Source organism: Centruroides vittatus, unplaced genomic scaffold (genome assembly GCF_030686945.1).
Source record: "Centruroides vittatus isolate TY-2023 unplaced genomic scaffold, ASM3068694v2 contig_7, whole genome shotgun sequence".
In the NCBI taxonomy this organism is placed as follows: domain Eukaryota; kingdom Metazoa; phylum Arthropoda; class Arachnida; order Scorpiones; family Buthidae; genus Centruroides; species Centruroides vittatus.
In genome coordinates, this window is record NW_027122442.1 from 1,559,797 (window position 1) to 1,691,469 (window position 131,673).

At 27.8% G+C, this 131,673-nt stretch overlaps 1 protein-coding gene across 3 annotated transcripts; it reads right to left on the minus strand.

The window, feature by feature from the left end:
- Window positions 1-19,282: 19,282 nt before the first annotated feature.
- Window positions 19,283-81,756, minus strand: LOC136980454 (putative carbonic anhydrase-like protein 2). 3 transcript variants are annotated; one of them, XR_010881560.1, is made up of 11 exons: window positions 81,445-81,756; window positions 65,464-65,511; window positions 51,773-51,903; window positions 44,477-44,671; window positions 43,879-43,980; window positions 42,860-42,926; window positions 24,400-24,554; window positions 22,798-22,929; window positions 22,681-22,723; window positions 21,511-21,689; window positions 19,283-19,527 (listed from the first exon to the last, which is right to left on the minus strand). XR_010881560.1 is itself a non-coding variant. In XM_067276561.1 (10 exons), the coding sequence occupies exons 1-10, from the start codon at window positions 81,500-81,502 to the stop codon at window positions 19,523-19,525; spliced, it is 942 nt and encodes a 313-aa protein (XP_067132662.1). In that variant the 5' UTR covers window positions 81,503-81,756; the 3' UTR covers window positions 19,283-19,522. The 3 variants fall into 3 exon arrangements, 1 of the variants encoding a protein (XP_067132662.1); XR_010881559.1 differs by having other exon boundaries at window positions 51,767-51,903; XM_067276561.1 differs by lacking the exon at window positions 21,511-21,689 and having other exon boundaries at window positions 51,767-51,903.
- Between the last annotated feature and the right edge of the window lie 49,917 nt (window positions 81,757-131,673).

Here is a 131,673-nt window from a genome sequence, read left to right on the forward strand (position 1 = left end):
GATCATTTGTATAAATTATAAATTGAAATCTTTTTCTCTCTTATCCCCATCAAGGAAAATTGTAGAAAATTAATGTTTCAGGAAGAAACCTCACGGAATTTCTTACTCTGTTCCAACAACAGTTACACATTAAGAAATTAAATCGAAACGAGTAAACAAAAAACATATACAAGTTCTTTAATTTATTATATTAGTTCTGCCTTTAAACTGCATTATTTCCAGAAAAATAGTGATTTTCCTCCCAAAATTCTGTATTTTTCATGACGAGAAACAATGTTTTTTTTTCTTCTCTTTCTTTTTTTATATACTTATATATTTAAATGTTTATATTTTATTAACTTTGTATTCTTTACATTTTTCTATTCTAATTTTTATATATATTTTTATTTATTTTGTATTTTTTGACAATTTAAGTATATGTATTTATATTTTAATTTAAAAATTTTTTTTTTCACAAATTTAAATTTTATATTTTTAAAATATTTCCTCGTTTGTTTATTTCTTACATTTTCGTGAGATATTTTATGTCTTTATATTTATTTTAATTTATTTTTTACTAAAAAGTAAACAAAATTTCATACACATTGAATTTCTCAGAACCGTTTAATAAAAGCAAAATAAAGAAAATAAAATTTATTAAAAAAAAAAAAAATAATAGCTTCTATGAATATTATTTCAAAAAGAACACACAATAAACATTTATAGTTTTAAAGAATCATTCTGATAATTACAGAGGAGACTATCGTGTTTACATCCCTCGATTTTAATTATTTTTACTTCAATTTAAACAAAGAAAAAAACATTATTTATCAGGAAAAAAATCCGTTTTTATGATATAAAAACTAACTTTAATCCCTAGCATCTTCGTCTAGAACGTTATATTTAATGTACACTCTATGTACGTATGTAGTAACACATTCTTTCTTGCTTCAACATCTCACAACAACCACATTAAGAATCATTGTATCATATATCATACAGATATCATCTTCATGAGAAGGGTATCCAATTATTATTTCTTCTTCTTCCTTCTTTTCCACAACCTCTCATATCAATAAATCCTAGAAATATTTCTTCATTTCTCTTTTAAATTTCCTCTCCTTTACTTATCTGTTAGAGAGTAAAGTGTTATTTACGTGATCCGTAAGCTTTCCTGAATGTATTCTTGTAAAATTTACGCCCTTAAAAGTATTATTTAACGAATAATTTTTATTAATTTGTATCAATTAAAGAAAGATTTCTCTTGCTCTTCGTGTTTCTGGATATGAGAATTTGGAAGAGAATTCGTTTGTCGACAAGGACAACTCCCATGGGATGCTGATTTTCTTTTTCCTGATCGATTAGAAGTGCCATCAATCACCTAAGTCCTTCTTCCAACTAGAAATCCACTTATATAGACCTAAGGAATGTAAGGGCGCCATTTATGAACTTAACACATAATTAGATCACTTATTATTATTTCTCTAAACCATAAACTCATTCTTTTCGTATAATTTATAACATGATAAGTTAAATATTTGCTTAGAAATTAATTGTTATTAATTCCATACATGAATTTTGATAGGAAAAACGATAAACCTTCCTGTTTTGTGTACCTTTTTATATGATTTATAATGATTTTATGCGCTTATTTATATTCAAAATTACACATTAGGAAGTACATAAAAGAATTATTTAAGAAGTCTTATCACGCATCTTTGTGCATAAATTTCATTTCTCGAGTCGTATATATAAATTTTAATGAAATATTTATACGTTTTATTATTAATTTTACAAAATTTTAACACTTATAAATAAATATAAAATGTAATAAAATTTGTTATTTAGACAATAAGAATTTATAAAATTTACTTAATTACGTATGTAAGTTTCGAAAGAGTATGTTTTGTGTTCGAAATAATCATAATTCAGAATAAGAAATAAGTTTTAAAGATTTTAAGCTTATTTTTTTATGATAAATTTGAATGTTTTTATATAGACATATATATTTATAATCTATGTATACAGAGAGAAGAATTTTTTGGATTATTGGGGATAATCCAATTTCAAGTTTATTTTTCTTTCATTACTTTTCTTGCTATCGTGCGTAACCACACACACACGAAAATTCTCAACAGAAAAACGATAATTTGACAATAAACTAGGGAGAAAATTCATTCTAAAAAGCAAAAAAAATACCGACTTTCTCCATTAATTAATTTTTTATACCATTGCAAATATAAAATGCAACAAGTTTGATTAATATCTGAAAGTAAATACTTCCTACAGTTTATAAAATTCAATGAACTTTTACTCTTTATCAATATTCTTTATTTTTATAATTTAATCTTATTACTTTTCTGAAAAATTAGATTTTCTTTATTAATTAAATTTAATTAGAATAAATATAAAAACCTTAAATGCTTCTAGAATAATAATTTCGTGTGTTTAAGAAGGTTAAAAAAAGTACGATAACGGCATTGACAAATCTTTAATTACTGCTTCAATTATACGAATTAATTTTTAATTTTAATTAAAAAATTCAATTTATAAATTAAATATAATTTATTATATTTAAAACTTTATCATCTTATTGAATATTTAATTAAATATTTTAAATAAATTAAATAAACAATTTTTTTTAAAATAAGGAATCTTTTCTTCGACTATTTTAACTGATAAATGTGGGTTTATAAAAATTATTTCTAAAGGCAAAATGTTAAAGATTTTGATGTATTTCTAGAGAGCATATTCTGTTTATTTCTATGTGCTACATCATGCTACCAGTTGGAAAATGAGAGAATTATTGATGCATGTTGTAGACGAGTGTAGCATTTCGACTAAGAGTGTGAATCATTTACTTGTTCTCTCTTTACCTCTTGTTAATTAACTCTTCTATCTAATCTTCTAATGTTACAATGTTAATACGTTTAAATCCACTTCTCTATTATCGAATAGAGGTAAATTGACACGAAACCCTTTGGTTTATGTTGACTTTGGGCGTAATTTTAAGCAGACGCTTGTTATCTAATTACAAATGATGCTTAGTCATTTGTAATAGTTTGTTGTTTAACTAATTGCTTATATTTTACTTACCTTGTTGAACATTTATGATTATTGATAACTAATTTGCATGCAATTTTTCCAAATTATCTTAATTAGTTTTAAAAATACTTCAACATTCGAAAAATTAATATTTTAAATAGTAATTCTAAGATGTAGGTACTTTAAAAAATTAAAAACGAGACTGCTGTATTGAAATGCAATAATATTTTTAATTACATTTTCTAGCGTAAATATAACAAATTATTTATGGTATAAACATAGTTATTTACAAAGCCAAGATAAAGCCAGAAATTACTTTAAAAATAATTTAAAAATTATTTAATTAACTAGAAATTAAATTAATGATTAGAATAAAAACAGATGATTTTCTATGTTTACACGTAAAAATTTGCATTTTGAATATTATTGGTCGAAAGTAGTATAGAAAATTTTTGATTGTGTTTCCTTAAGCGAGAAAGCAACATTTGCCTATCATACTATATCCATCACTGATGGATATAATTCTCCTGAGAAATTATCGAACGAACGTTTATTGAAAATACCCCCCTTTTGCCCCTGTAAAGGTTGATTTCCCGCAATCTTAGATGCATTGCAGTGAAGCGGCACAGCAGTCTTGATGATTGCGGATTTTCCTCATCATTCTAACATTGTGCGGTTTATCTGATATATGTACTTCAGTTGAACGAGCAAACTGACGGATTTTATTCGCTTCAGCAAGATTGATTTCGCAAATGCATTCTTCTTTTCTCGCTTTTGTAGAAAAACTTTTTTCTTGACCAAACTAATTTCTTCCTTTTATTTTTTATTTTTTTTAATTTCATTTTTCATATTCCTTTTCTAACTTAAATAACTTTTGTTACTATTTATGTTTTCGACAAACCCTTAATTATTATTTATGTATATAAAAAATAATTGTTAATTAAAATTTAACACGATATTAGCTTTGTTAGTGTGACAATAACATCAGCAATATCGATGATAATGAATGGTCGTTTTTTCCACTATAAGCTTTCTCATTCGTTATTTTTATACCCTAAAGATCATTATCTTTTAGTTTTTAATGTAAAAAAATGATTCATTGGCTGCATTAAATCGTGTTACATTTAGAAATCAATAATTAAAATATAAACATCAATACGCTGTTATCCTCTACGAAATCGTTTTAGCCTGTAAAGCTTGCTTCCCAACAACTGTCCGTTGTTGTATTGCAGTGAAGTTGAATGATAAAAATGATTTTTATGTAAACTTAATGAAAGTTTTAATGAGTAACAATTTTTTAATGATTTATTTTAAGTTAAATTTTAAAGAAAACACTTTTTTTTCTTAGCTCTGTTAAATAACTTTCGTTAAAATATAATTTTCAGTTGTAAATTTATCTAAATAATTGAAAGAATTTACATTAAAATTGTGTAGATTCGTAAGAATTGAAGTATAAAATTTCAATATATAAATATAAACGTGTTTGTAATATAAAATGAAACGATTTGTTAACTGAGAAAAATTATTTAACAAATTTTCCTTGGAGATTAGAGAGATATTAAATAAATTTTCTGATATTTGAGTCAGAAAAAAAAAATTATTTAAATTTTAATAGATAATTTTTATTGGCATATTATACTTTAAAATCTTATTATAAAACGTAAAATTTTAAAAATCATATAATAAAATTATTAGAAATTGTTAAATTCATGATGTAATTTACACTTAAATGCAAAATTCTCAAATTTAAAATTCAATGTTTAAGATATAAGCATTATTAAAATGCCATCTTCTTAAGGAAAGCCAAGGAGATTTTTTTAAAGATATAGATATTAAAATTTTTATAAAAATTTACATATATATTTAAAAGCATATAAAAAGCATCAGAAACGTTAAATACAAAATTACATTTATACATTAGCATAATAAGGAAGATGTAATTACACATTTAATTTAAAGAAAGTAATAATTACTAAGTATGTAAACGTGTAATTTTTGTAGATTTAATTACAAAAATAATACATTTTTAACAGCAAATACTTAATTTGTAATTTGTTAAAATGCCATTATTATATTTAAGTTAAACATAAAATGCAAACACGTAGCAAATTGTCACATGTACCTCTACTCTTCTAATCAAACTCGCATTTTCAGCTAAATTCCGTGTTATGGATAATTGAGATCCTTCCTATCAACGTTACAACTAATCAAATATGACTTTGGCATCCCACTAATCACCTTCTCTACTATTTCTACACAAAAGCTTTTGTTGAAACTTCATTACAAACTAAATCAGTATCAAGGTTATTAAATAGGAGAAAAATATTACCAAATTCTATTTTATATATATATAATGAAAAAAAGAGAAATTATTTATTATACCAATAAACGTTAAATGTGATAGAATGAATGGTAAGAATCCAATAAAAACAAGAGATAAAAATAGCTCAACGTCGTTTTATTGCATCCTAATTAAAACAAATTCCGTTTGAAGATATTCTTTTTTATTTTTTATTTTTCTGATTTCCTATCTTAGTATGATAACGAGAAAAATTTGCATGATCGTGTGATGAATGGGTGATTATGCAAATGATAGATTACTGTCTAAACTATCCGACGAATCGTCATGGAAGAGGTTCGTAATCTTAATTTACGATTTGAACCATGTCAACTAAAGCTCTATGTACTGTAGATATTTTCACCTTTGTTATTCTTTAAGTATTTTCATCTGTCAAGGAGATATCTTCTCTCCTGCATCGTTTTCTGGATCGTCTGACAGAAAAGTGTCATTTAAGTGACATCCGGAAGCGTGAACTAAAATATGTCACGAATTCGCCTGACATAATTTGTTAAGCTGTTATGGAGTTATAAACATTTTATTGATATTTTATTTTGAAACTCTACTTTATTTTGTTTAGTTTATCATCCGCTTTGCTATTCTTTTTATCAGTTTATTAAATTTTTTTCAAATAACTTTGCTTAAATTTCTAAAAATAATGTCATTTTATTCAGTTAAAAATGATTAAAACATAATGTAATTTGTTATACTTAGTTAACATCTTAAGTATTCAATGTGGAAACAAATAAAAATACTATATTAATATACAACTGCATTGCATTATTACATAAAAATGTAATACATCACAGTTACGTGTATAATACGTAATTATAACGTATAATAATGATAAAATGTCACTGTGATTATTCACAATACTGACGTAATAATTAAAGCATTATATTTAGATTATTTACCATAAAAAAGGTTATCAAAATTTATTAAGTAACATTTCTATATCAGATATATTTTGCTGTTGCCTAACAGTTATAATATACGACAGCTATTTTATATAATTATCGAGTAACAATATTATTAGAGTCATCGCTGCTCAACAATTGCTATAATATACAATTATCATGTAGTAATTGCAATCCAAGTATTAAATCATCGCACGCAGTTTAAGCAGATTATAGAGAAAAATGAATAAATTGATGGCAAATTTAATAAAATATACTGGAAAAGTTGTCGATTTATACACTTAAAATTTTCTTTTGTATTTTTATAACACTTGCAGTTGTGGAATTGTGTATAAAAATATAATAGAGGAAATATGTGATTGAGTCTCAGTGATTTAGTGATGTTGAAAAAAATTCTCTTCAACAACTCGAAGGAGAGTGCACTTGTTGACCACTCTGGAAATCTGCGATGTGGCAAGTGTCGCTGGGTTGTCGAGGTAACGTTGAACTGGTTCAATACTTCGCCATGTCTGTTCACACGTCCAATGATTTCTGCTTGGTTTGTCGCGCATCCCTTTCCATTCCTACATTACTTGGCTATTTTCATTGACTCTTCACTTATTGGAAGAGTGTGTTCTTTTTCTCCCCCTCCTCTAAGAATTTCAAATTTTCGATCTGTTGATATCAAAAGACTAAGTTATACATCTGAATGTCGCGTGTTGAACCAAATTTGATTTTTCTAAAATCAATAAAAACTTATTCCCGCTTTCTACTTCTCACTTTCCTTTAAAATATAATTTTTCTACTCGATTGATTAATAAAGTTAGAAGTTTTAAATGACAAAAACCAATCTCTTCTTGAATATTTAATTGTTTTCCTTCTCTTCATCTTAAGACTCTTCACACAACTTGATGAAGCACTTGGAAAGTGATTTAAACAATATTTTTTTTTCACTTAATATATTTTTTCTTTCAACCATTTCGTCTTTACACGTAGATTTTCCTGACCACAGTTAAAAAAAAGAAAGGAATTGATAATCTTATTCATAATTCAGAACCGTTTCCATTCGCTTATCCCATTATGTCTCTCGAAACTTTCTTATTAAAATTTCTCACCCATCTTCCATACTTCCATAAGTTAAGCTCTTGGAACGATTCGAAAGCATCTGACTCTCAACTCTACTTCACACGAGCCATTAAGCCATCCCAGCCTTTGGACAATTTGCATGAAGCTTTAGCACTGTCTTAGCTGTTGGTGGTTCTTCTCAAACACTACTCAGTAATTCTGTTTGGCAGGCGACAAGATGTATTATCTTGGAAAAAATATCCAAAGGTTGTAATGGAAAAGTAACAGATTTATGCAAGATTTAGCCAATCTGCTTCTAAGAATATTTTTTTCTTACATTTTTATAAATTGTGTAAATATCTCCAGAGGATGATAATTAGGTTAAGTCCATTTTTAATTTATACAATAAATAATTATTCTATTTTTATAATGAATATTCCTCTCTCCACTCTATCACTCTTGATGGAATTTTGCTTATTTTTTTTTAAGATGTGCTTCTTGTTCATCACTTTTCTTTTTACATCGGATGCCACACTTCACAATGGTTTATTCCTGACCCATCAATTTATTTCTCGTGTTTCAGAAAATATACTTAATTTTTTTGAAAAACTCTTCCCTAATTTTGGGTGTTTTAGAAAATACAGAAACTTCCACAAAGTCACAAACAATTTAAGGGATATTTCTATAACTTTAAGCTTAATTTTTGTTTAAATTTAAATATTTAAAATCAATGCAAAAATAACTTTAAATATTCTTTAAAATTTTACTAAAAATTGCAATTTTACGAAAGCATTTTAAGAAAATTTTTAAATCGTATAGTTTTAAGGAAAGTGAGTTGTATAAAGGGAAATTAGAGAGAAAATTAAAACAAAATTTAATCTAAAACTCTTAATTTAAAAAATTCCATTTAATATAATTTTAAATTATTTCAAATAATTTTTTACAAACTAAAAAAAAACAGGGAAACTTTCCGAATTTTTCGATGTAGTAGACTACAAATAAAATTTGATGACAAAGAGGATAAACATCTTCCAATGTAGTTTGAGAAGTGATGACATGTACTGATAATCGATGACATCACAAACTTTTCTGAGTGCTTTGTACCATTTTCTTTTCGAAATACTAAAAATCGTAAGAGACTCAGAATAAGGTTATAACTTCATATTTTAAACGGCATCATTAGGATTTTTTTAAAAAATAAATAAATATTTAAATAATTCAAACTGAAAGATAAATAATTGTTTTTTTTTTAAATTCAAGAATGATAAATTATCTTAATTTTTCAGTGAAATTTAAGATGTTTTTCTTTATAATTATCTCGGAGTAAGTCGAGAATGTTGACTCGCTCCGTCTGATCATAGTTTTCTGTTTCAGACTGTGATGCTATGCTTCATGTTTTAAATATAAGTTCAAAGCGAAACAAAAACTATTTCAGTCAGAGATAGAACAAGTCTTGTCTTGGTTACTCAGAAAATAAAGAAAGAAAAAAAAGTTGGAAAAAAATCTTGTAAACTTTTGTAACTTCCGTTTTAACCAAGCAACTGCCACATTACCTACTTCTTCAAGAAAAGCAAGGAGCAGAATACGAAAAATCTCCGGAAATCCAAACTGGAGACGTCAAAGAGTTACGGAATTCACAATTTAAAAAAATATATATATACAACCCATTCAATATTTCTTTTAAACGTAAGGAAAACTTTCTTAGGAAAAAAAAAATCTCTTATATAAATCTATATCGAAAGTAAAATTTTGCATACGTTATACATTCAAAACGCTTTATATCTTTAATAATTTAAATTTCTTTCTTGGATAAATCTTGTTTTTTATTTATAAAGAAGTTAGGCTATTCTTTAGTTTTTATAAAATAGAAAATTTATGATATATGAAAGAGAATTACAATTATCTGAATATATTCTATATTCAATAGATCTGCTGAATATGCGCTGAATACGGAATTATTTACTGAATTTGTACTGAATACTTAATATGTATCTTTCAGATTACGTACGAATATTTACTGAATATGTATTGATTTAAGTTATCTTTCGCGTACACACTGAATACTGAATATACATTTGAAATTTACTGCTGAATATTTATTAAAATGATTCAAATTATGTACTGAATACGTAAAAATTTCAGTAGATATTCACTGCATATTCGTTATTCAGTATATTTAGTATTTACATTGAATGTAGTGTACTGTACATACAATTCGATGTGTTTTGTATATATCTACTGAATATATTCTGAATAGTTTGTCTTTCACGAAGATTAAATATACTCTAAGTATTATTGAATAGTGCGTATGAATATCGGAATAATGCTAGTTAGTGTATATACTCAATGAATACGTTTTGGAATTAATAGGTCTATTAAATACGAGCTGTCTCGGATTATTTACTGAATATATATTAAATATTTACGAAATACAACTTACTTATATAGATGTATTATTGAATATTTAAACGATTAGATATACTAGTGAATATCTGCTCCAGTTATCCGGCAGATAATTAAATGACTTACAAGATAAAGCATCGTTTCCTTCAGCAACATGTAAGAAACGTATATACTAGAAACCATTATCTACTTCATCCTTTCAGAATTTGATAGGAGAAAACGAAAAAAAACAAGAAATAGTTACCGATTGGATAAAGGGAAACACATTGTATAATTTCTGCTACATTACACTTATGCAATAAGGAACGATGCCAACTGAACTCGACAATGACAAATGGTTAAAGAAGTAGGCCTTAACTCTATTAATCAATGGAAGTTAAGGCTATTTACTGGAAATGGCGTCCAAAATTCACTAACCTTTACAAAATATATTGTATAAGATAAATATTAGCTTTAGAAATCTCTAGAATCTTCAATTATAGAAAGTGAGTTAACCTCATACGATGACTCTTAATGAGGAGTTTCGCTTATTCTTCAAGCTCGTTAAAAATTCATAAGGTGCACTTCTTTTTCTTTTTTTCTATTTAATTATAGAGACTTAAATTGCTAAAGAAAACAATTATAAAGTATTTTTTTTCTTAGAGATATTCTCATTTTTAATTATTTTGAAAGAAACACAACTAGTATCGATTGATAACAGTCGTGAGTTTCTTTTAAAAATTTACACTGGAAGCTCTGCTTATATACATATATATAACCGATACTTATATATATATCAATGCATCACAGGTGCATTAATATACGGGTTTATTGATATATGATAATACAGGTTTATATACCTGGATTATCCCCTACGTGTTGCCTTGTGTATACGAGAACTGTGCATCAGCAAACTGCAAATTTATATAAATTATCTCAAAAATATTAGCTTTATATGTCTGTATCATCTATATCCATGCTTCTCTTCAGTTTTTACTTATCGAACCCTCATTAAGCATCCTAGAGAATGGTCAGCCATCTATGAATGGAGAGATGTTAATATACATACATTCTGAAAGTAATTATTTTTATTTTATTCTTCAGAAAAACATCGAGAATCATATAAAGTGAAAATTATACATCTCAATGAGTGAGGTTTCCAATGCCATAAAATATATTATGGCATTGGAAAACTCATATCAATGATGAGGAAATGATTTCCAGGGTTTTTTCCTTATTATTGATGTTTGTTTTCTTAATTTTCTACATGATAAATTTATCCTTCTTATTATTTTTAAAGAAAATATCTATACAAATCTGATTACAAAGCTAAAATAAAGGCGTAATCTTATTAATTTTACTGGCATTCTTTTTTTTTTGTGCAAAAAAAATATCATCTCTTAAGTAAAATTAACTTCAAATATCTCACTTTTAGATAAAATTTTTCAATAAATAACGAGTAAAATATGTTTAATTCATGTCCTTTTAAAAGTCTGTTTAGATAAATTATATATTTTTTACAGTATTTGAGAAAAGTTGAACATAAAAGTAACTTTATTCATATTGCCTCCATATATATAAGATTATGTATATATTTATATTATATATATATAAGAGTTATAAAGAGAATTGAGCAATAAAATCTTTCTATAAAATATTACCATAATTTTAGAAAGAAGTAGAGGAAAAAAAAGAAGAGATTCAGTTCAAAAGTTTCAATTTTTATAACTCATTTTTATTGTGGCCCTATTGAATCTTATTTTATTTGTCAATCGATTGGACTTAGAAAAATATTTAGTTTAAGTCCCTCCATCATCAGAACGAATTGATGTTGGCTTCTCTCCAACATGGACTGTGTGATGACCAATCAATAACCAGTTTTGCTTTTTTTTCTACTTGGGAGAATGCATAATATCCTTACGGGACATTAAAACCGACTTAATTATATATAGAATATTTTCATAAATAATTTTAGAAAGTGACACGTTATTTTTAGAATGAAAAATACCTTAGAATAATATTAATTTTTAAATTATTTATTTGAAAGTATTATCGCTTGGAATGTTTATTTATTTTAAAAAAATATCCATTTCTTCAGTAGAATATTTAAAATATTTATTAAAATATTCAGATATTCATTATAAATTATACGTTATTAAAACATGTGTAATTTGGCTGCAATTTGAAATAAACTGTAGACACAAATGTCCCACTGTTGTCGGCATGTTTGTCTGTCCTTTCTTAATCTCGAGGATGGAGAAAATAGACAAAACTCAAGAAAAGATATGAAAATCTTAGGGATAGTAGGCCCCGATTAACTATATACGGATTTTCTAATTCAAAATTTTATCAAGTACAGTGTTAGATGGACGAATGACATGACTTGATTGTTATCAGGTGAAGTATCACGTACAGGGGCAAAACACAATTAATTTGAGATCGAGAGCGCATATTTTAAATTAAATAAATCAAAAATATGATTAAAAATTGCATCCCGGCATTGTAACACGTCACGATAATATTTTTGTACGTAAAAGAATAAATATTGATAGAAATTTTCTGTTTATCCAATTCGGAAATTTGTATTATGAGAATATGAATCTATTAAAAGATATGCGTTTTCAGAAAATATATGCCATTATTCGAATTTTATTCGTTAGAAAACGAATAAAAGTCGCAGCTTCACCTGTAACAAAATGACTTACTACGTGTCGTAACCAAGTTTCTGAAAGGAGTTAGTATTGGACATACCAGAGAGGTAAAGTGAACTTAACAGTCACAGATGTGCTGACATTGGAGACCAAAGAAGAAATTCAATCATTTCCTCTGGCCATCAGGTTCCTGGTAGGGTGTCGACTACCATCGTGTCCTACTACCGACGTTAAGGCTTACAGGATTTATATGGTGTGACATTCCTACCGTGTTACACTCTCTCCTCTACAGTAGGGTGATGCTGGAGAGCAACCTTCGAGAGAAACGACTTGTCAGCTGCTACGGATGTAAAATTCCGTATAAAATACTAGCAATAAAAAACATATGTTTGTTACTCTTTCGTTTAGTATCACCCATTCGCTCTTCTCTTAAATTATCGTTATTCATTAGTATATGTGTCGTGATTATTAGCAAAGGGTGATTTTAATGGCACATTCCGTTGGCCAAATTTTCATTTTTAGATATATTTTTCTTTTTTAAATTATCAATTGAAAAGTAGGATTTTTGGCTTCGGGACAAAACTGTGTAGAAACTTAATTTTCTCGCTTACCTTAGGGAATTTGCACATTTTACAGTTTAAAAAACCAAACAGATCGACAATTTTAACCATTAAAAGTATAAAAAATTTGGATCCTTAATTTTTTTTCTACAAAAAATCCATCAGAAAACGATAAAAATTCATCAAAAATCACCATAAAACGATACAAAAGTGTTAAAAAAATCTATTAATTTTCCTGTTAGAATCAAAATTCTTAACAGATTTTAATTAAAAAGATTATAAGATAATAATTTTAAAAAATAGGTGGTTCCATAATTATTATTTTTTTTAACATTTAACCTCATGTTTACTTATGGGTGTAGTCCGAAAGTTTAGCGCAAGTTAATTAAATTTACGTTAATTATTAGATAATTATAATAATATTATATTTTAATTAATTATACTAGAGATTTAATAGAATGAAATTAAATATAAATTATAATTCTTTATTCTCGCGTTTTATTTTATATAAAATTTTATAAACAAAATTTTAATTAAAATTTTGGTTATAAAAGTCGTCTTAAAGTAAATATATACGTAAGAGAATTTCAAGAATTAGCCAAGAAATTTCACACTTTGATACAAAGAATTTCATCTGAGAAGAATTTCATTTGGTATAGAAGAGTGCTGAGATAAGCAGAAAGCAAAGTATAGGGCTATATATGTATTTTTTTACTGCTTTTTTTGTAAAAAGTTTTACTATAACAGCAAACTTTACAAGGAAAATAGATAAAAAGCAACAGTATTACAAAAACACGTTAAGATTTTGGTGTGTTTATAGGAGCTGAGTAAGTTCTCTCTTTTTTAGAATTGGTAGAAAAAAGTTCAAAAAATTGAATTCTTCTTTAATTCCTCTTCTTAAAGACTAGAAAATATAATAATAATAATAATAAAACGTCTATGCTTTTTAATATAAGTCATGCCACTGTATAAATTTAATTACAATTCTTTCCAGATTGCTTTAATTTTTTATTTAGAACAATTTACAGCTGTTCGCGCTTATAAAAATTAAATTTTAAATAATTTATAAGTTAAAAATAAAAATTAAGAAATATTTTAGTTAGATTTTTGTAAGCTATTTAAAAACTGTTATCTTCTTTTTTTTATCTTTCAGATAATTTTTAAGTTTCGCGCATGGATTTAAGGAGTAAAAAACCGAGTTAAATTAAAAATTTTTCATAAATAATTAATTAAAAATTTAATTCTCTTTTGTTTACTTTATTAATTTTGTAATTATGACATAAGTTTTCTAAATTTAGTAATAATTAAACATAGCCTTAATTAAAGGTATCCGATACTCCTCGTTATAAACATTAATTAAAATGTAATTCATTAATACTTTGTAGAGACATATATATATATATATATATTTGTTTTCTAAGATTGTTTTTAAGCTAAACAAGAGGAAAGATGATAGAAAACTTTCTAAACAAACCCCAAGTGGTTCAAATCCTTAGAGAAAGTAGATCACTCCGTCCCCTTTTTTCCTTTACAACAAATGATGGGCAATCAAAAGAACCTCTTGTTTCAGCCAATTTAGGATGCTTTAACAAAGATTATGATCTATGTTATTAAAGTAGAGAATAAAAAGAGTAAGAACAAGGAAAAGAGGATGAGAGATGCTCTGAATATTCAAAAAAATACACTAATAAATGAGAGCATTTCTTTACTCATATTCTCATTGGGAGGCATGGAGGAACTACATCAGGATTTATATATCCATGAAACATTTCCATCGCAATCATTTCTGTATTGGTTAAAGACGTAGAAGAAAAGCCAGTTAGCAACAAAACAAAATTACTTTCTGTGATTCATTCTTTTTCTCTCGAGAAAAAACTATACTCTGGAGGAAGGCAACAGTTTTGTTTTGGACCATCTTCTGATCTTCTTCTTCTTGTTTCTTTACCCTGCCACATGAGAATGCATCTATCTCACAGTAAACTTAGATTAGTGTTTATTCTCAATCACAGTAAATAGACTTAAGCTTATACATCACTAGAAATTAAAATCTATTTTAGATGAATTAACATCTGAGTTAAATATTAAAATAGCGGAATATTATATAGTAAAATAGACTTTATATATGTTTATTTTGATATATTTTATATATGATATATGTTCTTTTTTTTTACTATTTTCTTTCTCTGCTATTCCCAAATTCCCAACACAAAAGACAATTTATAGAAGTCAACTCTGATGATTCCTTTTTTTCCCTTACTAAAATAAAATTCATGAAACATATTCTTAAATTTTCCCCTTAGGATAAGCTTGGAATTCCATGCTATTTTTCGCTTCATTTCCATTCGAAATTTTCTTACTGCACTACAAACTACTACTCGGGAAGCATGGTACATTTTCCAAAAAATCAGAATGTTTTTAGAAGATATTCTTCGAAAATCCTTGCTAAAAATTGAACAAAACCATTTTTAGATTAAAAATATAACATTTTCAAGAAGCATTTAACGTTCGATTATATCTTAAATAACTCATAATAACTCCCACGTGTTTAATAAACGAGAAAGAGAGAGAGAGAAAGAGAAATACATTTCTTGAAAATTTTAAAATATTCTTAATTAATTAAAATATAATTTTTCTAAAAATACATTCTTTAAACTTGTCAGAAAATTTCATTTCTTTCATTAAGATCTAGTAATTTCGTTTAAGATTTTTAACAGATTGGAAAAGATGAGGAAGAGCAAGAGCAATAGGACGAAAGAGAGATGAGCAAAATAGTAAAAAAATGTAGAAAAATTGGAAACTACGTTTCAAAGTATAAACCATTATTCAAGAAATTTCAACTATTTATAAACTGTTAATAACATTTGTTGCTTTAATTTATATTAATTCAGCAATTTACTCACTTGATGAATATCTTGTTGAAAAGCGAAGTAAATTGAAATTCTTAAACAAATTACTAGAGATTTTAAACTTTGTGTTATTAAGTGTCAAAGAGAAAATTATTTTGAAGGAATATTAAATCCATACTTGAAAATGGTTCATTTATTAAATGATGAAAAATTACATAACAGCTCTTTTAAAACTTAAGTGCAAAATCATTAAAATATCAGCTACTATAATAAAATTTTATAATGTACTGGTAAGAGAAAAAAGAATTCATTTTTATACATTTATTTCGTGCAATTTTACAAATGTTTAGTTTTTTAAATGATTAAATAAGTCAATAATCTATTATAAAATAAGAAAATTGCGTTTATTAATCCTTAAAAACACTTATAAAAATACAGTTATGCAGGCTTCTTCCATGCAAATAAATGCTTGTAAATGATAAATTATTATTATTTTTACTTAAAATTTTAGTTAATCTACTTATTAGATTGTTATTTTTTAAAATTCTGTATATGTATATATATAAGTATATATACATATATATTTATTTATATACACACCACACTTAATTTTAATTAAAGTAAGTACCTTTTCTGAAAATTACAAAGTAGAAAAAAAAATACATTTTTCTTTGTTAAAAATGAATGCTTTTGATCCGGTTTAAAATTTTATTTTTTATCAAAAAATATTTTTAAAATCTTTCTTTACACTTAAACGCATTTATAATTACTTAAAACATATTTTAATTTGCTTAGAAAGTATTTAAACATTTCGAAATTTAGTTGTTTAAAAGAAAAACATTTCTTACTTTGTAAAAATGCAAAAGAAAATATTAGTTTTATTTTTATTATTATTATTATTAAATAAATTTTTTCTGAATTTATAGAAAAGATTAAGTTGTTTTGTATATAATTTTACGTCGTTAAAAATTGTATAGTGTAGTTATAATTACTGTTATAATTAATAATTTAATTAAGCATAATGGCAGTTAAAATTTTATTTGTTTTAGCGAAAAGTTTCAAAGTTGTGGAAAAATAAATTTGTAACTAAATGGACCACGTTTTGTTTGATAATTACGCAATTGAAGTACTTAAGCGATAAACAGATTTTTAAATTTTCATTTTAAATACTTGACACAATGATGTTATAATGTTCAATTTTAACATTTTATTCATAAATTTTCTTAATTGTAAAACGCGAGTAGAAGATATTCAAGAAAATCTCTTTTTAAAACTCTAAAAAATTTACGGTGTTTAGAATCTAAAAACGTTTCTTCAACGTTTTTTTTTCAAATGGACTGGATTTTCTTTAAATATTTTTGAAAAAAAAAAGTTGAGGAACGTTTCCAGAAAACTTTTTCTGCTAAAAACGTTCCTTTATGAAAATGTTAATTGCCATTTTAATTCCAGAATTATTCCTTTTTTAGGAATTACAAGTTCAAAAATGTTCTTATTTTAGAATTTCCATCCAACGTTTTCAAAATTTTCCTTCTTGAGAGCATCAAAAAAAACAATGTTTTCTTGTAAAAACGTTCAGAAAACGTTGATTTTCCAAGAAACGTTCAAAAATTACGTTCTGAAAATTTTTCAAAAAAGATTTTATTTTATTTATCGTTAAAATCGCGTAGAAAAACAATTCATTTCTAAACGAAACTTCTTGAAAAGTTTCGTTCCAGAAACCTTTTCCCTCCCCCCAAAAAAATTGTCGTGGAAAAAAAATGACAAAAAAAATAATTTAATATACGAAAATCAATTACTATTTTCCCTGAAAAATTTATATAATTATATACAAAAAGAAATAAAAAATCTACTAAAATTGTTTAAAGTTTCTCTATAATATCGTTGGCTTTTTCTTCCCTCCTTCTCTACTTCCCCCTTTAATTAAAGAGGAAGATAATCTAAAAAATGGAAATTCCAATTTAGTTTCGATTAAAAAATATATTGATTGTTATATCTTTTATTGTTTGATAAGTTATATTTATTAGTAATAAGAAAGAAAAGAAAAATAAGGTTAGCAATAAATCATTTTTCGAGTGGTTGGATTCATAAATGGGAAAAATGACACGATTGAATTGAAGTGGTTTCGTAATCCTGATAAACATGTACTTCTTGTCTTACAAGAGATTTTCCCATTGCCAACTTGTGTTTAGATTTTAATTGATAAATATTCTTTGTAAGGTATGGAATCGCCAAGACGCGCGATTCCCACCTGTTTGTTATAACGAACTGTCATAACGGAAAAGTCGTTAGGATCGGCCGTTGGAAACGACCGTTAGGAACTTCCGTGGGAAGAACCGTTAAGTTTCGAATCGTCAACCATCGGACGATTGGCCGGCGGGAAGTGACCGTTGGCGGCCGTTGCGGGAACATTCAAATTTGATTGGAGCAGGGTTCGAACGCCGTCGACTATTTAAGCTCGGATCGAGCTCGTATCGGAAGTTCGGATCGGATGGTGTGATCGTATCGGAGGTGATCGGATCGGATCGGATCAAGGGAGATCGTCGTTATCGAGGTGCTAACTAACTCTCTCGTTGGAAGTTACGTGGTTGTGTACGAACTTGTTCCTGACTCGGAGGTTTTGTTAATTACAAGTCTGTTTGTTCGTAAGGAGTTCTTTCGACGAATTTGTACGGGAATAGTCGGTTGTTGTTGGAATTAGTGTTGTGCATATTTAATTGTAACTCTAATTTGGATTATTTTGTACATTTACTGTAAATATAAAATTTGTGTTTTTCGTCAAACCGACTGAGAGGTTATTTTGAACATTACTTTCTTTCTCAATTCTTCTTGCTTGATAAAAGTGGATAAGACACTTATAAATTATTAATGCTACTTAAGTTGAGATTTGTATACCGTAGATTCATGGATTTCAAACTGTCATTTATATAATTCTTTCGCTTATTTGTCAGATTTTTAAAAGATATTTATAGACAATTTTTTCCTTTTTATTATTCTAAAAATACTCAACCAATTTTTTTTAAATGTATTTTCTAATCATTATCGCTAGTTTAAAGCTTTAAAAATGAATTCTTTTAAAGTATATTTCGATTTTAGCATCTTAACATTACATTCTAATGCTAATTTAATGATGCTTTTCGCTTTATTACACTTATTTTGAAGTTTATCGAATGCTGTTCGACTAATTTACCGAAAACCAATTTAAATTTTGCTACCGAAATCCCGTAAAACCGATTAAACGTGCAATTGTCTAACATTATCCGATAATCCGAGATGAGATTTTTGAACATTTAGTAAAATCGTCGAGCACTGTCGACTATTCTTTTGTATCTTATCCAGCTTTTATACATCCGAAATATTGGGCATTCGATTTTAATTAAGATTTTTCAATATTTATTAACTGTAATGAATTTTAAAAGGTGTACAAATGTACAGTATTTCAACCATACGTTAGTTTTTTAACGTCGTTTAAATGATGATTTCGAGATGAAACAACAGAAATAATTAGAGAAAATAAAGCACATTGACGCTTTCTAAATATTTTTATTAAAATTTTTAATTTTTTTACTATTGATAGATATGTATACATTCGGGTATTTAAGTAAAAAAAAGTTTTCAAATAATAATTTTTTTTTCTTTTTTCAAATACTGATATCCGTGACGTCACCACCGATATATGTATGTTTTTTTTCATGTTTTTTTGCATATCCGGCGATTGCGAAGAAGTAGAAATTCACATTCTTAAAATTTCACCAAAATTCTTCTAAGCTAAAAATAAATAAAAAAGAATATCTAATTACAAAATGTCAACGTATCGAAGCATTGTACATGTACTAAAAACTAATTTTAAAAAAAAAATATAGGCTAAGATAGCATAGAAAAAACTTTTATTTTTAAGTGAAATTCTCTCGTAGCAATTTCTTTACTTTAAAAAATGAAAATATCATATATATATATATATATATAACTGGAAGAATCCAGCCTGAAGGTGCTTCCATTTCCGATACATATATGGGTATTCTTTGAAGATATGTACTGTATTTACTTACATATGACATTCCTTTGTATAAAATCTACACATGAAGATCTTATTCCAAAGTTCTTTAGTGAATAAAGACTTGTAGTAAGTCACAATATTATGCCCTCTGGTTATAAACTGCACTCATATACGGAATCTCTCTCCTTCTTTCTCTCTCCAGGATAGAGAATTATCAGGAAATAAATAGAAGATATTCCTACTATCGATACGTTTATTGGATATGTCAATGAATAAAAATGATATTTACAATTTTATTCCTTAATATATTCAAATAAATAAGAAATATTTGCAAATATTTTATGCTGTTAAAAAGTTTAAAACATTCTCTTCTATATAACTTCTTTTTTTCTTTTTTAAAAGGAAGTTGTGTGTAAGTTCGTTTAATTGATTTTTTTTACATATCTTCTAAGTTGTCTTTTTTCGAAAATTTTCGAATACGTCATTAATTTTTTAGAAAATTATCTTTCTAAAAAATGAGAAAAGATTTATGCTAAGTTTTAGGAATAATTTTCTAAAAAATAAGAAAAATCTCTGAAGAATGATCATCCAAAATATTAAAGGATGATATTAATTTTGGAGAGTAATTAAGACTCTGCGAAGGGAAGAGAAGAATTTCTGTTAATTCTGAGTAGATTATGGTCGAAAATTTATATTAATTTGGAGATAGATCTCGAAAAATAAGTAAATATATTTTAATTTTTAATGGATAACACTTTGTAAATAATTAAAAAAAAATAATTTGGAAAATAACACTAAATGAGTTCTATTAATTTTTTGAGAAGAATATTCGGAGAAAAGTCATTCTATATTGTAAAAAAATCACCTAAAAAGCAAGGAAAGAGTACTGCTAATTTATGGAAGATAATAGTACAAAAAACAAAAAAAGAATTTTACAAATTTTTGGCTGATAACATTCTCGAATCAAGCAAATAGTCATATCAGTTTCGAACAATTATTGAAAAATAAGAAAGGTTTGTATACATTTTCAAAGATAACCCCATAATAGAAAAAGACACACAATGGTTTTGTGTGATTACAAAAAGAATGAAAAAAGAATTATATTAATAAAATTAATAACATTTTTAAACAATAATATTAAATCGTTTAACCTCTGATCTTTCGATTAATTCATCATATTCATCCCCTCCTCTCTTTCTCTTTCTCTCTTCTAATTTGTGACAAGACAAAGCAATTCCCATCTTGAGAAATGTAATTTACTCCTCTTTCAATTTTGATGTTGTTTTAAGAGGAATATATTCTAGATAATAGCTTCATTTCCAAAATAAACCTAGTTACAATCGCTAAAATTCTTTAAAGGGAATAATTTTTCTTTACAATCTTCTATTCAACTCGAGTGCATTTATTTTGATTTGCTCTTTACCGTTATGCAAATCAACTACATTTGTCACATTAATTATACTACACATTTAATCTTAGACATTAAGGGTGATAGGAAAAGCTGTCACCTCTTTATCGACCGAATTTCGCGGCTGGAGCGGTCCAAACCAGCTGTTCGTGACAGAAATGTAGATGCTAGGATAACGTTTACTCTTTTGTTACATCTTACATAAATCTAATAATAAATATTTCACTAGAAAACTTAAAATCCTCCCTCACGCCTATCGCTCTCGTAACTTACTTTTTGCTAATTATATACATATATAAATATATAGGATGTGGTTTTTTTTTGAGTTTTTGGAAGGTTAACTTACCCAGGCTTAAAGGTCACAAACGAAGTTTAAATAGCTTGACGAGACAGACAGAAAGACGGAAGGTGATGAATTACTACGGAAAAACACCTACTGGCTGACGTCTGTCACGTAACACGATGACGTAACGCAGGGACGGATGTGACGTCACGGCTCGTTGGACCAGGAGCGTGAAGCTGTGGCTAAATAAAATACAACTAATGATCCTCTTTAATATAAACCAGAGTCAAAATTAGCGCAAACGTTTTGCCAGATTTACAAACTTTTCCAAGAGTTTTTCCTCCAAGAATATTATTAAGAATGAATGCTATCATTTTCGGAGGATTAATCCACGAAAATTATTCTTATTTTTCGGGGATTATTTCTCTAAATTTCTGTGTTTTTTTGAAGCATATTCCTCCAAACTTAACATAAAAGAATATCGTATATGAAAATTTTTAAGGAAGATTCACTAAAATTTAGTAGAGATTCCCTTTTTTATTCCTAAGATTATCCCTGCAAAAATAATTTTCTTTATGAGATTAATTCGTCATAAAAAAAAAGAAAATCTAAATAAAAATCTGAATTAATTTTAGAGGATAATTTCCCGAAAGTATCGAAAAAATAATCATATAATCCATACAACAATTATTAATTCCCGTTTTACAAATTTTTTAAAAAGTTAATTTTGTAAAAAATAAAAAAAAAATAAAAAAAATTTTTAATATTTTTCATCATTTTCTTTAAAAGTTACATTAATTTAGATACATCTCCGATAATAAATAGTAAGGCAATGCGAGAACAGCATTAAAGTATTGAATGATATATTTAAAGGAAAAAAAAAGAAAGGAATTTTAAATAAGTTCACGACTTAATATTAGAAGAGAGATAGAGATGAAACGAAAGTTTTAAACGTTTTCTCAAATAAGAGTGAACTCTTTTAGAGTTGATCCATGGTCGCATATATCAAGTTAATGTTCAATTTTCTTGAACTATGTGGTATCGGCGGCCACAAGATAGATGGCTTCAGCAACTCACTAACAGCCATTACGTTAACGTTAATTGTACACTGCGGTCCTGCTAGCCAAAAATTATATGACTACTTAAAGATTCTTTACATAGGTTAATAGAATTTAAAGTTATTCACCCTCCCCTTATGGTACCCATTTTCGCGATTAAAACCTAGCAACTTACCTTTATAGTACATAGTTTTATACATAGTGGGACAGGTTTTACCCTATTTAAAAAATATATATATATATATGTTAATTTTAGAAAATTAATTCGAAATTTACAATCGAAATTAATTACCTCTTTCCTTCTGAAATCCAAATTTGTCCTAATTGAACGATGATTTAGAGGTAGAGTAGGTCTAAAATTATTTGCTAGTGGTGTCTTTGGATTTTCTTCTTCACCTTGCATGAGATTTCTAAGTGCATACAACTATAAAAATATAGAAATTTATATATATATATATATATATATATAGACGAAAGATTCGATTCAATGAGATATTTTTACAATCACATAAATATGGAAAGTGAAGACGATAAGAAGTTATAAATTTAGAAAGCAGAGAAAAAATCCACAAGGATGATTTCTAAGAAAAAAAAAGGAAAAAGAAATATTTTATATTCTGCTCGTAATTCAAGATTTTCAACCCTCCCCCTCTTCTAGTTATTTATGAAATCCTTTTTTAGAAACAAATTCCTTTCATTTGTATATAGAAATATGGCGGATGGCAGGAAAAAATAATTACAAGAATTTTTTTAAAAACATAATCAAAAATTTATATATATTTTTTTTAATAAAAGAATATAAAGAACTGAACGAAAATATTCGAAAGATGAAGATAGGAAATTTTGAAAGTTTTGAACGGAATCGGTTCATATATTTTGAATGATCGATAATGGTGAAAACGTGACAATTCACTTACGTGGTGTCACGTTGTGAATGTAGCGTGTTGCGTGATATTTTATCTATATTTATTTACAGCATGGAAGCGTGTTTGATCGTCTTTATTCAATACGTCTACAAGCGTGACATAAATTCGAGAAGACACGCTGTTAATTAATGGTAAGGAAAATAGTCCTCCGTCACGACATAAAATAAATATTTTACCTGTTAATTTGCTCATAATTTATCATTGTCTAAATTAGTAAGAGGCTAATTTGTATAGTTTTCTTTTTATTTTGCTTCTGAAAAACTTCATGAATTTTTTTTTCTTTAAGGTAATTACGAATAAAATTGGAGTCTTTAAACAAATTGAAGATTCATTTTTCTTTCTAATTCTTTCCTGTTTTATTGGAATTCTAAGCTTGTTATCGGATAAAATAATGTTGAATTTTAAAATATTTTTCATTGCATTAACCGTTCATAAATATTAAATTTAAAACTAAATATAATTTGCTTGTTGAAACAACCATTTTTATACGAAACGAATAAAGTAAACATGTAAAAACATCCATTCAAAAAATCCGTAATGTTATCTAAAGAAAATTTAAACATAATATTACTTCAAGTATGCATAATATTTTATGTGTAACGTTAAAATTTAAATAAGTTTAAAGATAAATCAACTTCTTCGACAGTGTAAAAATAAAAATCAAAAATAAAATATATATATATATATATATTTTTGATTATTTTTGAGAGAGTCAATATTACCCTTACGCATTTGCATATATATACACATTATCTTCCACCACATACTTTAAGGTTAAACTTTATGAAACGATGTGGAAAACTGTAGAAGAAGTAAACGATCGATACCGAGATCGTAATAACTAGAAACGATTATGACTCGAGTAAAAAATAAGTTCGATAAAATGTAGAAGAAGAAAAAGAAGATGAGGAAGAGGTGAAGGAAGTGTGAATTTTATATATAAAAGTTTAATTAAAAAAGAAACTCACTTGTTGTTTTGTAATATAGATAGGTTTGTTCATGATGATCCATGTTACAGTTTCTGAACATCCGGGCATAGTAGTGGATCCTTCGTATGTCATAAATATGTCAGTGTCCGGTAGCAAGTCCTTGATGGACAAGTATTGCAAGGGTGCTTCTTGACCTATCAAAGTAAAAAGGTACACGTGAATATGATTTCGAAGTTATCCCCCTTCTTTTTTAAAACGATTTCTCTGTATGCTCGATCTATCGATATTTTGTTCAAATAAAATTTTCTTACTTTTTTTTTTCCTTTCATAAAAGTACTTTTATGCAATTCAGTTCGATCTAAAGAGATTCTTCTACAATTTGAACCAAATCGACTTTTCCTTGATGACCACTTCAAATTGTAAAAGATTCTCGAGGAACGTAAGAGAACTTTTGATCTTGTTGCTTCAGATCAACTTAAATTTACGATGTTAATCCAAATAAAATTATTATATTTAATTAATAGCAGAATTCGTATTCGAAACTTCAAAAATGATAATTCGGTAGATGAAAGTCATTGCTCCGAGCTCAACTTTTTTATTTTTTTTTATTTTTATATATCCTTTAATTGATTTAAAGTGTAAGCAAATTAATGATAAAAGCAAATATTTAACGTTGAAATTATAAAATTTTAATTAAATATAATTAGTAAACTTTTTTATACAGTTTAACTGAAGTGTTATTTATATACTCTGATTTAACCATAGTTCAACATAGTTAAACCGAGATTAAATTGAGAATATAAATAAAATTCTAATCAATAAATGACTTTAAAAATTGTAAATTAAAAATTCTGATTTAACAATTATTCTTTCGATTAAATTTAAAGAAAACAATTATATACTTTTATCGTTAATTAAAAAATAATTTAACGGTTAAGCATCATAATAACAAGCATTAAACGGTCGTTTAACCGTTAAGTTAACAGCTTAAACTCAGTTAATTTCTCACAAAATATAATTTTAGTTTTAAATATTAAATTATATAAGAATTAAATGCGATTAAACTTATATATATATATATAAAATACTGAATCATTCTAAACATGATTTACCCTAGAAGATTAATGGCATTTATGAATTTATAAAAGATATTTTTGATATTTTAAAATGTAAAAATATCGAAAAATTTTTCTAGCAATAAATCAACTTAACTTTATAACCCCATTTTCTTGAATTTTTGCAAACATAAGAGAAAGTTACTACAAAAACGAGTACTACATGTTAAAAATTTTTCCAATTCATTTCACGGAGATATATCGAAAGAAAACATTTTTAGAGTATTTTAGACATGCTTATTATTGAACAGATTGTGATCGTAAAATGTCTGAAAACTCTCGATCCATGGAATTTCCAATTGCAATGTGGAAAAAAATATATTTTCCAGTTAAAAGAACTTATACCAAGCGATATTGAAGATGTATTGAATGTAGTAAAAACCTTTCGCATACCAAAATGTGTATTTCCCCAATGTGAATATTTGGTTTGTGGAAAGAAAACTCTATCGTGTTTTTTTTTTTACAATTTTTGAACTAAAATATACCCCCATTAAATAATGATTTACGTACTGTACAGTACGCCCGTTGATATGCTTCCATGGCCTAACCCATTGTTTAAGATTCTATGGAAAAATTTAAACAAAATATGATGATACGTCTAGTGATTTTGAATGAATAATAATGGATGATAATTCGTAGAAAAGTTAACATTGTGTTCTTCCCGGATAATGGCTCCATAATTGCAATAATGGATGCCATTTCCGATGCTCGTCCTTCTAGAGCAATTTATCAATAGATAAGCTGTTGTTCGAAATATTCAAAAAAATTATCATGAAAAACTCTTATTATCCACGAAATTATCAGTTAACAAGTAAAAAGTCTGCAGGCCAAACACGTTTTCAATTTTTATTCTGAGATTTCTCCCCCTCTTTTTTTATTTCTTTGTATCTTTTCCTAAAGGTACGAAGAACAGTTTTATCATACAATTTACTAATCAGATTACCACACCTCATAACAATTCGGTGTTTTGTCAACGCGTGGAGTATTTTAATCAAGTTTCGACTTTCAAAAGTGACTTCTGGTCGAGGGGAGGAAGGGAGATGATAGAAAGGGGGGAGCAAATTTTCATCGAATCGATCTTAAATTGGCGGTTTGAAGAGGAAACAGGGTTTAAGGCTAGCAGACTTTAAATACAATCGATTAGAAAGAGAATATCGCGTTTTCTCTAGCTGACTACCGCTGACTACCACGGTTCAGTTGGCCCGTCTAGTCGATCCTCATCGATCCATGGAGAAACTAATCGATGTCACTTCCGGGATTTATACACTCTCCCTTTCACCCCAGAACGCAAAACGGGAATGCAGTTGGGATCAGGTGGCAAATTTAAACCTAGAACTCCTAAAGAGAGTAAAAGTATGGCAACAAGATTGGTCATTATTTGCTTAAGGGTCGTTATAAAGCGTCGGAGAAAAAAACACACACACAAATACCCTTAATTTTCACTGCAGATATCGCTGTATCGAAGTGTAATTTATCCTCTTATGTAACGTTATATCGGGGCAATTTACTAAAAGTTAATGCCTTCGGTACGGTAATAACTTTAACGAGTAAAGGTTGTAACTTTCACTTTTACCGCTGATAACTTTAAATCAAAATAATAATTGAAACAGGAAAATTATCACCGTTATAACTTATCGTTGTCTTTTAACAACCGTTTAAAATTACGTGCCGTTATTTTAATACAAGAATGCAATTTTTAAAATATTTATCGTTATAATTCAACTTTACGTTTAATAAATTGAAGCTTTACCATTAAACTATAGAGTTTAAAAGATGTAAAACTAAGTTATAACAGTCATTTTAAACGCTTATTCTATGCTTCGATTTAACGTATAATCGATATTTTTAAAAAGGAATTTGTTGTAAATTCGATTAATAAATGGTTAATTTGTAATGTATTTAAATGTTAAATGGTAAAAATTGCTTTTAATAAATTCTGTTATATTTATAAGAGTGTTAAAACACTATCCGTTCTTACAATGTAACATACTAACACACGTGCATACCTATTGTATGTCACTTATTTACGTATATTAACTATGATGGCCCAAAAAATTAATAGAAACGTGTATTGTAAATAGTTATATATATAAGACCGTCCAGAGTTGTGTGAGATTCGGGGTAAAACGAACCCCTTTTCAAATTTACAAAATGGAAGAAAGTCCAATATTTCCGGGGCATCTTTTCCCTTCTTTTTCCCCAACAAAATATGTAGAATGTTTCGTTATCAGCATAATAAAAAGCAGTTTTAAAGATTTTATTTTTCGTCAGTAAAAATAACATTAATTTTTGGTCATAGGAACCATTATAATGGGGAAAAATCCCTAGCTTTCCTAGGCCCTGTATACATGTAAGCCTTATAAACTTATTCAAGTATATAAAAGTTCTGTACACTTGAATAAGTTATTTAAGAACAACAAACACGTTATACACTGTAATTTTTGAATAGTTAACTTATTTTGTATATCTCTTTTTAGTAAGTCATATACTGTATATTGTATATCCTTTTCATTGTGTAAATAATAGTTAAATTAACTATTTTAAATTTACTTTTTTTTGTGAGAACGTATAAATACATTTATACAGATACAATTAAAATGTATTTAACTATAAACAGTAAATAATTTTAATAATGAAAATATAACTTTTAAATAATAAATAAATAATTAAATTCAAATTTTTGATAATGTTTAACAGTACTTAATGACGTTTTAACATTAAGATTTTAACAGTTATATTAAGATATATTGTAAATTTTATAAACAAAAAACTCTTCAACTATAATCTGCTTTCACTGTAAAATTATATAATTTACAATTAAGAACGAAGTTATATTGAATATTTAAGTATATAATAAAAAAGTGTAAACACATTACGTAAGATAAATTCTCTATAATTCAGTAACTTTATACGTTCTTCTTTTAATATTTAATAATACAATTTTTGTCAAAATTAAATGGAAAATAGAAAAAAAGTTATTTAAAATATAATCAAAACCACGTCAAATCAATAAAAGAAACAAGTTAAAAATAGAAAAAAAAAACAATTTCTTATATTTCTGGCTAGTGGAATAAGTGCTGTTTGACTGATAGTAAGATACTACAGAAATTGCTTTTATCTTCCACACAAAAATATTATTTATTATAAGATAAGAAGATGCTATATTTTAAAGCAAGAATGACAAATAAATTACTAAAAATTCCATTCAATATTATTTATAAAGGAATATTTGCCATCATAAAACGATTTTTATATACAGTACATAGACTATTGTTTTATATTATTATGTAAACACATCTGTTTTATATTTCGTAGTAGAAGCAAAAACGGTTGTTTTTTTTTAAGTTTTATAGTCTTCTGCGGCTCTAAAACAAGAAATAAAATTATTTCTACAAAAACAAAAGAATATATATATTAAAAATTTAAGATAACAACGTAAAATTGTTTATCTTTTTAAAGTATTTTTTAAAAATTTTATTCTAATAATTTTTTTAAAACATTTTTCTAATAAATTTTAGAAATTCTTAAAGAAGTTCTTGAAATAATAGATTTATCCAGTCGAAAATTAATTAAAAATATCGTATTTTTTTTCTATTTAACTCAATATAGAAAAAATTTATAATATGACTTTTCATCGATTCTTTTCAAGTATTTAATACTTAGCATAAACATTAACTTCATTGTGTACATAAAAGACGTTTAGAAATTTTATATTTAAGCATTTTATATACAAACTTACGAAAATTATTATCTAGAATATAATTTATACGTCATAGTTTCTTTTGAAAGATAGACAGCACCTTCGATTCCTTACTGTTGTTTCCCCTTTCAACCAATCATAGCGACGAATCCTTGAGCTTAAAGGTTCCTAACTTTCGTAGTTAAAACTCTTTAATACTTGGTATGTCTTGTATATATTATAAAACTATAAAGCGACATTATTAACATTTATTCTTGAATTAATATACTATTTTTTTATTTAAATAAAACAAAAATTATCGTATACTTCTAGAGGAAAGAAATAACTAAAATACCCTCCCCTATTAATTGTATGAAGTATGAGTAAAATAAAGTAAATTTTTCGTAATTTATTTTATATTTTTTAAAATAAAAATAGCAAATATTCCGTCATAAAACTAATTCAAAAAGCACGAAGTTGAAGAATTTATTTCCAAACGATTCATGCTACAAATAAATAAGACATTAATCTGAATGAATTTCTCGATATATTTAGGTGAAAAACCGAGTGATTGATTTTATTCATAAATGTGTAAATTCTAGTTTATAAACCAACTCTTTTTTAAAAAAATAATAATAAAATAAATCCAAATATAGAAAGGAAAGAAAAAGGATTTATTCCTTGTTCCTTTCCTTTTTTAAAAACTCGCAAGATTCCCGATGGAATTGAATCCACGGCTTTCGATAATACAGAATAGTCTAATCACTAAACGACTATAATATACTTCCCTATTTTTTATAGAAACTAGAACATTCAACATATTATGTTTGTTTCATTGTATACAGCAACGCGACATATGGGCGATCTGTCGAAGAAGGATGCCTCATGGGAGGACTTCCTAAGGGAAACCGCTCCCCATTTAAGAGTTACAAACGTGAATAAAACCTGGAAAACTCCATTGTCAAAGCTCGAACCCGCGACCAGTGTTTAGTGGTGTTATCCACTCGGCCACCGATGGGCTCTTCAACGTATTAAAGCAGGATACGAATTATATTACAGACTTATTATTTCTGATCAGAATAAATTATTACAATTACTTTGAGATTTATAGTAATTTTAATAAGCAATTCTTAAAGTCGCCATTTAGTAAATTTACTAAAATATTTAATAGATTGCAAGAAATTGTTACATTTAGAGCTAGGACATGTAGACATTAAAAATTATGTAGGTTATAATTTTGATACCTCTCGCCTTAATTACATTGTATGAATTTTATGTTATTAAGTAGTAAATTAAATAAATCTTACTTGAGTAACGTTACATTTTACATTTTTTAAATATATTTAACGCTTTTTTCGTAATCTTTAATACTTATGCAGTACGACACTTTTCTTTATTACTATATTATCCTATATTCGTCTTGCATCCAAGACCATTATCTTGTTTCGGAGTTTACGTAAAGTGTATTTAATAAGTCACGTTTAATGATCAAGAGAAACGTGTCAAAATTATATTATCAAAATATCTAATTTTTAAGTTAAAAAATTATTCAAAAAATCACTTTAAAAAAGTCGTACATATAAATTTATCTAGAGAAGGTTTAAGCAGGAAAAGTTCTTTAAGATAAAATATGGAGAAGTTTATTTTCAAGATAGAAACATCATTTTTATGTTGTGAATAATTTTAAGAAGCAAGAAACGTGTAGAATATACAGCACATGAGCATGTAAACGCGTTATATTTAACATTAACAAACAACAAGTGATGATAAAGAAGGAAAAAACTCCAGGACAAAGTGGAAAATCTCCTAATTAACATGCACATCACTTCTCTCTATTATCACATAATATGTAACTACTACCTGTCTCTTTTGTTTACTTAAGATAATTCATCATTATATAATCTAATAAATGATTATTGATTTTTGTGCCAAGCTAGATGTTTTTAAAAAAATGAATAAAAATTCAAGTGAGACGTAAAAAATTCTTGATTTTAAAATAAAAATAAAGGGAAAAAAACGAAGACAATTTTCGAAACCCGAAGCTAACTCCCTACTACTAGATATGCAAACAAGATTTTCAACTTCTAAAGGTCTTGCCGTTGTAAAGGAACTGGTTTCTAACATAAAAAGAAACACCCATCTTGTTATAAGAACACTTGAAAACTGCATAGATTGAAGTCAAAAAGCTAATTGCGTAGAAGAAATAAAAATTATTTTTATATTAATGTTCTATTTTTGATTGTTATACAAATCTATTCTTCTTGATGGTACTTCATCATCTGAGCAGAATGAGGAAAAAAACAAGAGTTTCGGACGACAACGCTTTATTCATCTCACCAACTTCCAGTGTCAAACAGCTAAGTTTCTATACTGATGGCTGTGAAATAACTCTACTCAATCAAACTGTAAATTAAGGAACAGCAAGGCTGAAGGACCAAAGAAAATAGAAGCAACGTAGAGCCACCGTAGCTTATAGAAGAAAAAAAACAATCTACCACTCCTTACAATTAGCTGTGGACTTTGAAGTTGATTTTTTTCTCCTGTGAACCCTTTTCTCTTCTTACATTTTTAAAGACGTGTTGTGAAAACTTGGCTCCAAAACCACCTTTCTTGATTACGAAATCTTTTTTTCGCTTCACTATCTTCATTTTCTAGCTTAACTTAATAGAAAATGAATTCTTCCATTCTAATTCAAGCAATAATGTTCCTTCTACGTTCCTATTGTTATATATTTATTTATTTATTGCTATAAATTTTATTTAAAAAATCTTCTCATTTGTTCTGTGTTTTAATCAGAAAAAATATATTTACGTAAATATAATGAATTGTTATCAGTCGTGATTTATTTTTCGCTTCATTTTCTTAAAGGAGACTTAAAATTAAAAAAAGATCAGCACTACAAAACTTTAAATTTTCTTCTAAATTAAAAAAATATAAACAAAAATTAAAATTTACAAAATGAAAAAACATATTTTCAGTTGTGTTTGCTTTAAGAAAATATATCATTAATTATAAAAGTGAAGAAGAACAATGACAACTTACTGGCTTAACGCATCTAATAAGATTCTCCATTAATCAATTCATTCCAAGAAGAGAGAGAAAGAGAGAATGAGGTAAGGAAAAAAATATGCCTCAACTATAATTTATCTTGTAAAGCTATCTATAATTATGTCACAGAATCGTTACTTTGTAAATTCTCTATAATTTTTATTAAAATTGTAAATTAATATGGGTTAATGATGTAAAAACTCCTGCATAATTCCATAATTTTGATGAGAGAAAATTGACTGAAGTAGGAATTTTTTCCATCAACTTTCTGCACTTTCTTAAATATAAAAATAGAAGATTAAGAATTAAAAAAAATTGATTTCCTACCTCTTATACCTATTTGTTTACTTTCTACTTTGTTTTCTCCATCTTAATTCCTACGTAAAATTAATTTTCCTCGTCCTATTTCCTATTTTCTATTCCATACTTGATTAGTTCCTATATATTATTTACTATTTCTCATTTTTAACATTGTTTTTCGTTATGTCTAATTTTTTCTTACAAATCCCCATTTCCTACTTCATTCAAATTTTCAATTTTATTTATTTTAAAGTAATATATTTGAAGATGTTAAGAGAAGGATTGACCTCTTAATCTATTAGCTGATGGGAACAAATTTATCTAAGTTTGTGGAAACAAAGCTCAGCAAGTGGATTAAATGGATTATCAATAACAGCATCACGTAGAATGTGGTATTTGTACGTTTCTTTTCATGCGTTTTAGAGCATCAAGAGGAGCACAAAGAGGAGAAAGATGAAGTAAAGTAAAAAAAGAAAAAGATGTGAAACTTAATAAATATCATCTTAATTATTTATAATTTATGAAATTAAATGTTGACTTGATTAATTACTTTAGGATTTATTGAGTGAAGAGCGTATATATAAAAAAAGGGGGAAGCAAAAATGAAAAGGAGTAGCTAATTAGATTTGAAAGCCTTCACTCGTTCTTTAATCAGCTAAAATGTTAAAAAGGAAAACGTTACTGACAAATTGCATAATATTTTAACAAATTGGAAAATGGGTTCAGATTTTTCTCCACAAAACATACATTTTTTTTTTCTTTTTCTTTTCTAAAAATGTAAGAAAACAATAATGCGAAGTGGTAAACGTAATCTTTTATAATAAGCGATTTCGGATGAGCGAATTTTCGATTTAACAAATATTTATTGATAGGAGGGACGAAGAGGAAAAAAAATTAAATAAAAATCCTACTTAAATCGTAGAGTTTAAAATCGTATCAGGTAAATTTTTCAGATAGATATCTATCTAAAATTCGATTAAATTGATACTTGTGATGTATCGTCGGTAGAGAGTGAGTGAGGGAAGCTGCATACATAGGTAAACAGTGCATGTTTGGTTGTTTAGCGATCGATGTAAACAGGATAATGTGATTAAGCAGCAGATATGGTCACAGAACAAGCTCCCTATTCAATTATTTCTTCGTTAGGAAGTTAGCTTAAGAAGTACAAATCATCAAATGTAATGCATAAATCATCCTTGTAAAATCATTTACTCTTTGGGCTAAAGAAAGATTTTTATCATTAAAATATATAAAGTAAATGTTTAATTATCTTTGGGAATAAATAAATTTTGTCTTATATTTAAAGATTATTTTTAAAAAAAACTTTAAGAAAAATCGGTATGCGAAGAAGTAAATTGAATTTTTTCAGTGAAAAAAGTTGATCTTTACATAATATCTTTCTTAATTAATTGATATAGTAAGAAAAGAAAATAAAGTTAAAAAAAAACATTTTACTAGATATTTACCACGCAAATGAATCATTAAGTTTTGTATATATGTGCGAGTAAGTTTGTACAGAAACCATTTAATACACTAGAGATAGATAAAAATAAATTTAAGAAACATTTTTAATGAATAGTAAAGAGAAAAATATGACTATTATCCTTAACGTTTACGTTCTTAGAAGTCTCTCTCTCTCTTCGAATTTTCCACCCCTTTTTACAAGAACAATGACAGTTAAATAAACAAAAGGATGGTAAATTGCTAGAAAAAAAAATACATTTTTTTTTATTTTTTAACCACTTCTCCATTGAAGACATCTTAATTGAGCACTTCAGTCTTTCGTGATACTCGAGATATTCGGTTAAATAAATATTACCTGTTGTAATTAATCTGGTGTTAAATTCCAAACGTGTGAAACTCGAATCATTAAATATGCTAACTAGGCACACAAATATGGTTATATTTTATTAGGAAATAAATAATATGAGTTGTATTATATTCAAATGATTTCGAAATTCTACAGAAAAGTGTCATCAGATAAAGATAATTTATAACGTTTGCGTGCAATTGCTACTAAACTACTATTTACTCTATAATCTAGCTTTAAAGGTTGAATAGTTTATAGCTATTAAATATACTTTAGCATAAAGATTTTCCAATTATTTAACTTCATTTTTTTCAAATAAATTGAATTAGAATTTTCGTAAATTTACTCGATAATACTTAGCGTTATGTGGAGACATATAATTTACTTATAAAAGTACATTCAAATGTTTAATGGCGAATAACTTTTAATACATATTTATTTTTATTTTTTATTTTTTATTAATTAATGTAAGTGCTTTTGGTATACCTTAATCTAATTTTGAATTTCTAGTGATTAGCGTGAGTATTAATTCATAAATTAACGTGCACGAGTTGTGTTACGAATGTTTCTATTTGGTTTAACTGAACACGTGACTGTGTGTCTTTTATATGATTTATTATTATTATTATTTGATATTTTGCATTAGATAATACAGGTAACGCTTTCACGACGCGACGCAATCACCACAAATAATCGCAAACATAAAATGATCGCCAAGTTCTTTTTTTTTTTTGTTAAGTAAAACTTAAAATTCGAGTCGGTTATGATTGTAAAAATTCGAAAAAATACTTTAATACATAATCTGGGTTATTAATTATGATTAAAGGATTTATTTTACAGCAGCGCGACTCGATTCGCGCGCGCCGCTTCGCGTCGCGATGGAGAACTTTTATAGCATTTTTGAATTATTTAGTGCCGTACATAAGACGTCTGGCTTCTATCATTTACTTAGTAGTTTGGAAATTCCCCGCACTCGTTACTCTTAACAATTTTCATAGCAGTGGCATAAAACGTCTTAACGTTACGTCGCAACATATCGAGTTATAAATATGAAAATCTCTAGTAATCTGATTATACTAGCAACACTAAATATGATAAACCATTCGTTGTTATCAAATATTCAAAACAAAATCCTATTTTTATATCACGATCGAAATTTATCTCCGCTACAAACGCTTCGTTCATCGGAGACAAGTAAATTATCCATTTGTATGTCAGATACAAACTACATTGATTTGATGAGCATCGCATCTCTTTGTATACAAAGATATAGATATCCCGATACATAAATATAACTGATGTTATGTAAGATAAAGATATTTAGTTGCATTTCGATACATAGATCATACGCAAATTCAATACACAACTCGATCTGCCGTATCTCTCTCTATTCGTGATACGATACACAGATTTATCCGGTGATATACAAATGATCTGGTAACACGAATACATCCCTATATACAAAATGCTATCAATCACAATTCTGTTTTTTAGATAACGGTAGCTAAACAATGCATAAAATATAATTAAAGTTGCCTTTTCGTATATGGATTCTGCACAATAAACAATCGTGTAATTCGATTTTACAGTGAGTCAGCAGCACTCGAATCGTATTGAGACAATTTGTAGGTTATAACTGCATACATAGTCAGCAACAATTCATAACTGGGATATTCGACTCATAAGAAACAATATTACATTTTTATCAGTCATACTCGAGCAGTATTGTTACTTTAACATTACGGAAGAGAGATATTCCGATCGAAGTCGTAGAGCCCATTCTACGGTTTGGAACGTAAAGCTTGTGTTGATATTACTTGAGGTCAATGTTTTTAATACGTTAGCGATCGATACATCGACTTCCGAGCAGTTTCACAAACAGTTGCCGTATATCAATAGGAAGCAATAAAGAAATTCACCGACATGTGTCTATACTGAACGTTCGAGTCGTCATCTGGTGTCGCAAACAATACTTCCTTTTGATAAAAGATAAGTCGTTTTCTTTAAAAATCTGATTTGTGTTGAATTATAAAAATTCCCCACACGTAAAAGTAATACATTACATTATAACACTAGATACGAAGCGGATACTGGAGGAGAACACCAGACTTTATGACAAAAGTTCGCCTTGTGTAACTTGTATATGCATTGTATCTATTTGTATTCTTTTTCCTGTGTTTCCCTCTATGTGTTTTCTTTGTATTTTCATTATTCTCTCTTTTTCTTTTTGTATGTTTTTTTTTACTCTTTTTTTATGTATTTTTCTATTCTTACACGAATTTTCTTACGTTCACTTTTATATATTTTTTTTCTTTCATGTGTTTTTCTATTGTTTTTCTTATGCATTAAAAAGAGCAAATAAGTAAATTTAAATTTGTTCTTATCATATTACTCTTTGCATATTTTCTTCTGTGTATTTTCTCGTGGATCGTTTCCTTTCTTTTTGTATTTTTTTATCGACGTAGATTTAAAATATATTTAATTCTTTTCCCAATGTATGCTTTCTTGTATATTCTTCTTTTCTCAATATGTACTTTCCTGTGTAAGTATTTTCCTATATATTTTCCTGTGTAATTTCTTTTTCTATAGTTTTATTTTATCTTTCCAAACTTATGTTTTCTTTTCTTTTTTCTATATTTAACTATATTCTTTACATATTTATTCCTATATTTATCCTTTCTTTTTCTTATAGTTTTTCTGTTTACTTTGTATTTTTGCCCTTAGGAATTTATAATATTTATTGTATTTAGCATATTTTCTTCTATATATATATATTCTTCTTTCTATGTACATTATTTTTCAGTATATATTATTTATATACAAATATTTATAAACACTATTGTTCTGTATATTATATAGTAAACTTCACGCTTCTTTCCTATATTTTTCCTTTGTATTTTCTTTGCATTTTATTAAATTACCATTCTTTTATCTTACTATTTCTGACAATGTATAAAATATAAAAATTTAACTTCAAAGAAAACAATAAAAAAATGAACAAAATTCTCTTTATATAAAGTAGAATATATTTAATAAATATCGAGATAAATAGTTTTCTAAACTGAGAAAATTATTGTATTTTTTTTTAAAGACTTTCGAAAAAAGTAAGGTATATTAAATGACAGATTTTTAAAAAATGATGACTTAATTCTTAATAATGATAAGAATAATTTATAACAGCCCACGTGATGAAAGCAATTATTTCTTATTGAAGATAATACTATTTTTCGTTTATCCCAAACAAATTTGGAATCATTAAGTAGTAATAGTTGGATAACTTAAAACAGTTTTGTCTCGCGACATTACGTGACTCAACTAATAAAACGAATGAAAATAAACCTGAAGAGAATCAGGAAAAGAGAGGAAAAAAAAATAAAGAAATGGAAATTTCGAAAATTTGTTTGAGTGCAATCTTCCCTTTCGTAATTAAACACAAAGTTTTCCTTGTATAATACAAATTTTTCTTCAAAAAACCAGATGAATATCATTAATAATAACAATTTTCATACAGCTAGTTATAAATTGATCTTCGTCACACATTATTCTTTTATTTATTTTACTTTTTTTATCCCAAGAGAATAAGTCATTTTCTTCTAATTGAATTACTCCTTATTCTAAAAACAGCAAAGGAAAAATTAACTAAAACTTGTAAAGAAAATTAAAATAAATAAATGAAATTTACAGACGTTCTTCATCATCAACTCGTGTAAAACAATACACTTTACCCAATTAAAATATTTAATAATTTGAATAATTTGTGTTCTTGCGAACATTTCAAAAATATATAAAAATGTATGTCAAAAAACGAAAACATTTAGTGCTAATGACCGTAATTAACTAACTTAACTCGTCGAATTTTCAAAAAAAAACAGTTTTTTTAACCTAAAAAATTCTAGAATAAAAGTTTTAGAAAATTTTATAGAAATGGTTGTGTAATTTTTTTTTCTCTTTACAAACTTGTAGACATGAATGATGGACAAAAATGATAATATAAACACTCCACATACGCTGTAAAATATTTTCGCAAGAAAAATATACACAAAACAAACCTGTTCACAAACACGGAGAGTATAGAAAAGAGGGAGGGTTGGAAAAAAATTTAAATATTCCTCGAGATAAACGACTCAAAAATGATAAATATACTGAAGTTTACCGGATGATTTTCGATGCATTTTATAAAATTTATACTAGAATATAAATCTTATATCAGAAATAAACAACGATAAATCAGGATGAATCAAATGTTAGAATTATATTATATATACGATACTTTTAGTAAAGAGAACATCTTTTAAATATTCCTACTGAAAAAAGACGATAATAAATCAAGAGAAACGAATAAAAAAAATCGATAAAAATACGTATAAAAAAATATAATAAAACATTAATAATAAATATTAATTAAATAAACAAGCATAATTCATAAAACTAATGCCTTTGGGTAATTTCTAAGCTTATTGTTTAATGTTGAATGCAACGTTTCCAGTTTAATGAACAGAAAGCCGTAATCACTGCTTAGAAACAATGCATCAACAAAGTCCATTTCCCTAACGACAATTATACTTGCAGACAAATGCAATCTAAATTGTATACAGCTAAAAGTGCTATCTTATCTGCAACTCCGCATCTTCCAGAAAGCGAAAGCTTTGGAGATTGATCACCAAAATTACATTTTTGTAGTCAAATAGCAGCAAACTCTTGACGAAAATGACTCTAACTCTATTTATCTCTTCGGGAAAGATATCGAATTTCACCATATTAATAAAGCATTCACCAACAAATATTGATATCGGTAGCAATTTATCAAATTTCACAATTTCATCGAAACTTCTCTTTATCCGAGATGAGTGAGATATACTCTGTTGTTTTTTTTTTCAAATATATCTCATATATTTTAAATTTTATTTTTGTCTAAAAGGTGTTTGATTTTCATACAAGTAACAAACTTCAATTGGTTTGTTACGGCATCATAAATCCTATAATTCTGTAGTTTAGATGTCACCAAACGTTGTTGACAGCGGCGTAATTAAGGATATGTCACGACGTTACTCCTATTGTGATATTTGAAACCTTTCACCGCGAATGAATATTTTTATATATATATATATATATATATCCACTCTTCAAATTTCTCTTTAAGTAATTATCCATTTTAATAATAATTTTCGAATTTAATTCAATGATATTAATTAAATTTACAAATTAAATATCGCTTTAATTCCGACATGTGACGATTATTAAACCTGATCGAAATAACGTTGAAAATTTATGCGAATCCTGCAGATAATACCAGTTTATTTATATTTTAAAATATTTCATTTTTAATTATTTGCTATAGAAAATTTACAGAAACCGATGCAAATTTTAATACTTATTTAATTCAGATGATGTATAATTCATAAAAGAAATTTAAATGTATTCTTTGGCGACCGATTTCGTATTTAAGATATAATTTAATTCTAGAAAATAAATTTTGAGAAATATAGAAGCGTTTAGAAAAATTCTAGATAAATTATTCGATCAACAAAAATTCTAGATAAATTATTTGATCTACAAAAATTCTAGATAAATTATTTGCTGTAGAAAAATTCTAGATGAATTATTTGCTCTAGAAAAATTCTAGATGAATTATTTGCTTTAGAAAAATTCTAGATGAATTATTTGCTTTAGAAAAATTCTAGATAAATTATTCGATCTACAAAAATTCTAGATAAATTATTTGCTCTAGAAAATTTTTAGATAAATTATTTGCTCTAGAAAAATTCTAGATAAATTGTTCGCTCTATAAAAATGGCAAAAAATTGATTTTTAGATTATTAATTATTATTAAATAATTAATTAATAATCTAGAAGTTTTCAATTTTTGCGCTTGTCGACACCTTCCCAAAATTAGATTTAATTCGTCGATCACTTTCTACACTGACACAAAATTAGAATAAATTATAAATAGAATTAAATAAAAAATTAATAATACTTTTTTAAACGTAAAATTAAGATTCAGAATTGTATGTTTTACTTTGCTATAATTTCAAATTTAAAGCTATATTAATTATTGTTATACATTATTATTTTTTATATTTTTATATACAATAGAGAATAAAATATTCTAGAATTTCCATTAATTCTAAAAATTGATTAATAAAATATCTATTCAATTTTAATGAAAAAAATAAAATATACATAACTTTTATTAATCTCTTTCATAATTAATAATAAAAGAAGTTCTTGATTTTTTTTGTTCTAGAATAATTCTAGAAAACAACATTTTGTTTTTTATTTGTTTTTATTGGAGAAAGTAATAACTCGTTCTTACTGACATTATTTATTGATATAAATAATAAATAAATAAAGCATTATATTAGCCTATTTTTCAAACGTAAATAAATTATAGAGCAATAAATGCATATCTTTTATTTATATTTATTTATTTTAAATTTAATATATAATTTTTATTTAATCATTTATGAAAGATAAAGTATAAAATTTCTATTATTATTATTATTATTATTATTCAATTATTTAATATATATATATATACATAATTTGTTGATACATTATTATATAAAATTATAGAAAAGAAAATATTTATTTTTAATCCTATTTTAAACACGATAACAATATAATTTTTGATTGATTATTGTAGAAAATGTATAACATTAATTGTTATTAATGCCGTTCTTCTAACTTAATATGCAATTTTTGATTGGTTTAAATCTAAAGAAAATATAGATTTAATTTTTATAATCAGGAAATGAATGAAGCAATGTAAAGAGAAAACGTTGACAGTTCATTAATCCCAGGCAAAAGAAAAAAAAATCATTTTTGATGTAAGAACGTAATTAAGTATCCTATCTAGATAACGATAACCTTCTTCGAATGTAAATCGATTTAATGCCATAACACATCAGAATGACGTCCGTCACGTCCCTTGACGTACATCTGATACGTCATAGTACATGACATTCACGTTTTTTCGTGAAGTCCGGTCTCTGTTAATTAATATAAAAATCTAATCATATTCTCGTCACTAATATGTAACTTTTTTTCCTCTCTTTTTCACTATAAAAGACTCTTTTTCTTTTATAAAATCGATACTTTGAGTTAGAGATATTTTTATAAAATAAAACATAGAGAATTTCTTTAAAAGATTTATTAAATTTTAAAATTGTAAAAGAGAAAAAAAATATGTTGGACAGGAAACATTTCCCAAGAACAATTAATTAGATTTATCTCCTAAAACTTATAAGAGAAAAACAAGTTGAGAATTATCAGTCTATTGGAATCAGTGTAGTGGATTAAGAGACTCAAAAAGAATTTTTTTTTCATTTTTTTTTTTGGACAAACTTTTATTAATGTCGTTTTTCAACCATTAGTGAACAACGAAGCGTATTAATAAAGACATCACTACAGATTTTTATCCAGAAGAATGGCAAAAAAGGGGATAAATAGAGTAAGAAAATGTTCTGGCTATGTTCCAGAATTAAAAAAAAATTCAATTATATATTTCAAAAAAGTCTGCACGTTGTAATTATGGCATTTGTTCAGTCATTCCCCCCTTTAAAATATATATAAATTCAGCGCATTTATTAATATTTTAAATTCTTAAATAAGGTCAAATTTAACCACCGAAATAAGGAAAAAAATAAATGTTTATATATAAATATATACAGTACATATTACTCTAACCAAATCTTAAGCATTGAATATTTTATTCTGGTCATCAATATTGTTTATCTTCTTCACAAAATGAAATTCGTGATCAGCGTGACGAAGTATATTGCGGTTGAAGACTGTCACGCGTGCGGAGCAAAAAATAAAAAAGAAAGAAAAAAGGGAAAGCAAATAGCCTTTCGTCACGAGAATGTTAAAATATTTTTGTCTTGTAAACTTTTACAACAATTTTTAATAAATATTTTTTTTTTTAACGAAATAAAATTTGTGTGATTTTCTGAGGAGATAATGTTTTTTTCCCGTTTTGTCAAAAGAAAATTATAAATATTACAGAGTTGTAAGATGTTTTTCTTCGTTGTTTCTGTTTTATCGATGCAATTCTTGTTTTTATCTCCAGATGGCATTTCTCTCGATAGACCTCATAAGACTCGAACCCTCTCATTCCGATGATTGTTGGTTGAGGAGGAGGTTTTTGAGTGTCTACAAAATAACACCTTTCCACCTCTTATCATACTTTGTTTTTCTATTGAAGCTCTGTTCGATATCCGAGTATTTTTAGTAAATAGCTTTGAAATTGCATCGAAGCAGAAATAAATTTTTATTTTTATTTTCTTACTACTGTAACTCTTATATGTTTTGGTCACATCAAATTGACCGTAAATGTATAGGTTACATTTCTTTCTTCCTTCTCCTTGTAGTACAATTGTTGAATATCACACCTCATTTTTTAAAAAGTCGTTACATCCAAACTTCAATTTTTGATAATATTTTGATTCTTTCAGATAACACAATAATAGAATCAATGTTTTATATCTTAAAGTTTTCTTAATAAATAAATATATATTTTTTAAAAAAAAAAAAAGAATCTACACGTACCTCTATATATAATTCTGTGCAGTTGACTTGTTAAAACTCTTAATTCCGCATTGGAAATTTCTCCAAGCTAAAATAATAATAATTTTCATGAATGGAAGTAATTATATATTATCTTTACGCGATAAAAAAAAAACAATTGTTAGATACAAAAATCATCAGGAGAAATGCCCATTGAGAAAGAGATGACCCAACGTTGGAGTTGAGTTGTAGAGCTCTCACGCAATTCTTCAATAAGAGCAACCTTATAATATTAAAAAATAAAGAATATCTGATTTAACATCTATATTAGTGCAGATATCAATTAATTATAGAATGAAGTTTCCTGAAGGCTATTTATTCCAATAAAAAAATTTAACTTATTTTTTTATTATTTGTGTTGTGAATTCTTTATTCGTTTTTATTACGTTTAAGTCATTTTTGTATTGTTTATATTTATTTATCTTTAATTATTCGGGTCTGTGGCTATTTTATATAATTTATAACGTTCTTATTTTATCATGTTGCAAGCAACCAACTTATAAATTGTTTCCTCTTCTCGTAAATAAAATTATAACATTTTAATGGTTGCTTAAAAAAATGTCAAACGTTTCTCAAATATTGGGCATTTCTACTATTTGGTATTGTACTTATTCTTAATTTGATGATAATATTTTGTAATTAGTGAGTCGCGAATCCCAGAAGAATGGCGAATGATATTTTTAGATAATGACACGATTTTCAATAAGCTGAAAGGTTGAGAAACACCATTTAATGCAAACATGAATAAATATGTTTGTCAAGATAAGAAAACTCGCAATTATATTCTGAACATGTTTCTGTCAGTTTTTATTTAATGACATATTGGTGTCAAACAACAATGCATTTCTAAAGAAAAATGCTATTTTCTCCACTCCTAAAATTGTTTCCACGCAAAAATGTTTACATAACATTAAAAATAATTGATTTAAGAGCAAAATTTAACCGATAAAGGGTCCAAATGACCATTATCTAATGTATAGTAGCTATACAAACATACTTACCTGTAAAAGTACAGCCACGCCTACGATACTATGGCTTCTGTGAAGAGTGAATGCTTCTGTGATGTTTGGATACAGATCTGAATTGTAACCATAGATCTGAAGCTGGAAAGAACCATTATCAATCCACTTTATGTTTCATCGGTCCATTTACTTAAGATAAAAGCTTAGAAAAATGACGAAAGAGTAAATATTATATAATTCATTTAAACTATTTATGGTTAAGTTTTTAATAATTGGGTAACGATCCCGGTGTGGTAAAAATGATTATCGAGTTAGAAGAAGTTTGGTATTGAATACGAAACCTTTGGTCTCGACTATTGATCTCGAAGAAAAGTTGTCGAGCGTGTCACACGTTCCTTCCTAATTGCAGGACATGAGACTTTACGTTAGCTAAAGTAACCACCTATTAACGTGAATTGTAGCATCTAGTAGCAAAGTTGAATATCATGGGATTGTACTTTATTGTCTCAGTACCCAATATGTGAGTCCATTAAAGACTCGTCGCCATTCACTTATAAGAAAGTGTTAAACATTTACCTTAATCGCACATTAGCGTAAATAATATAATCTAAGCAGTTTAGGAAACGGCTTTTCTTACCTCTGCTGGAAAGGTATTACCTGCAACAGTATGTTCCGACCCTCTATCGTCAGTACGTCCGAAATGCAGGTAAATCTCGTGAAGGCGATACCTGTACGAGAGTGGTCCTCCCGTAATGTTAACCGTTTCGCCTGGTTTACTGGATGTGATGCGGAATACCACTCCGTGTCCCGTATTAGTAACAACACCACTCACCTAAATAAAAATTTCGGAGAAGGATTTCACGTCTGGTAACAATAACATAAATTTCTAAACAAAAAAACCATTTTTTTAAAAAAAAATACGACAACAAAAAGTAAAAATTTAATATACTTTCTGTACCATACATTTTCTTCCATCTTGTTTTTTGAGCAGAGAGAAAGAAGGGAAACAAAATGTTAAAAACTTGAGCATTGTTCTGAAAATTGTTCTGAATATCACCACGTGATTTTAATGTATTTATGTTATCGTTGATTTTTAGTTATAATTTTAATATTTGTGAACAGTTTTAAGTAGTTATAGATTATTTTTATAGAAATCCAACCACAGGTTTACTATCAACGCATACAGATATACATACAAACGTACTCTCTCCATCTCAGTATATCTCGAAAAGTACATTTCATTCGAAATCCTGACAACGATTTCTATCAAAAAAATCAATATTTTTCCCATATAAACTAGGTATGATGTAGAAAACACGCGTAAAAAAGATAAATTACTGACAAAATACCCAAAACCAATTTTTTATTCTTCTTCCCCCAGCAAAACAAAAAAATCTAACTCATTTGTTTGCTACTATCTTTAGGCATCAGAAAATTAAATGTCTAGAATAAAGGTTAAAAGCATAATATATTTTCAATCAAAAAATAACTACTTCTAGAGAGAATGGAACCAACAGACCACAAATTATTTACAAAAGCAAGAAAAATAGATAAAAAAAAATTTAATATAAGCGCCAAAATACTAGATGACTTCAACTTTAGACCGTTAAATCCAATTTTCGTTTATACGATTTATAACCTGGAAATTTATTTTTCTAGAACCCAACAGAAGCAATTTTCTATTCTCATGAGATGTTAAAAAAACTCCTAGAAAAATCATTACCTACAATCACAAATATACCAGGCGAATGACAAATTGATATAATCGATGATAAGCGTACGAAAAGGTTTTCATTCGTGAAAATTTCTACATTAATTCAATTTTTCAAAAATAAAAATTAATTCAACTAACACGCAATAATTTTAGAAAAAATTAATTTTCTTGAATTTCTATCTAAAATTCTCTTGAATTTCTACCTAAAATTCTCTTGAATTTCTATCTAAAATTCTCTTGAATTTCTATCTAAAATTCTCTTGAATTTCTATCTAAAATTCTCTTGAATTTCTATCTAAAATTCTCTTGAATTTCTATCTAAAATTCTCTTGAATTTCTATCTAAAATTCTCTTGAATTTCTATCTAAAATTCTCTTGAATTTCTATCTAAAATTCTCTTGAATTTCTACCTAAAATTCTCTTGAATTTCTATCTAAAATTCTCTTGAATTTCTATCTAAAATTCTCTTGAATTTCTATCTAAAATTCTCTTGAATTTCTATCTAAAATTCTCTTGAATTTCTATCTAAAATTCTCTTGAATTTCTATCTAAAATTCTCTTGAATTTCTATCTAAAATTCTCTTGAATTTCTATCTAAAATTCTCTTGAATTTCTATCTAAAATTCTCTTGAATTTCTATCTAAAATTCTCTTGAATTTCTATCTAAAATTCTCTTGAATTTCTATCTAAAATTCTCTTGAATTTCTATCTAAAATTCTCTTGAATTTCTATCTAAAATTCTCTTGAATTTCTATCTAAAATTCTCTTGAATTTCTATCTAAAATTCTCTTGAATTTCTATCTAAAATTCTCTTGAATTTCTATCTAAAATTCTCTTGAATTTCTATCTAAAATTCTCTTGAATTTCTATCTAAAATTCTCTTGAATTTCTATCTAAAATTCTCTTGAATTTCTATCTAAAATTCTCTTGAATTTCTATCTAAAATTCTCTTGAATTTCTATCTAAAATTCTCTTGAATTTCTATCTAAAATTCTCTTGAATTTCTATCTAAAATTCTCTTGAATTTTCATTCGAATCCATTAAGAAATTGGTGTTAAAATTCTTGAAATTTTACGTAAATTTTATTGATTTTTAACAAATTCGAAAATTTTATAATTGAATGTAATAAGTTGCTTAGTATAATTTTAAACCAATTTCTTAGAAATTCGCGATATTTTATTTATTAATAAAACAAAATAAATATAATAATTTAATAAATTCAACATAAATTTAAATTGAAAACTTAAATATAATTCGTTTAAACTTTTAAATTAGAAATTTAAATAAAATTACCTTTTACAATTTTTCTCGAATTATTTTTATTTAAATATTGAAAATAAGATAAATTTTCGATTAAAATTCTTAAAGCTTAAAAATATCGAATTAATTTAATTTTTTTACAAATGCCTTATATATATATATAAAACAATATAAATATTTTATTTAATTAATTAATTTATTGGAAAATTCATAGGGAAATAATTCGCAGAAAATTCACAAGTTTAATTTAAAAAATAAAATAAAATAATTATTAAAATCGATATTATTCGACATCTTAACGTTTCGCATTTATACATTTGGACGATTTCAATCATAATAAATCTTTTCTAAGAATAAAATTAATTCGGCAAAAGGTCATTTTCACACGGATTTATAATTATCTGCACACGATAACTAAAGAAAATAATTAATTATTATGATTTTTCGATGGGCGATACATCACGAGAAAGGATTGCTTAAATTACAGCAATTGCCACACATTTCTAATAGATTATGGATGTCTTATCATGGAAGAAATGACCCAGATAATGCAAAACGATTGAATGCTTTTCTCTAAGCTAATGAGTTTGGTTAATGGACTACTCGAGTGTGCTTTACTTCTATAAGAGGTAACAGATTTGGTGCGCATTATCTACAGTTTCGACTTTATATATATTATATATATATATATATGTACATTTTTTATACATTAAATTCCATTAAAATGCGTGTTGTTGTTTTTTATATTTAGAAAAGAGCCCTTAAGTCAAAACTGTTGCTTATTTTCATGAATTATTGAACGAGAAACACATCCAACGATTTTAAGGTTTGCATCGCATCAGCAGCTCTAGTTTTACTTTTTAAGAGAGAGAAATCGAATTACACAATCTTATGCAGAAAATTACTTTCGTCACTAAGGAATTTACATTTAGATACAGGTGTGAGAGAAGTAATTGTAGTGATGGGAAAATTAACTGTTTCTGATAGGAATAATTTCCTTGACTATGTCGCTTTTTTTTATTCCTTTCTTGCTTTAACTCCATTTCTTTTCTGTTAGAATTACAATCGAAAGAAGTGAAAACGAATTCAATAAATTTGAAACCGTTTCTGTTACTTGTTCATTAGATAAGTACAGATGGAATATACTTACTTATGAGATGAAAAACTCAATTGAAAGGAAAAATAAATGAATAAAGTTCTTACTTTCTACCTTATTTTTTTTTTACATTATGGCACTTCTAACAAGCCAATGAAACATCCATTAAGCTATGTAATTTATTTAAAATTTTGCTAGAATTTTGATTATGAAATGTTTTATCTAGTTTCTTTCTTCGATAATGAAGCATACGTGAACTTAAGCAGCAGGTTATGACAGGAAGGTCTTCAATATCTTAAGGTTATGGGAGCCCTATAGGTCGTGGATGACCCCTGCGGCATGTAGTCTCTTGATGATGAAAGGAGCAAAGGGTAATAGGATTCGACAAATAACAAACTCCTGTTGCAAAAATGATGAAATGGATCATTCCCTGTTGGTGTTGGGAGAGGAAAAGTCATTGTATTCAAGACAGAAGTCTCTCTGGTGGAGGGGGAAAATGCATTGAAGTAATTGAAGTAAGTCTTTTAGCACGTTTCTAATCTTTTCTTTTTCTTTTAAGCGTGAAAAACTAATCTTTCATAGCACAAAATCTCAGTTGTATATAGTTAGCCATTTCTTAAATTGATACGAAGCATCTATAACATCAAAACGCTATATGTTAATTTGATAATGCTAATTATCCTACATATTTAATATAGTAATTACATTTATATAAAAGCTGTTAAGTTATACGAGACAATAATTAATGTAAGTGTTTCTTAAGACAGAAACGAAAAATATACTTCAGTTCTGAAACATGATATATCAATGACGGGGATGTGATACAATGCATGAAAATAATCGTTCCAGGGAAGGTAGAATTTAATCTGCAAAATGGAAACTACACTTGTCCATAGCAGAAAGTGACCTCCTTTTTTCGGTTTCTTTTATTTTTTTGTTTTAGTCTTGTGCTGTACAAGAATCACAGGGACGATTAGAAAAACCTAGATTTAATTACTGAAAAATATTATTTCAAAGCTTAGATTTTTTAAATTAATATTATATTTTTATTAACTGTACCAAATTAGTTAATTCAATATGAAAAATTCTTTGTCTTTTTCTAAAAATTATTTCTCTGTTCTTCCAACTGAAGGCTCACGAAGCTCCAGCCATTATCCAATATTTTTCAACGAAAAAGTTAGAAAAGATATATGAAGCAGTCACTACAAAATGCGAACATTGTGTTTATATTATTTAATATTATTTGGTAGTTTATTTTTATTTATACTTAATAATTAATTTATAAATTTATGTTAAAGTTGAAAAACTATGAATTAAACGTGTGTAAATTTAATATAACGAAACTCCATTTAAAACTTGTTTATAACAATAAATAATCCATATATTTGCAACCTTAATACCGTATTTTTACATCTAATTTACATTAAAATTAATTACAAACGTGAACGTATATCGATAAAACTTTCGACAAATTTGTTTAAAAATTGAAGAAATTAGTTATAAAACGTGAAATAATAATGCTGTAGTTAAGCAATTAAGATTAAATGAAACAATTTATGGTGGTAATATATAGAGAAGGAAGGATAATATAGAAACATTTAGCCATTTTGAATTTGACAGCTTTGTGAACATGTGAAAGACATCAAATAATATATAAAGGTAATGCCATTATACATTTGTTATATTCGCTATAACATTTGTATGCTGATAACACAGTATACAATCATTATATATACGTTTAAATGAAGCTCTGAAATTTTAAATGATGATCTTTATAATGAAGCAAAGCGATGTAGGATGATGAGAAAAAGTAATAAATAAACCGTTGTTAATTATAAAATTTTTTGTTAATTCATTAATTTACAACACGAGAATGTAAAAGATCTGTATTTACGTGTGTTATGAGATAAACTGCAAATTGCATGCTTTAATGATCCTTCAGTTATTTATCATATTATTTAATAATGATTTTTACAAGAAAGTAAACTGGGCGATGAATATTTTCTTCTATTTTTATGAGCTAGAGTAGCAATTTTATAGTGCAGATGTGTTTCCCTCGTTTAGTTATTATATAGTGAAATAAATTTTAATCGATGGAAAGAAGAAAACATTGCATATTTTATTTTTATATTCACATATTTAACTCAGAATGAAATTAGCATCATTATTTTGTCTCACTTTTTTCAATTCTAACATAAATCTTCGATACAACAATCCGAAAATTTAACCTAAAAGAAGGGCTGTATTTAGAATATATTGAATAAAAAACAATTAATGTATATTTAAAATTTATTAAAATAATAACGTCCAAAATATAGAAAACTCGGTATTAAATAATCATTGTAATAATTTCCTTGAAGTATGTTCTAGATAGAAGGAAAAGATCTTGGAAAAAACTAGGTACGGTGTTTTATTGCTTGCATTGATTGATGGTACGAACTATATTCTGATTATATTGACAGACGTCAATTTATAAGCGACATTTGTAGGCATGAAATTTATTGGAAAACATTTTACTTTCTTAAATCGTCACCTTACCCCAGTAGTTTCGTTATCTTACTCAATAGATTCCTCGTCTAACCTCAACAGGTTCGTCATCTTATCTCAATATATTCGTTATTTTTAATCCAATTTTGGACTAAAATGCTTGAAATTTCTATTTTATTCTTGACATTTTCGCAATTTTATATTATGTCAAAACAAAATTTTGATTTAAAAAATAAACAAGATATTGCAAATTTTCCAAATATATTTGTTTCCATATTTACTTTTCGAAATAAAACGTGGCAATCTTATTTTCTTTTCCTCTAAAGGTTAGTTAGAAATAACTAAAAGATAAAATATTAAATATATATATTTTAAATTAGAAGTTTATTTTTTTAAAATATTAAAACATAAATATCAGAAAATGTTACAGGAGATCAAAATATCTATTCTTTATGATGATAATTTTAAAAATATCATCTAGTAATAGCGAATTTTAAAATAAATTATAATTACATCCTTACAGGCTGAAAGTATAAATTTTTATTGCCGCTTTTGTAATGAAAAATATAAAAATTTTATTTATTATAATTAATAATGGGTAATTAAGTTTAACTTCTCTTAATTTTTCCACATAGTGCCACTCGCTGTGACCTTAATCATTTTTCCACATTGTGTTGCTTGCTAAGACTAATTTTCCACATAATGCCACTCGCTATGATCTTAACAACTTTCTTTTTTTCATATTAAACACGTGCTAAGATCTAAAAAGTTTACCTTATGATGCCATTTGATAAGGTCTTAACAATTTTTTTTTTTTACTTTGCACCGTCTTAAAAGTTCACATTGATGTGCACGATGTAAGGTTACAAATTTACATCTTTAAAAAATGTTTTCTTATAAAATGGCTTAGAAAATATTGAAAAAAAATCTCAAATTTACATATAATTTTAATAAAAATTAATATAATAATTCAATTGTTATGTATCATCAATTATTTGAATAAATAATTCAAAGGATAAGAAACAAAATTAAAACAGATGCCATTTAAACAATAAAATAACTTAAGAAACAGATGAAATATATAATCTAATAAATTTAAATTAAAGATATGCAGAAATCAAACATTGAATAGACAATCAGCAAGTAACTTAATCCAAACAGAAATAAATAATTTAAAAGAAAATCAAGTAAAAGTTTATAAATATGATATAAAAATGCATAAAAATTCTCGAAAATAACCTATGAATATTGTTCATAATATAATATTTCGAATATATATATATATATATATATATATATATATATATATATTGCCTATTAAAAAGTGTAGCGATAAAACAGAATAATGTTAACAAAAATAAAGCACTCACCCTTACTTTATCAATCTTCAAGCTTCTCAAATGAGGATCGTGTAATAAGATATTGGGATCAATATCTACTGGAGATTGGTGTCGACCTTTATTACATAATCTCCAATCGGGATTAAGTAAACCCCAATAATCGGGACCTATACAAAATAATAATAATAATAATAATAATAATAAATTTCTTTTTTTAAAAAAAAAGTAGAAAACTTGCAACAGTTTCAAATAATTGAAAAATTTCTCATCTATTATTTTACATTTATTATCAAGCGTAAAATTACTAATTTGTAACGTAAATGTAGATTTTTTTTTTAAATGAACTCGAGTTTATATTAATTTAGTTATTTATGCAAAATTTGTAAGAATATAAACACGTCAGTAGTTTCTTTTAAATGATCTGTCAAAAGTATTCTTCTGGGATTATTCTATTATGATGAATAATTATAGTAAAATATGTAGAAATTCATTTTCTCATGAATAAATAAATTATAAACTTCTAAACTTTTTATACAAACTAATGACTTTAAAATTATATTGAAAAACTTTTTTTTTTCTTCTTCTTGCTATTATATATTCTAGGCGCGTGTTTCTATATTTTATCGTATACTTACAGTATACGCGGGTCTTTTTCTTTAAGTAATTAGTTAAATATTTTTAAAGAAGTTAAGATTTTAACTCATAAACAACATTATTTATTCATTAATAAGAATTAAATTAACTTTTGATCTTTTTAAACGGCATATATTTTTAAATTAACTTTGTTTTTTTAAGAAAATGTTTTACACGAGGTTGTTTTTCAGTTTGAATAAGTTATCAGTTTTAAACTTTTACGTATATTCACTTACACATGCTAAAGATGTAGTAAATTCATATATTCAAATATATAAAATCATATATATTATATAAAATATGAAAAAAAAAATAATATTGTCTTGTTATATAGGAGCATAATACATCATTTTGAAATAATAGATAACTGAGAAATACTGAAGTAACGTTCATAAATATGTATGTAAGAATGTACAGTTTATATAAAGATACGCAAGAATTTACAAGATATATACAATTACAAGTAACTCATGTACGTTCACAAGAATAATTAAGGTGTATAAAATGTACAAAAGCATAGAAAACTTAAGTATATGAAACACACAGACAAACAGAACGTATTCCAGGTAGAAGAATCTCTAAGATCTACTAAAAAGTTAAATTTACTACAGTATTTAATACTAATTAATAAGAGACTTAATAATTTTAATACAGTTTATACATACAGATTATAAAAAAAAAATTATTAAATTTCCTTCATTAAAACTTTATATATAAATTTCCCGTCGACCGTAACGCATTTATGCAGTTATAAAATACATAATTAATGTTAAAATGTAGCGAGAAGGATTAACAAACCTATTCAACTTTTATTAAGAAGATAATTACGATAATTTTCGGAGAGGGAAAACTTTAATAAAGAAAAGTATCGCAGCATAATTATTATTATTCTTTAGCATTTAATTACTATTTTCAAGCATAAATTTGATGTGGAAAACATAATAATGCATGTACTTTTTAATACAAAATATATCGTTTAAAAGGCATCAAAGTTGAATAAACGTATAAGAGTTATGTTTACTTATAGTTTACACAATCCATTACAAATATATTCAAAATGTGGTATATTATATCTCATTAGTATTCTTCGCCATATCGGTTAAGTAAACATCATCCATAAATCCGACAGCTGAGCCATGTAAAATTCTTAAAAAACTTAATATTAAAAAGATTTCTGAACCTTTACAATCGTCGCTTATAAATCTTTAATAAAGAAGAGAAAGAGGGAGAGAGAGAGAGAGAGAGAGAGATGATTATTCAAACAATACATAAAAAAATGATCAAAACTAATCATTTACATAAATAAATATTTTCTTAAGTCGTAAAGGTGAATCGAAATGTTCGGATTATTAAATAGGATCATTTAAATATCCTGTCGATTTTTTAAACAAGAAAAGTATACTGTCTGCACCGTGCTACTTCCACCATAATTATTCGCTTCGCGTTATATCGCCTATCACACTAAAATATTCTTATTTTATTTTTTTATATCGTAACAAGACAATCATTTAGACTTTGTATATTGCAGAGAAATGTGTCCAAATTTCTATTTTATTGTCCTTTCTAATATATATAAAAAGCGTGATACGTGTATACATATGCAAGTAAAATATTTGGGCTCATGTAGCAACATACACATACAAACAAGAATTAGGTATCTACAAAGATAGACACAGCAGCATTCATGTAATGCAATAACAGTGCTTGTACTACAATTATTATAGTATGTACTCATTATACACTAGTGTTATATACGTGATTTTTCTACAAGAATGATTTACACTTATATAATGTATAGAAGCAGTCGGCTGTATATAATATAAGCTGATAATACTTATTTTCGACATATTCAGACATAAAAAAAATATTATGCTTTATGGAAAAACTTAACCTTACAGATGGATTTAGAATTAAATTTATCAAAATAGAGTTAACTTAGGTTATAGATTCAAAATTATTTTGAGAAACACAAAGCTATGTAAACATAGGTACGAGTTTACCGTAAATTACATGTAAATGAGCGCACTAAACCTAGATAAGGCAGGAACATCTATAATACAAAGATACATAGACAAAGGAAGCATTAACTCTAAGGTAAACAAGGCAAATATGAAATTTAAACGATTATACTATATTCAAAATATACATAATTTTAATAAAATTTATGTATAAATTTTCTAAACTAATATTTTCTCATTTACTACATACAAAACACGAAGAAGAAAGAGGGGGGAGGAAAAAGGCAATTTGTACCGAAATTACATCTAGTGCCATCTATCGCCAACGAAACGAACGACAATTGGAAATTCGTAATCAATGACTCCTCACTTCCTCCTTGTTGGTCACGCCCTCTGTGACATCACAGATAGTATTCGTGACGTGACGATCGCGGCTCTTTATTAATGACGTGTTGAAACAATGAAGCGCCATTGTGCGGAGAGGGACGAAACATTCACCACATCTGTCTTTCAATCGATAGCGAAAGTCTCTGTCGTTGTAGAGCAAAGATGAATGAAGGGGTAGAAGTTAATTGTAGTTTGACCGTTACTCAGAACCCATCGTAACTGAAAAGAGTCTGAAAACAGAATCCAAAATTGTTTCTGTCGTTTATATATGTCCTGTAGCAGGATGAATAGTACTTGTGCGCTTGAGCACGCTATTAGTTTCCATGCAATTGATTGCCCTTACTAGTAGAACAATAACTTTACCCTTTCTTTTCTTTTTTTCCCCTTATTCTGAATCTTAGAAGTAATTTCTCCATACATTTTTTTTCTTTCTTTCTTAAACTTTGAAATGTTTACACATTTGTCATGATCTAATGCGAACTTGTCCTCTAAAAATTTAATCTGTAGCGCTATGATTGAATAATGGAGAAGGTTTTTTGTTTCTCTTGTATAAAAAAACATTCCCGAACTGTTTCTATTATTTATTTTATTTCCCAATTCATTAATTCGAGTCAAATTCGTAAAACTAAACTCATAAATAATTAGTAAAGTTTTAAGTTTTCTTTATCCTTTAAGTGAATTGCTGCGATTCTAATTCACTCGCTTCTTTCGAAAGATATTTCTAATGAGAAAACTTTAAATATAAAAATTTATAGAGGAAAAAAATAAAATAAAAAGGAATTGTTTCTCGGTTGGAATGGCTAAATATAATGATTATCAAAGTTAAAAGAATATATTTCACAATGTTTTGTTCAGTTAGAAGGTAGATTTTCAGAATTCTTGCGTGCAGAGTGTAGCACATTTCTAGATGTAGAAACTTGATGAGTCAGCAGTGGAAGGAAATAAAATCATGATCTATCCCATAACACTTCTGTATGATATTCAGAAATAATCCTACCACTCTTTCTCATTGAAAACTTTAAAAAATAAAATAAAAAAAGTAAAGAAAATTTCACGAATGAACGAAAGTAGTTAACTTCTTTCCACCATTACAATCATCATTCAAGCGTTTTATTTAAGCTTTTAACTAAAAATTGAATGGATTTAAACTTTTTGTAATCATTGGAAATTGTTTTCTTTTAAACGTCTTAGTATTAATTGTTTGTTTTTATGTTGAACCATAAGATAAATCACGACAATTTAAAACCGCAACTGAAAATTGCTGAGGTTTGTAGTCACACTTCAGTAGTTAACTTTGCTTCTGTTTCCTAGTAAATGCCAATCATGAGCCGTACTTTAGCTTAATATAAAAGAAAGTGTTCTTTCAGCATACCTGTGGGAAAAGTGGAGAATCGTTAACAGGGAAAACACTTGCATCTTTGCATTTATGTTTTCCGAACACCCAAGCTATAATGCTTTAAAAACACTGAAGAGAAAGAAGAAACTAAAGTCAGCAACACAAAGTTCATTCAGCAATAAAGAACATTATCACATTAAGGAAACTTTTTTAACATGTTCTCTACACAATTCTTTCCTCAATTTATATATACAGCAATTAGTTAGAAATAAATTTTTTCTCGGGAAAAAATAATAAAAATAATTGAAAAAAATTCATTCAGTAAGATTCAGTTGGATTCGATTTATTATTTGGATGTTTCGTTACTAACTGTTGATAAGTAATCAACAATTCTTAAAGGTTGTAATGAAAGAATTGATTAATGTTAAAGCTAAAAACAAAGTTGTCGCGTCTACATTCATTAATTACGATAGTCATTGAGAGTAATGATTCATGAATAGAGGCTATTTGCATATTTTTCTTTTCTCTCAACATCACAACAGTTTTGTTTAAACCGAATGAAAATTATTTCTAATTATTCCTTTTTTAAAAAAACTGTATTTAAAACTTCGAATTAAATCAATAGAACGAAATTAAAGTTTACACGAGGTATCCTGTCCGTTTTGTGTTGCAGAAAGGGAGAATGAGAGCGTACAAGCCACAAAATCCCAGAGAGAAGGAAGAAAATCATTCGTTTCTTTGCAGAGACAAGCGACAAATTGAATAGACTTGAGTATTAAAAGCGCAATCTTACATCAAGTGTGTTTCGGCACCAGTAATTAATTACCACTACCTTAACTTTAATCGATAGAATGTGCAGCCAGAATACTTTAAAATTTTTTTTCCTAGAGGAGAATATATAGAATAGTGTTACAGAAGAGCACTACAGTTACCGAGTAGCAACTACTTTACAACACTGTGACATTTTTTTCATTTCTCTTCGTAGATAAAATATTCTATAATGCTGTAACATTCGCTGAGTTCTCTTTTATGGCGAAACTGTTCAACAATGCTATAACATTTGTTGAGTTATCTTATGTAGAGCAATTGCTCTGCAACTTTAATATTTGATGATTTATCTTTCGTGGGGAAAAAAACCATCTACTCTGCAGTTGATTTGTAAAATAAACTTATAAAATTGCAGCATTTATTTGAATATTCATCTTTCGAGCGCTATAAAACTAAAATGTTTTGCTATTCAATTTGAAAAGGAGTAATGATTCATATGTAATTTTTCTCTATGGAATACAACTCCTCATTTTATTAATTACGATAAAGCACGATGTAAGATACTTGTAACTCATCAATTTAAATAAATAATTAGCTAGTTTAAATAATTACTTTAATTATTATTATCCGTTCTCTTCGATCTTTTGCTAAGAAGGAAGAAGTTAATTCATTTCTCTAACAAAACCCTTTATCTTTGTCTCATTTCGCTACTTCAAAGTATATAAACATAATTTTTAAGAAGTTAAAGTAAATTATGAAGTATATAAATATAATCAAGACAATTTAAAAAAAACCTTAATTAATGTCGCTAATCGATTTTTAAGTGTCAAAATTATAAAAATCCATTTAAAAAAATTAGGTTTAATGTTAAACGAAAGCTTCAGAAAAAGTAATTTTTAAGACGATTGATCAATAGGAATAAAGTTATTTTGTGTTTTATTTTAATAAAAATAAAGATTATGTAGGAGTCGAATTGTTTTTTATCTTTAAAAGAAAAAACATTTTATATTTACGAGTACTTTTTTCAGCTTAAGATAATTTTAAAGTAAGAAAGAGGCTTTTAAAATCATGAATGTTTGCATCCCTTATCTGAAATCCCCCCTTTTTTTTCTGGAGGAGATTTTTTGGACCAACAGGTTGGATGAGACAATCTTCTACAATATCCTTCAACTCATTGCCACACAAATCAACTTGGATAACGATAACGTACAGATTCTCATATATCTTAGGTTGTGACTGTCTTATCGAACAGCAAGCCATATCTCGTTCAAGCGTTGAATGTCAGTGGACGTTACAGAAGCGCAAGTGCCACTGTAAAGACAATCCTACACACTTCCAAGGAGATGTTATCTCCTAGAAGAGACTACAACTCTCAGCAATGAAAGATGTTTATCGTATTTTTTGAATCTTTTTCTTTACTCTAGTGCCTATCAATATACGGTACTTTGTTTTTTTCATGTTTTTAAATAAAAATAACTGCATTATCGTACGTTATAGTGAGATTCGTGTAGAAAATTGAGCCGTGTAACGATAGAATTGGTATAATAAAGTGGTTTTACTTCTAAAATGTTTACTTTTTTAGTGCCTTAATTGTGTAATAAATTATTCACTAATGAAGGCGAAATCATGAGATTCTACCTGAATATTTTGCAATATTTTATTACAAAATTAAAAAAAATAAAGCGGGAGATATCAGCAGTTTAGTAAGAAATATTTTATGTTTTAATTAAAATTATGATGTAATATTAATTTATCAATAAAATACGAGAAAACTCTTCGGTTCGAGCACCGCTTTGCAGCGCGCCTTTAGAAAAGACATCGAAGAAAAATGGAACTTATGTGCTTTACAACCTTCCAAAATCAATATCAATCACATCAATATTTTATATTTTAATCAAGATATTTAGTGTTTTTTTTTTTTTTTGGTGTGACGCAATGCAACAGTCTCGTGCCAAGCATGATCTCTAGTATATTTCAACAAGAAGAAAAAAAGATAGCAGCGTTACTCGCGTAATAAAGTGAACAAAGGATTGCATCGCTCGAGAATCTCTGCTTTTAAATTAATTTAAAATATTTTAACCGATTAAAACAGTTAAAATAATATTTATGTATGCTAAAGCTACGCGTTGTTTCTCTCTCGTATCGCTTTGCGACGGATAACGTAGATGTTTACGTAGTTAAATAAATTATAAAAAGTGTCAAAGTAACAACATAAAATTAATCTTTCTATAGAAGAAAAGTTTATAAGCGAACAACAAAAAAAAACGACTAACATAATTTATAAATGTTATAAAATATATTGACAAATGCATATCGAAAAGTTTCTCTTCAATAAAAATACATCACGAAACAGGTGACACGTAAACGATAAGAGGAATAGATACAGGAGACAGGTATACTGATATAAAAATGCATGTAAATTGTAGGTGACAGTGCCAGATCCGATCTTTGTTGTCTTGTATCGTAAGGCTATTGTTAAGAAGGTAATATAAAATGACAAGTAAGTGACAATGGGCTATTGTTTGACAACTTTGTAGCGGATAGTACAATCGTCTTTTAAAACTACAAAAGCACACAAATTCACACGAATTTCACGTGCATGCACTCGATTCTATCCAACGACAAACATCTGCATCCCATCGTCGTACAATACTCAATGAGAATCTATGCAAATTACAGGTTATGTGTCAACAATAGCATATTTATAAGTCAAGTGGAAAAATGTTTAACATTCATCTTGTAGGTCGAGTGAGTTTTTTTTCAGACACTTAATTTACGACAAAACTCTTCACGTAACTTAATTGAGATTTCTTTAAAGAGGAAAAAATGGCATAAAATGATGAATTTTTAGTTTAAAAAGTAGCTAATTTAATTTCAAATACTTAGATAATTCTTTGGGTTAGTTGTTGAATGTTAATGGTAATGAATGAATAGAAAGTTTTATCGATACTCATTTTTATCTTGTAGTTAAGATAGCTTGTTTTAATTCATTCGTTAATGGATCATAATCATTAAGATGGAATTACTGCAACTGGTTATCCGCAATTTGAATAAAAATCTCCAAACTAATTAACTGAACGTGTTAAGAAATATACGAAGGACGAATCTATAGTAATAATGCGTAATCAGTGTGTTACGCGCCTCGCGGCGTTGCTTGTCGCGTCGCGTCGCGTCGCGTCGGGCGCACTAAAAACACATTTTTCAATATAAGTTAATATTAATAAATTATTCTATTCTAATTTCTGCGAGTAACGTCACGTAATTATTCGTCATTTATAAACAGTAAGAAATAAAATACATTAACGTTGTAAATAAGACGTGCGAGTTGATGCGACGCAACGTTCCATGCATCACAGACACCTGTTCATAAATGTCATTTATTAAAATAAATTTTTAAAATGAAAATACATAAATATCACTGTTATATTATAGAAGCTCATCCATTATGTTAAATATAAAGTCTTATAATTTAAATTAGTTATTTAGAAGGTGTAAACAATCATTACGTGCGATGACCATAAAGGATGCTGTTTGTTGCATAGAAAATACGCTTTCATATTTCGAACAAACATATAAATTCTCTGTTACACCAAAATATATATTACATAGAAAGCGGGTGTAGCAAAATACCGGAAGTTTGAATGAAAACGAGACTAGAAAAGGAAGTAAATGTCGTAAAGCACTTCACAGTTTACGACGAGTATAGCCGAGTTAGCGAGAATTTTATGTCCTAGCACCTGCTGATATTTGAAAGCTGTTTAAAACTGAACCAGCTTTTCGTTAATGACTGCTTTATCTCTACAAACTTATTCAGCATCGAAGCTTGACTATGTAATTCATAGTCTAGCTTCAGGTATGGATGTTGAAGGAGCAAAGGAAGAATGATTGGACACAGGAAAGCAAATATACCTAAGCTTCCAAACATTAATATTACTTACTCGCTGTATTAACTTCAGTTAAATCTGTAATTTTCTTAATTTAAACGCGAATTTCTAGAGATCTGCACTTTTATCACAAGAAACAATTTATGTCACAAGCATCAATCTTAACTAAAAATCATTAAACGATGAAGCAAAAGTGAAAGAAATTTATTAACATTAAACGCAAAAATGACTCCTTTTAAATACGAATCACATATTTAAATTCGAATTTTTTTTTTTAATTTTCAATAGAGAAGAAGGAAAAGGAGGATGAGAAGAGGGGAAAAAATCTATTTTACAGAAAAACTATTACAAGAAGCAATCCTTTCTTCTGAAGAAAATATTTGTATTTTTTGATAAGAAACGTGGTATACATGTACAAAAAAAAAGTAAGTAATATTTATACATTCTCCACTTGACAATTACATCGGTCACGTATCTATACAGAATGATGCTTACTAGAAGAAGCTTTGGAATCTACTATTGGGAGCTAGTAGCAATATTGTTATTACAGCCATCACAGACAACAGTTCCTATAGGGAATACAAGAAAAACCTTACAATACAGGAAAGGGCACGCTTTATGACTGCTATATGATATATAGATCTAATCTTTCCTTGTATCTTCTCAGGACCACTTTCAAATTCCAAATAGATGGATGGAAATATGATAGTCTGATGAAACTATAGGTTAGTCAACATCTCCTCTTCACGTCTTTTTTCTTTCCTAATTTTTTTTTTCTTTTTTATAATTGAATCACGAAGAAAATCACGAATCACTGTAACAAATTACAATTTAATCTTTAATTTTTTAACTTATTTAATTAAATTCATTAGGTGTTTTTTTAATTTTCATTCTTGTAACCGTTTATTGCAAATTAATCCAACTTGCAATAACAAAAATATTTTAACAACAGTTGTATATTTTTTTTCTTGTTTCCATTTTTTAGAAATGATTTCTTGAATTACTTTTTCTTCTATCTTTAATAACCGAGATACTATTTAAAGAAACGCATTACACTTTTCTGAATCTAAAAAAAAAGTCCTGAAAATGCTTCAGTTCTCTAGTTTTATTGACTGAGAGTGATATTCCTTTTCTTTAAACTTGACATTATTATTATTATTGTCTACTCTACCAATGTATACATTCATTACATTTTTTATAGATGTTGTACGCTTTCTACTCCAACAATTTTGATGTAACATAAATTTTAATCAAGTTAAGAATTATTGATATATTCTCGAATATATCGATACACTTTTATTTAAGTTATTATTTCATAAATAAAACATATAAAAAAAAACATAAGCTTATATAAATTAGTAACCATCATAAAATTATCTGCACAAATGATATAAAGCTATGAATTGCTCACAAAATGTAAATGATGAAACTTTTTAGTCGTAATTATAGATAAAGTCATAAGAGATCAATAATAAAATATCGTATTTTCTTATCCTAAGACGCATCATAAGTTTGAAATCGAATTTTAAGACTTTTTTATGGAAGAAAAAAAATTTAAATAATCAATTTTAAGTTTGTTATGAAGCAGAAAGCTTGAAAAACAATACAAAGGTCATGAAACACGTAATGTTTGGCGACTCTATTACTAATCTTTTTTAATGTTGCACCATAATACCTTCTCGAAGGTATTTTGTGTGGACTATAACTCATCACACGGTCCACTCGCGATTATTTCTGATTATTGTTTCACAATCCATTGCGAATGTATATAATTCACTCGATTCTAAGACGAATTTCAATTTCAGATGAGTAAAAACAGTGTTAAAAGTGCGTTTTGGAAACGAGGAAATACACTAAATTCGTTTGTTTAATTGATCGACGACGGGTAAATTATTTTAAAATAATTAACAGAAATTTCGACCAATCATTTTCAAACAAGGCTCTCGTTTATAATCAGTTTCAACCAATCAAGACTTTAAACTCGTCTAGACTTTAAACTCTTCTAACTTTGTATATGATTACAAGAACGAAAATATAATCTAACCTTTAATATTTCTAGAAAAAAAAAAACAGTAACTTTTTATATAAAAATAACTCGAATAAAATAAAATTTTCATAAAGCTTCAACAGTATTCAATATATCATTTGAGTAAAACAGTTAAAAGATTTAAATAAGCATTTAAAAACAATAATATTACGTTATATTCAAAGCCTTATAAAAACCAGTTTAAATATAAATTTGATTAATTATTTAGGTAACACGTTTATGATATTGTTTGTGCAGTATGACGAGTCATCTCGAGAGTTCTTTTCATTCACATAATAACTAAAATTGACTTCCACAACACAGCTTCTGTTATCTCACATTAGCTACAGATGTCGCAAGAACAGTAGAAAGCCATCTGCACCATAAGTAAGTAACGAAATGTGTCCTAGTCTGAAGTCAATGAAGCGCTTTCTGTTCGACTTTCCCTTCAATCTTTCGATATAATAAAGTTCGCATCGATACTTTTAAACGTTAAAAACGTTTACAAACTTCAAGCAATAAGTCTCAGCTACTTATTTTACTTAATAAAATTACAAGACAAATTTTCTACAATTAAAATTTAACATTATTTAATTTGTGAGCAAATAAAATTGCGTAATTTTCTTAAATATAATTACAGTTTTATAAAATAAAATGGGATTTATATTAGGGGAAATGTTTAATTCTTCAAAAAGGGAGAAAATTATTTTGTATAAATTAATTTTATAAATCAACTGACCATGTAAACACAACATAAACACGAAATGTTTGGCCACTTAAAACTTGAATATTGTCTAGGGTAGTCATGTTCTATGTAATAGGTGTTACATGCTAATTAATGATATAACTACGTTTCGTGTTAAAATTTACACGCGACTAAAACAAGATGCCTTTAGAGAGAGAAGCACGATTGTAAAAGTTACATAAAGCATTTTTTTATAAGAGGATTTCCTTTTAAAAAACAGATTGGAGGATTTTTAACATTCAAGAAAGTGATAAAAAAGCCATAAGTTGTAGAAGAAAAAACAATTTATTGTCTTCGATTGTGGTTCAACGAGGCAGAAACCCACTTTGGTCGAATCATAGAGCCATCATTTGTGGCATTCGAAGCGTTGTAAATTAATAGTTTGTCATTGATTTAACATATTATTCCCATTTTTAAGAGAAGGAAACGATATATAAAAATAATGAAAATCGAATAATTACGTTACTAATATCAATAAAGTCGTATCATTGAAGATAATTAACCATCAGCAGAAGAATCATTAGTTAAGTTGTTGAAACATTCAATAATCTGTGATCGATAAAGTGTAAAATCTCCTCAAAATGTTCATTTTTTTCAATTATAATTATTTAAATTTTATTATGTAATAAATAGAGAATAAATAAATAATTTATTTATTTTATTTTTAACATCAAATAACACTTTATGGATGTTAGTTAATTAAAGAAGGCGTGTTTTTCTTTAAGGAGATTATTCTTTGCAAACCAAAGATAATTTTTTTTTTTTTTTTAATATTGAATGTACAAAATCACTAAAATAAATTCAATTATTTTGTGTTACAATGTAGAAAATTTCTATATCCTTTATAATAAATTGGTAGTAGGAAAATCCTCATTAAGCAATTTAAATTTTAGATAAGCATCTTAATCACATACCATAATGAAACAGATGGTATCTGGTCTGTTTCAACTTTAAAATAAACGTTTGTTTGTTCTCCATGACACTAGAAGAATATCAATAGAGGAAATCTCAACACTTTTTTTCTGTCTTCCTCTCTTGCATCTCTATCTTGGAGTAAAACGCAATTTACTAACATTAAATTCAATTCTGTTGTCGTGTTTACACATTCTCCTTACGCATGCATTTGTTCTATATCATTATGGCCAAGTGGACGTTGAAAAAGACTAAAGAAAAAATAAATTCCTTTCACTATTTTTGGATATTGTAATTCGTTTTATTACAAGAAAGAAACTTTCTGGATCAATTATTAATTTTTTTATTATCTTACTTCATAAAGTTTTACAATAATTTGATAGCGAGGTGCCACATTCCTCACTACTTTTTTATTTTTAATTGTTTTTATTTAATTTCTATATTAATTTAATGTAGAGATATTTAGATAATTTTTCTTGTATAAATTAATGTGCATTATCTATGTATTAAAGTTATAATAACGCTTAGAAAATATTATTTTCTAACGTATTAACCCATATAGAACGTAAATTATATAATAGAATATAATTATGAATTATCAGATGCAACCTTTCTGATAATATATTACCTGGATAACAATCATTATCCGGGAGAGACCCTGATCATTTCATAAATCATAGAAGCCACCCCCTGAAGATAATTGAATTTTTTATACAACCGACTAAACTTTTTTCTTTTCCACCGCAGCCTCACACAAATCACAATTAAAAAATTGCTTTTAAAAAATTTATATTCTTCTGATAGTGGAGAATAAAGAAGAGAGAGAAGAAAGGCAAGTTTCTGACACGAAAGAATAAAAAATAGGAAAAGAAAACGTCGTTGAAATCCCATTTTCTGAGACATTTCCCTAGTAGTCATCACAGAAAGACGTATGGAACAAGACCAGAATAGGAAATACATTTGCTGCCTCTAGTCATTGTTCGACACTATAATTGCAATGAAGACTTTGCGTGGCTTGCGGTATTGACGTCACGTAGCGAGCAATTAGTCTATCACGTGACGAAACGGTAATGCTTACCTGAAATGCCATCATATGTCCACCACTCATCCCAACTACAGCACACACCTGGGAATAAAATAAAAAAAATTAATAAAGAAAAAGACTTTTTTAATATATATATATTTATTTAATTATAAGTAAAAAATATATTTGATTTTTAATTTCCATAATAAAAAATTGGTTTTTGTCAAGAGATTGTTTTTCTATAGGATAAAAGCTATCTACTTATTGAATTTTTTCCTGTTAGCTCTAGATGTTTGCATAGAGATTAGTCTGTATTCTAGAACAGTATTTTCTTTATGTGTTTACAAAAGGAGGAGAATATCTTTTGCTAACATTTTTTAAAAGATATCCTCTATAGAAGAAGGAAAAGAAGCGTTCGAAGAAGATAATATATATATAAACTTTAAGACATAGTAATGATTTCTAATTCTAAACTTCTAACAGAAACCAAGATCTTTATCAAACGTGTGTGATACGTCCTCACAAAAGCAACTGAACTTAAACACCTCTTACATATGAGACCTATTATCGTACGAAACAACTTTTAAAAAATGCAAAATTCAATATCTTCAAAAAATAGATAAACTCAAGTTTTAAACAGAAGCGATAATCAGATTTGATTACGCTCCAACTTTACGTATTCAAAAAAAAGAAGTATATATATTCGTCTACAGTCTCTCACAAACGATTTCCTATTATCTTTATAGGATATTTTTGGAATTTATTCGACATAAAATAAAATCTTCTTGAAGTATTATCATCAAAAAAAGAAGAAAAAAAAGGTAGAATCACGGTATTAATGGATCGTCATTTCTTCAGAGATTACAAAAGAATCTTTCGAGAGAACCACAAACTGAAATGAGTTTGGAAGAGAGAAACAGGAGAAAGTGGAGAAGCATCGTTGGAAAATGACTCAACAAGTCTATCCTTGATACTAGGAGAAGCTTAAGGAGGTACAATTTACAGTTAGCATCAAATGGCAAGTTTTTTCTTCTTCTTCCTCCTCCTCGTATCGATCTATAGAAAGCGACAAACGATAATGGTAAAGACAAGGATTTCATAGTAAATCTGACGACACGTACTGTACTTTAGCTCGTAGTTGCAAAAGTAGCTAGATTTATATAGATTTCTAGACAGTTTTAAAATACACTATTATTGATGGAATCACTCTTAAGGCACACCCAACTGAATCAATGAGTAGAGTGATAAAAGAGGACAAAGACTTTTATCATTAATTCCAGAAGTAACACGAAACTTCTATTGATAAAATGGACAAATTGTTCTCCTATATTGTTAAGAAGAATAGAAGAGATTATAGGAGAAAAAAATAAAATAAAAATTTGGAGGTGTAAAGTTTAGTATTTGATTTCATAACTCGCTTGAGAATTGAATTGTATCGTGTTACTCAATTTTTGAATGTTGAAAATACAAATATGATCCTTTCGATCTTTTGATAACTTATAATAAAATTGTTTCTATAGTATTATTAAATATCGAGAATACACTATCTCGCCTTTAAAGTGTATATACTTATCTGTAATGTAATTTAAATGAATATTCAATCAGCAAAGAAAAGAATATAATACTCTAATAAGTATTAATATCTCCGACATCTCTACACTTTAAAATGAAACGTTTTAATAATTATTCGCAACAAATTAATCGCAAAATTTTAACAACTAATCCTTAGTTTTCGTGTAAATTAAACAATTTTTCACAATAATCAGAATCTGTGACATTTTTAATTCTTCTATAATAAACACGGATCTATGTTTATTTAAAAAAGATAATATGAGAATTCATTGTTACTGTAAAATGGATAGTCTACTTCATATCAGATTCAATGATGTCACAGATACTATCTGTGACATCATTGAATCTGATATGAAATAGACACTTTTCAACATTATACAGCATCTGTGACGTCATAGTAACTTGTGTAGAATGAATAATTTTTAACGCTAATCAATATTCGTGACGCCATTGGATGTAATGTGAAATAAACTATTTTCAACACTAGGGGGTTACAGTAACTTTGTCAAAAACCTGCGTGAAATGGATACTTTTTAATAAAAGCCGATTTCTGTGACGGCTTTGAATCCTGTATGAAATGAAGGCTTTTTTTTACAGCGAACAATATTTTTGACGTCTATAAATCTCGTATGAAATGAACAATTTTTAACAATGACCAATATCTATGACGTCTATATTCGATTCTATAAAGAAATGAACAATTTTTAACAACGGCCATTTTCTAATCTCGTGTGATACAAAAGGAAAAAAAAATGAGCAAATGTCCGCGATGTTTTTTGAATTCGACGTTAAATAAAAACTCAAAAGGGCAACTAGTAGATATCTAACGATAATTTATTATGTGATCCACTTATAAATTATTAATTTAGAGTGTATGTTGTATTAATAATAACCAAATGCAAGTGAAAAATGTAGTTTCTCACAAATTAAACCCCACTTTACTGGAGAATAACAAATGACAAGATATTTTGTTATTATTCAATTATTCATGTGGAGTTAAACAAATGATTTTACTACATTTCAATCTTTCTTACTATACCTATAAATAAAAAACAAAATTGAAATAAAATTATACATCTTGTTGCTTAGACATTTTTGAAAGATATCATTATTCCTCATTCAGTATATTATGTAGAATTTTATATAAAGTTTTTTATCAAACGTTTCTTGCTAAAGCTTTTTATACTGGAGAAATGATAAATCAACCATCTTTCGATTTTAAATATTAATATCTTACACTTGCTGAGAATGTACAGGGCGTTTCCAGTTACCATCACTCTTCTATGTGTATACTCTTTCTGTTACTGATCGAATATTCATATAGATTGCGTTAGATATATTTTAAAAATAGCTGAAACACTTGAGTAAACAATGTAGTGCTAAATTATTTATTGAAACAATTTTAATATATCTGAAAAAATAATGAGAAAAATCCTATATTTAAAGAGTATTCTACTGCTACTTTTGCAGAGGTAACAGTTGAAAGTTTACGCATTATTTAAATATAATATTAACTTAAGTTTTGCTGTTTTGTTTGTTATGGGTAATGCGTTTTCAATAACATATCTATAATTAATAATAAATTGAATAAATTAATTGTCCTATACTGCATGGAATAATTATAAATGTTATTGTTCTTGTTAAAAAGCTCGTATGTAGCAGCCATTAACAAATAATAATATAAACCAGTTTAAAAATTCGTAATTATTTTACCTAATATAATGAACACTTAACAATAAGTAAAACATGTGGCAGTTATTAAATATTACATAAATTAGTAATAATTAGTAAAAAATCTATGAATAACGAGAGAAATGTTTAATAGTTTTATCTCCACTGTTAAAAAGTGTTTATCATACCATAGAGTGTTGCAAAGTGTTCAAAAACACTTTGCAGCACTCTATGGTATGATGATCACAGAGAATGGTTTGTGATATTTTTGAACTCGTTGCATGATGAATTCTTTTAATAATGAAGAGAATTATGAATTTTTAAAAGCTCTGTAAGATCAACGCGAGTAAAAAAAAGCAGTGTTCATCACACAAAGATTTGTAATTAATTATAATCTTTTTTAAACGTTTATCATTATGTGACTTATATTTCCTATAATTAGAAATATCTTTGACGATTTTGACTCTCGTATAAAGTGAACATATTTTAATAATTAATACACGTGACTTCGTTTCGGAATTTCACATAAAATCAACAAATTTTAATTAGAATTAAGTGTTATTTCTTTGAATGTTTCTCGAAATGAACAATTTTTAACAATTTATAATATTTACGATGTGAAATATCATTGTAATTCTCTTGCAATATAAACAACTTTTAACAATTAACTGTGACGAGAAGGCTTTCGTAATCAGTAGTATTTTTATACAGAAGGATTAATATCAATTGTTACATATAGGCGTGGCAGAGGAAAACGTACATTTCCAAAAAATATGTGCTAACCAACGGGGAATATACAAACATTCATTTTTTGAAGGTATAAAACCTTTTACAGATGTTCCACTTACACAGACATACATAGATTAAATCAATCACGAGAACAAATATATTTTTCTACCATTCTAAAAAGAGCAAACAAATATTCTTTTTTTTTTAATTTAAAAATACATATATATATATAACTTTTAAATAATATATATACAATATATATATATATATATATATTAGATAAGGAATTTATAAGAATTCTACAATAAAAAAGTAAGCAGGTGTAAAATTCTCTCGCTTATTTATATTGTTTAAAAGTAATACAAAAATTTACAGTATCAAAGAAAATTTATTTTGGACCCCAATTTCATTGAATTTTTTTTTAGTTCTTTTTTTATAAAGTAAACAAAGATATTGCTTCTAAGAATTACAATAACTTTCTCAGGTATCGTAACTCCGGTGACAATTTTCTCAGCGACTGTTTGACAAAGTTAACCATTTTTTTGGTAAGTTTGTTGCATTCTACTCCTCGCTATCTTTAATCCCCCTTAATTGTTTCTCTCTAGATTCTTGCCAAATCATGTTCTATACTTCATGAGAAAAGGGTCGTTTATAGAAGTGCTTCGAGAGAACAAGGAAAAAAAAAGAAAAAAAAATTTATATATTTTCTTCTGAGATGACTAATGCAGCGGAAATACAGATTTTGAAGGATACTTATTCATAGTTTTGTTTAAATTTCTCATTCTTAGACGAAAATAAACGATTCTTGCTAACCTTTCGTCTTTTCTCTATATCCTATTCTTTCTATTTTAAGATAAAATACATTTCAATTTTAAAAAATATAATTTAATTAACTACTTTTATTTTTACTTATTCGACTGATGAGTATGAAGAGATATTAAGATTAGATAAATATAAGTTTGTTTTTTATATTTTTTAAAAGAAACTATCAGTACTCCATTATGTAAAGCCAAATTCAGAAGGGGGTTAACAACACAATAGCGCTTTTTTTTTTGTAAGTATGAAGTGACGAGAATTTGCACACGTAGCACAAATTTATATTATTAAATGTAATATTCATGAAGCTCAACCAATATTTCTTAACGTTATCTGAAAGTAAAGGTAAAAAGTCTTGCTAACAAAATGATAATCAGCGATTGATTTAAATATCCTATCGTCTAAAAAATCAGTTTTTATTTGGTTCCATTATTCATATATAAAAAAAAATTCTTCCAAAAATTCAGGAATTTTTAAAGGAAAAAATTTTCATAATTCTCTAAACTTTATTGTAATAATTCTCAATTATTGTTGCATGTTGCATGAGCTGTTCTCTTATATTGCTCCCAATTCGCCATAAGTTTATACCTGGAGGATTTTGACAATTGTTATAATTGCTGTTCGGTTATTAATAGAAACTAAATGTTATGTTAATAATATGATTAATGTGTATATTGCTGTACTTGAGTTAGATATTTTCCATTTGATATTAAAGGAATTGGAATGGAAATGTATATTTTATTGTATAATGTATACATCAGTATTCCGTAACACGATTTTTCGCTATATATGATAAATCTAGGGAGATACCCAATGGGGAAAGATGTTCAATTTTGAAGTAGGTGTAAAATATATTTTTAGCTAGTGCTGTAAAGGCTTGCCTACTTTTTTTTTTCCTTTTCGTGTAACAAAATTTTGTAAAGGTGCTTAAAAACTGTGCTGTTACCTCATGTATTAGCAAAGTATCCTCAACACCTATCATACAAATGTGTAGAAGTGCTTATTTTTGCCAGTTATATATATGTTCGCTTCACATTGAGCTCTGTTCAATTCAGTTTAAGCATTGGGTAAACCGTATTAAGCATCGCTCAGTTCACGATAAACCTGCTCAATCCAGGTGAAGTATTATTTAAGTTCAATCTCCATTAAATCTTATTGTATCCTAGTAAAGCATTATTTAATTCTTATTAAGCCCTATTAAATTCATATTAAGTCAAATTTAAGCCATATTAAGCATTGTTCAATCAAAGTTAAGCACTGTTCAAGCGAATAAAAATGAACGGCTCTTACATGTTAGCATTGATTCAGTAGGATAAATAAAGAATTTTACGCTTTTACATTGTCATATTTCATAAAAAAAGTATTTAAAAATTACTCGAATTTTTCGATATTATTTTAATTTATATTAATTTTATATCATTTGAAAGCAAATTAATAAAAATTATTCATTAATTAAATTTTTTTCCTTTAATTTTACACATTAAAAATATTTAACAGGCTATATATTATTTTAGTATTTATGATATAAGTTACATGCAAATCTATCAATCTATACGTTAAAATATTGCTTTTACATAAATTTTAACATATAAAACTTTATAAAAAATGTGTAAACAAAAGTAAAAATTGATATTTTAAATCAATTTCTTCCATTTTTGATTTATAAATCGAAACTCATCTTCAGCATCCTTTTCTCTTATCAGAAAGAAAAAGAAAAGAAAAAAATGTATTTCATCTTTCTTCCGCGTCTAAACAAGCAAATATTCTCTGTCGATAAACTTAAATGTAGAAATTTTAAACATCTTCCACTTCAAAATAAATACTTTTATAGCTAGTCCATTCTTGTTCGCTGTATTAGCTGTAATTCGAAGCGACTCACTACTATGAAATTGGATCGTCACCATTGGATTATGTAAATGAAGGTCCTGCTTATGTAAATGAGGAATGGCTTTATACGTGTGGAAGGTGAACATTGGGTATGCATACGGCCATAAGTTATAACTTCTCCACTGTTAATGCTATTAAATGCAGTACATATATCGCTAATTAAAAAGGAAAATCCTATTATTTGTTACATTTTTTTTATCAGTTCTGTATTTAAGAAACTGCATAGTGGAGTCATTTTGCATAAAGCTATATATATTCTTCTTCACTCCCCCCTTCGGAATAATAAGCTTTTGTAGTAATTGATACGCGAAAATTTTTAAAATTTTATGGAAATATCTCTCGGTTCTGTATGTAATTTTACATTTTCTTCTATAACTACAAAGAAAATTATACAGCAACTATTTATATCTTTAACATTTCGAGCGGGTTTATATATTATAATTAACCAACAGTATCAATGATAATAAATTTACTAATTAGTAAGCGATGATGGAAACTAAGAAGTAATTTAAATTATAATATATAATCAATAAAACTTTAAAAAATCGTGAAAGTAAGGAATAAATTATTATACATAATCAATAAAAAAATAAATAATAAAATACATAGAAAATATTCGATAAATTTACGATAAATTCTGAAATGGTTACAACAAAACATTCATTCAAAAACATTTTTATAAATACTGGAGAATCTCTCTTTAAAAAAGCAGGATAAACACTAAAAAAACTATGTCTAAGATAAACATAAGTCATGAGAATTTATTAAAAAGAACTGTTTGAATAAGGATAATTATAAAAAGAAAAAATAATTGTGTGGTCAATCATAATAATACCTTGTTGAAAAGGAAGAATAACCTTTATAATACCTTTTTCCTAGGGTATTATTGAACATAAACAACTTTGTAGAAAGCTGCATTCCGAGATTTACTAGGAAAAAGAAAGAAAGAAAAGTTTGAGCGATAATCGCTGGAAGAAAAGATAGTATAAGGAGTGGTAATTCAGATATCGCGTGTGTTTTTTCTTCACTTTTTTGTTATCATACTTCTGCAGAAATCTTTATCTTTTTAACAGATCAGATTTTTACCAAGATCACCAAAAATCTTTTCTATATAAACTACTTAGAAGAATATTAATGATATTCGCGAATTGTTTATGTTTACAATAACAACTTATTTAATTTATTTTCCTTGTTCTAACATGTAAAAGTATAAAATAAAGTAAATAAAGTATTAAAAAATATATAAAATAAAATCGTAAAGCATTTATATAGGTATAATAAGTGTGTCAATTAGAACGAAGTTAAAATTATACTTTATATAATTAAAAATTAATTTTTATATTATATCAAATACATATTGCAGAAGTTATATAAGGCGAGCATTAAAGAACGGCATTTAATTTAAAAATTGATAGAAAAAAGAGAAAGTTTAAAAAAAAACAGTTCGATAAACATAGGCAGTCATTTGCAAAATATAAGTGATGATAAATTTTAAAAATTTTAAGACCAATCGGATGTAGGAAGAGATAATCGTATCTCCGCCCACTTTTGTTTCTTCAACCAATCGTCGTATAATTATTATTTTTTTTTTCAGTCAGATTACCTTTCATTTTCACAATGAACAGAGATTCGCCTATGGATTTATTTCATTTAATTTCTAAATATATATAATTCCGATGTAAATAACGTTAATATTTTAAAAAATTTAACTAAGAAAGCATCTGCTATAGTTTCAGATACTTTAAATTTCTAAAAATCTACAAAGATTGTTAGAAATTTAAACTGATTCGAAGTTTTGAAAAGATTTTTAAAAGAAAACTCAATCTGTAACGAAAAAAGAAATCTTTCAAGCATATTTTTCGTGAAATTAAAAGTCTCTAGAATGAATAATTCTCCAGTTATAACAAAATAAAAATTCTTAAACAATTCCTAACGAGAAAGTTTTCTATTAAATGGGTGCACTAAGATATGTTGTAATTAACATATCTCAGTGCACCCATTTAATAGAATTAAGCATTAATTTTATATTTTAGTAAAAAAATATGTAATAATTTTAGTGAATAATACGTGTTTAATATGTTAATATATAAATAAATGGCTATTAAAATGAAAAAAAAAAATATCGTAATATGAACGTTCATAAAACTACTCTTTCTAAGCTCTAATCCTGAATAAATTATTAATTAAAACCTGAATTTTTTTTTACAGTTTTTAATGTATAATTTAATTTTTAATAATTTAAAAATATTCCTTACTAAAATACAAGTAACGAATGAAAACTTATACAAAAAAAGAAAAATAATTAAAAATTTACTTTCTTAAGTATAAAACCTGGAACAATATAGTTTTACTTTTAATTCTACAGAAAATTAACTAATTTAATTATTCACACGTCTTTTAATGTATTCTTTTAGAAGAAAAAAGCTATATTTCATAACGAAAAACAAAGAGACGTTATATAATTTCATATCTTGGTACAAACTGTATGAAATTTGTCACACGAAATTTTATTCTGATTTATAAACTGTGCTACAGTAGCAAAAACAAAGCGAAGGAATCTTTATCTTTATTTTTATTTTTGTTTTTTCTTTTAGCAATTTCAAATTTTCTCTGTTACAAGCAACATAGTGATATCAGTTCTAAGATATAAATCTGACGTATAGGAATACTGGCAACACTAGAAAACTATAAAAAAAAAAGAGGGGGGGACATACATCGAGGTCGATAGAGTCGAATTTTTCGTTTCATCTCTAGATACACCTTGAATCCTTTCTTTCAGTTCAAATCAATAGATGTGACTGATATAACTTTATAGTTTTATTCTATATCAACTCAAATCTTACATTATAAAAATTTTTATAGCATGACTAAAAATATCTTTATTCGTTTAATTATAAACACTTGTTTTCTGACAATATTTTAGATGAAAAAAGTACATTTTAAAGATTATAAAAATCCATTTTTAGCATGAAATTTATATTGAAAAAATGGTAGATAAAAACAAGAAAAAAGCAAAGTAAATTTTGCGATTATCGTCATCACATAAAACACGTTTCAACAGAAAACATCTTTGCAATATTAATTCATAGAAATTCAGCAAATTGAATTTTCTCATAATGAGTACCGAATGGCGAATAAACGTGGACACTTTCATTATTAACATAACTCGATGCTGTCCGTTTTAATTTATTTTAACGATGCAGACACTTAAACGAGTTTAATTACCTGCATTGGACCGATATAAATTGTTTTTAAAATTATATAAATATATATATATATATATTTATATTTATATAAACAAAGAATTAAATTTATAAGATTATAAAAGAATGAAGGAAATTGAGTTTTTTTTTTTTTAATCAAAAAATTTCTGTTTGTTTAAAACTACTAACACAGGATAAACCAACTTACTGTATATGATAAGCATTGAAAAATCATCAGTTTTTAAACAAACATCACAAGTTTTTTTTTATTATTGTGTTACTTCATCAGCCACACGTGTCCAATTTTGGAGAAATGAGAATCTTTCTTCTGGCCATATTTCAAAATAAAATGTTCCAAAAACTGTTGGTAAAGTTTAGAAAAAAACAAGCAAAGATATATAAAGATGGGTAAGCTTCAAACTAAAAAAAAATAATAATAGCAAGCGTCTGGAACATCACAGATGTTGTTGCTCATAATTACAGACACGGAATATAATGTTTTTTGATTCCAGGTGGCCTGTTTTGCCATCTGGAACCAAGAAAATTGACGAAGGTGGTCGGCGATTATTTTTACTGCATGTAATGCTACCTTTAACTGAAATGACTCGATAGTAAAAGTAGCATTCTCTCTCTCTCTCTCTTTCTCTCTCTCTCTCCCTCTCTTTCTCCATAGCCAAAGGCTACTCAGTTTATTGATCGTAGAAACGAGCTCAAAGGACACCTTTTTAAACTGTCTTTAGTCTCTCGAGTATGTTTTTCCTTCGTAAATATATTATTATCTAAAAAAATATACGGAATTTAAACTAGATTTCCCTCCTCCCATCGGAACCAAAGTAAGTTTTCAAAGCGTAGAGTTGAAGAAAAATGCTATGTTACGTATAGTTTACTTTCTACTTTAAAACTGGGTATACATATATTACTTTTTTAAATATTAAAAAAATATTAGATGAACGGAAATTAATGCTGCTGCTCTTGTATTTTTTCGAATCTAGTTCGGCTTTTCAACAAGAGGCATGCATTCTTCCGTAATATTTGAATTAAGAAAATAAGAAAAGTTTAATAGTGTAACATAATATCTTATATAAAACTGTATTAGCGAAGTATAAAGAATCATTACCTAAGTAAATTTTCCATACTTTTAATGAGAATTTGTATTATAGTCGTCCTTTTGTCAACTGACCTAAATGTATCTAACAATAAACAGCGTATGGCTGGATAAAAATGCATTTTATGTTAGTAAGAAAATTAAAATATTCTTATAATTGAAAATTTTACGCGGTTATTCTTAAGATTATGAAAGTGATATAAAGTGAAAAATGATAATTGATGAAGAATATAAACGATTCAATCATTAAAATAATTAATATATTCAATTACTTTGCTAACAAATGTGTATAAACATCTGAGAGACACATTAATTAATCATTCTTAATCAGTTTAATAGCTAAATTGGTACCATTACAGCTAGAAAAGCTCATCTACAAAGTAGTTAAACTGATAAGTTAACGATTGTAACTTTTAGTAAGCTACAAAGATCCCAATCCATTATTCTTTCTCGAATTTCCAAACTGGAGAATGGTTATCCAACAGTGAAAATGGCCGACGTAGCAAACAAACAATCATTTTTGGAAGTGGCAAAGATCCCTTTAGTTACAATCAATGGATCTCATACGCTGAAAATACATTAATAAATTCTTAACGCACTTTTTAATACGATAAATTACTTATTAATCTTTTATTAAATGAATTAACTAACATTTAATAGCACTTAGTTGTTAACGACGTTTAGTATTGAAGAATACTTCATTATTGAACTTAGCAATCCATCTTTTTGTTTTTTAATAATCTTTCAACGAGTTGCTGTTAAAGTTATAATGAACATGTTATAAATCGTTTAACGGTCTCTTGTAATTTCTGAATGGCACTTAAGTGTTTCTAATGAATTTCAATGTAAATTTTGGCTACGAAGAAAAGTTTTTGAAAAATCCCTACAAGTTTACGAAAATTATCTGAATTAACAGAAAAATTTTTACACGCGAAGATAATTTTTGTGTTATAAAAACTCCCTAAAAGATGGAAATTCTTATACTATAAAAAAAAAATCCCTACAAACTGAAAAAATTTCTTGCATTACAAAAAAAATCACCGAGTTTCAGAAAATTTCCTATACTACGAAGAAAAAAATCCTACGAAATCAATATATTAAAAGAAAAAATCTCGAAACTATAATCAAAATATGAATTTTTCCATATTTTAAAAAGATAATATTTTATATTTTTTGCAATATCATCAAACCATCAAAATTTCTCTAAAATTTAAACACTTTAAATGCAATTTTTGAAGCATTTCGTAAGTGTCATCCCTCACTAAAAATTCCTTAAGACAATCGTAGAATGTACTGAATTTTCTAGAATTTGAGAATAAACAAAAAAATATGGTCCTCCAGGAATACCAAACATTCAATTTTAATCTCGTAAAGTTTTGTTTTTTTTTGGGGGGGGGTGTTGCATACGAAATAAAATAAAGGGTAGATATTTTCTCATCTTGTTATAGAAAGTGTAGCTCTATAAATATCGACAAATGTCAAGTGTTATTGTATCTGAGGACGATAGAGAAGAAAATTGGTTGAGAAAAAGCCAAACAAATGTCACATCGAAACATCGTATATCACATGTCAGCTTGTATGCCTGACTTAATCGTTTGAGTTTTAATTAAAAAGCGACCAGGGGGACAATGCAAACAACATACATCACCAACTGTTGACGTCGATAGTTTGAGCGTTATTTTATAAAATACCTTAATTCTTACAAAATTACTTGCGTAAGAAGACATCTGTTAATTATCTCCTTTAAGGAATTTTATTAATTAACAATAGGGATGTATCTATACGAAATTTGGAACTGTTATAGCTATCTCTACATATACATACATGTGCACTACTATAAGATTTGAAAATGCTATAGTAGTGTACTGTAAAGTACATACAGCATTTACAAATTTTCGTACGGATACATTCGTATTGTTAAAATTTAAAAGTATTATTCTACGTTATAAATATTGGAAGTTTTTTAAAAATTTAGTTCTGAAAAATTCCACGTTGCGTTGGAAATATAATTTATTCTGTATTATTGCGGGAATATCAATTTTTATATGTTTTGAAGTGAACATAATTTTTTTCTTGAAATTACATAAATGTAAACTTTAATCCCACAATCTAAAAATTCCCTATAAGATAAAGAGAATATTCTGTTATGAAGAATCATCTCTACACACTGAAAAATCGCCTGAAATCTAAAGAAGAATCCCTACACGACGTAAAATTTCCTGACCCTAAAAGAATCCCTAAACGTTGAAGAAAATCTTCTATAAATTTTCTACAAATTGAAAAAATTTCTTGCGCTCTAAAGAAAAAAAAATCTCTACACGATGAAGGAAGTTTTCTGTACTATCAAAAAATTCGTATCCGATGAAGCAAATCCTGCACTAAGAAGAAAAGTCCTTAAATGACGAAGAATAGATTCTACAATATGAAGAAACATTCCCAAATGCTATCAGAAACACTTCTCTTTTTATAATGAAAAGGTATCTTTTTATATTTTTTAATACATAATTTATTACTTTAAATAATGTTTATATACACTATAAAGTTTATTTGAGAAAAAAAAATTAATCAAATATAACTTTAACAAAATTATATTTGATCAAAAATAATCTTGATCTAATTTGGTAAGCTAGTAGAAAAAGGTCAAAGTAGTAAATAAAAATCTCATGAATAATGAAAAACACATTTGACTACTACATTAACAGTAATTAGCGACCTTCTCCAAAGATGAACAAATTCGTTTTTAGAACAGGGCGATGCTTAAAAAAAGAAAGAAAGGAAAAAAAAGACGTTTAGCAATGTTAACGATGGCATTATTTATCAAAAATAATTAAGCTCCTCTTTAAAACAAACAAAAAATATCTTTAATTTGTTAACAATATGCTGTTAAAAACCAACTGAAGTAGAAGATAATCGAATTTTAGTATTTTAATTAGTTCTGTGCCTTCTACTGATGAAGAAAAACTAGTAATTATCACTTTGTTATTCTGCTTATAATTATCAGATAAATTAAATATCAAATAAACTATCTTTCAACAATCTTTTAATTAAAGCTAGTTTTTTTTTCTTTTCTTAATATGTGTTTGTTGTTTACAATTGTTCAACAATTTAATTCCTACTAATAGCAACCGCAATTGAGGAATTGCTAACAGCGCAAGAATTACAACACTTACTGTAAGCATTTGAACTGTAATATTTACTAATAACAATTGGAATTGTAACGCTGCTTAGTAACAGTAATCGGAATTACAATCATTGCCTCAATAGTGTTAGGCTTTTCTAAGGGGAAAAAAATTGTAGCTGTTACAAAGGACACAATTGTAACTTATTGATAGTGATCGCAATTACAATTCTTACAAATAACACAGGAGTTAATTTTGTATTAATACTCACAATAATCACTTATCTAAGGCTAATTAGAATTAAACATATTAAAGCTCCAGGAATATAAATATTCTTAATAGAAACTAGGAAAACTAACTGTTATCAAGAGCATTGTATTGTAACTCTTGGCTAACGGTAGCAGAATTGTGACGCTAACTAACAGTAATCGCAATTGTAATTCTTACTAAGAACATAAGAACTGTAACGCTTACTAGCTGTAATTCTTATAAACAGTAATCAAGAGAATCGTAACTATTAGCAAGAACAGAAGAATTATAAATCATGTAACAATAATACTAACTGATACAATTGGAAGGAAGGATTTTTTTTTCCTTTAATCTGCGAAAAGCTAAATTTATACGATTTAAGCTGAGGAAAGAGTTCTGGTTGCAGCCAAACCATAAAAAACACCCTGTAATTGCCAGTATTTACGATCATTCTTTCCGGATATCTCGACAACAGTTATAATAATTACAACTAGATATTTCTTATGACGAATGCTTCCTCTAATAATTTGACAAAAGAGAAATCACTTTTGATTCGTTGAAAGTAATGCCACCTCACAACTTTACGACAAAGGAAAACTATTGTGTATTGACAAGATTTCCTTAGCCTTGGGATACAACACACGTCCTAAAAGTTGACATTGATGTACCAACTTTCTATTTTCTGGCTTTAAAATCAACAGAGAAATAAATAAATAAATAAATACGTAAACTTTCACTTTCGAACATGTTCTAGAAAACATTATTATATATTTAAATATATATATATATTAAGTAAAGAAAAATATATTAATGAAAACGGAGACCATTCAAGTAAAAATAAGTAAGGTTTAGAAAGCTTTATTTTCTTCAAGTTTTATTATTTATTTATTACTTTTTTTCGAATGAAAATGTGCATTTTACGTTTCATTCAAGCGTGGAGAAAGTGTATTGGGTTGATATTCTTGTAGCAAGTTTGTCAAATGTCTACTATATATATATATATACATATACTTTTGTATTTGGTTGACTTGAAAATTCTATCCATCCAATGGGATAAACCGAACGACTGGTGTGGAAAAAATTTAAATATTCTTCTTTACTATCCAAAGTTAAATATTTAGAATAAATTTAAATATTTACCTATAACATTTAACAGAAATCGTACAGAATATGTATATAAATATATACAAAATTAACGAAAAAAAAAATAAACAGTAAAAAAAGCATTACTTTGATTGGTTTTTAAGCAAAAGATTAAAAAAAAGTTTTTTTCTGTGCAAAAAAATATATAAAAAGCAATTTAATTTATTCAAAAATTAATTAGATATTCATTCTAGAAGATAAGATTAATTATAAAAATCAATTTGAATCCATAAAGTAAAAATTTATCTCCAACTTTTTCTAGAATTTTTTTTTCTTTTTCAATATATAATATATATATATATATATACATCCAGAAATTATAATAAAAATAATAAAAATTGATAAAGGTTTGTTTAATTTATAATTATCTCCTTAGAGAGAGTATAAGATAGGGAATATTAATGATCATACGTGAAGATTATTTACTGTTAAAACTAATTAAAATTTTGGATTATAGAAGAGAAATATAATATTTTTTTTAAAAGAAAAAAAAAAAGGAAAAAATTTAAAAGATCATTCAAGTTTGTTTACTTCAGCTTACCTTTAATATAAGCCACAACTTGACAGATAAGCGATAGGACACTTAAACGAATCTTCATACTGAACAGTTTGTGCTAATAAATTCCTTTTAAAAATTAAAAATATATGTTTGTATATATATATATATTATTTTGTCGTTCACATCAAGACATTGTGAGTAGTTCCCATCACATATCTTCTTGCAATTGAGTAGAGCAGAAGCGTGAAGCACGAGACGTGACCAGGTAAATCGCCATCACGTTTCGAGACAGTTTCGTGAGACTCGAATGATATGTAATGCTTTACAGTTCACCTTGCACCTGGTTCGTGCAGCGAGTAGATGCCAACTGAGAGCCAATGTGTGAAATGTAACTCTCCACCCCGTTCAGCGCCATCTGTTGTGAATAAATAGAAAATATCGATGAACTTACAACCCTCCCTTTTACACGGGGGGAGGTATATGAAAAAAATAAAATAAAGGGGGAAAAAACACGAAAAATAAAATAGGAAAAAAAATTGAAGTAAACAAATTTCGTAAAAATGTTTGGAATTTTGATTGGAAATTTTCTTTAAAGTAAACTATTTTTAGTTATTAAAACAAAATATTTTAAATATTCTCTTGTATATTTAAATGTTTTTTTAATAACTTTTTAGGTGAATTAAATGTATAGGTTTGTATACAGATACCGTTGTGATTTAATAGATGTTAGATCATGTTTAAAAATAACTTTTTAATGTTATTCTTTGAAAATTGTTGAATAATTTTAATGAGTTTGTGAATATCTTAATCAAAGGAATTTTATATTTATGTATAAAACTTTATAAATGTATATATATATATATATATATATATATATATATACAACTTGGAAGAGGGAAAAGGAAAGAGTTATTGCTATAATTTATCAAAATGCAATTATATTCGCTTCAGATTTAAATATTTATTTAGTAAATTTTAATTAAAAGTGAGAATAATAAAATTTAATAACATTTTATTCACTCCATCTTTTTGAAAAATGTACAAAAATTCCTAAGATAGACTTCGCTTGTATCGAATCAGTACAGTTTATAAATATTATTTAGCCGTAAAAACTAATCAAATAATAAATAAAATTAAAAATATGAGAAATCCGTATAGTTTTTTCCAGACTTTTTAACGATAGTTATGTGAAAATTACGCTATAATTAGTGTTTTTTTTAGCTTATATCTATTGTAAGCTAATACACTTTACAGTTGTAATATAGATCTAGAAACAGTAATTCGAAACAGTTTGATGTTCATCAATTTAATTTACACGGTAGAAAGGCCATTAGTAAACACATATAAGTAAATATCATTGATTTCTGTTACAAGTAATCCATGACAGAACGGAAAATATTGTTAATAATAAAGTTATAATGGTATTTGTTTATAATAATTTTCCTGCTGTTAAACTGAAACAGTTTCTCTAATAAACATCGGAAGTGGAAGGTTAGACCGAAAGAAGTCATCTCTCTTAACCGGAAAATATCATAAATGTCCACGCAGCAACTATAAAAGCTACAAAAGACAAACATATGTTAGCAATAAAGCTAACCTTTATAGATATTTTTCTATATATATTATGAACAATTACATTATAGATATAGCTTTCATCGTAACTGTCATTCTTCCTCCGCAAGAAAATAAGAAAAAAATATCAATAATCTTGATCGAGATGAAAATAATCACTTTTATATTAAATAATAATTTAACGGTAAATCTTTCCGAAAATATTAATAATAATGGAAGAAAATCGTTCAGAATTACACAGAAAAAATTCGCTTCTTGAATGCTGATTAAGTGTTTCTGTTTATGATATGAAAATTCTTAATTTCTTTTGTATACTTTTTGTAAAATGAAACATTTTATATTACTATTTTAGGATTTAAAAAGTCTATTTTAGCGATTGGAGGATGGAAAAACGTTATATTAGTTGTTCTACAGATAGGCAAAACCATTTAATTAGCATTATGAAAGTGGATTGCGCATTTTATTACAGTTTTAGAGGTTTTTTTGGTAGTTTGTGAGTTAAAAAAAAACCCTTATATCAGTGTTTTCAAAAGTAGGAAGAGTTGTAGAAATTTTTATGCTAATATTTTTGGAGTTAAAGAAGAATTTAAATTAATTTTGTAATATGTAAGAAATCTTTGTATTAGTTTTTTGGAGGGTTTGTTATTGTTTTAAGTTTAAAAACGATTATTTTGTTAACTTTTCAAGTTAGAAAAGAATTAAAATTCGTATCTGTATTTTGAATACACTTTTACGTTAATTTTTCGACTCGATAAGAATTTTAACATCGTTTTTTGAGAGATTAAAGAAAAATTTAAATTCGTTTTTTCAACGTTAGCGAGGAAAATTTGAAAAGTTTATTTAAAATAAAGTTAAGATTATGTACATTAATTAAACTTAACGACTGTTAGATTGGTAAAGTTAATGTAACGGAAATTAACCGATTAATTAATTAATTCGCATCTCTAATCAACGAATTGAACTACTTCGCAATTTTCATCCTTTCATACTTCGTTATGGAGAAAGAAGAATGAACAACTAACTTTTCTGCATTATCTACTCCCCCCCTTTTGTTTCTTCTTTTTACCTTCCAAAACTCAGAACGAATTTTAGGTTCTTATTATTATTTTTATATCATTTATTTCTCTAGGGAAAGAGTAAACACATACAGATATATATATATATATATAAGAAGATTAATTACAGTATGAATTATTATTATTATTATTGTTATTATTATAACAATAGTTGCAAAAAAGAAAAAATAAAAAAAATCTATTTTTTATACGTTTCTTCATTCATTTCTCTGTCAAAAATGTCAGCCATTTTATCACAAAGCAGTTGAAATAACATAAATCTTCGTCAAATGTATGTCCTGGTATCTGTATGTGAGAAAATCGTTTTATCATTATTACCGGAATATTCTCTACAGTTTTTATTATTTATTTTATTTGTTTTGAAGAAAGAAAAGTATAAAAAAAATGTATGTAACAGGAAATATATATCTTGCTATTTAAATATTTTATCATTAAGAAAATCATTTCCTAAACGTGCAAAATATTCTGCAATTCTAAGATTTTAACTGGCTTTAAAACATAAAATATTTGCTAAGGGGCATTGCAGATATATATATATAATATTTTTGTGTTTTTAGTTTGTGCTTTTGGTGTTTGGAACGTCATCCAACGTTGTAAAATTACAAAAGAAGGATGCGATGCAAGTATCAATGTTTTATCTTAACATTGTGGTCTGGTTGAACTGCAGCAAACACAAGTACCTTTGAATAGCTATCAGGGGATTCACCATCAAGTTAGAGTGGATTCTCTCCAGTTATTTTCCCATCAGGCTATGTTCTTTCTTCACTTCTAGCTCTAGTGTATTACCTACAAAAATTTTTATCTTCAAATTAATTAGTAATCGTATAATGCGTTTTAATTATACAGGAAAATAATTGCAACCGACTAAAACAATCTTATCAAAATTCTATGATTATAAACTAAGTTTCCTCTTTATCTCGAGGATGTACAAACAAACGGGGAAAAGAAAAATAGAAAATTCGTTGTATTTAGTATGCTAGATGCGACCAATAGACATTTACATAATCAGAGGGATTTGTTTATCAGCTTCCTGTATGCACTTTCTCAAGTATCTTGCTAAATTTGGAGAAGGTACGTCATATTGAGATATCTTTATCATATAAAATTTGAACGTGTCTTGTTGAAAGTCTTTTTTTTTTTATTTTTTTTTCTGCATTTTTCTGCATTTTTTTACTACATCGTATGCGTGTAATCTTATCGAGTCTCCTAGTATATAAAAAGCATATATATTATAAATTTCATTTTGAAATTTTATTATTCTATACCTCAGAATTTCTAATGATTATTTTCTAACTCAAGAAAAATTTTTTCCTGAAATAAAGTTTATTGTTTATGTTTTAAAATGAATTATTGATATATATATATATACAGCATATTGAGAGTTTAAAAATCATTACACTTCAAAGATTGGTTTAGTTTTCGTCAAATTAGCTATAAATCATTAGCTTTTATACGGATTAGGATTCTGTATATTGTTTAAATTTTATTTTAGATGCTGCATCAAAATAGCCGCAGCAAAATCAAGGAATACGTTGATTATTTTTGAAGTTTAATACCTTAATAGTCGAATTAAAAACTTAAAAGTACCGCCATTTAATTTTATGGTAGAAAATTTAGAAATAATTATTATAAGCTGTTTCGAGTTCTGATTGAAAATAAACATTAAAAAATACATAAACTTCCAGAAAAGCTACAGGTTGATTAATTTATTTTTCACGTGAAAATATGGCAGAAGTTTTAATGTTTGTAATTTTCGTTTTAAAAAAAAATAATAAAATAATAATAATAATAAAAAGGAAAATACTAGTTTGATTCTGAATAGAAAATGGGATTTTATCTTTTAAATATAATCATAAATCCTTACTAATTCTGTTTGCAAGTTTCTTTTTTCTATTTATTTTTGTGAAGATTAAAGTTAGAAAATGAGAATTTTTGTTAAAATGGAATAATTTTCGGCCATTTTAAACATCAAGTTGATCATGATAAATAACGCCGAATAAATAATATAACATTTCTTTCAACAAATAAACAGAATTTATTCAAAATATACCATTTCAAATTTATTTAGGTTGAGGAAATTTCAGAAAATTCAATTACATTTTCTTTCCTTTTTGCTTCTACTTTTATAAATAAAATCCTAGACTATCTGTGTATAATTAATCAAGCATAAAATTAATATTTATATGCCGTAATTCTTTTAAAAAAAGGTATATATATATATTTATAGATAAATAGTTTTCGTTTATATAGATAAAAACTCAAGTCAAGCGAGATACCTTTTACATTTTTCAACATTATTTACTTCTTTGCTTTGTAAATTTTAAAGTAAATAAAATCCCAAAATTCTAGAAACTACACGAATCATTCTTCTCTTCAGATTTTCTATTATGCAATTTTCTTTTTCTTTCATATACATGTATATATATTTATTTATTATAAATATGTTTAAACTCATTACTTGCAGATAAACATCCGTAAAAAAGCTGATTTACTTCACTCACTTGACTTTTCAAATCGAAATATCCAAAGAAAAATATTCCATAATCTTACAAAATACTTGTAAAAGTCAATATTTTATCGATTTTATTATCATTATTATTATTTTTCTTTTACAAATATGTCAAATTTATCAATGTATGAATGCTTAGTGAGGAAAGATGCGTTCAAGTATAAGATGCCAAATGTAAGAGCCAATATCAAAATGTTTTATTCTAGATGTCGTTGTAATCGCAGAGAATTCGCAGCGTCACCTAAATATTTTTTATTACAGTAATAATTCTTGCAGCGCCACCTAAATTTTTCCTGAATATCACAGGATTTTCACCTGTATATATATATATATATATATTTTCAGATTGAGAAATTTCAGATGGCGTTGAATGAGATTATCTGAAATTTTTAAAATGCATTAGTAGTGATGGCCGAGGCAGTTAAGGTCGTCTTAACCGCTTGGGGGACCCGGGATCGAATCCGAGAGGTCGAGGAACTCCAGGAATTGTATCCTGTGTATGTTGGATTCCGTCCCTCGCTATCCGACTTCCCCGACTGTGAGTCTGGCTGATTTATTCTACTGCCTACAGCAAAATGAGCAAAAAAATAAATTTGCAGTGCTCTCGCTAATACAGGGGCATTGTTGTTAATACGAGAAAGTTTAACAATATCCTTTGAAGAGCCACTCACAAGTTGCCAGAGCATCTCTCCTAAATGTACATCTCTTCCGGACTTAGCCTACAGAGTAAAATAATGTCTTAAATAATTAAATTTATGCAAGTTTTAATATTTATTACGGAAGTATCGTCCTTTATTTGAATTAATATCATGTTTTAATTTTTAAAATTTGCTTTCAGTTAAGAAGAATAGTAGTGACGTGTTGAAACGGAGACAAAATTAGCGCTTCTAACTGGCTTAGAAAATGGTTAAGTGGGTCATTTGCTTAATTTTCAACCAGAGTAATTTTCAAAAGTCGAAAATGTAACAACGAACTAGGGTACAGTATTACTTAACCGGTAAAAGTATATGATAATGCTGGAGGCTGGAATTTCCGGATTCTCCAATTAAAAATTCCGAACCACTAGAATCTATTTCCCCTAAGGAAGGAAAAGTGTATGGTGTACAGGACACGCTTTCAAAGTCACAAACCTTTTAACGTAATGAAAGACTCCAGGGTTTAGAAACAATTGCTCGGACAAGCAACTTGTACAATGCTAACGTGATTTAAGCCGGAAGATTGGTACATCCCAGCCGGGGCTAATTTTGTGTTTTCGTTACACCTAAGGCTATAAAGACTGACAAAAGAGAGTTGAACGCTTCACTGGTCCTATTTATTTCTTACCTGTTGAAGTTTATTGTCTTATAAATGTACTGTACCTTTCCGTATCACATAATCGTAAGTGTTTGTTCGTGTATGTATGTGTACGCTTATGTATGTACGTGCTTATCGAGCCATATATTATCCGTTTATGAAACAATGTACTGTACATAGATTAATATCGCCTGTAATTTTCTTGTAATTTATTATCAAGTAATAATTAATATTAATTGCTTCGTGGCAATTACGCCACTATTTTAATATCCGTTAAAATGTCAGTTTTGTTATCGATATTCTATAAAATCGCGTGTTATAAAGGTTTGTATGTAAAGAAAATTGCCAAAATTTACTAAAGAGACGGCCAGTGAGATAATATCCACACATTTGAATGTGACACGAAGAGAGAACTGAACGCGAAAAACGAACAGAATTGTTCTTGTATTGCCCAAAAATAGAATTTATAAATATTATATTGTAATTATAAGAAAATACTCTAAGTGTAATACTATTAATGTTAATTATTGACGCTAGTGATATTAGCAAATTACAGTGAGTTTTAGGTGGGTTGCAAACCGATAAAAACGCAATTTGTTTTCTTTCATCTCACGCAGCTCAACCTAAAATTTATTCTTTATTGTCATTTTTAACCATTAGATATTACTTTACTTTTTTAAAGGTGTGCACGACTTTAAAAATAAGTAAAGAAATCTTACGCCACATCCGTCAATCTCAAAATGCACTTTCCTTGTTTACAACCGTATTCTTTTTTTCTTCGTTGTTTAGCTTTTTCCTCTAAACATTCTATAATATAGAAAAAAAAATCAATGGAAATTGCTAAGTAAATAAATAAAAATATAATTTTTATTATTAAATTTTATAAAATGTATAGAAGACTTTTACAAAATTATAATTAAATTTGTTATAGCCACAAATGAAATTTATGCCTCCATTTTATTGTTTTACTACCCGAAATCATGGCGAAATGAACAATTTTAAAAGTTTTAATGACATCCAGCAAGTGTTATAATTGGTTTTTAGTTTTGAAAATCATTATCTTAAAAGTCACTATGGTTGAAAAAAGCAATATGAAAAGTCTCTTTAACAATAAAAATTATATATATAAAAATTTTTATTATTAGCCATAAATAGTAACGAATAACATTTTTTATCTTCCTTTTTTATTTTTTTTAGGTGATTTACTTTCGATAAGGTGTACATCTCTGATCTGTGCCTTCGACATGAAAGATGTCAAAAGACAATGGATGATATCCATCTTCTGGTGAGTAGTACACGAGAGGTATAAGTGCAAAATTGAATCCGGTCTTGACAAGAAAAACTCTTTCTACACTCTCCAGTTCTAGACTCTTCTAATACCTCGGGATTTCTATAGTCACCTTACAAACAATAAATTTTTACATGGGAATCATTTATCATCTACGTAAGTTAAATGCTGTAAATATTGAAGAGTTTTTTTTCTTTATATTTAACTGGATATCAATAACAATGCAAATATTGATTTTGAAATAATAAAAATACAATTTTTCAAATGGTACTTGACATCAGAAAACGAGTTTTTAAGTTGGAGAAAACAATAAAATTTCAAAATATATATTTCTTGAAAGGATAGGAATAAAACATAAAATTTCAAATAGGATAAAATACGAAAATTTTGTAGTAGAAAACAGAGTAAAGAAAAAAAAATTTAATAACAGCACATAAAATGAGTTTTTTTTCAAAGTAGGAACAAACATAAAATTCGATTTTTTAGATAAGAGCAAAAATGTGGAAGTAAGTTTTTTTTTTTGAAATGGAACAAAACAAAAGATTAAATTGTAAAAAATTTCAACAGAACGAAGTAAAACAGAAGGAGAAAATGAGTTTTCTAAAGAAAAAAAGTAGAAAAATGACAATTTTTTTTTTACTTGTTTGAAGAATGTAACATAGAAAATGGTGACAACATGTAAAAACTAAGTTTTCCGAAAGGAGAACATAAAAATGAGATTTTAAGAAAGAGCAAACAATAAAAAAAAATTACAAAAGTTTTACAAGAAAGAAAAAAGTAATTTTCAATGAGAAAATGCTTTAAAAATTCAAGTAGTATAGCACATAAAAATGAGTTTTCGGGTTAGAGAAAGCGTAAAATAACGACTTTTCTTTTTAGAAAGGAGAAACATAAAAAGTGTCTTTTTGAAAGAAGATAACATAAAAAAATTTGCAAAATAGGAAAACACATAAAAAATGAGTTTAAAAGAAAACAAAGCTTAAAAACTCTTTTTGAAGATGACAGAACATAAAAATGAATATTTGACAAAATAATTTTCGTATTTCATACAAGAAACTCTTATTTAATTAGCATGAAATATTTAAGTATGTATAGGTGTATAGAATATTCAACACCGTTCGTTAATTTAAAGCAATATTAGAATTGGCTTTATGTGCTATTGTGTTTCGCATAAAGTACTCGCTAACGACTAGACAAATTGAATCTGACAGACATTCTACAGGTTAAAGGTCAAGCACATGAAGTGTCATTCTACGCCGCCTTTTCGATAAACGGATAAAGATAACTGCCTCCATTAAAATTAGTGCAGAGAGAGAGAGAGAGAGATCGTTAAGAGAAATATCGTAACAAACAACTGGATGCCATTCGAAAACGCTTAGTTTCTGTAAGTTGAATAATGCTAATTTTGAAGATAGTCAACATTAATTCTTGTATAGTAACAATTCTGATCGGTTATTTTATCAGTTTTAAACATATTGGAGTTAAAGTAATTGCATAGGTTTAATTACTATTATATTCAACAAAGCTCTACTCTGGAGGATGCGTTGGAATTAGTGTTTATCCCCATGTGGTCGGTTCCGTTTGTGGTTAAAATTTATTGATTTTATTGTTTAGCGAGCAGAGTACACTTGCCTTTTTCCTTACGAAAATATTATAAATTTTATCAGATATTCTTCTTATATACGTAAAATCCGTAGCTGTTTGGCATTGTAACCTAATCAATTCTGCTAAATTGTAGTTGTTAGCAGATCCTTCATCCCAAGACGTAAGTGTAGGATAGTAAAAGCCTCATTCTATCACGGAATAGGATACATAAAATTGGACTAAACTGCAGAAGCAATTAAACAGACGTTTATTGTCAAGAAGAACCTCTTTCCTTTAACTCGCTTAACTACACTCATACTTAATTTTTCTTAACCTAACTATCGATACTTTTATTGAAGAACTCAGCGCAGAAAAATCTAATAAATAGATAAAAAAAATTTTTTGAATATTAAGGAGTTCGTTTTACGGAAGAACGAGAGATCCAACTTTTAAAAATGACACATTAAGCGGTTTTTAGAAGATATATGTGTACCAAAGGATTGAATATACCTTTAAAAGTTATTTCTTCTGACAAATCCTTTGAATTACGATATTGAAAGCTATCAGGAAGAAATACTTTTCTTTTAGAAAAAAGGAAAAAAATCTCTTTTTTCACATTTTATAGATTACTTTACCATAAACTAGATTCAATTCTAGCGACATGTGCATCTTAGAAGTTCTTCCTAAACCAAAACGATGTTAATCAATGGTAAAAGTGAATTGGATACAAAATAAAAGAAAAAGGATATATTTCTATCCAAATACAATTTTCCTTCCAAACAATCTAAATCAGTCAATAAAATACAATTGAAGAAAAATTGTCGTTTTTTCTGTTCTCCACTATCGAAGCGCTTATCGTAATCTAATTGAAAAAATATCTGTTTAAATCGAACAAAAATTATAGTATTTTAGAAAATTCTATTATTTTACATTAGATTTATCTACTTTTTATATATTTGTATCTATGATCTAATAGAAAGAAGCACACGTAAGAAGTAAAATCGACTTATCGGATGAGGTAGATAAAGTAGAAACAGTAGCATCATTCCAGGAAGCCTTTACTAGAAAAAATAAAAAATCTGTTAGAAATTGTAATTAATTCTTAAAAAATTTTAAAAAGTCTCGCAAAAAATTTATTTTATCCTCTCTTTTGGTATTTTGATCCAAATATAATTACTAGAGTTGTAATTAGATTGGTGTGTGGTTGATTACTTTGGCTTGTTTTTGCCATCCAAACAATACAAGTCAACGTAAGAGAAAGTTGGTAAGAGAAAGGACCAAACTGATTCTATCTTTACCCATTGTGACCAACTTTGTTATCAATAAAAGTAGCAGTGTATACGCATGCCCGAGTGTCGTTTCATCAACGTGTTGTATCTCAAGAAGATTAGGTAACGTGAGAGGTCGACTGTAATTTATTTAAAGGGTCGATGGAGTTGTGCAGCACTCCATTTCTATTGTCGAATTCTATACGATAAGAACTCGCTTCCATCCCAATGGTTACGCTCCATCCCTTAAATGACAAAAGAACTGTCAATTAATATTATCTAACTGTTGGTTGTCGAGCATCAATGGTGGTGAGAGTCACAATTCAAAAAAATTCTTTTCGTAATTAAATCACTTATCTAATAAGAAATATACACTTTAACTCGAATGCTCTAAATCTTCATTAACTATGTTTATCTGAGCAAAAACCTAAACATTGATTTTCTTGAAAGCTAATTGTATATTTTTTTTTTGAAAAGGTATGCCACATTGATCATGAAATACACAACTGATTTCATTTTAGAAATCCCTAAGGGTAATAGAGCAGTTAATAGCAGAAAGAGGATCGTCTATTGGGAAGGAGAAACCGCCATCTAATCCTGAAATATTGGATCGAATTTTTTTTTTTTTTTTAGTTTGTGTGTAGTGGTCCGTTATATTCGATTACTGTCTTATGTGAAGTCTAGTTCTGGTTTGGTCGAGATAAACTTTGGTTTCTTTTAAGTGTAACGAAATTTTGAATCCACCGTATCAATAAATTATTAAATGACGTAATTTTAAACCAGTGAAACTGATACTACATATACAACATTATGCTATGTAGTATTATTTGTTGTTATATAGACGTCACGTGTTATGTAAGTATGCTCCTGGCATTAACGAGAATATCTAATAGTATTAAGTAAATTAATGTGTACTAAATAAAACTACAAATAAATGTGTGCTTGTAATCATTGCTAAACTCAACATCTACTGTTTTCTTTACGTAGATATCATTCTTTCGTACATAGTTTCTGTTCTTAAATAAGTTATTATTATATATAAATTTCACAGATGTACTTCTCTAGGATGATTCCTTGGTTTATTTTTGGAGAAAAGAGATTATAAACTGAAAAATCAGTGTAATTTTTGCTTGAAGTTTAGTTACATTACATTATTTTCATGGTTAATACACATTTTTTTTTAAAAAACGATGATTTCAATCCTCATATGGACTGTGGCTTCTTAAACTTTACCTTCTCTCCTGGAAATATTAATTATTACGTATGCATTAGGATATTTATACATCATTATTATGGTAGAATAACATATTATTTATATATGTATAGTTGCGCAATAACGTACACAGATGTAAATTAAACTGCACACATATAGCAGAAGAACACAGCAAAAGAAATATTTAATTTTGTAATTAATCTAAAGTAAGAAAAGATGAGAGAAAAAACGTATATCTCTACGATTCTTTTGATCTTTAGCAATAAAAAAAAAGAAGTAAATGAAATTTTTGAAAATCTGTAAGTGCTTATATATAGGAGTGTATAGATGAAAGTTAAGTTTCTTTAGTAGAAATTATATTTTTATTCGGCAGTAAAAAGTAATAAATTTTCTAGAGGCTTTGACAAAAAATATCACCTGTTTTCTACAATGTTAACAAAAGATCAATTTAAGGATAGGCTTTTATCTGTGGAAAAATAGCTTCTATCAATAAAGGCTGGTAAACGATCAATCTACACTTTAAAATAATAATGTTTTTTTTTTACGATATTATTATTAATAATTAATTGAATGTTATCATTAAATTTGCAAGATTTTTGAAAAATATTTCTAAGATTTCAAGTTGGTCGTTTGCACGTTCGCTCCTCCCAAAATATGAACAGAACATATTAATTTCGTGAAGAGTAAGTGGCAGATTTCTAATTTTCCAACTGCTGAAACATCTCTGTCATTAGAATATGTGAAGACAGTTGTGTGTCGCGTGACGTTTCTGACAAATAGACGTCACGAAGGTCGAAACGAATGTTTATCTTTTAAGTTTGCGTGACACTAGAGAAGATACCAACGAAGCAGATAGGAAATAGTTTAAGAGGGGGTGTGTTTTTTTTTCTTTTCTAAATCTCCATTTTAGAATATTCTGTTTAGCGATTTACCTAGGCAACCTACGAATTTAGAGTAGCAAATATTTGAAGAATAGCATTTACTGTGCAAATATTTTGATATGAAAGTTTTACAAATGTTCAATAATCGTTTAAAATTCATGGAAGATAATATTTATTGTGAATTAAGAGACATTAGGGTGTTTACTTCTACAATAAAAGAAAAGCACGAGAACTGTTAGAGATATAAAAATTACATACGCGTTTTTATAGCAAATAATAGCTTTTATCAATTATTTAGTATCTAAATCTATACATTTACTATTTTAAAAAATATTTATTTTATTCTGTTTTTCTTAAATATTTTAGAAATTTTTAAAAGATTTTAAAAATGTCATATTATTTAAATGAACCTAGGTTTTTTTTTTCATTGACACGAGTACAAGTTTAAATATTAAACAGTTTAGAAGAGAAGTTTTAGATTAATAAATATGGAATGTAAATCCGAACAGTCTAATGTTTTAATTAAAATTATGCTTTTTTCCTTGTTCTTTTTTCTTTCGATTTTTTTTCTAATTTTTGTTTAGCTATTCATACATCTTTCTAATTGCATTTTAATTTTGGTGAAAGTAAAAATTTTTTTGATATATTTTTGCCCTTTAGAAAAGCATTAAAAATAAAGAAATAAAAAATCAGATCGTAACGTATTTTACGTGCGATTTTAACGTCATTTCCAGATGTCTCTTAAGATTTCTAGTGATATTGTCTCGTCCCAATTCTCCAAAACTTGTCTAGTTTTATAATTGGAAATGTCTGTTTTTCTTCTATTTTTTAGAACTTAGTTTTTTAGATCCCTTTCTAAAATCACCACCAAAAACAATTTTTCCTTTTCCACAAAACTTCAAACTATCGAAGATCTAAACACCCGTAGAAGGACAGAAAGTGCAATGATTGTAACACTTTTAAATTCACATAAGTAACAACATGATTCTCTTCAAATGTATTAGATGAAGGATACTGTTTTAGAATAGTAAAATGTATATTTACATATTTAAAACAACTTTTTCAAAGTTATTTTTATATACTCCTTTCTAAAATAACTACCACAAATAATTCTTGTCTAACAACAATCCAAAAACTATCGAATATTCGTAATTAAACATTAATAGAAGAAGATTTTAATGTTTTTAAGGCTTTAAAATTCATGTAGGTAACAGTATGATTCTCTAAAGCATCAGATGAAGGATGCTGCTTTCTCTAGACCTATTTAAAACATGAGGATAGTGTAAGGTGTTGTTTTATATTCAGAACAGATCTTACAAGCCATAACTCATTTTCCTATTTGGAACAGTGCAATTTCTATTTTTCTTTACATTACATGGTATTCCCAGTCTTTCGTCCCTGGTTGAATTCTCGAAGGAAATCTTCTGCTGCTGCCAATGCCATGCACTGCCACTCCAACCGTGTGATGGAGTCTTCAGAATCTCATCTGACTGCTAGGTTGAGGGATAGCAGTAAAATATATAGAGAGATGGAACAGTTTAACATTCATAATTTGAACGAGATGTTATGCATGAGATAGGATATATTGTCCTTGGAGTAGAAAATCTCCTTGGGTTTAAACGTAATGAAAGTATCGCCTCAGCTGGCAAATATGTTAATCGGATCTACGAAAGTATTTCTGGATTTTAATGGAATCAACGGATTTACATTTGAAAATCTACATGTTACGAATTTAATTTTGATGTATCGGTAAGTAAATATGCGAATTTAATCAAAAATGCGCATATTTTTTTTTAATCTTACGAATTTATATTCTTTGTAATTTGCACAAATTTGCTTTTTTTTCTTTTCTTTTTTTTTTAAGTGGATAAAAGTCGGTTTATTTGAAGCAATTTCTTGAAAGATGAGACTTGGACACATCTCAAAAATTCCCTTTCGAAAACAAAATTAATAAAATATTCTATAATAATAATTAATAAATATGCATTTAAACGTTCCTTCAGTCACTTTCACAATATTCCTGTTAAATGTATTAACGCTTTATCAATCTGCCGCTCGCAATAAGTAATGCCACACGACATGAATATATTTATAAATAAAAGTACAGTATTAATTATTTTATTAAAAATTATTACACAGTACTAATATTTCAAATATTAATTTTCTGCTATTATTTTTCCTTGTTAAATCTTTCAGTGTGTGATTTATTCAGACACGATGCAACTGGATTCTATAGATTTAAATAATTTCTTTAAAAATGATAAAAATATACTTTTAAGTAAAATTTATTTGTGTAGGGCCTATCGATTTTTAAATAATAACTTTACATTTTTTAAAAGAAATATATATGCATTAAATACGAGAAATTACTTATTGTGACACTGTCACAACGCCAGACTGCAATTTTTAAATTCATATTTTAAATTTATTTAATTTAAAATATATGCTCTCCACCTCAAATTAGTAGTGGCTTGCCCCTGTACATCATACTTTTCCCTTAATAATAGAGTCATGCCAGTTATGTATCTAACACCTTTCAGGGGAAAATTAAGAAAGGTCAGACAGCAGAGAACAGACAGACAGACGGACGACAGCGGAAATTACAAGTCTACATTTTTTTCAGATTAAAACCCAATTAGTATCACTATCAGAAAAATAACATCGCATTTCTCTTATCTGTAGCCTAATACTCGTAACATTAAAAATTTATTATAAAACGTATTCAATTATTTTCCAGTTTTCGATAAAAAAAAATAAATATTAATAATGTATAATTCTATAAATTTATATTTTCTTAAAATAAAACAGCTTTTAAGCTTTACTGTTGGCGTTTTATAATCATGTGAACGATACGATAATCCTGCACGAGAGAGAAGAAAATTAGGAAAAATTCCTTTTAAAATATTTAAATTTGTATAAAAGCAATAGAAAAATTAAAATTCCACAAAGTTCATAAAATTCTCTTTAACATATCGTAAACAAGAAAAAAAAATTTACCTATTATAATATTCTATAAATAAACTTTTTAAAAAGTATCAAAAATTAGTCTCATGAACGATATGAAAATAAATTTAAAACGAGTAAAAGAATAGAATATTTATCAATAAAATTTTAAGTATAAAAAGAATTTTTTTTTTATACATAGAAAAATCTGCTTTGGTTATAATTATTTTAACTTTAAATAAGATAGTTAACTCTTAATCTAGTGAACACGAAGAAAAGCACTTCTAATTACTCTGCTGCTAAGTTCGCTAATAGCTGATGTCCAAAGAGTAGCTGAATGGACACATTAGTAGAGCATTCGAGAACTCTACAGAATGGAGAGGAGATGCTACATAGAAAAAACAACAGCAATAAAAAAAAGAACTCTTACGGTGCCAACTAATGAGTAGTTAGTTTTGTTCTCCCTTTACTCCTTATACCTACAACATATAGACATTTATGACAACCTCTTATTTTTAAAAGAAAAAAACAGTTAGAAAAAAGCACTTAAAGTTTTCTGTCTGTCTGCCTTTTACGCTTTATATCTTAAGATTTATTCATAATATAGAAATGCTTCTAGTGCAGTTTGTTTTGTTTCTAACAATGTTAATCCAATCAGAATATTTTTCGAGCATTTTTCTACAATGGAATTGTTTAAACGTTTGAAGTTTCTGTATAAACGAATAAAATCAATAAGAACTTGTCCGTATATTAAAAAAATATATTTATATACACTATATTTTTAATTATATATCATTACAGAATCTTTCGAAGTATCTGTCCGTCACGCTCCATATCCCTACATCAAAACCTATTTATCATACGAAAATTCAAGTAGAGAAATTTTATTTTTTTAAATTTAGAATTACTTCGAAATTTTATTTATTTATTTATTTTTATTCATTTACATATATAATAATGATTGAGTTTTAAAAGTTATAACTTTAACACATAGCGTGATTATACGAACCACTCCCTATATTATAGACATTGTATCGCGTATACAGTTACATTTATAAACATTAAAAAGCGCTGTTAAAATATATTAAAGAATAAATAAAAATAAATATATCTACTATATATTTTTATTTAGCTCGACCTGAAAAATTTAACTATTTATTTATCTATTATTATAATTTGTTTTTTTGTTTAGCTTTCAGAAAAATACACCTTTTCATTTTCTGATATATAATTTTTCAAGTTAAAATTTCATCTAAACGTATAATTATCTTCGAAAAAAAGGAATGGAATCTCGCTATTTTCCGATGAGAAACCTTCCACATGTCAACATTAAAAATAACAAAAAATAAAGTAAAACTAATAATAATAAATTTAGCAAAACATAACAGTTTAAATATATTTCATAAATCACAATATTAAAATTTAGAAAATAAAAAAATGTAAAAAATTATAAATAAAAAAATGATAGAAATGGACCATTAATTGAAAGATGAAATTTTAAAAATTGTTAAAAGTGTAATAAAACTCAAGTTTATTAATAAATTAAAACTTTGCTTTCGAATTTTACGTTCGATAGCAGATGTTGTCCTGGTGAAACTTTACCCTTTACAACTAGAGAAAATTCTTCTAAAATAGATAATTTTATAGTTTTTAATATGTTCGGAAAAATTTTTAACATACTTCCAATAATTAATTTAATAATGATAATTACAAAAAATTATACATAAAATTTTGTGAGGTGCTAAACTAAATTAAGTGTAACGTTATGAGGAATGGTTCTACCTCGATGCTTCTTTCTCACTATGATCATAATTCTTTAACTTGTTTTCTCTAAAATTAAAGATTTATACAATGTTTTAACAGTTTGATTTATTTTTTTTAAATAATTATAACTTCAAATTTGAGTTGGCCATTTCTAAAATGAGATGACGAACTCAACTAATATACAAAACTTGACTCTCTGAGAAACACGCTGCACAAATCTATTGTTCTTATTTCTGAAATAGGAAGTTAATTTTCAGCTCCAATTATAGTGCTAGTATTTATTTTTATTAACAAATATAACCAATTTTCTTTTATATTTTCAGAATTTGATGGATTGTGTAAGTATAATCATATGTAATTAACATATCTGAGAATGTGTTAAAGATACCATTGCGCTTCCGCTTTAAATAAAAGAGCTTCTTAATTTTATTTTTATTACACTGATATTATTTTCTTAATAATTATAAATAAAATTTTTCTTATTTTCTAGTTTCAGTTTTCGTGTACGTTAAAGAAATTCGTCATTCCCCCTCCTATTCAGAGATTCTCTAAGGAGAAACGTGTCATGTTGTATCCAATAGCTCTTCTCCTCTAAAAAATTCGAAATTAATTTGTTGTTTTAATAATATTACGTAAAATTATCTTATTAATAAATATCCTCATTTATTAATCCTACAATATAGCTTTATATTTTCAAATTTTGATTAATTTTGTTGGGATTATTAGCAGTAAAACAAAAATGTCTTCTGAAGATACTTCAGCTTATTAATGAATTATTCTTAAAATTGAAAAAAAAATATATATATATATATATATATAATATGAATATATTTAAATTTTATTATTTGGATTTATGTTAATGATTAAAGGCAATATTATTTTACCTTTTAAGTTTTTACGCATCAATCATGTGTACATTTTTAATGAAATGAATTACTAAGAAAAGTGTATACCACGTTTCTACACAACATTCCTTAAACTAAATGATTAAAGGAACATCTTTGAATTTCCATTCCAACAGTAATTAGCAAATAATTAGAGAAACAAGTTTGTAGGATACTTGTCGAACAGTCAAGGAAAGTAACACTTTTAACTTCATCTTCTTCTCTTTTACTACAAGTGACCTTTAATTTCTGAAGAGGAAATGCTTAATAATTAATTCATATATTAATTAATTTGTCGGCATTTTTTTTCTTTTTTAAAACCTTTTATATAAATTTTATTACTTAACTAATTATTGAATAAGTAAAAATAAACAAAATAACGTTTCCGGCAACCAACAGTTTCAATTGACAGAAGTGAATGAAATCGTTGAATTAAATTAAAATGCGTTATCCGAGTTAAATTAAGTTCGGAAACTACTTACAAACTGTCACTTTAACCAAATGATTTATGTACGAGAGAGGTTGGTAAATTTAAATGTATCTAATTTATAAAATCAGAAATAATAAGATGAGATTTCAATCCGCCATGTTGGAAACTGAAGATACAAAAAAGAAATCTACTTTAAAAAAATTAAATAAGTTTAGAATAAATAATAATTATAAAAGTAATAAAAACGTAACTAATTTATCTTTTTTTTTCTTTCTTTGATTGTCTTAGTTTATGGAAAAATTTAATAACCTTAAGAAACCCAACAGAAAATTCGCTATTAAAGATCTTCGAAGAGGGTGTGATAGATGAGTTTATTTATTTTATAACTCATCATAAGAGAACTTATCCGAAGGGGTGAAGTTAATGGGGGGAAGATATTTCCACTCCCAACATGGTTTCCAGCTGGTGCTCAAATTTACTGTTTGGTGGGCTCTATACTTTGCTTTCCATTCTCTCATCTCATCCAGAACAGCTGTGTCTCGATTCTGGTACTTCGTAAAATTTCTCTTCATCTTTCTTAACGGTCTTCCAAATCTTAATTGGACATGGTGGGTCACGTGATTGAGAGCTACACGCTTCTGTAATTTTGTTGTTTTTCTCGATACAAACTTTGTCACGTTAAATGACTTTTCGTAATGAAAGCAAGACTCAAATGTTTCTGAAGAATGACAAATATTCTTATAATGGCTTAACCAGTTATAATTTAAGAAGTGTGAGAAGCTTTTCAATTCTTTCGACTTCAAACTTGTTTATCAATATGAACAAGAAAAGAAAATTTATAAATTAATAATTCAATATAAAACAATCGAAGAATTCTTATGAGAATTCTTTAATGTTAGCTCTACTATTTTTTTTTCCTTTTTTTTTAGTAATGTCAACCGAAAGTTCAACTCCGTAGGGTGAAGAATCTAATAAACCTGTCACCACTAGACAATATGGAACAAATTAATGGTCCAGTTTTGGGCTCCCAGAGCGGTTAAACTACAGGTCAGTGTGGAGATCTGTAACAGATGTTTTCGATTGATTCTCTCAGTCGAGACCTACAATCGGATAGCAAGTAACATCAGTTAAGCCAATTTTAATCAGTTCAACAGTTTTTGTTCACTCGAAAAACCCATAAACACTTCTAATACTTCTTTTAAAAAGTCATAATTGTATGAAGTAGTAGTTTAATGATGTGATATATAATATAAAAATGATGCGTGTTTATGGATAGAAGATACTTTATCTGGTTTGAATTGGTCACGTTTAGTTGCAATTCATCCCTGTTAAGTGGAAAATTGACTTTCGACAGGGAATTGCTTATCACGTCATTGGCAACAAGTATAGCAACTCGAACGTTTAAGTTATTCATGAAAAGGAGGATTCGTTTTACTCTATCAAATCGTAAAGACGTGTGAAACTTTCCTAAATAGTTTTTGTAATCCGATTGCTAACCGACTAACACTCACACTCTTTTAAAATTGATTACAACTATGAATTATAAATTTGAATTTTTAAAAATTGATTCGTACTCTTCTCATTGGCCATTGGAGTTCATGACGTAAATAACGGATGGATATCTCTTTTCTCGAATGAATTCAAAAAGATATTAAAGTGATAAATAAAATAATAATTCTAACTCTCACAATAGAGAATTCTAGAGATCTGTTTTTGACGTCACAACCCGCACCATCAAATTCTGAATCTCTTTGCAAACACAAATCATGGCGATCGTTTGTCACAGACTTAGTGGCATGTCGGAAGAATACATTAAAGGAAATCTCTCTATTAGGATTCTAAGCAAGGAACTATATTTCTGATGTCAGAAGTCGGAAATCTTTGCACAGATTTACTAAAGTTCTATATAAATTATTAATCCACAGACGGGAAATTTATTAGTAAACAAGATTTGTTTCATTTTTTTTAAAGTAACGTACAGCTCGTATATGTCGAAAACAAAAATAATATTTTAGAAATACAATATTGGGCGTGTGTATTTATAGAAATGGTGTTTTTTTACGTCAAACTGATGCCATTTTGATTCTTTTGCATTGTAAAATGGATGAGTAACGTAATTTTGCTTCATTTCGATTCATAATTCATTGCGAAAATAACAGAGTAACGTCAAATTTGAAAATCATTTTAATTCTTGATTATTGTAAAGATGAAAAACTGACGTCAATCTGACGTCTTCTCGGTTTTATTCATTATAAAAAAATACGTAATGATGTGAAATAGACGTCATCTTAATGATTGTCCAATATAAAAGAGGAAGATCGACATGAGGAAATGACATCATTTCTCATTTCATTGTAAACGTAGAAAAATGATATAAAAATTGATAGTATTTTTATGTTTTTACATTGTAGAAACCATAGAAATGACGTCAATCTAACAAAAAATTCATGTTTTTTTTCATTATGACAATGAATACGTTTTCATATTAATGTAAAAGAATACCCAAAGATTATGGAAAATATCGTAGCATAAGTTTACAAATACTTGATTAATATTAAAATTTTGAATATTTTATCAACAGATTATTTATAAATTATATTTTGATTAAGAATGTTTTAAATTTATATATAAATATATGAAAGAGATTACAGAAACTGAGGTATTATTAATTAGATACAAGCACACTAATGAGATACAAGTGCAATAATGATCGTAAACTGTCAAACATTGTCAAATATTACTTTACTAATTAAACAATGTGTATTAAATGCACACATTTACCTGAACAATTTCCAATAAAAATCAAGAATTAATTCATAAATTTATCAGATTTTCTAGAAACGATTTAGTCTGATCCTGTGCCTATTTTTAAACCTTTACTGTAGGAAAAAAAATTCAACAATTTATAGAAAAAAAAAGGAACATCCAACGAGGTAGACTTTGTCAGATGGATATAAGTTACCTTAACTATGGGAAAAAGAACAGGTGCAGACAATCTAGTTGAATCTACTTCAAGAAATGTCAATAATTTTCTAGGTGTAATAATGACCTATATTTATCAACATTCAATTTTTATTCTCTCCTACATCATTATTTAAAATAAATGGATTTTTCTAGATTAAAGTCTATAGATTATCTAAACAGTTAAACGAAAAAAAAACATAACACAAAATCTGTCCATAATTCGTTATTATAAACGTTTAACTCCACCAATAAACGCTATTTGATCAGCATTCATTTTTTAAATACCAAACTTCTATATTTTATATGCATTTTAGATTATTCGTACATTACCTTTTATTGAAAAAAAAACAAAACATTTTAAAACTCATCTCAGATTAAATATTTTTGTATTATCAAGAATAGACGGGTTATTTTTTAGAAATGTAGATTGATGTTACCTATGGTTCCAAGATGGCGGCTCGTCTCTGATTCCAGCAAATAGAAGAAAAGAAACGTTCTAACCTAACCTAACCTATTCTAATTATTTTGTTGGTTATAGTTATGGTAATTTATAAAAACAACATTTAATTAAAAACCTTCTATTTGCTGGAATCAGAGACGAGCCGCCATCTTGGAACCATAGGTAACATTAACCGAAATGTATTATACCAGTCGAAGGGGGGAAAAAAACTGCTTAAATATAGAAGAGAATCATAATCAAGTAATTTTCTTGAAAGTTTAATAAACTCTTAAAAAAAAATTTTTTTCCAAAATTTTATCTTTAATCAAATCGGAAAAGTTTTCATGATAAAGTGGTGAAGGGAGCATGCAATAGCGTGATGGAGCGTAAGTTTTAAAGACTGTAATTTTAAGTGGTAACAAGCAAAATTTACAAAGTTATACACGAAAAGAATATTCGAATTTCTAAATAGCTCATTTATCTACGGTTAAACAACTCTTTAAAGTATTTTATTTTTATTTATAAATATTTATGAAACGAAGACTCGATAATTATCTTTTGCCTCATTAACGTATAATAATTTGAACTTTCCTATTTACAAAATATTATTGCCTAATTTCTGATGAGTACAAATGTATTAAAATTAATAAAGATAGTGAATAATCATTATTCTTTTCGATTTTGGGCCATTGCCAATTCCGTAAGGTATAAGATTTAATGATATATATACCTTTGTATGCATGAGAATAATCTTATCTTAATTATAAACTTTTATTGGAATTGTTTTAGTACAGGAAGATGATGAAGATATCGAAGCACTTAGTAAAACTATTGCTAAAGATTTATTCTACAGAATATCCCAAATAATCCGGAATTAATGTTTAAAGAATTTTGTACTTCGCCAACTACTTACTAATGATTTAGAAAAATTGGGTTTTGAAGTGGAAAGGAATTATATCCTCCCAACGGGCTTTGAAGCTAAATTTTACATCTAGTGATGCAGAAAATGGTTAAGTATATACATATTTATTACTTTATTTCAATTATATCGTTTAAATAAATTTATTTTTTTAATTATTAAGCCTGGTTGTAACTATTCTAAGACGGTCGGTTACAACTAGATTCGATAAAATCCCAATCACAAGCTGAAGTATGATGTGTCTTAATTTGTGATTATTGCTTGAACGGATGAAGGTTTTTATTAAATTACTTTCTATTATTTATTTAAATTGACCTTATCCTAAAAGAAAAAGTGACTGACCAAAGCAAATTTGCATATACGTAAGTTAAATTTAAGTTACAGTAGTAAAATAATATAACGGTGAAACCGAAATTAAATTTAAAAGATTATGTGAATATTAATCGTTCTCTGAGATATTTTAAAGAAATTTAAATATTTAAAAGGCGATTAGTTGAAAAAATAAATGTAAACGGAGACATTACGCCATTTTTTTTAAAATTCTCAACCAATCTTTTTCACTGTGTCATATCACTGAGAGGAAATCTAGTTAATAAAACTTTTTAATTAAATTTTTTATTACTTTTCATTTATAATTCAAAAAACGCTTATTTATTCTACTTTTTTAGGTATATATTTATTTTTAAGCAAAATTCTCAGATTGGAGCGTATCGTGCCTGGTTAAGACCTTCTCCGCGACACCAATACAGTGTGTATTTATCCGTTTGTGTTGAAGAGAAATATTAATTTTTAATTAATATAATATAAGAAAGGCTCAAAAAACTGGATTTTAATGTTAAAAAATTTGCTGGCGGTTTATGGTGTATCTCTAACTTTATTTAATATGACCGAACATGATTGGTTATTCGAATTTAATCTTCTAATGGATAATGCGCTTAATTCATGTATACTAAAAGAACAAGAGCTCCTGAATTATATAAGTTTTCATCCGTGGTATAAATATATTTTAAATTTCCCTTCTGAGACAACATCTGTTAATGAATAAACTCGTTATTCAGACGATTCTTTGCATTGATAGGATTCAGCAAATATTCTGTAACTACGAGTACATCATATAATTTAAAACGTGTTTTGTGTCACCCTAGTAACTTTTCTTTGTTCAACATACTAAACGAATGCATCGTAATTATTAATTTAAGAAAAAACGGGCAAATAAAATAGATAATTTATTTAAAAAACTCAACGAAATTAATGTTTTTATATCTGTTTCGATAAAATCATATTTACAAATTGTCTCGTAACAGGGTTCATTCCTAATTACTTAACTAATAACGATCGTTATTTATTCTTCTTTTCTAAGTTATTAAATAATAATTAGGCCTTAAAAATTAAGTCATACATTTCAAAATTCATGGCAAAGAGTTAGGATTAGTGTAGTCCTAACTATTATTTAATTAGTCCTGTACTAATACTAACTCCTTACCATGAATTTTGAAACGTATGATTTAATTTTTAAATGCTTCTGTGATGAATTTTGATTCGTTATGTTCTTTCTTTTATTTCAAACGAATGTAACATTTAAATTTAATTTATCTTTCTTTTCTTTCGAATGTTACTAAGTAAAACTTTTCTGTGTTGTTGACTGGTACAGATTTACTAAAGTAGTATATCAATTCTAAATGTGGAACTGATGTTGATTACATTTAATCTTAGTTAATTCCTATTTCAATTAATGAGCTATCTTAACAAAATTTTAATCATTATTAAATACGAAGAGAAAATAACTAACGTCATATCTGATAAATCCGGAATTAAATTTAGAATTAAAGTTCAAATCACATAGATCTTAAAGGTTAAAATCTTCTTGGCCGTATCGAATTTGTTGAATGAACCATGCTGTTTACGAAGTTGATGAAGATTAAATTTAAAGAAAGCATCGATTAACATTAAATTATAGATTTAATCAACTATATTAAAAAATAAAACACAATATAATTTCTTTTACAGCTTCAAGTCAATTGCGTAGCTTAGATGATGATGTAAAGTTCTTAAAGAAGATGCAGATTTCTCAGGGGATAAAAAATCAAAAATTAATAGGAAAATATTATTTAAAAAACGAAGAAAACTTTAAAAATACTTTGTTTCGAAGATGAATTTCAAAGTTTTTCTATAATAATAATAATAAACAAATTTAATTAAATTCAATTAATTTAATATTATTTTTTTATTAAAAAGTTTTCAAAAAGTAATTTTAAATAAGAATATTAACTTGAATTTTTTTCAGTATAACTACTACACGAATTTTCAAAATTCTAGACAGATTGATGACACGTGTTTTCTGAATTCCAGCATTTCTGTCACTTTACAAATTAATCATCTGCTTTTGTTGGTTGTCACTGAGATAACCTACTAAAAATGATTGAATTCCTTTCTTGGAAATATTTCTTTAGATTACTTTCTAGCGTGTTGAAGTGTTGTTCAATGATATTTTTTGATTAAATCCTGCACTGACTCGAATTCTTGAACACGAAAGTAATGAGATAGGAACTGTTTTTATAATACTTTTTATATTTTAAAGCAGATAGTAACTTAATATTTCTGATAACTATACAAAGATACAGGAAGACTCAATAAACTTCGAAAAAATTAACTGAATATTTCTAAAAGAATGCCAGAGATCGTATAAAAGTCCTGTAATTTAGTAGGAGCATTAGGACCGAATACTTTTACATATTTTCAGTTTCATAGAACAGAAGTAAAGCTTTCGCAGGAGATTCTGGGTTCGAAATTTGAGATAAATGCTATTTTAAAGTATAATTTAAAGTAGATTAATGCGCTTAATACAAGGGAAAGAAACTCATTTTATAAGATATATATGTACAATTAAATTTACTTATATAATCTCAAAGGTTTTTATTTAATTAATCACTGATATGTTTATAGATCGTAACTCCGATAATGGTTAAACATATGCTTTATCATATAAATCAGCATTTGAACATTAAAATTTGATGTTCTAAATTTAGGAATCAAATTAATGTTGCAATTATCACTTACCTCTTGAATGTTACGCAAAACAAAACCATTAACCTTCGTCAATAGATAGTTTGCCACAGAGAATATTAAATGCTGGTACAGTATAGATGTTACTAAATCCAATCAGAGGTTATCTTCCAATGTTATCGTGGGAATTTTAACTTAATTGTGATAGTTTCAATTGTAGGAGTAATTTTATTTAACCAGAATTTTTCTTGTTCATTCTACAACGAAGAAAACGTCGTAAGTACACGTAACTAGAAAAATTCATGTCTATAGTACGTCCATATTTCAAAATCTTTCCGCTTTGTTCGGATATGAAAACGAGTACAAAACTTCTTTATTGATTTTTCTCTGGAGAACTCAATAAATAAATGGTGTGGACGGCAATGAATGATTTAAAACTTACCTTTATAAGTTTTGTTTATTAATACAGGAATTTCATCATTCCAATCATCAACCGCACCTTAACAACTTTCAAAATAATAATTAAGGATAATAAATCATTTTGAGATTCATCACGTTATTGGCACATTCGAAGTTTTCATTCCGTAATTATAATCACCGTTATGTTATAATGTCATTAATTGCAGAGAATAAAAATGGCGGCCGATCACGTGAACATCCCTTTAACCTGTATCATTTGTTCTTATGTCCACCGTGCTAATTAAGATGGACATAACCGTATTCGTGGGAATAATTACTATAATTATATAGATTGCATCATCTCTAAAAGTAATTATAGAACTGGCAGCGAGAAACGCAAAGAAGAATATAAATGAATTTCGTCTCTTCTTCCGTGAATTGTATAACGGCTTAAGAAATTTAAAATACAGATGAGTTAAAAGTAAATTATTTTCATTTCTGTATATTCATCCTCAAATTCTCTTTATCGCGGAGCAGTTATCCTGAAAAGTCATCATAAAGTCCTTATTATTTGAAGTAATTGTGGAAAGTCATTATGAAATCCTCATTATTAAAAGTCATCTTTACGAATGATATAGAATAATTGTTATCAAGAAATGTCATCTTGTAGAAGTCATCATTGTTAAAAGGCATCCTAAGAGACTCCAATCTTTCGGGTATTTGATTATATAAATTATCAGAAAATTGAATTCTTTGCGTAATGATTAGTCTTTTTTTTTAATTTTTAAGTTGTTTCCACATTTTCATTTAATAATGTGAAATAGCCATTTTGAAGTTAAATGGAATAGCTCGGAGCACAGCGCCATCTTCAGAATAAAAATTAAACTATATTGTTTTATTCAACACACAACTCATTTATCCCATTGGAATTATAATAAAATAAAATCATAATTTAATTATTTTTCTGCAAAAAAAATGAAGAAATTAATAATTTATTCTCACTTAATAAACTTTTTTTTTCCTTATTTATAAATATTATTTAAATATAAATGCAAATTATGAAATCTTAATGATTTATTCATTTCGCCAGTTCTGTTTTTGAGTTCATAAATATAATTAAACAATAATAAATCAAATATATTACAATAAAATCTTAATTTGATTATATGTAAATGATGATAATAGATTTATGCTGTAAAAATAATTTGATCAAATTGGTAATTAATTACTTTGATTAAAAATTAAACCTTAATTTTTATATATTGTACGATTAGTAAACAAAAATACAAAGTTTAATAACTCAATTTAAAAGAAAAATTAATTGTAATTATTTAAAATTTCAGTTATTACAGTTTAATACTTTTAGAAATTAGCATTTTTACGCCACAAACTTTCAAAAATGCGATAAAAATCCATTAATTTTACTGTAATTTAAATAATATAATAACGTAAAATATATGTACATATATATAGGCTATATATTTACATTTTTACTTAATAAATATTTAAATCTGCCATTTATTTGTCATATTTGTAATATTTTTTTGTATTTTACTATCATTGTTATATTCTCGTATTTGTTTTTTCTATCTGAGTTAGGTCATTTCCATTTGCTTTTAATATAAAGCATTGCTTATACATATTTAAAGTGAAATAATAAATAAATAAATACTTTTTTTTTAGTATTTTTTCATAGATCATAATCTAATATCGTAGTTAAGAATATTGATTGAATTTCTAAATGAAATATTCTGAGTTTAAATTCGGTACTCACATATACATTTGATAAACAAGATAAATTCTATAATCCACGATAGTTATGTAAATTATAATAATATGGACATAATTAAAAACGTTTTATCTAATTTATAATAGTTATTTTAGGCATATTATGAAATGAATTTAATAATAATATTTTAAAAATTCAAATTAGAATTTATAGCTGTGATGTGAAAAGAGTTATCAATGTTAAAAATCTACGTGTCAACAACTTGCCTATAAAACGTTATTTACTATATACAGTGAAATGTTTGTAAAAATTGACTAATGAATAATTTAAAAGAGAAAATTCTTTATTTATTTATTTGTATTTGTTTCCCTGAAAATCGAATATTGAAAAAATATAAGCAAAAGAAATTTATTATTATTATTTTTTTGATATTGCTTTGGTTTTTGTTTTTACATTTTAAAGTGGCAGAAATCTTTCAAATCTGTTCTATGAAGAGTTTTTGCCTTTTATGATACCCAAAGGAACCATTATAGTATTGGAAATTGCTCACGTGATGCTTTTTGTATCACCATTTTCAAAGGTAATGCATTACCTAAAATCAATTATCTTATGTTTTTCTCATCAGAATATTTGTGTTGTAAAAGCAAATATATTTAATTATTATTTTTTTTGAAAAAAAAAAAATAATATTACTGTTTAAAGATATAAGAATTTAAAACATTAATTTTAAATAATTTCCTTGAAAATATCTAAATTTAAAATTTTATTTTAAAATATTTATTACAAGTTGTACGAAATAAGTATTAGTAATATAACGATTTTCGGAAATATTTACGATATAAAATTATTTTATTTAAATAATTTTAAAGATTTAACATTTAGTTTGAAAAAAATGCTAGAAAAGATTTAATAAATTTGTTAAAAAGTACGAAGAAATCCAGTTTTTAAATATATATGTTTGCCCCTATGACCGAATAATTTACAATATTTGTAGCCTATTTTTTAGATAATTTAACTGATAGTATGTTACGGAAGATGTTAAAAGTGGCAACTATGAACGGGGAGAGTAAAATTACACGTTCAAGTAAAGAGAAAAATGTGAAAAATTATAAAGAATTGAGCTAACATACGTGATAATCTTATATATATTAACACTTGTCTACTCTAGGAAAACATAAATATTCCAAATAAAAATAAATTTAAAATTTCATATAAATTTAGAAATTTTTAACGTCGAAATGAACATAAATGTGGCCGTAGTAAAGGAAAAAAAAAGTAAAAGTCTGGGAGCCATTTACTTTTTATCCCCCTTCCAACCGTACAAAATCAACACAAGCTTAATAAAAGCTTAACAAAATAAACGAACGTGTACAAATAACAAGAGGCACAACATAATTGGAAACATTGGGTTGGTTACTTAGAGACATGGATAGCAAAATTCATTATAAAATAAAAAAAAGTTATTTTTTCACAGTTTAAATGTTATTTTATTCAATTATTTTAATAAATAATAAAAAAATTTTACATTTTTTTTTACAAGAATAATTTTTTTTTTATAAAAATTCAGACAGAATATCATTATTTTAGTTTGTGTACCTTACTACTTTTTTAACTCTAAAATATATCTCATGAGGGAAAAAATACAGTGGAAAGTGTATACATAAATTTACAATAAATAATGTTAGCTCTGGAGGTTCATGAAATTCATGTGACTAATAAGTCTGTGACGTAATATAATTCCATGCCAACACGTGGTATACTTCAGCATTTCACAGACAAGTTGACTATGTATAGTCAATAGTCAACTTGTCTGTGAAAAGATTTTTGTTCAGTATAACATTTTTTGGAGGACATTTTTTTTTCCTTTTTCAACTAGGGACGAGTAAATACAAAATAAATGTATCTAGGTATTCACGAATTGTGATTTTACTGCAACGTTCACTCTCCCAATAGCGAAAACTTCTTGCGTTTACTGAAAAAGTAGAAATAAATATATATAAATCTTATAATTTTTGTATACTTTACAAAAAAAAATTACAGAATAAATAAAAAAAACTGTTGATTCCGCGACAAATAAATAATCCAAACATTATTTATTTAAATTTTATTAAAGACATCTATTGTATAAATTATAAAATAAAACTTATATGTTATTGAAAATTTAATTTAATGCTACATCTATACCATAAAGTAATCTAATTTTAAGAAGATAGCTTAAATGTAAATTCAATTATAAATATAGAATCCAAGAAATCAAGAAAACAACTTTTAGAAATATTAAAAATAAATAAATAAAAGTAAATGCATTACCTTACAAAAATATACCATCATTTCAATATACAAAAGAAAATATTAAAAATTTAAATGATGATTGGTTGAAGATAAGTTTATCTTAACGATGATTGGTTGAAGAAAATAACGAAACTCAAGAGATGTATGTCTGCTGATTTTAAACTTTTCAATTAATTAAGTTATTTTTAATTAAAATTTGTGAAAGTTTGATAAAATGTGCATAACACAGAATCAAGAACGTTGAATACACTTTTTAATTCTTTTTATCTCGATACTATTCTGTTTAAAAATATATATACAAAGTTAAACAATACATTAAATAATAAAGATGGTAAAAATTGAATTAACAAATAAATAAAATAATATTTATGTATTGTTACTAACAAGTTAAATATCAAATTCGCATTGTTGTATTAATTTGCACGCAATTCATTCATTTTTAAACTTTTTGAGCATTAAAATTTTCAAAAATAATGTCTCTAGCAAGATTTTCTCCATATTATAATTAATATTAAATACTTTTAAAATATAATCACTGATGTATTTATTTTACTAATAAAAAACAAACTCCTGAAATATAGCTAGGAATTATTTTATATAAACTCATCATTGTTTAATGATTTTATAATTCGATTATAATTTTAGAAATATCAAAGATTTAATCATGTAAATACCTCGTATTTTTAATAAGACGAAACTATTATAGTATATTTATAGTAATACATGTATATATATATTATGTTAATTATGTTTACTATATAGTAAACATAAAAAACAATCGAAATCGAAAGTTTTTCATCTAGAAGGAAACATAAAATATAAGTAAAATGTATATATTCTTTATATATTGTGTTATTTATTTTGCCTTATTTATTCAATTCAATTTGAACATATTTTTGTATCAACTTTCTCGAATGTATATTTAAAGAACTACATAAACAATAAATAGGAGAAAGTTGTAAGTAAATAAACGTGCTTAGAATTAATAATTTTGTGATTTTAACAAATACATTTGTATTTCATAAGTAATTTTTTCGGAAAACAATATTTCGTGTTTAAAATCGACTTTTTAGTATATTAATTATAAAACTATAGACTATATTATAAATTAAATTACCTCACTAATGACAGAGCAATGACATACCACTGAACATTGATACTTCACCGTTGGTCAGAGGTGAACCCGAGACCAACGGTGAAGTTTTCAAAGTTTTCTTCACGTGTGTAATAAAAGTAAGGGCTCATTTCCCATAGTAAGTCGTTCCAGAAATCAGCCCTCCTTAGCAGAATGTTGCCTTATTGCAGTGCTTCTCAAAATGGGTGATATTGCCCCTGAGGGGGCGTTTGAATTATCCAAAGGAGCCTTAGGCATGATAGAAGACGACAGGAGGCGCTAGGCTCTGTCCCTATTCTGTGAACAGGGGGCGAGGGATCTTATGTACACAAAAGGGGCGTTACTACTAACAGCCACAATCAAGGGGGATGGTGATCTACAAAAGTTTGAGAAGCACTGCCTTATTGCTTTGCCTTATTGCATCAATCCAGTCTAATCCAATTGCTAATTGCTAATATTGGTTTAAAAAGAATTAACTTTAATTTTACACGATATAACTTGCCACTTTACTTGATATCCCTATATTTAAAAAGAGAAAATTAAGAAACAGCCACTTTATCACAAAATTGAACTAGAGACATTGAACGTAATTAAATTGAGCACAATATTCAAATTTTTAAACTATTTTCAAATTTGTAAAATATCTAATAACAACTTTAAAAGTATGGTTAATACAAAAATTTAGGACAATAGTGTCTTTACTTGTAACATTAAGAAACAACAGTTCTTTACGATATTTGTATTTATGTAGAATAAAGACAATTGCTCCACTTAAAAATGAATTAACATAACTTTAGGATATTTTCTGAACAATTTTTCAAAGCACCCGGCGTTGGCTGGAAAACTTCACTGAAAATGTAATTGGATTAAATTTTGTAACGGTTAGATAATGGCATATGATGTACTGTATAAAGCATTTAGTGATAACAGAATATTTTTGTTAGATGGTTACAGCACTACATGTAAATGGTTTCCCGTTGAAGTTTCAAAAATACAGTACACATAACTGTGAATTCTCGTTAGCCTCAATAATCAGTTATTATTATTTACGAAGCGAATTTTTCTAAGAAATGGACAGGCTGAAATGTTAAACAATGTGTAATGCCGGTTAAAACATCGTTGTGAATTATAACTTAGATAAAGAGTAAAAAAAATTATATTTACATACACCATATGACTGTTAAGTTTTAAAATTTTTATACACGTCTTAAAGAACTGCATACAATACTTCTCCAGCACATCAAATGATGTGCCAGGTTTAGTCTTTTTGAGGAAAAATTTAGTGAATTCAATCGCGACTACTCAAGTAATACAAGAATTAATAAGTAATAACAAATAAAATACCGTATTTTACGGACTATAAGACGCACTTTTTTCTTCGAAAAATTGCCTCCAAAATTCAGGTGCGTCTTATAGTCCGTAGCGTCTTATAGTCCGTAAAATACGGTAAATATAACAAAAAACAAAGTTTAATTTTTCCTCTGTTTGTTTTAGTTAAACATAAGGAAACGATCAAGCTAAAACTATTAATAAATTATAACTGTAATATCGACTTCCAAAACTAAATAATGATTAAAACGAAATAAAAACATTATAATTAATCATATAAATGCATTATTTCGTTGAGAACCTTACAGTCATTATAGCCTCACTGCTCCGAATGATGCTCACTGTGTCAGTTTTCCCATTGCGCATGCATAAGAGATTGCATGCGATTCCCTAAGCTTGGCCTCAATTCTCACACGCACACCATCTGTTGATCAGAAAAGTATTAAAGGCACGATTTTCGAGTTTTCTCGATCTATTCGGTATGCTCAATTAAAAATTTCAATTTCGTGATAAAGTTTGACGTTTAGGAAGGATAAGCTTAGCCTGAAAAGCTTCTTAGGCATATCGCCACTGGTTACTGCACTGGTTACTATCACGTCTCGGGTAGAAGCACTGTACTGTAGTATATATTTAACATCACTTTAGGAGAACCCGGTTAAAGTTACCGTAAATCATTTTTCTAATCCGAAATATGTCACATAGTGAACTAAACAATATAAGTTAATGGACTCTTTTCCTTATCTGCAAAAATTCATTTTATTGGTATCATAAGTTTCAATAAAATATAAGTAAATTTAATTGATTTTTGTATTCAAAATTATAAGATTTTTTTAGGAATTTCAGATATATTTTGAAAAGGTTTAAAACGTTTCATTTGGAACACCAATATTATATTTTCAGTTAGAGAAAAAATCATCAGATTTCAAACTCCGTTGTAAAAACTTTTTTAAAATGCAAATGTTTGGCAAGTTTTAATAATTTAGTTTTGCGGTGTAAACATATTAGACGTTTAGCAACGTGATCGTGTATAAAAGCTCGTTGAAATCATTAACAAATTGTTGTGTGCTAATTTAATCAGACTTGCCAAATGATATTAATGTAAACCTGATGTAAATTGATTTCGTATTTTTGCGAAATGATCGGCATGCCGGTCTATACTGGGAGATCATGACATCAGGTGTTTCCATATGATAAAAACCGGCATGCTGGTTTATCCCGGGGAATTACGACATGATGGTTTAAGTGAAGTTATACATCTCTCTGTAGAGAGCACATTAAAAAACGGAAGAGTTTTTTTCTAAAACTGTGAAATTGTCAGCATTATATCAAAAATCTCGATTATATGTTTAATTTATTCATTTTGTCTTCTTTCTAACGACGTGATATACTCTTGAATTCCGAAAGTGCTCCTTTTATGTATGTTTTATTGTTATTTGATTCAAAAACGCAAAAATAAACATATTAAATTTAAGGAACTCGCTATGAATTATCTCACCTTACACGGATTAACATCGGATTGTGTGAAATTTGAGAGGAAGGTGTTATTTTTAAGTTCGGAATAGATGATCAGTGTAGCCCACGCAAACTACTAATATTAATAAGTCGATAATTGTTTTATTGTCTTCTTGAAAACTCTCTTCCTGATTTTAAGTCAGTCAAATTACACTGTTATTATTTTATTGTACTAGGGAGAATGTTTTCTATAACATTTAATTAACAACTAGTTTTGTTAGATATGATTAATTTTATATTTTAGTCGCAGTTTAAACGGTATGCTGGTTTCCCCCGTTTATAAGCGGCATGCCGGTCATTCTGCGAAAATACGGTAATTCTGAAATAATTCATTATTTAAAAAAAACCGACATATCTAAATATAAACGTTTACTTTTTAGATTATGACTGATATGATCACAATTACAAGTAGTACATCATTCTCAAAATTGTCAAATTCTGAAATTGAACCATCATCCAAAAAGAAAATTACAACAAGAATACAGTCAAAGTTCGGTTTTCGAACTCCTTGCTTTTCAAACAATTCGGTGTACGAACGACATTTTGAACTCATATTTGTCTCGTGGTTGCTGTACGAGTTGCCTAGAAGCCAGTCGGCAAAAGCCAGCCACAGATGGTCAACTTTCTAGCCACAAGTTTCCAGAACATGTTTTTGAATTCCGCCATATAAGGGCGTATGGCAGCCATTAAGATACTGTTAGTTGTTAGTGTAGGTCTACAATTTTTTATTTTTCATTGGCGACATGCCTTATAAAAGTAGTTCAGGTAGATATTGTGCAGTGGTTAGCTGCCCTAATGACCATAGTGTTCTTTATAAGTGGTTTGAAGTCGTATGCGATATACACGAAAACATGATGCATCGAGATTGTCAGTGTATTCAATCGTTCCAGTTACATTCATTTTCACGCGATGAAAATTTAAGAAGGGAATGGATAACTAAATTGAACCGAAAAGACTATACAGGTATACCTCGAGTTACGTCGTTCTCGATTATACGTCGTTTGTCAAAAAAGTATATGGAAAAATAAAAATCAAGTTTAAGTCATTTTATTCTACTGTACATCCATCCGCCACAAATATTGAAGTTTTTTTTTTTTTTTTTTTTGTTAACTCTTTCCGCCCTGTGGGCACTAAGAGGGCCTATTTTAGTAGGCCCATTATGGGTTCGGCCAGGCCCACAATGGGGCGACCGGGTGGTGAGGGACGGGGCTCGACATATCCGAACGGACCACCCCCCAAAAAATTCCTGGGGATTATTCGACCCGCTCGGATTCGATCCCGGGTCCCCCAGAGCGGTAGGCTGCCACCTTTACCGCTCGGCCATCCGGCCGGAAGTCGTAATATCACTAGAAAAGCGTTAAAAGCACATAAAATCATATTAAAATATGTACTGTACATTTATAGTAAATGTTAATATAATCATCATAAATCCTAGAGAACGAAATATGAAAACATCTGTGTTTCTGTGTTGTCGTCTTATTTAGCGGTCTTTAAGTGCTCATTATTGGCGTTTTCCACCGTAGTTACGTCGTAACTACACAAGTAAATTCGACTTACGCCGTTTTTCGACTTACGTCGCCTCTCCTGGAACCAATTACCGACGTAAGGCGAGGTATACCTGTACACCCAGGGCCGGATAACAATCAGAGGCCGTGGGCACAAATATGGTGGGGCGGCTGGGGCCCCCCATTAAGAGTAGGCAAATTTGATGATTTGGAAAATTTACACAAAATACTGTACTTTCAACTAGATTTCAACTAGGAAGTTGTAAATTTCATTTAAAAATAAGGTTATTGTAAACATACATATATTTTATTGCGTAAAACTAATTATTTTAATTTAATTGAAAAATACCTATGTAAAATTTTTTCCCGAAATTTTCCGATATGTTTCATAGGTTTTTTCCCGGGTTTGGTTTTCTTTGCCTGTGGCCCTCATGATTAAGCCACACTAACCCTCACCACCCGGTCGCCCCATTGTGGGCCTGGCCGAACCCATAATGGGCCTACTAAAAGAGGCCCTCTTAGTGCCCACAGGGCGGAAAGAGTTAAAAAAAAAAAAAAAAAAAAAGCCCTCATGATTAAGCCACACTAACCTGTCGCGGTAATAGAAAGAAAATATTATGTTTAAACATAGTTTTGTGGGGGTCCTGGACACTGGCCCCAAATGCCTTTATGTAAATCAGGCCCTGTATACACCTAAAAAATAATCAGTAGTAAGTATTTAGTTGTTAATGTGTAACTGCTTGTTAGAATTATTTACTGAGTGATATATTTCCAGATTTGTTCAAATCACTTTATTGAAGGTCATCCCAGTATGTTACATCCAGTGTCTCAACTTCACATGGCGTATGAATTAAAAGTAAGATATATTTAAAAATTTGCGGAAAGATTTTTATCATTAAATCTAAATTTACTTGGAATAACTTAATGTTCAATAAGAACTCTTTTCTCGCAGATAAAGCTGGGAAGACGTAAAATAGTGAAACAAAATACTGTCCTGTAAAACGTCAAAAAGAAAATGCGACCTTCGTAAACCTACACAACAAATCCAAGAATCAGATGTGTTGTTACATCTGAAAAATTTGGATTCTTATAATGTTGCTATACAAAATGAAAATGAGAATTTTAGTAATGAACAGAACAGTAATGTTATTGAATGCATTTGTAGAGAACAAAAGAAAGCAAAAATAATGATTATAAAGCAGTACAATGGGAATATTCTAATTTAAGTGATCAAAATCATGTTGATTTCAGATGTAAAAAAAAATATTTTAATTAAGAAACTCGGAAACTGATTTTCCATTATTCACTTCACTTACTCAATCATTATTTTTAGCTGTAGTTAATCACTTGCTCCAAAAATAACTTCAACATGTATACTATCAATTGTTATTGGTGCTAATGAGAATGAAGTAGGGATTATTATTTAAAGACTTGACCTGGAGATTTCACATATCTCACAGTTTAGCATCAATAATTTGCAAACGTACCTTAAAAATTTATGTAGTGATCTCAAGCAATTGATATTCTGGCTTCCAAGAGAAACTATTAGGGCAACACTTCCTAAAAGATTTCAAAATAAACTACAAAAATACTACTTACATTATTGACTGTTGTGAATTATTTGTTCAAAAAGCCAGAAATTTGAGAGCAAGAGCTCTATCGTTTACCCATTATAAATCCTATAATACTATTAAGTTTTTGAATGTTATGGCCCCAGATGGTTTTGTATGTGTGCGTGTGTGTGTGTTTTTTAAAAAAATCTGATTTCTATGGTGGTAGAGCAAGTGATAAGTTTATTATTAAGGATAGTAAGTTTTTTGATATATTCATCCTGGAGATGAAGTAATGGCTGACAGAGGCTTTACTACAGAATCTGAATTAACAGTTATGGAAGCTAGATTAAACCAGTTTCATGCAGGGTAAAAAAACAATTTTTAGTAAAAGACACAAGAAGAATCACTTCTGTTTGGATTGACATTGAAAGGAGATTGAAACAATTTTGTGTTTTACAACGTGTAATTCCATTGTCTCAGCAAGATGTTGCAGATAAAAAAAAAAAATGCTAATTTGTGCAGCATTCTGTAATTTACAAAAGCACTTACGAAAAAAAAAGTTGCACGATACTCATTTTAACTTAATGCAAATTTAGTTTAATACAAACTTTTTTGTAACTTTCATCTAATAGAAATACTTTGTTTTGGTAATCTCTAACAATTTGTGGTAATAAAGTAGAAAAATAAAATTCTCTAAGCCAACTTAATAAATTTTTTACATATTGCTCATTATAATTAGCTAGAAATTTGATATAACCACAAGTAAAAATAGCACTTTTTAATACCTGTTACATGTAATTGAAACTGTACTTGTATGTAATATCCATTTTTGCCATTGGCTTTCAATGCAGGTTCATTATCTTGATTGAAGTAGAATACATTATCATGGTTATTTGAATTCAGTAATTCCTGAATTGATTTATATGGGCATTTAATCTCCAGAAGATGTTTATTATTAATGAGAAATTCGGGGCTTGCTTTTAACCTAGGGTCTTCAAAAGAAACAACGTAACCAATAGTTTCAACATGAAATCCTGTAGCCTGTTCGAAATATAAACCTTGTTTGGTTTTCATTGGTTTTGTCCATATTCTATGCAGCAATTTCCTTTAAATGGCATATACAATTTTCTTTTTAAAAACAAATGAACATCAGTAGTAGATATTTTTGGAATGGTGTTGGCCAGAGATGTTGAAATTCTGAGCCGTCTTGCTTCTTTCCATAATTCATTATTCTGATCCTTGATTTCTAAAGATGATAATAGTTAATTTCTAGAATTATGGAAAACAAATTTATTGTAAAAACATTCAGATGATGGAATAAAATTGGCATTGTATAGGTATGCCGACAGAGGGAGGAAAAATCATTTAATCCCAAGTAAGAGATGACAAATGATCATTTTTTGTATGTGAGTGGTGATGAAGACAGTGATTACTCAGCACTTTTACAAAAACTGTTTATTAAGAACGAAGGTTTGCTTACATAGATGGAAATCTACTTCGTTACTTTAAGAGGCAAAATTCGTCACATGTGGGTTTTAGCCAGTCATCGAGAAAGTCCGTGGGAAACGGCGAGATGGCGTCCTGCTGGGGGTTTTCGCCCTGTGGACACTAAGAGGGCCTCTTTTTAGCAAGCCCATTATGGGTTCAGCCAGGACCGCAATGGGGCGGCCAGGTTATGAGGGACAGGATCGAACATATCGGCCGGACCATCCCCCAAAAAACTCCTGAGGATTTTTTAGACCTGTCTGAATTCGATCCCAGGTCCCCCAGAGCTGTAGGCTACCACCTTGACCGCCTCGGCCATCCGGCAGTTAATCCTGCTGGGTAGTTCGACACTAGTTGCTGATTAGGCACAAAAAAAGAGTTCCGTCTTTCGGGTTGAAACTGTATAGAATAGACACTCTTGAGGACTGTACGTTGACATTGGCAAAGTGAGAGCTCTTTACAGACAGAGGTCGACATTTCCAGAGGACCGACTCTTGCGTCCTTGAACATAGAGTTTTATAGACTTTTTAGACTTTTTCATTTCTAATTCTTCTTTTGATTGGCTGGACTTCCCTTTCCTCGCTGTCCGATTGGTCTCACACGTCTCCAGATGGAAATGAGATCAATTCGGGTCACGAGAAAGGTCTGTCCGGAATGATCTATCTGACACCATTCCTCGACTCTGGCCGGGATTACCGATATAACTAATGCCGAGACTCCACTAGCGTAAAAACGGCGTAAAACCCTCGCCGTAAAAGCCTTTAATCACGTGACCATGATATTTTACGCCTGAGTAAGTCGTAAAACCAGCGTAAAAGCGAGTTGAGCAACGTTCAATTTTCGACACGAATACGGCCGTATAACGGTACCATCCACCAATCAGAAGTCAGTGAAATCTAGGTCATTATGACACTGTGCGAAAATGCTGGAAAACGAGCTTTTGTGTATGTTCTCTCGTGGCTACTCTAGAATAGATCTGGAAAGATTTATCAAAAACATCCGAAAGTATTCACGTGTCTACGACAAGAGGTATCCGGATTGTAATGGATGCCTAAAACACGTGATATGGACGGCCAAAGGAAAATCCTTCAATTTCGAGGAGTATATAATAAAAAAGCTAAGCTTATATTATCTTAATAATACGATAATAAAAGTTAATATATGAAAGTAAAGATATTTTACTACATTTGTAATTATAGTACAGAAAAAACTCGTAGAACATAATCATTGTCTTTATATCGATATATAGCGTATACAACCGTACAGGTATAACTTCGACAGCATCGTCGCCGTAAAAAGTTCGCTAGCCGGACCTTCACCGCAATCCGAGGGCAAACGCAAATAGGTCACGTGATTAAAAGTTTTTACGGCGATGGGTTTTACGCCCGTTTTTGCGCTAGCGGAGTCGCGGCCTTACGCCCGCTTTTACGCTAGATATCTGCGCTTATATTTTCACTTGTTATTTCCTTTTATGACGTTCTAGAACGTTAATACTCCTTTTTTCCACTATGTCTTTTGTTTGTCAAACCTTCTCCTTTCCCGATCAAGTTTTCTTCTCGCTATTGTATATGAGCGATGGTGTCAAAGTCCGCCTTCGTTCACTCGACGCATGTAAACTTAACACCTTTCAGAATCGTTTGTTTGTCTCCGCATTGCGTTAATTATTTATTACAAATTTTTATAAACCTTTTTTGGTTCGAACTCAACTGGGGCCTCAGAATTGGAATAATTATAATTATAATCAGTGTGACTTATATTTAACTCATTTTCATTACTTAAATCTAATTCATTTTCTTTCTTAATTTTGCAGTTTACAGTATTAAAAAGTATAATTCCAGAAATTGAAATAAAGAGTAACTACAATAGCTAACCGTCCTTCTGTTTCTTGTGTTAGCTATCATTTTAAAATTTTGGATAATGATTTACTTTCGTGTTCACAGTGTTTAAAAAATGCTCATTCTTATTGTTTTAGTGTTGAATGTGTAAACTTTCATAAATTTAGTAAATGTTATAAGAATATCGGGAATGTGGATTCTGTAAACCAATAAAGACGACAAAGAAAAAATTAAATATAACTTCGGAAATAATGAAAAGACAAGAGGATAAAGATTTAGGTGAGTCTATTCATTGTAATACACCAAAATGTGAAAATCTATTGATTATAACAACATGCAAGGTGACTGACCTCCTGCTCAATCCAACTATATCTGAACCTAATGACTCAACCCAGTTCAATAAACTCTTAAATAAAATTAAACAAATTCATAGAGGTATGGAGAATTTAAACAAACAAATAATGGTATTCAAGACTCGATCGAATTCTTATCAGATAAATTTGACAAAATAAACGACCATCTTAACTCTCTTGCGAGAAGCTATAAAATCATTTTTGATGAAATTTCTAAACTAAAACAAGAAAATTCCACCATAAAACCCGATCTAAACTCTAAACAAGAATAATTAAGATCCATAGAGCAAAGTGTTAATAATTCAAGCTTAGAAATAGCTGGATTGCCTATCTTACTAAATAAAAATTTAATAGATACAACACAAAATGATTACATTCGTAGATAATACATTTGATAAATCGCAATTGTAAATGCTTATCGGCTTAAATCTTCTCCAAGTGATAACAAACCCAATGTATACAAACATAAGCCAATTGTAGTGAAATTTGTCAATGCTACTTTGCTTTGCTGGTCATTTATTATGTAGCTTTGTCAATGCTACATAATAAATGACCAGCTTACACCATATTTTAGAAATCTTTTCTATAAAACTAGAGTTTAAAAAAGGGAAGATTTTAAGTACTTCGATTGACAATGGTTTAATTTATATAAGGAAAAATGCAACCTCTCCTGTATCACGAATGTCGACGCTAGAATTTGTTGAAAACCTTTGATGGAAGATCTACTAAAACAGTAATATAACAGACTTTGCTAAGAATGGATTAGGCCTATATTTATTTTATTGCAATGCAAGAGGCCTAAATAATAAATACCCAGAAATTAATCATATTATCTTTAGATACGAATGAAATTTTGGCATGTTACCCTTCAGCGAAACATAGACTAATGACCCACCCTCCGCTTAAAATAAAAATAAACTTTTACACCGAAAACATTGAAAGACAACCTAACCAAAGTGGTGGAATAATTCTGTATATAAACAAAGAATTAACTTACGAACTTATACCTGATTTAACATTTACTAAGGAATACATCGATATGATAGCAATAATTGTTAATAAAATCGTGGTTGCTACAATTTATCGATTTCCACCTAATCTATTTTTCGATATAGTTAACTCTTATTATTTATTTTAATATAACCAAACTAAAAAATTATAAATTATTAATTCTCGGTGACTTTAATATAGATCTACTCAAAAATTCCTCTACTCATATCTGTAAACTGCTAAATCTTTGCTTTACTGAAAATTTATCACTTCTGGCAAATCTGAAGCAACCCACCAGATTCGATAAAAATACTCATTCCTTGATTGAGTCGGAATTTTTAATTCATTATGATTTATTGTCGGATCATACGCCTATGGTTATCTTTCTCTTGTGGAAAGATACTAAAATAGGTAGTTACTCAACTAAAATGTGCAGGAAAATATACAACATTTCAATACAACTCTTACTTAGTGCTTTATTATGTTGCTTCACATGTGTTGACTTGCGAAGCACCTTCTAAGCTTCCATCAGACAGAAGCGATGATTACGTCAGGATAGAAGACACTGTACAGCAACTAGGGCTGTTTTTGTTTAATGTCTGTGTTGTTGTTGCAGGTCATGCGAGCGGTCGCGTGCGCAGGCGATCGGATTCGGAATGGAGGAGATCTGAGAGACGGCGAGTCGGAAGTGATTCATTCGGATCAGTTTAACAACTAATAACCGTTTATTTGAAAATAAAAAGAGATTACATGATATATATACATCGTACCATATCGAAATAACTGACCTATATATCGTAGGGAAAACTTGCTTAATTCGTACTTCGCTTATATCTCGACTCCGGTAATAGCTGTGAGATAAGCAGAGGGTCAGGGGGAAAACCTCGCTGACCACTTACGCTCCACGGGTTGGTAAAACCGGACCTCGTTGTCGTTGGATGGCTAGGAGGGCAAAAAGTGAGTGGGGAGGTGCGTCAGTAAGTCGACAGGCGTCTTTTCTTTGACAAAAGACAGGTTTACGAATAACAATAAAGGTTTATTAAATAACAAAAGCGAACATACAATAAAGATACACATACAATAAAGATATACAGATAACTACTGCTAAAATGCGGATGAAATACCCCTATCGCTAACCGCGATCTAACCAATAAAGTGGTCACGTGCCTAACTTCTAGTGGGAGAGAGTTTACAAAGTCGATATACCTTAATATGTGGTCTGATGACCGTATGCGACGACCTCCTGGACTATGGAAGCTGGATCTGTCTTATGTCCGGGACTGGAGACACTGGATTCAGACCTTCCTGGACGATCGCGCTCTTTCCAGAGTCAATCGAGTTTCTATACCATCGTTGTTGGCACTGAGCCAGTCTATTATTTAATGCTCGATGACTAATTTGCTGACTCGCGATGACTTAGACTTTTGTTTTCTCTTTCTGATCTGATCGCGATGACTTGGATTTTTGTTTTCTCTTTCTGATCGGATCGGATGTGTAATCAACATCCGATCGATTTCCTATCGAACTTGCGGGTCATGAATCCCTTTAAACTTTCAAAGTTTACGCCCTCAAAACCTGCGGGTTCACATAGCTATTAGTGCCTTTAGTGACAAAAAAAGTAAATAACAGTCGGCCATATTACCATCTGACAGACAACACGCTGTTACGCTGCTTCCGACAAAAATATTGAAAAGGTAAGTTTTTTCAACTTTTTCTGTAATATTTTTGCTCGTTTAGTAAGAACGTTCTTCGAGTTGGATCGTGTATAAGTTTTTTAACTATCTGTGATGTATTAATGCGTATTTCTGTGATTTCACCTGATATGATGATATGAGTATTTGTTGTCAAATTTTTTGGAGGCAAATGTAAACCTTGTTCGACTCTTGCGCCTATTTCGTACTCCAGGCAAGTTCTTAAAACGTACTGGTACGATTTAGGAAAACCATTTTAGATGAATGTCACAATAAGCTATTACTGATTCGTAAACTGTTATTTTTTTACTAAGTTACTAATTTCAAAAATGACCGCAAAAGTTCAAAACAAATTAAAACTAAATTGTCTTTAATTTTAGAGCAACATGTCAAAAAGAAAATATAATTCTTGGAGTAAAGAAAATACGGAAGAAGCGATTAAAAAATATAATGACGGTTTATAAGCTTTCTAAAATTTTGGCTCAAAAAAGGAAACACCAGGTTTGAGCTGTCACTAGTAGCGAACGTCTAGCATGCATCTGCTGTATGAACGCTGCTGGAGAATTCGTGCCACCCATGCTCATATGTAAACGTAAAAGAATGACAGATGACTTAAAGCGTGGAGGGCCACCGAATACGTTGTACAGTTGTTCAGAAATCGGATGGATTCTGAGTACATTATTTGTCGAATGGCTTAAACATTTTATAAAGTGTCTGAGACTGCAAACATCACAAGACAGTCAAGTTCTTCTCATCTTAGACGGTCATTCGACGCACACGAAGAACATTGATGCCATTTATCTTGCAAGGGACTATGGAATAATCACGCTCTCTCTGCCAGCACATACCACACATAAGTTGCGTTCTTGTTCTTATAGAAAGTCCTTATAAAAAAGAGCTCGAGAATAAAATAGAAGAATTCAAGAACAAAAACGTATTAAAGAATCTTAGTGCAAAGAAAAGTAAAACTAATAAAATATCACAAAAGGAGAATAAAAAACGAAATAAGAAAAAAAAGAAAATAACAGTTGGTACTGTAAATTATGCCAAGAAGACGTAAAAGAAAGTATGATCAAATGCACACGATGTGAGAAATGGGTATATGAACTTTGCACAGGAACCAATAAAAAGCAACGGATTACAACGGATGACTGCCAAGAATTGGCGAAGACCATCAGCCGAATCTACACACGTATTAATACATTATTGATTAAGATTTTGATTCTTAAAATGCAAACCAATGATAGGATCTCAAAGTACGATTTAAGATGAATGGTCCTAAATCGTACTTTTTTAGTGTTTTTTTAAATTGTTTATTTCTCAGAGGTTTATAAGATTTATACTAAATTTGATTATGGTAGTAATAAAATATTTCTCAAATAAAAGTTACTTACAATAAAAAAAATTTGTGTTTATTAATTTCGATAATATGATGGTTTTTCCTTAAAGGGTACGAATTAGGCAAGTTTCCCCTAGGTGGTCGCTTGAGAGTTCACAGGCGCGTAGACGTAAATACCTGAAGTTGGTCGATCCGCTGGCAGACGTGTTAACCTCCCCGTCCTGGGAATAGAGGTGAAATCTAGGATTGTCCCGAGTTTTGGCGACGACGTTAATCCAAATGAGAGGCACAGCGCAAACGCGATGGGTTAAAGAGCTGGCGATTTCCGTTATAGGACCGGGTACCATCGGAGGAATGGGTGGCAACTTGTTGGGTCGTGGATGAATGGGCGGCGACTGCCTCAATGTTAATTGTTATATTAAAGTCGGTAGCTTACGATCTGGAGGCCAAAAGGTCGCGGAAAAGCTTCGCTTTCGTCGAGAACATGTAAGACGAGATGTTCTCAAGTAAAAGTTGACAGTTCTCAAACGTCAATTATCAGTTATAATACATGACAAAATTGTATTATTTTCTATTGAAATCCGGGTTCTCGCAAACATCTTTCAGAGGAAAATTTTTGAATTGAAATAACGTGACTTCCGGTTTGCGTCGGACGTTCGTATATACGCAGGGGTGGCCAACTTTTGTGCACATAAGATCTACTTTTTATCGTAAAAATGTGTCGCGATCGACTTGTTGTCATAGGCATAAGTCTAAGTGAGGAGGGGGAAGTGTGAAATACATACTATGTTTATACACTGTTTTAGTACGAAGTGCACTCATTGCTTATGAGTCGAGTCATAACTGCATGCATACAGTTGCGTTCGGTTACAAATATAATACATTAAGTCAAGACAGCGCTAGCGATTGACCAAAATTGGCTTGGCGATCGACCGGTCGATCGCGATCGACTTGTTGGCCACCCCTGGTATATAGTTAATCGGAACTTCCTACTCCTAAGTTTTCCATATCTAGTCTCGGATTTCATCTATCTAACTACGTTCTCGACATTAAGGAAAGACAGTGGACATTTATAGGTGTACAATTTTCTAAATTGCAGCCTAAAAAGAAGTTATTTAGACAGTTAAATATGAATACTACTCTAACTGACTAACATGCAAGAACACTTACTATCTGATATAAGAAGGCTATCTAAGAAAATAAGAAACAATCTCAGGTAAGAACAACATTATTATATTAATTCTTCCTCTCAATTTTGGAAAGGTATTAAAAGCTACCCATAGATGTCGTAAAAAGAATAACTGATGAAAAGATAAAACAATTAGTATATAATGGAGAAACCTATAATGACGAATATATCAATAGCGATATTTGCAAATCATTACCGTAAAATGGATGGTTTTACAACATAAACAGATTTCGACATTATTTCATACAGCTTCAAATAGAAGTTCTGGTTATTTTTTTGTTCTTGTTGAATGTATTCCACAAGAAATATATGATACAATTATAAATGTAAAGAGCAGTATGCCGGATATAGACAATATTAAGATTGAAATATCAAAACAAATAGTTAACATAGTTGCAAAGCCTATGCAACTATGTTAACTATTGATGTTGATATATTCATATATCAACATATAAAAATGAATTCATAATAATACAGTTATAAAAAGAATTTCTCCACTACTGATATTTTCTTACATTTTAAACAACTATTTACTATGGAACTTGATAAATTCCACTCAGTTGTTTCGATATTTGTTGATCTTTCTAAAGCTTTTGATAGTGTCATTTTAGTGGTTCTCCAAAATGAATTGAAAAATATAGGATTGAGAGGTTCACTATTATTTTAGTTTTTATCCTATTTGTTAAATCGTAAATATTACGTGAAAGTGAACAACTCTATTTCAAATTCATTTTTATCTAACAGAAATTGCCGTTTTAGATCCATTATTGTTTAATATTAACGATCTTTTTGAATTTCTACCGGAAACCAATCTTATAATGTATACAGACGATATTGCAATATCATACTCGGACTCGAATACAAAGGTTATTCAAGATAATTTAAATAAAATTACTCGTGTAGACAACTTACACTAACCTATACATCAATATAGGTGATAAACTTCAATGGAATTTGCACCTTTATCGTTTTACTTTAGCGTTGACCAAATTTATAGCAATAATGAAAAGTATACAGCCACTTTTAAATTTTAATTTAATTAAACATCTTTAACATACTTGTATTGAAACAAACCTTAAATACGGAATATCAATTTGGGGTTCTTAATATTATATTAATAATTTAAATAAATTGCAAGTAGAACAAAACCGATTTATCAAATCAATTCATAACTTGTATTGTTATGATTCAGTATCTACCTATTATATGCAAGATAAAATAAATAAAATATCAACTTTATACAAAAAACGATTACTTTTGGGAAGTTTCAAGTTACTAAAATAAAAAAAAACCGACCGCTTTTTTTTCGATTTTATTAACACATATCGAAGACCGATAAACTACAGTTCTAGAATAAAATATAAGTATTTGTTGCTAAAGGTCAAATTAGCAGTGGGCCAAACAGCTTCCTTGTTTCAGTTGAAAAAATTTTGGAATAGTCTACACAGCAAAGTAAAGATAGAAGGTTTTGTGCATATTTAACTAACGAAAGTGCTGAATAGTCGAATATGGGAAATTTCAACGACTTTGTGAAGCACTGCTTTGTCCAAACAATACTAAAAACTACACTTTTGTCATTCTTTGCTTTTCCGAAAAACATGAATAACCGGTAAGTTTGTCATTGCTTTCATTTTAACATGATTCGCGTTCCTGAACATGATAATAACTATCATAAACTTACTACGGTATATTGTGTATTGTATTTATTCCGTATTGCTTTTTCCTCCAGGATAAATATCCAAAAGACCTTTCTGGGGATTTATAGTAATAATAATCCAGAAAATTACTCTTAACGGCTACGGCTGAAATAATCAAAAACCTATTGAAACAAATGATTTTACTAAAAATGTTTCACTACATCAAATACGCAATGTCTATCACCAACGGAGCACAATTAACGTGAAATGTTAGTAAAATAACACATATATAGATGAATACATACATACATATATATGTGTGTTTTATTAAATATAAAAATAAATGTATAGAAAAAGGCTAAAAACATTTAAAAAATCGTATAGTAAGTATTGTGTAATACGAGTACATATGTAAGGTTTTCGACCGAGAAGCGATGGTCAAAACTGACGAGGGTAGAAAGACTCGTATGGGGTGTCGGTACCGACACAGACTCTACGGTTACAAGTAACTGTTTATTTGATACGAAAGAAGCTTACAAGATTTTCGCGATTTTGGACGTTGAAAGCCTCCGTCGGCCTCTGGATCTTCCTCTCCTTTCCAAGATATTCCCAAAAGGATTGTCCCTGATTCGCAAATGAGAATTATTTCGATGTCTCGACGGTTCCGTGACAACTAGGTCGACTTCCGGTGATGGGAAGATGGCGATCTGAGGAAGGGAAACGTAGACGAAGATAAGCACATACACAACAATTGGTCCGAAACTTGGAATTTTTAGGAGAAGCCGTCTCGTCTTTGAATTTACGGGTTTTTATAAATTTCCGTACTCGATGGCTCATTCCGATTGGTAGCTTTTCCTCGTCCTCGCATTCTAAGTGGTTGATCACTCGTTACTAAGTGTAACGAGATCTCAACTTCGATCGTGGGAGAGGTCAAAATCCAAGTTTAATTCGATCCCAGCCGGATATCGTCAATCTTACGATTTATATCCTTCTATTGTTTATACGTTTGCGTCGCGTTTTTCACACAAAAATATTTCCAGCTTCTTTTTTTTTCTTTCAAAATAGGCTATATTTTAACGAGAATTTTAGTAAGGGTTCGGACCTGTCCAGAGATTCACACATATATGTACAATATTTAAAAATGTGAAAGATTCATGTTTCGTGCTTACACGTTTCTTTACCTTCTGCACTTATAAATTACTTGCCCAATTCTCAGGCAGGCAACAATATAACGTGATAATTTCTCTTATTTGTTTAAAAATCCATTAAGAGGAAAGTGACCACAATTTCGCTGTTTTCGAGCAGGCACAGAAGTGTCTGGCACAGTTCTCTCTCTTATCGCTAATAGCACTGTTTCAAATCCTTGGTATACAACCAGCAGGGCTGCTAGCTGTTTGAGCGCCCGTGTGCAATACCGATTATGCCGCCCCTGTTTAACTAATACTAGCTACTCTGAGCTTGCCAGCAATACCAATTTGCCGCCCCCTAGACGTGCCTCCCGCGTGCACGCCTTGCATGCCAGCTTACGGCGGGCCTGTATACAACAGATCTTACCGCAGTTTTTGAGCTTCTCTTTATTTATGATCCCAACTCATGTAGGACTTTATTTCTGCAACAAATATTAAATAAATTAATAAATATAGCAATTAATACTGTTAGTTTTCTTGAAAGTTGGGAAATTTGAGAGTCTATACATTATCACAACTCGCAAGTTGGATTGTCAAACAAATCGAAGAGCAGCTTGAAAATCTAACTTACTTTTGTATTTTGTTTTTATTTATCGATATTTCTGAGAATTTTTATTCCTATAGGCGCAACTTTGTACACATGTTTATTTTGTAATACAATTTCTGTTTTTTTAATTACAAGCGTTGCGAATCGACAAATCTTCGTCAAGAATTGGCAATGATTTGATAACTGGCGATTAGCAAACGTTAAAACGGTAGAAAATAATCGCTTTAACGGGAACTTAAATTTAAATCGTTATGTTAAAGGTGTGTCTATTGCGCTATTCAGGTTCTTTAATTAATGTAATTATTTAAATTTGAAAAAATAGAACTGATACATCGTTTAGTCAATCCAAATCTCTCTATATCATAAGAAATGTGCAGCCTGTCCGGCTATATTACTTTAAAAGAGCAAAAGTGCTAGCATCCGATAATCCAGTCGAAGCCGTTTAACTGCTTGACCTTAAGTGAAAGCGGGGAAAAATGCCTTCCGGGAGGTCTTTTCAGGGTAACTGGCCCCTATTCAGGCTTTACAGACGCGGAGAAAACCCGAAAAACTCCA

Bases quoted from the DNA above. Each gene is read 5' to 3' on its own strand.
- LOC136980454 (XM_067276561.1), bottom strand. From the start codon at position 81,502: ATGAAGATTCGTTTAAGTGTCCTATCGCTTATCTGTCAAGTTGTGGCT. The intron at 43,981-44,476 runs GTAAGAAAAGCC...GGTTCTTTCCAG, and splicing joins GTAATACCTTTCCAGCAGAG to CTTCAGATCTATGGTTACAA. The intron at 24,555-42,859 runs GTACGTGTAGAT...TTACTTTGATAG, and splicing joins GCACAGAATTATATATAGAG to GTCAAGAAGCACCCTTGCAA.